We start from the raw sequence: 144,179 nt of genomic DNA on the forward strand, positions 1-144,179 counted from the left end.
GGAGAGAACGAGGGATGAAAGACGAGTGCGGGTCAAGATGTTGGACTTGGGGTGATGGGTGATGAGGCCTAAGGTTGAATACCGAGTCTTGTTGCTGTGGTATGAACGCTGGCCGAGTGGGACAACTTTGACTGAAATGCATTGAAGTCAATGGGCCATTCACTCCCATGAAAAAAGATTCGCCTTACTACTATTCACATGGCTAATGCTAGGTAAAAGTTAGCATTTAATGCATTCCTATGGGATTTTTAGTGTGTTTTAACGTGAATAACGTCGCCATGGTAACATATTCTGCGCAGAAAAGTAATAGCACACCTCACACAACCAAGGACTCACTTTTGATATATAGATTGCCTGGCTGCACGCTACGGTACGACCCGCATTAATTGCCGAAAATCACGGAAGAATAATAAATAATAACTAGAAACGAAAATTCCTGAAGAAATTTTGAGATGGGCCTATTCTGCCGACCGAGGAAGAGCTGGTGCTTTTACTTATTGATTTAATTATTCAGTCTTGTAGCTGTGGCAGAAGTAGTGGCCAAATAATGAAACTTTGACAGAAATGCATTGAAGTCAATGGGAGAGAACGAGGGATGAAAGACGAGTGCGGGGCAAGATGTTGGACTTGGGGTGTTGGGTGATGAGGCCTAAGGTTGAATACCGAGTCTTGTTGCTGTGGTATGAATACTGGCCGAGTGGGAAAACATTGACTGAAATGCATTGAAGTCAATGGGAGAGAACGAGGGATGAAAGACGAGTGCGGGTCAAGATGTTGGACTTGCGGTGTTGACTGATCAGGCGTACGGTATAATACCGAGCCTTGTTGCTGTGGTATGAACACTGGCCCAGTGGGAAAACTTTGACTGAAATGCATTGAAGTCAATGGGAGAGAACGAGGGATGAAAAACGAGTGCGGGTCAAGATGGTGGTCTTAATGTGTTGGGTGATGAGGCCTAAGCTTGAATACCGAGTCTTGTTGTTATGGTATGAATGCTGGCCGAGTGGTAAAACTATGACTGAAATGCATTGAAGTCAATGGGAGAGAACGAGGGATGAAAGACGAGTGCGGGTGAAGATGTTGGACTTGGGGTGTTGGGTGATGAGGCCTAAGGTTGAATAACAAGTCTTGTTGCTCTGGTATGAACGCTGGCCGAGTGGGACAACTTTGACTAAAATGCATTGAAGCCAATGGGCCATTCACTTCCATGTAAAAAGATGCGCCTTACTACTATTCACATGGCTAATGCTAGGTAAAAGTTAGCATTTAATGCATTCCTATGGGATTTTTAGTGTGTTTTAACGTGAATAACGTCGCCATGGTAACATATTCTGCGCAGAAAAGTAATAGCACACCTCACACCATGAAGGACTCACTTTTGACATGTAGCTTGCCTGGCTGCACGCTACGGTACGACCCGCATTAATTGCCGAAAATCACGGAAGAATAATAATAATAAACTAGATGGTTGCTAAGGTGTTGCTATGAAATTGTAGGTAGTTGCTAAGGTGTTGCTAGGTGGTTGCTAGGCAGTTGCTAGGTGTTTGGTGATGAGGCCTGAGGTGTAATACCAAGTCTTGTTGCTGTGGCATTAACACTGGCCAAGTGGCAAAACTTTGATTGAAATACATTGAAGTCAATGGGAGAGAACGAGGGATGAAAGACGAGTGCGGGTCAACATGGTGGACTTGGGATGTTGGGTGATGAGGCCTGAGGTTGAATACCGAGTCTTGTTGCTGTGGTATGAATGCTGGCCTAGTGGGAAAACTTTGAGTGAAATGCATTGAAGTCAATGGGAGAGAACGAGGGATGAAAGACGAGTGCGGGTCAAGATGGTGGACTTGGGGTGTTGGGTGATGAGGCCTGAGGTTGAATACCGAGTCTTGTTGCTGTGGTATGAACGCTGGCCGAGTGGGACAACTTTGACTGAAATGCATTGAAGTCAATGGGAGAGAACGAGGGATGAAAGACGAGTGCGGGTCAAGATGGTGGACTTGGGGTGTTGGGTGATGAGGCCTGAGGTTGAATATCGAGTCTTGTTGCTGTGGTATGAATGCTGGCCCAGTGGGAAATCTTTGAGTGAAATGCATTGAAGTCAATGGGAGAGAACGAGGGATGAAAGACGAGTGCGGGTCAAGATGGTGGACTTGGGGTGTTGGGTGATGAGGCCTGAGGTTGAATATCGAGTCTTGTTGCTGTGGTATGAATGCTGGCCCAGTGGGAAATCTTTGAGTGAAATGCATTGAAGTCAATGGGAGAGAACGAGGGATGAAAGACGAGTGCGGGTCAAGATGGTGGACTTGGGGTGTTGGGTGATGAGGCCTGAGGTTGAATACCGAGTCTTGTTGCTGTGGTATGAACGCTGGCCGAGTGGGACAACTTTGACTGAAATGCATTGAAGTCAATGGGAGAGAACGAGGGATGAAAGACGAGTGCGGGACAAGATGTTGGACTTGCGGTGTTGAGTGATGAGGCCTATGGTATAATACCGAGTCTTGTTGCTGTGGTATGAACACTGGCCCAGTGGGAAAACGTTGACTTAAATGCATTGAAGTCAATGGGAGAGAACGAGGGATGAAAGACGAGTGCGGGTCAGGATGGTGGTCTTAAGGTGTTGTGTGATGATGCCTGTGGTTGAATACCTAGTCTTGTTGCTGTGGTATGAACGCTGGCCGAGTAGGAAAACTTTGACCAAAATGTATTGAAGTCAATGGGAGAGAACGAGGGATGAAAGACGAGTGCGGGTCAAGATGTTGGACTTGGGGTGTTGGGTGGTGAGGCCTAAGGTTGAATACCGAGTCTTGTTGCTGTGGTATGAACGCTGGCCGAGTGGGACAACTTTGACTGAAATGCATTGAAGTCAATGGGCCATTCACTGCCATGAAAAAAGACGATCCTTACTACTATTCACATGGTTAGTTAGGTATAGGCTAATGCTAGGTAAAAGTTAGCATTCAATGCATTCCTATGGGATTTTTAGTGTGTTTTAACGTGAATAACGTCACCATGGTAACATATTCTGCGCAGAAAAGTAATAGCACACCTCACACCATGAAGGACTCACTTTTGATATATAGATTACCTGGCTGCATGCTACGGTACGACCCGCATTAATTGCCGAAAATCACGGAAGAATAATAATAATAAAGTTTTTTTTTCGTGTTTGAGAGGCAATTGCACGCAATCCGTAAGAAGTACGGAGACAATCGATATGTCAATCCGTGCAGCTAAGTAAGTCCTACGATTTGGCACCAAAGTGAGCTCCGTGCCTTTCACGGGCTCAGCGCAAATTGGCAAAATGTAGTTTACTAGGTGAAGAACAATATGGGCCTTTCATTACATGAATAGGCCCATAATAATAATAACTAGAAACGAAAATTCCTGAAGAAATTTTGAGATGGGCCTATTCTGCTGACCGAGGAAGAGCTGTTGCTTTTACTTATTGATTTAATTATTCAGTCTTGTAGCTGTGGCAGAAGTAGTGGCCAAATAATGAAACTTTGACAGAAATGCATTGAAGTCAATGGGAGAGAACGAGGGATGAAAAACGAGTGCGGGTCAAGATGGTGGTCTTAATGTGTTGGGTGATGAGGCCTAAGCTTGAATACCGAGTCTTGTTGTTATGGTATGAATGCTGGCCGAGTGGTAAAACTATGACTGAAATGCATTGAAGTCAATGGGAGAGAACGAGGGATGAAAGACGAGTGCGGGTCAAGATGTTGGACTTGGGGTGTTGGGTGATGAGGCCTAAGGTTGAATACCAAGTCTTGTTGCTCTGGTATGAACGCTGGCCGAGTGGGACAACTTTGACTGAAATGCATTGAAGTCAATGGGCCATTCACTCCCATTAAAAAAGATGCGCCTTACTACTATTCACATGGCTAATGCTAGGTAAAAGTTAGCATTCAATGCATTCCTATGGGATTTTAAGTGTGTTTTAACGTGAATAACGTCGCCATGGTAACATATTCTGCGCAGAAAAGTAATAGCACACCTCACACTATGAAGGACTCACTTTTGACATATAGCTTGCCTGGCTGCACGCTACGGTACGACCCGCATTAATTGCCGAAAATCACGGAAGAATAATAAATAATAATAATAAATAATAAAGTTTTTTTTCGACTTTGAGAGGCAATTGCACGCAATCCGTAAGCAGTACGGAGACAAACGATATGTCAATCCGTGCAGCTAAGTAAGCCCTACGATTTGGCACCAAAGTGAGCTCCGTGCCTTTCACGGTCTCAGTGCAAATTGGCAAAATGTAGTTTACTAGGTGAAGAGTAATATGGGCCTTTCATTACATGAATAGGCCCATAATAATAATAAAGTTTTTTTTTCGACTTTGAGAGGCAATTGCACGCAATCCGTAAGCAGTACGGAGACAAACGATATGTCAATCCGTGCAGCTAAGTAAGCCCTACGATTTGGCACCAAAGTGAGCTCCGTGGCTTTCACGGGCTCAGCGCAAATTGGCAAAATGTAGTTTACTAGGTGAAGAACAATATGGGCCTTTCATTACATGAATAGGCCCATAATAAAGTTTTTTTTTCGACTTTGAGAGGCAATTGCACGCAATCCGTAAGCAGTACGGAGACAAACGATATGTCAATCCGTGCAGCTAAGTAAGCCCTACGATTTGGCACCAAAGTGAGCTCCGTGGCTTTCACGGGCTCAGCGCAAATTGGCAAAATGTAGTTTACTAGGTGAAGAACAATATGGGCCTTTCATTACATGAATAGGCCCATAACTAGAAACGAAAATTCCTGAAGAAATTTTGAGATGGGCCTATTCCGCTGACTGTGGAAGAGCCTGTGCTACTATTAAAATGGCTCGTCTGTGTACTGCTAGGTGATTGCTAAGATTTGCAAATTAGTTGCTACGGTGGTGCTAGGTGGTTACCGAAGTGCCGCTAGGCATTGATAGGTGGTTGCAATGTTGTTATTAGGCATTGCAAGTGTGTTGGTAGCTGGTTGCTAGGCATTGCTACGTGGTTGCTATGTTGTTGCTATGCAATTATAGGTGATTGCTATGGTGTTGCATGGTGGTTGCTAGGTGCTGCAAGGTGTTTGCTATGGCATCAGAAGGTGTTGCAATGGTCTCAGTAGCTGGTCGCTAGGCATATCTAAATGGATGCTATGGTGTTGCTATGCATTTTTTGGTGGTTGCTATGGTGTTGCTAGGTGGTTGCTAGCTGTTGCTAGGTGGTTGCTATGGTGTCATAAGGCATTGCTATGGTCTCAGTAGCTGGTTGCTAGGCATAGCTAGATGGTTGCTATGGTGTTGCTAGGTGGTTGCTATGATGTCAGAAGGCGTTGCTATGGTCTCAGTAGCTGGTTGCTAGGCATAGCTATATGGTTGCTATGGTGTTGCTATGCAATTCTAGGTGGTTGCTAAGGTGTTGCTAGGTGGTTGCTAGGTGCTGCAAGTGGGTTGCTATGATGTCAGAAGGCGTTGCTATGGTCTCAGTAGCTGGTTGCTAGTCATAGCTAGATGGTTGCTATGGTGTTGCTATGCAATTCTAGGTGTTTGCTAAGGTGTTGCTAGGTGGTTGCTAGGTGCTGCAAGTGGGTTGCTATGATGTCAGAAGGCGTTGCTATGGTCTCAGTAGCTGTTTGCTAGGCATAGCTAGATGGTTGCTATGGTGTTGCTATGCAATTATAGGTGTTTGCTAAGGTGTTGCTAGGTGGTTGCTAGGTGCTGCAAGTGGGTTGCTATGATGTCAGAAGGCGTTGCTATGGTCTCAGTAGCTGGTTGCTAGGCATAGCTAGATGGTTGCTATGGTGTTGCTATGCAATTGTAGGTGGTTGCTAAGGAGTTGCTAGGTGGTTGCTAGGTGCTGCAAGTGGGTTGCTATGATGTCAGAAGGCGTTGCTATGGTCTCAGTAGCTGGTTGCTAGGCATAGCTAGATGGTTGCTATGGTGTTGCTATGCAATTGTAGGTGGTTGCTAAGGTGTTGCTAGGTGGTTGCTAGGTGCTGCAAGCGGGTTGCTATGATGTCAGAAGGCGTTGCTATGGTCTCAGTAGCTGGTTGCTAGGCATAGCTAGATGGTTGCTATGGTGTTGCTAGGTGGTTGCTAGGTGCTGCAAGTGGGTTGCTATGATGTCAGAAGGCGTTGCTATGGTCTCAGTAGCTGGTTGCTAGGCATAGCTAGATGGTTGCTATGGTGTTGCTATGCAATTCTAGGTGTTTGCTAAGGTGTTGCTAGGTGGTTGCTAGGTGCTGCAAGTGGGTTGCTATGATGTCAGAAGGCATTGCTATGGTCTCAGTAGCTGGTTGCTAGGCATAGCTAGATGGTTGCTATGGTGTTGCTATGCAATTCTAGGTGGTTGCTAAGGTGTTGCTAGGTGGTTGCTAGGTGCTGCAAGTTGGTTGCTATGATGTCAGAAGGCGTTGCTATGGTCTCAGTAGCTGGTTGCTAGGCATAGCTAGATGGTTGCTATGGTGTTGCTATGCAATTCTAGGTGTTTACTAAGGTGTTGCTAGGTGGTTGCTAGGTGCTGCAAGTGGGTTGCTATGATGTCAGAAGGCGTTGCTATGGTCTCAGTAGCTGGTTGCTAGGCATAGCTAGATGGTTGCTATGGTGTTGCTATGCAATTCTAGGTGGTTGCTAAGGTGTTGCTAGGTGGTTGCTAGGTGCTGCAAGTGGGTTGCTATGATGTCAGATGGCGTTGCTATGGTCTCAGTAGCTGGTTGCTAGGCATAGCTAGATGGTTGCTATGGTGTTGCTATGCAATTCTAGGTGGTTGCTAAGGTGTTGCTAGGTGGTTGCTAGGTGCTGCAAGTGGGTTGCTATGATGTCAGAAGGCGTTGCTATGGTCTCAGTAGCTGGTTGCTAGGCATAGCTAGATGGTTGCTATGGTGTTGCTATGCAATTCTAGGTGGTTGCTAAGGTGTTGCTAGGTGGTTGCTAGGTGCTGCAAGCGGGTTGCTATGATGTCAGAAGGCGTTGCTATGTTCTCAGTAGCTGGTTGCTAGGCATAGCTAGATGGTTGCAATGGTGTTGCTATGCAATTCTAGGTGGTTGCTAAGGTGTTGCTAGGTAGTTGCTAGGTGCTGCAAGTGGGTTGCTATGATGTCAGAAGGCGTTGCTATGGTCTCAGTAGCTGGTTGCTAGGCATAGCTAGATGGTTGCTATGGTGTTGCTATGCAATTCTAGGTGGTTGCTAAGGAGTTGCTAGGTGGTTGCTAGGTGCTGCAAGTGGGTTGCTATGATGTCAGAAGGCGTTGCTATGGTCTCAGTAGCTGGTTGCTAGGCATAGCTAGATGGTTGCTATGGTGTTGCTATGCAATTGTAGGTGTTTGCTAAGGTGTTGCTAGGTGGTTGCTAGGTGCTGCAAGTGGGTTGCTATGATGTCAGAAGGCGTTGCTATGTTCTCAGTAGCTGGTTGCTAGGCATAGCTTGATGGTTGCTATGGTGTTGCTATGCAATTCTAGGTGGTTGCTAAGGTGTTGCTAGGTGGTTGCTAGGTGCTGCAAGTGGGTTGCTATGATGTCAGAAGGCGTTGCTGTGGTCTCAGTAGCTGGTTGCTAGGCATAGCTAGATGGTTGCTATGGTGTTGCTATGCAATTCTAGGTGGTTGCTAAGGAGTTGCTAGGTGGTTGCTAGGTGCTGCAAGTGGGTTGCTATGATGTCAGAAGGCGTTGCTATGGTCTCAGTAGCTGGTTGCTAGGCATAGCTAGATGGTTGCTATGGTGTTGCTATGCAATTGTAGGTGTTTGCTAAGGTGTTGCTAGGTGGTTGCTAGGTGCTGCAAGTGGGTTGCTATGATGTCAGAAGGCGTTGCTATGTTCTCAGTAGCTGGTTGCTAGGCATAGCTTGATGGTTGCTATGGTGTTGCTATGCAATTCTAGGTGGTTGCTAAGGTGTTGCTAGGTGGTTGCTAGGTGCTGCAAGTGGGTTGCTATGATGTCAGAAGGCGTTGCTATGGTCTCAGTAGCTGGTTGCTAGGCATAGCTCGATGGTTGCTATGGTGTTGCTATGCATGTTTTGGTGGTTGCTATGGTGCTGCTAGGTGGTTGCTAGGTGCTGCAAGTGGGTTGCTATGATGTCAGATGGCGTTGCTATGGTCTCAGTAGCTGGTTGCTAGGCATAGCTAGATGGTTGCTATGGTGTTGCTATGCAATTCTAGGTGGTTGCTAAGGTGTTGCTAGGTGGTTGCTATGTTGTCAGAAGGTGTTGCTATGGTCTCAGTAGCTGGTTGCTAGGCATAGCTAGATGGTTGCTAAGGTGTTGCTAAGGTGTTCCTAGGTGGTTGCTAGGCAGTTGCTATGTGTTTGGTGATGAGGCCTGAGGTTGAATACCGAGTCTTGTTGCTGTGGTATGAACGCTGGCCGAGTGGGAAAACTTTGACTGAAATGTATTGAAGTCAATGCAAGAGAACGAGGGATGAAAGACGAGTGCAGGTGAAGATGGTGGACTTGGGGTGTTGGGTGATGAGGCCTAAGGTTGAATTACAAGTCTTGTTGCTGTGGCATTAACACTGGCCAAGTGACAAAACTTTGACTGAAATACATTGAAGTCAATGGGAGAGAACGAGGGATGAAAGATGAGTGCGGGTCAAGATGGTGGACTTGGGGTGTTGGGTGATGAGGCCTAAGGTTGAATAACGAGTCTTGTTGCTGTGGCATGAACGCTGGCCGAGTGGGACAACTTTGACTGAAATGCATTGAAGTCAATGGGAGAGAACGAGGGATGAATGACGAGTGCGGGTCAAGATGTTGGACTTGCGGTGTTGAGTGATGAGGCGTACGGTATAATACCGAGCCTTGTTGCTGTGGTATGAACACTGGCCCAGTGGGAAAACTTTGACTGAAATGCATTGAAGTCAATGGGAGAGAACGAGGGATGAAAAATGAGTGCGGGTCAAGATGTTGGACTTGGGGTGTTGGGTGATGAGGCCTAAGGTTGAATACCGAGTCTTGTTGCTGTGGTATGAACGCTGGCCGAGTGGGACAACTTTGACTGAAATGCATTGAAGTCAATGGGCCATTCACTGCCATGAAATAAGACGATCCTTACTACTATTGACATGGTTAGTTAGGTATAGGCTAATGCTAGGTAAAAGTTAGCATTCAATGCATTCCTATGGGATTTTTAGTGTGTTTTAACATGAATAACGTCACCATGGTAACATATTCTGCGCAGAAAAGTAATAGCACACCTCACACCATGAAGGACTCACTTTTGATATATAGATTACCTGGCTGCATGCTACGGTACGACCCGCATTAATTGCCGAAAATCACGGAAGAATAATAATAATAAAGTTTTTTTTTCGTGTTTGAGAGGCGATTGCACGCAATCCGTAAGGAGTACAGAGACAAAAGATATGTCAATCCGTCCAGCTAAGCAGGCCCTACGATTTGGCACCAAAATGAGCTCCGTGCCTTTCACGGGCTCAGCGCAAATTGGCAAAATGTAGTTTACTAGGTGAAGAACAATATGGGCCTTTCATTACATGAATAGGCCCATAATAAACTAGAAACGAAAATTCCTGAAGAAATTTTGAGATGGGCCTATTTTGCTGACCAAGGAAGAGCTGGTGCTTTTACTTATTGATTTAATTATTTAGTATTGTTGTTGTGGCACAAGTATTGGCCAAATAATGAAACTTTGACAGAAATGCATTGAAGTCAATGTGAGAGAACGAGGGATGAAGGACGAGTGCGGGTCAGGATGGCGGTCTTAAGGTGTTGGGTGATGGTGCCTGAGGTTTAATACCGAGTCTTATTGTTGTGGCATAAACTCTGGCCTAGTAGGAAAACTTTGACCGAAATGCATTAAAGTCAATGGGAGAGAACGAGGGATGAAAGACGAGTGCGGGTCAAGATGTTGGACTTGGGGTGTTGGGTGATGAGGCCTGAGGTTGAATACCGAGTCTTGTTGCTGTGGTATGAACGCTGGCCAAGTGGGACAACTTTGACTGAAATGCATTGAAGTCAATGGGAGAGAACGAGGGATGAAAGACGAGTGCTGGTCAAGATGTTGGACTTGGGGTGTTGGGTGATGAGGCCTGAGGTTGAATACCGAGTCTTGTTGCTGTGGTATGAACGCTGGCCAAGTGGGACAACTTTGACTGAAATGCATTGAAGTCAATGGGCCATTCACTCCCATGAAAAAAGATGCGCCTTACTACTATTCACATGGTTAGTCAGGCTAATGCTAGGTAAAAGTTAGCATTTAATGCATTCCTATGGGATTTTTAATGTGTTTAAACGTGAATAACGTCGCTATGGTAACATATTCTGCGCAGAAAAGTAATAGCACACCTCACACAACCATGGACTCACTTTTGATATATAGATTGCCTGGCTGCACGCTACGGTACGACCCGCATTAATTGCCGAAAATCACGGAAGAATAATAATAATAAATAAAGTTTTTTTTCGACTTTGAGAGGCGATTGCACGCAATCTATAAGGAGTACGGAGACAAACGATATGTCAATCCGTCCAGCTAAGCAAGCCCTACGATTTGGCACCAAAGTGAGCTCCGTGCCTTTCATGGGCTCAGCGCAAATTGGCAAAATGTAATTTACTAGGTGAAGAGTAATATGGGCCTTTCATTACATGAATAGGCCCATAATAAATAATAAAGTTTTTTTTCGACTTTGAGAGGCAATTGCACGCAATCCGTAAGCAGTACGGAGACAAACGATATGTCAATCCGTGCAGCTAAGTAAGCCCTACGATTTGGCACCAAAGTGAGCTCCGTGCCTTTCACGGTCTCAGTGCAAATTGGCAAAATGTAGTTTACTAGGTGAAGAGTAATATGGGCCTTTCATTACATGAATAGGCCCATAATAAATAAAGTTTTTATTTTTTGACTTTGAGAGGCAATTGCACGCAATCCGTAAGAAGTACGGAGACAATCGATATGTCAATCCGTGCAGCTAAGTAAGCCCTACGATTTGGCACCAAAGTGAGCTCCGTGCCTTTCACGGGCTCAGCGCAAATTGGCAAAATGTAGTTTACTAGGTGAAGAACAATATGGGCCTTTCATTACATGAATAGGCCCATAACTAGGTGATTGCTATGATGTTGCTAGTTTGGTGCTATGGTGCTGCTAGGTGGTTGCTGTAGTGCCGCTAGGCATTGCTAGGTGGTTGCAATGTTGTTATTAGGCATTGCAAGGGTGTTGGTAGCTGGTTGCTAGGCGTTGCTACATGGTTGCTATGGTGTTGCTAGGTGGTTGCTTTGGTGTTGCATGGTGGTTGCTAGGTGCTGCAAGGTGTTTGCTATGGCGTCAGAAGGCATTGCTATGGTCTCAGTAGCTGGTTGCTAGGCATAGCTAGATGGTTGCTATGGTGTTGCTATGCAATTCTAGGTGGTTGCTATGGTGTTGCTAGGTGGTTGCTAGGTGCTGCAAGTGGGTTGCTAAGATGTCAGAAGGCGTTGCTAAGGTCTCAGTAGCTGGTTGCTAGGCATAGCTAGGTGGTTGCTATGGTGTTGCTATGCAATTCTAGGTGGTTGCTATGGTGTTGCTAGGTGGTTGCTAGGTGCTGCAAGTGGGTTGCTAAGATGTCAGAAGGCGTTGCTAAGGTCTCAGTAGCTGGTTGCTAGGCATAGCTAGATGGTTGCTATGGTGTTGCTATGCAATTCTAGGTGGTTGCTAAGATGTTGCTAGGTGGTTGCTAGGTGCTGCAAGTGGGTTGCTATGATGTCAGAAGGCGTTGCTATGGTCTCAGTAGCTGGTTGCTAGGCATAGCTAGATGGTTGCTATGGTGTTGCTATGCAATTCTAGGTGGTTGCTAAGGAGTTGCTAGGTGGTTGCTAGGTGCTGCAAGTGGGTTGCTAAGATGTCAGAAGGCGTTGCTAAGGTCTCAGTAGCTGGTTGCTAGGCATAGCTAGATGGTTGCTATGGTGTTGCTATGCAATTCTAGGTGGTTGCTATGGTGTTGCTAGGTGGTTGCTAGGTGCTGCAAGTGGGTTGCTAAGATGTCAGAAGGCGTTGCTAAGGTCTCAGTAGCTGGTTGCTAGGCATAGCTAGGTGGTTGCTATGGTGTTGCTATGCAATTCTAGGTGGTTGCTAAGGTGTTGCTAGGTGGTTGCTAGGTGCTGCAAGTTGGTTGCTATGATGTCAGAACGCGTTGCTATGGTCTCAGTAGCTGGTTGCTAGGCATATCTAGATGGTTGCTATGGTGTTGCTATGCAATTATAGATGGTTGCTAAGGTGTTGCTAGGTGGTTGCTAGGTGCTGCAAGTGGGTTGCTATGATGTCAGAAGGCGTTGCTATGGTCTCAGTAGCTGGTTGCTAGGCATAGCTCGATGGTTGCTATGGTGTTGCTATGCATGTTTTGGTGGTTGCTATGGTGCTGCTAGGTGGTTGCTAGGTGCTGCAAGTGGGTTGCTATGATGTCAGATGGCGTTGCTATGGTCTCAGTAGCTGGTTGCTAGGCATAGCTATATGGTTGCTATGGTGTTGCTATGCAATTATAGGTGTTTGCTAAGGTGTTGCTAGGTGGTTGCTAGGTGCTGCAAGTGGGTTGCTATGATGTCAGAAGGCGTTGCTATGGTCTCAGTAGCTGGTTGCTAGGTATAGCTAGATGGTTGCTATGGTGTTGCTATGCAATTCTAGGTGGTTGCTAAGGTGTTGCTTGGTGGTTGCTAGGTGCTGCAAGTGGGTTGCTATGATGTCAGAAGGCGTTGCTATGGTCTCAGTAGCTGGTTGCTAGGCATAGCTAGATGGTTGCTATGGTGTTGCTATGCAATTCTAGGTGGTTGCTAAGGTGTTGCTAGGTGGTTGCTAGGTGCTGCAAGTGGGTTGCTATGATGTCAGAAGGCGTTGCTATGGTCTCAGTAGCTGGTTGCTAGGCATAGCTAGATGGTTGCTATGGTGTTGCTATGCAATTCTAGGTGGTTGCTAAGATGTTGCTAGGTGGTTGCTAGGTGCTGCAAGTGGGTTGCTATGATGTCAGAAGGCGTTGCTATGGTCTCAGTAGCTGGTTGCTAGGCATAGCTAGATGGTTGCTATGGTGTTGCTATGCAATTCTAGGTGGTTGCTAAGGAGTTGCTAGGTGGTTGCTAGGTGCTGCAAGTGGGTTGCTAAGATGTCAGAAGGCGTTGCTAAGGTCTCAGTAGCTGGTTGCTAGGCATAGCTAGATGGTTGCTATGGTGTTGCTATGCAATTCTAGGTGGTTGCTATGGTGTTGCTAGGTGGTTGCTAGGTGCTGCAAGGTGGTTGCTAGGTTGTGGGATGGCGTTCCTATGGTGTCAGTAGCTGGTAGCTAGGCGTTGCTATGTGGTTGCTATGCAGTTGCTATGTAATTATAGGTGGTTGCTATGGTGTTGCTAGGCATCGCTAGGTGGTTGCTACAGTGCTGCTAGGCGTTTGGTGATGAGGCCTAAGGTTGAATATTAAGTGTTGATGATGTGGCATGAACAGTGGCTGAATAGCACAAGTTTGATTGAAATGCATTGAAGTCAATGGGAGAGAACGAGGGATGAAAGACGAGTGCGGGTCAAGATGATGGACTTGGGGTGTTGGGTGATGAGGCCTAAGGTTGAATACCGAGTCTTGTTGCTGTGGTATGAACGCTGGCCGAGAGGGACAACTTTGACTGAAATGCATTGAAGTCAATGGGAAAGAACGAGGGATGAAAGACGAGTGTGGGTCAAGATGTTGGACTTGTGGTGTTGGGTGATGAGGCCTAAGGTTGAATACCGAATCTTGTTGCTGTGGCATAAACGTTGGCCCAGTGGGAAAACTTTGACTGAAATGCATTGAAGTCAATGGGAGAGAACGAGGGATGAAAGACGAGTGCGGGTGAAGATGGTGGTCTAAAGGTGTTTGGTGATGAGGACTAAGGTTGAATTCCTAGTCTTGTTGCTGTGGTATGAACACTGGCCGAGTAGGAAATCTTTGACTAAAATGTATTGAAGTCAATGGGAGAGAACGAGGGATGAAAGACGAGTGCGGGTCAAGATGGTGGACTTGGGGTGTTGGGTGATGAGGCCTAAGGTTGAATACCGAGTCTTGTTGCTGTGGTATGAACGCTGGCCGAGTGGGACAACTTTGACTGAAATGCATTGAAGCCAATGGGCCATTCACTCCCATGAAAAAAGATGCGCCTTACTACTATTCACATGGCTAATGCTAGGTAAAAGTTAGCATTTAATGCATTCCTATGGGATTTTTAGTGTGTTTTAACGTGAATAACGTCGCCATGGTAACATATTCTGCGCAGAAAAGTAATAGCACACCTCACACAACCAAGGACTCACTTTTGATATATAGATTGCCTGGCTGCATGTTACGGTACGACCCGCATTAATTGCCGAAAATCTACGGAAGAATAATAATAATAACTAGAAACGAAAATTCCTGATGAAATTTTGAGATGGGCCTATTCTGCTGACCGAGGAAGAGCAGGTGCCTTTACTTATTGATTTAATTATTTAGTCTTGTAGCAGTGACAGGAGCAGTGGACAAATAGGGAAACTTTGACAGAAATGCATTGAAGTCAATGGGAGAGAACGAGGGATGAAAGACGAGTGCGGGTCAGGATGGTGGACTTGGGGTGTTGGGTGATGAGGCCCAAGGTTGAATACCGAGTCTTGTTGCTGTGGCATGAACGCTGGCCGAGTGGGAAAACTTTGACTGAAATGCATTGAAGTCAATGGGAGAGAACGAGGGATGAAAGACGAGTGCGGGTCAGGATGTTGGACTTGGGGTGTTGGGTGATGAGGACTAAGGTTGAATACCGAGTCTTGTTGCTGTGGTATGAATGCTGGCCGAGTGGGACAACTTTGACTGGAATGCATTGAAGCCAATGGGAGAGAACGAGGGATGAAAGACGAGTGCGGGGCAAGATGTTGGACTTGGGGTGTTGGGTGATGAGGCCTAAGGTTGAATTCCGAGCCTTGTTGCTGTGGTATGAACACTGGCCCAGTGGGAAAACTTTGACTGAAATGCATTGAAGTCAATGGGAGAGAACGAGGGATGAAAAACGAGTGCGGGTCAAGATGGTGGTCTTAATGTGTTGGGTGATGAGGCCTAAGCTTGAATACCGAGTCTTGTTGTTATGGTATGAATGCTGGCCGAGTGGTAAAACTATGACTGAAATGCATTGAAGTCAATGGGAGAGAACGAGGGATGAAAGACGAGTGCGGGTCAAGGTGTTGGACTTGGGGTGTTGGGTGATGAGGCCTAAGGTTGAATACCAAGTCTTGTTGCTCTGGTATGAACGCTGGCCGAGTGGGACAACTTTGACTAAAATGCATTGAAGCCAATGGGCCATTCACTCCCATGTAAAAAGATGCGCCTTACTACTATTCACATGGTTAGTCAGGCTAATGCTAGGTAAAAGTTAGCATTCAATGCATTCCTATGGGATTTTAAGTGTTTTTTAACGTGAATAACGTCGCCATGGTAACATATTCTGCGCAGAAAAGTAATAGCACACCTCACACCATGAAGGACTCACTTTTGATATATAGATTACCTGGCTGCACGCTACGGTACGACCCGCATTAATTGCCGAAAATCACGGAAGAATAATAATAAATAATAAAGTTTTTTTTCGACTTTGAGAGGGAATTGCACGCAATCCGTAAGGATTACGGAGACAATCAATATGTCAATCCGTCCAGCTAACCAAGCTCTATGATTTGGCACCAAAGTGAACTCCGTGCCTTTCACGGGCTCAGCACAAATTGGCAAAATGTAGTTTACTAGGTGAAGAACAATATGGGCCTTTCATTACATGAATAGGCCCATAACTAGAAACGAAAATTCCTGAAGAAATTTTGAGATGGGCCTATTCTGCTGACCGAGGAAGAGCTGGTGCTTTTACTTATTGATTTAATTATTCAGTCTTGTAGCTGTGGCAGAAGTAGTGGCCAAATAATGAAACTTTGACAGAAATGCATTGAAGTCAATGGGAGAGAACGAGGGATGAAAGACGAGTGCGGGTGAAGATGTTGGACTTGGGGTGTGGGGTGATGAGGCCTAAGGTTGAATACCAAGTCTTGTTGCTCTGGTATGAACGCTGGCCAAGTGGGACAACTTTGACTGAAATGCATTGAAGTCAATGGGAGAGAACGAGGGATGAAAGACGAGTGCGGGTCAGGATGGTGGTCTTAAGGTGTTGTGTGATGATGCCTGTGGTTTAATACCGAGTCTTATTGCTGTGGTATGAACGCTGGCCGAGTGGGAAAACTTTGACTGAAATGTATTGAAGTCAATGGGAGAGAACGAGGGATGAAAGACGAGTGCGGGTCAAGATGGTGGACTTGGGGCGTTGGGTGATGAGGCCTAAGGTTGAATACCGAGTCTTGTTGCTGTAGTATGTACGCTGGCCGAGTGGGAAAACTTTGACTGAAATGCATTGAAGTCAATGGGAGAGAACGAGGGATGAAAGACGAGTGCGGGTCAAGATGTTGTACTTGGAGTGTTGGGTGATGATGCCTAAGGTTGAATACCGAGTCTTGTTGCTCTGGTATGAACGCTGGCCAAGTGGGACAACTTTGACTGAAATGCATTGAAGCCAATGGGCCATTCACTCCCATGAAAAAAGACGCGCCTTACTACTATTCACATTGCTAATGCTAGGTAAAAGTTAGCATTTAATGCATTCCTATGGGATTTTTAGTGTGTTTTAACGTGAATAACGTCGCCATGGTAACATATTCTGCGCAGAAAAGTAATAGCACACCTCACACAACCAAGGACTCACTTTTGATATATAGATTGCCTGGCTGCACGTTACGGTACGACCCGCATTAATTGCCGAAAATCTACGGAAGAATAATAATAATAACTAGAAACGAAAATTCCTGAAGAAATTTTGAGATGGGCCTATTCTGCTGACCGAGGAAGAGCCTGTGCTACTAATAAAGTGGCTGGTCTGTGCACTGCTAGGTGATTGCAATGATGTTGCTAGTTTGGTGCTACGGTGCTGCTAGGCGGCTGCTGTAGTGCCGCTAGGCATTGCTAAGTGGTTGCAATGTTGTTATTAGGCATTGCAAGGGTGTTGGTAGCTGGTTGCTAGGCGTTGCTACATGGTTGCTATGGTGTTGCATGGTGGTTGCTAGGTGCTGCAAGGTGTTTGCAATGGCATCAGAAGGCCTTGCTATGGTCTCAGCAGCTGGTTGCTAGGCATAGCTAAATGGTTGCTATGGTGTTGCTATGCATTTTTTGGTGGTTGCTATGGTGTTGCTAGGTGGTTACTAGCTGCTGAAAGGTGGTTGCTATGGCCTCAGAAGGTGTTGCTATGGACTCAGTAGTTGGTTGCAAGGCATAGCTAAATGGTTGCTATGGTGTTGCTATGCATTTTTTGGTAGTTGCTATGGTGTTGCTAGGTGGTTGCTAGGTGGTTGCTAGGTGCTGCAAGTGGGTTGCTATGTTGTCAGAAGGCATTGCTAAGGTCTCAGTAGCTGGTTGCTAGGTGTACCTAGATGGTTGCTATGGTGTTGCTATGGAATTATAGGTGGCTGCTAAGGTGTTGCTAGGTGGTTGCTAGGTGCTGCAAGTGGGTTGCTATGATGTCAGATGGCGTTGCTATGGTCTCAGTAGCTGGTTGCTAGGCATAGCTAGATGGTTGCTATGGTGTTGCTATGCAATTCTCGGTGGTTGCTAAGATGTTGCTAGGTGGTTGCTAGGTGCTGCAAGCTGGTTGCTATGATGTCAGAAGGCGTTGCTATGGTCTCAGTAGCTGGTTGCTAGGCATAGCTAGATGGTTGCTATGGTGTGGCTATGCAATTATAGGTGGTTGCTATGGTGTTGCTAGGTGGTTGCTAAGGTGTTGCTAGGTGGTTGCTATGTTGTCAGAAGGTGTTGCTATGGTCTCAGTAGCTGGTTGCTAGGCATAGCTAGATGGTTGCTATGGTGTTGCTATGCAATTATAGGTGGTTGCTATGGTGTTGCTAGGTGGTTGCTAGGTGCTGCAAATGGGTTGCTATGATGTCAGAAGGCGTTTCTATGGTCTCATTAGCTGGTTGCTAGGCATAGCTAGATGGTTGCTATGGTGTTGCTATGCAATTCTAGGTGGTTGCTAAGGTGTTGCTAGGTGGTTGCTATGTTGTCAGAAGGTGTTGCTATGGTCTCAGTAGCTGGTTGCTAGGCATAGCTAGATGGTTGCTATGGTGTTGCTATGCAATTCTAGGTGGTTGCTAAGGTGTTGCTAGGTGGATGCTAGGTGCTGCAAGTGGGTTGCTATGATGTCAGAAGTCGTTGCTATGGTCTCAGTAGCTGGTTGCTAGGCATAGCTAGATGGTTGCTATGGTGTTGCTATGCAATTCTAGGTGGTTGCTAAGGTGTTGCTAGGTGGATGCTAGGTGCTGCAAGTGGGTTGCTATGATGTCAGAAGTCGTTGCTATGGTCTCAGTAGCTGGTTGCTAGGCATAGCTAGATGGTTGCTATGGTGTTGCTATGCAATTCTAGGTGGTTGCTAAGGTGTTGCTAGGTGGTTGCTAGGATGTCAGAAGGCGTTGCTATGGTCTCAGTAGCTGGTTGCTAGGCATAGCTAGATGGTTGCTATGCTGTTGCTATGCAATTCTAGGTGGTTGCTAAGGTGTTGCTAGGTGGTTGCTATGTTGTCAGAAGGTGTTGCTATGGGCTCAGTAGCTGGTTGCTAGGCATAGCTAGATGGTTGCTAAGGTGTTGCTATGAAATTGTAGGTAGTTGCTAAGGTGTTGCTAGGTGGTTGCTAGGCAGTTGCTAGGTGTTTGGTGATGAGGCCTGAGGTTGAATACCAAGTCTTATTGCTGTGGTATGAACACTGGCCGAGTGGGAAAACTTTGACTGAAATGCATTGAAGTCAATGGGAGAGAACGAGGGATGAAAGACGAGTGCGGGTCAAGATGGTGGACTTGGGGTGTTGGGTGATGAGGCCAAAGGTTGAATACCAAGTGTTGTTGCTCTGGTATGAACGCTGGCCGAGTGGGACAACTTTGACTGAAATGCATTGAAGCCAATGGGCCATTCACTCCCATTAAAAAAGATGCGCCTTACTACTATTCACATGGCTAATGCTAGGTAAAAGTTAGCATTCAATGCATTCCTATGGGATTTTAAGTGTGTTTTAACGTGAATAACGTCGCCATGGTAACATATTCTGCGCAGAAAAGTAATAGCACACCTCACACAACCAAGGACTCACTTTTGATATATAGATTGCCTGGCTGCACGCTACGGTACGACCCGCATTAATTGCCGAAAATCACGGAAGAATAATAAATAATAATAATAAATAATAAAGTTTTTTTTCGACTTTGAGAGGCAATTGCACGCAATCCGTAAGCAGTACGGAGACAAACGATATGTCAATCCGTGCAGCTAAGTAAGCCCTACGATTTGGCACCAAAGTGAGCTCCGTGCCTTTCACGGTCTCAGTGCAAACTGGCAAAATGTAGTTTACTAGGTGAAGAGTAATATGGGCCTTTCATTACATGAATAGGCCCATAATAAATAAAGTTTTTATTTTTCGACTTTGAGAGGCAATTGCACGCAATCCGTAAGAAGTACGGAGACAATCGATATGTCAATCCGTGCAGCTAAGTAAGCCCTACGATTTGGCACCAAAGTGAGCTCCGTGCCTTTCACGGGCTCAGCGCAAATTGGCAAAATGTAGTTTACTAGGTGAAGAACAATATGGGCCTTTCATTACATGAATAGGCCCATAACTAGAAACGAAAATTCCTGAAGAAATTTTGAGATGGGCCTATTCTGCTGACCGAGGAAGAGCCTGTGCTACTAATAAAGTGGCTGGTCTGTGCACTGCTAGGTGATTGCTATGATGTTGCTAGTTTGGTGCTATGGTGCTGCTAGGTGGTTGCTGTAGTGCCGCTAGGCATTGCTAGGTGGTTGCAATGTTGTTATTAGGCATTGCAAGGGTGTTGGTAGCTGGTTGCTAGGCGTTGCTACATGGTTGCTATGGTGTTGCTAGGTGGTTGCTTTGGTGTTGCATGGTGGTTGCTAGGTGCTGCAAGGTGTTTGCTATGGCGTCAGAAGGCATTGCTATGGTCTCAGTAGCTGGTTGCTAGGCATAGCTAGATGGTTGCTATGGTGTTGCTATGCAATTCTAGGTGGTTGCTATGGTGTTGCTAGGTGGTTGCTAGGTGCTGCAAGTGGGTTGCTAAGATGTCAGAAGGCGTTGCTAAGGTCTCAGTAGCTGGTTGCTAGGCATAGCTAGATGGTTGCTATGGTGTTGCTATGCAATTGTAGGTGGTTGCTAAGTCGTTGCTAGGTGGTTGCTAGGTGCTGTAAGCTGGTTGCTATGATGTCAGATGGCGTTGCTATGGTCTCAGTAGCTGGTTGCTAGGCATAGCTAGATGGTTGCTATGGTGTTGCTATGGAATTATAGGTGGTTGCTAAGGTGTTGCTAGGTGCTGCAAGTCGGTTGCTATGATGTCAGATGGCGTTGCTATGGTCTCAGTAGCTGGTTGCTAGGCATAGCTAGATGGTTGCTATGGTGTTGCTATGCAATTATAGGTGGTTGCTAAGGTGTTGCTAGGTGGTTGCTAGGTGCTGCAAGTAGGTTGCTATGATGTCAGAAGGCGTTGCTATGGTCTCAGTAGCTGGTTGCTAGGCATAGCTAGATGGTTGCTATGGTGTTGCTATGCAATTATAGGTGGTTGCTAAGGTGTTGCTAGGTGGTTGCTAGGCAGTTGCTATGTGTTTGGTGATGAGGCCTGAGGTTTAATATCAAGTCTTGTTGCTGTGGCATTAACACTGGCCAAGTGGCAAAACGTTGATTGAAATGCATTGAAGTCAATGTGAGAGAACGAGGGATGAAAGACGAGTGCGGGTCAAGATGATGGACTTAAGGTGTTGCATGATGAGGCCTAAGGTTGAATACCTAGTCTTGTTGCTGTGGTATGAACGCTGGACGAATGGGAAAACTTTGACTGAAACGCATTGAAGTGAATGGGAGAGAACGAGGGATAAAAGACGAGTGCGGGTCAAGATGGTGGACTTGTGGTGTTGGGTGATGAGGCCTAAGGTTGAATACCGAGTCTTGTTGCTGTGGCATGAACGCTGGCCGAGTGGGAAAACTTTGACTGAAATGCATTGAAGTCAATGGGAGAGAACGAGGGATGAAAGACGAGTGCGGGTGAAGATGGTGGTCTTAAGGTGTTTGGTGATGAGGCCTAAAGTTTAATACCGAGTGTTATTGCTGTGGCGTGAACACTGGCCGAGTAGGAAGACTTTGACCGAAATGCATTGAAGTCAATGGGAGAGAACTAGGGATGAAAGACGAGTGCGGGGCAAGATGTTGGACTTGGGGTGTTGGGTGATGAGGCCTAAGGTTGAATACCAAGTCTTGTTGCTCTGGTATGAACGCTGGCCGAGTGGGACAACTTTGACTGAAATGCATTGAAGCCAATGGGCCATTCACTCCCATGAAAAAAGATGCGCCTTACTACTATTCACATGGCTAATGCTAGGTAAAAGTTAGCATTCAATGCATTCCTATGGGATTTTAAGTGTGTTTTAACGTGAATAACGTCGCCATGGTAACGTATTCTGCGCAGAAAAGTAATAGCACACCTCACACCATGAAGGACTCACTTTTGATATATAGATTACCTGGCTGCACGCTACGGTACGACCCGCATTAATTGCCGAAAATCACGGAAGAATAATAATAAATAATAAAGTTTTTTTTCGACTTTGAGAGGGAAGTGCACGCAATCCGTAAGGATTACGGAGACAATCAATATGTCAATCCGTCCAGCTAACCAAGCTCTACGATTTGGCACCAAAGTGAGCTCCGTGCCTTTCATGGGCTCAGCGCAAATTGGCAAAATGTAGTTTACTAGGTGAAGAACAATATGGGCCTTTCATTACATGAATAGGCCCATAACTAGAAACGAAAATTCCTGAAGAAATTTTGAGATGGGCCTATTATGCTGACCGAGGAAGAGCTGTTGCTTTTACTTATTGATTTAATTATTCAGTCTTGTAGCTGTGGCAAAAGTAGTGGCCAAATAATGAAACTTTGACAGAAATGCATTGAAGTCAATGGGTGAGAACGAGGGATGAAAGACGAGTGCGGGTCAAGATGTTGGACTTGCGGTGTTGAGTGATGAGGCCTACGGTATAATACCGAGTCTTGTTGCTGTGGGATGAACACTGGCCCAGTGGGAAAACTTTGACTGAAATGCATTGAAGTCAATGGGAGAGAACGAGGGATGAAAAAGGAGTGCGGGTCAAGATGGTGGTCTTAATGTGTTGGGTGATGAGGCCTAAGCTTGAATACCGAGTCTTGTTGCTGTGGTATGAACGCTGGCCCAGTGGGAAAACTTTGACTGAAATGCATTAAAGTCAATGGGAGAGAACGAGGGATGAAAGACGAGTGTGGGTCAAGATGTTGGACTTGAGGTGTTGGGTGATGAGGCCTAAGGTTCAATACCGAGTCTTGTTGCTGTGGTATGAACGCTGGCCGAGTGGGACAACTTTGACTGAAATGCATTGAAGTCAATGGGCCATTCACTCCCATGAAAAAAGATGCGCCTTACTACTATTCACATGGCTAATGCTAGGTAAAAGTTAGCATTTAATGCATTCCTATGGGATTTTAAGTGTGTTTTAACGTGAATAACGTCGCCATGGTAACATATTCTGCGCAGAAAAGTAATAGCGCACCTCACACCATGAAGGACTCACTTTTGATATATAGCTTGCCTGGCTGCACGCTACGGTACGACCCGCATTAATTGCCGAAAATCACGGAAGAATAATAATAATAAACTAGAAACGAAAATTCCTGAAGAAATTTTGAGATGGGCCTATTCCGCTGACCGTGGAAGAGCCTGTGCTACTTATAAAATGGGTGGTCTGTGTACTGCTAGGCGATTGCTAAGATTTGCAAGTTAGTTGCTACGGTGCTGCTAGGTGGTTACCGAAGTGCCGCTAGGCATTGCTAGGTGGTTGCAATGTTGTTATTAGGCATTGGAAGTGTGTTGGTAGCTGGTTGCTAGGCATTGCTACGTGGTTGCTATGTTGTTGCTATGCAATTATAGGTGGTTGCTATGGTGTTGCATGGTGGTTGCTAGGTGCTGCAAGGTGTTTGCTATGGCATCAGAAGGCGTTGCTATGGCCTCAGTAGCTGATTGCTAGGCATAACTAAATGGTTGCTATGGTGTTGCTATGCATTTTTTGGTGGTTGCTATGGTGTTCATAGGTGGTTGCTAGCTGTTGCAAGGTGGTTGCTATGGTGTCATAAAGCATTGCTATGGTCTCAGTAGCTGGTTGCTAGGCATAGCTAGATGGTTGCTATGGTGTTGCTATGCAATTCTGGGTGGTTGCTAAGGTGTTGCTAGGTGCTGCAAGTGGGTTGTTATGATGTCAATAGGCATTGCTATGGTCTCAGTAGCTGGTTGCTAGGTGTACCTAGATGGTTGCTATGGTGTTGCTATGGAATTATAGGTGGCTGCTAAGGTGTTGCTAGGTGGTTGCTAGGTGCTGCAAGTGGGTTGCTATGATGTCAGATGGCGTTGCTATGGTCTCAGTAGCTGGTTGCTAGGCATAGCTAGATGGTTGCTATGGTGTTGCTATGCAATTCTCGGTGGTTGCTAAGATGTTGCTAGGTGGTTGCTAGGTGCTGCAAGCTGGTTGCTATGATGTCAGAAGGCGTTGCTATGGTCTCAGTAGCTGGTTGCTAGGCATAGCTAGATGGTTGCTATGGTGTGGCTATGCAATTATAGGTGGTTGCTATGGTGTTGCTAGGTGGTTGCTAAGGTGTTGCTAGGTGGTTGCTATGTTGTCAGAAGTCGTTGCTATGGTCTCAGTAGCTGGTTGCTAGGCATAGCTAGATGGTTGCTATGGTGTTGCTATGCAATTCTAGGTGGTTGCTAAGGTGTTGCTAGGTGGATGCTAGGTGCTGCAAGTGGGTTGCTATGATGTCAGAAGTCGTTGCTATGGTCTCAGTAGCTGGTTGCTAGGCATAGCTAGATGGTTGCTATGGTGTTGCTATGCAATTCTAGGTGGTTGCTAAGGTGTTGCTAGGTGGATGCTAGGTGCTGCAAGTGGGTTGCTATGATGTCAGAAGTCGTTGCTATGGTCTCAGTAGCTGGTTGCTAGGCATAGCTAGATGGTTGCTATGGTGTTGCTATGCAATTCTAGGTGGTTGCTAAGGTGTTGCTAGGTGGATGCTAGGTGCTGCAAGTGGGTTGCTATGATGTCAGAAGTCGTTGCTATGGTCTCAGTAGCTGGTTGCTAGGCATAGCTAGATGGTTGCTATGGTGTTGCTATGCAATTCTAGGTGGTTGCTAAGGTGTTGCTAGGTGGTTGCTAGGATGTCAGAAGGCGTTGCTATGGTCTCAGTAGCTGGTTGCTAGGCATAGCTAGATGGTTGCTATGCTGTTGCTATGCAATTCTAGGTGGTTGCTAAGGTGTTGCTAGGTGGTTGCTATGTTGTCAGAAGGTGTTGCTATGGGCTCAGTAGCTGGTTGCTAGGCATAGCTAGATGGTTGCTAAGGTGTTGCTATGAAATTGTAGGTAGTTGCTAAGGTGTTGCTAGGTGGTTGCTAGGCAGTTGCTAGGTGTTTGGTGATGAGGCCTGAGGTTGAATACCAAGTCTTATTGCTGTGGTATGAACACTGGCCGAGTGGGAAAACTTTGACTGAAATGCATTGAAGTCAATGGGAGAGAACGAGGGATGAAAGACGAGTGCGGGTCAAGATGGTGGACTTGGGGTGTTGGGTGATGAGGCCAAAGGTTGAATACCAAGTGTTGTTGCTCTGGTATGAACGCTGGCCGAGTGGGACAACTTTGACTGAAATGCATTGAAGCCAATGGGCCATTCACTCCCATTAAAAAAGATGCGCCTTACTACTATTCACATGGCTAATGCTAGGTAAAAGTTAGCATTCAATGCATTCCTATGGGATTTTAAGTGTGTTTTAACGTGAATAACGTCGCCATGGTAACATATTCTGCGCAGAAAAGTAATAGCACACCTCACACAACCAAGGACTCACTTTTGATATATAGATTGCCTGGCTGCACGCTACGGTACGACCCGCATTAATTGCCGAAAATCACGGAAGAATAATAAATAATAATAATAAATAATAAAGTTTTTTTTCGACTTTGAGAGGCAATTGCACGCAATCCGTAAGCAGTACGGAGACAAACGATATGTCAATCCGTGCAGCTAAGTAAGCCCTACGATTTGGCACCAAAGTGAGCTCCGTGCCTTTCACGGTCTCAGTGCAAACTGGCAAAATGTAGTTTACTAGGTGAAGAGTAATATGGGCCTTTCATTACATGAATAGGCCCATAATAAATAAAGTTTTTATTTTTCGACTTTGAGAGGCAATTGCACGCAATCCGTAAGAAGTACGGAGACAATCGATATGTCAATCCGTGCAGCTAAGTAAGCCCTACGATTTGGCACCAAAGTGAGCTCCGTGCCTTTCACGGGCTCAGCGCAAATTGGCAAAATGTAGTTTACTAGGTGAAGAACAATATGGGCCTTTCATTACATGAATAGGCCCATAACTAGAAACGAAAATTCCTGAAGAAATTTTGAGATGGGCCTATTCTGCTGACCGAGGAAGAGCCTGTGCTACTAATAAAGTGGCTGGTCTGTGCACTGCTAGGTGATTGCTATGATGTTGCTAGTTTGGTGCTATGGTGCTGCTAGGTGGTTGCTGTAGTGCCGCTAGGCATTGCTAGGTGGTTGCAATGTTGTTATTAGGCATTGCAAGGGTGTTGGTAGCTGGTTGCTAGGCGTTGCTACATGGTTGCTATGGTGTTGCTAGGTGGTTGCTTTGGTGTTGCATGGTGGTTGCTAGGTGCTGCAAGGTGTTTGCTATGGCGTCAGAAGGCATTGCTATGGTCTCAGTAGCTGGTTGCTAGGCATAGCTAGATGGTTGCTATGGTGTTGCTATGCAATTCTAGGTGGTTGCTATGGTGTTGCTAGGTGGTTGCTAGGTGCTGCAAGTGGGTTGCTAAGATGTCAGAAGGCGTTGCTAAGGTCTCAGTAGCTGGTTGCTAGGCATAGCTAGATGGTTGCTATGGTGTTGCTATGCAATTGTAGGTGGTTGCTAAGTCGTTGCTAGGTGGTTTCTAGGTGCTGTAAGCTGGTTGCTATGATGTCAGATGGCGTTGCTATGGTCTCAGTAGCTGGTTGCTAGGCATAGCTAGATGGTTGCTATGGTGTTGCTATGGAATTATAGGTGGTTGCTAAGGTGTTGCTAGGTGCTGCAAGTCGGTTGCTATGATGTCAGATGGCGTTGCTATGGTCTCAGTAGCTGGTTGCTAGGCATAGCTAGATGGTTGCTATGGTGTTGCTATGCAATTATAGGTGGTTGCTAAGGTGTTGCTAGGTGGTTGCTAGGTGCTGCAAGTAGGTTGCTATGATGTCAGAAGGCGTTGCTATGGTCTCAGTAGCTGGTTGCTAGGCATAGCTAGATGGTTGCTATGGTGTTGCTATGCAATTATAGGTGGTTGCTAAGGTGTTGCTAGGTGGTTGCTAGGCAGTTGCTATGTGTTTGGTGATGAGGCCTGAGGTTTAATATCAAGTCTTGTTGCTGTGGCATTAACACTGGCCAAGTGGCAAAACGTTGATTGAAATGCATTGAAGTCAATGTGAGAGAACGAGGGATGAAAGACGAGTGCGGGTCAAGATGATGGACTTAAGGTGTTGCATGATGAGGCCTAAGGTTGAATACCTAGTCTTGTTGCTGTGGTATGAACGCTGGACGAATGGGAAAACTTTGACTGAAACGCATTGAAGTGAATGGGAGAGAACGAGGGATAAAAGACGAGTGTGGGTCAAGATGGTGGACTTGTGGTGTTGGGTGATGAGGCCTAAGGTTGAATACCGAGTCTTGTTGCTGTGGTATGAACGCTGGCCGAGTGGGAAAACTTTGACTGAAATGCATTGAAGTCAATGGGAGAGAACGAGGGATGAAAGACGAGTGCGGGTGAAGATGGTGGTCTTAAGGTGTTTGGTGATGAGGCCTAAAGTTTAATACCGAGTGTTATTGCTGTGGCGTGAACACTGGCCGAGTAGGAAGACTTTGACCGAAATGCATTGAAGTCAATGGGAGAGAACTAGGGATGAAAGACGAGTGCGGGGCAAGATGTTGGACTTGGGGTGTTGGGTGATGAGGCCTAAGGTTGAATACCAAGTCTTGTTGCTCTGGTATGAACGCTGGCCGAGTGGGACAACTTTGACTGAAATGCATTGAAGCCAATGGGCCATTCACTCCCATGAAAAAAGATGCGCCTTACTACTATTCACATGGCTAATGCTAGGTAAAAGTTAGCATTCAATGCATTCCTATGGGATTTTAAGTGTGTTTTAACGTGAATAACGTCGCCATGGTAACGTATTCTGCGCAGAAAAGTAATAGCACACCTCACACCATGAAGGACTCACTTTTGATATATAGATTACCTGGCTGCACGCTACGGTACGACCCGCATTAATTGCCGAAAATCACGGAAGAATAATAATAAATAATAAAGTTTTTTTTCGACTTTGAGAGGGAAGTGCACGCAATCCGTAAGGATTACGGAGACAATCAATATGTCAATCCGTCCAGCTAACCAAGCTCTACGATTTGGCACCAAAGTGAGCTCCGTGCCTTTCATGGGCTCAGCGCAAATTGGCAAAATGTAGTTTACTAGGTGAAGAACAATATGGGCCTTTCATTACATGAATAGGCCCATAACTAGAAACGAAAATTCCTGAAGAAATTTTGAGATGGGCCTATTATGCTGACCGAGGAAGAGCTGTTGCTTTTACTTATTGATTTAATTATTCAGTCTTGTAGCTGTGGCAAAAGTAGTGGCCAAATAATGAAACTTTGACAGAAATGCATTGAAGTCAATGGGTGAGAACGAGGGATGAAAGACGAGTGCGGGTCAAGATGTTGGACTTGCGGTGTTGAGTGATGAGGCCTACGGTATAATACCGAGTCTTGTTGCTGTGGGATGAACACTGGCCCAGTGGGAAAACTTTGACTGAAATGCATTGAAGTCAATGGGAGAGAACGAGGGATGAAAAAGGAGTGCGGGTCAAGATGGTGGTCTTAATGTGTTGGGTGATGAGGCCTAAGCTTGAATACCGAGTCTTGTTGCTGTGGTATGAACGCTGGCCCAGTGGGAAAACTTTGACTGAAATGCATTAAAGTCAATGGGAGAGAACGAGGGATGAAAGACGAGTGTGGGTCAAGATGTTGGACTTGAGGTGTTGGGTGATGAGGCCTAAGGTTCAATACCGAGTCTTGTTGCTGTGGTATGAACGCTGGCCGAGTGGGACAACTTTGACTGAAATGCATTGAAGTCAATGGGCCATTCACTCCCATGAAAAAAGATGCGCCTTACTACTATTCACATGGCTAATGCTAGGTAAAAGTTAGCATTTAATGCATTCCTATGGGATTTTAAGTGTGTTTTAACGTGAATAACGTCGCCATGGTAACATATTCTGCGCAGAAAAGTAATAGCGCACCTCACACCATGAAGGACTCACTTTTGATATATAGCTTGCCTGGCTGCACGCTACGGTACGACCCGCATTAATTGCCGAAAATCACGGAAGAATAATAATAATAAACTAGAAACGAAAATTCCTGAAGAAATTTTGAGATGGGCCTATTCCGCTGACCGTGGAAGAGCCTGTGCTACTTATAAAATGGGTGGTCTGTGTACTGCTAGGCGATTGCTAAGATTTGCAAGTTAGTTGCTACGGTGCTGCTAGGTGGTTACCGAAGTGCCGCTAGGCATTGCTAGGTGGTTGCAATGTTGTTATTAGGCATTGGAAGTGTGTTGGTAGCTGGTTGCTAGGCATTGCTACGTGGTTGCTATGTTGTTGCTATGCAATTATAGGTGGTTGCTATGGTGTTGCATGGTGGTTGCTAGGTGCTGCAAGGTGTTTGCTATGGCATCAGAAGGCGTTGCTATGGCCTCAGTAGCTGATTGCTAGGCATAACTAAATGGTTGCTATGGTGTTGCTATGCATTTTTTGGTGGTTGCTATGGTGTTCATAGGTGGTTGCTAGCTGTTGCAAGGTGGTTGCTATGGTGTCATAAAGCATTGCTATGGTCTCAGTAGCTGGTTGCTAGGCATAGCTAGATGGTTGCTATGGTGTTGCTATGCAATTCTGGGTGGTTGCTAAGGTGTTGCTAGGTGCTGCAAGTGGGTTGTTATGATGTCAATAGGCATTGCTATGGTCTCAGTAGCTGGTTGCTAGGCATGGCTAGATGGTTGCTATGGTGTTGCTATGCAATTATAGGTGGTTGCTAAGGTGTTGCTAGGTGGTTGCTAGGTGCTGCAAGTGGGTTGCTATGATGTCAGAAGGCGTTGCTATGGTCTCAGTAGCTGGTTGCTAGGCATAGCTAGATGGTTGCTATGGTGTTGCTATGCAATTCTAGGTGGTTGCTAAGGTGTTGCTAGGTGGTTGCTAGGTGCTGCAAATGGGTTGCTATGATGTCAGAAGGCGTTGCTATGGTCTCAGTAGCTGGTTGCTAGGCATAGCTAGATGGTTGCTATGGTGTTGCTATGCAATTCTAGGTGGTTGCTAAGGTGTTGCTAGGTGGTTGCTAGGTGCTGCAAGCGGGTTGCTATGATGTCAGAAGGCGTTGCTATGGTCTCAGTAGCTGGTTGCTAGGCATAGCTAGATGGTTGCTATGGTGTTGCTATGCAATTCTAGGTGGTTGCTAAGGTGTTGCTAGGTGGTTGCTATGTTGTCAGAAGGCGTTGCTATGGTCTCAGTAGCTGGTTGCTAGGCATAGCTAGATGGTTGCTATGGTGTTGCTATGCAATTATAGGTGGTTGCTAAGGTGTTGCTAGGTGGTTGCTAGGTGCTGCAAGTTGGTTGCTATGATGTCAGAAGGCGTTGCTATGGTCTCAGTAGCTGGTTGCTAGGCATAGCTAGATGGTTGCTATGGTGTTGCTATGCAATTATAGGTGGTTGCTAAGGTGTTGCTAGGTGGTTGCTAGGTGCTGCAAGTAGGTTGCTATGATGTCAGAAGGCGTTGCTATGGTCTCAGTAGCTGGTTGGTAGGCATAGCTAGATGGTTGCTATGGTGTTGCTATGCAATTATAGGTGGTTGCTAAGGTGTTGCTAGGTGGTTGCTAGGCAGTTGCTATGTGTTTGGTGATGAGGCCTGAGGTTTAATATCAAGTCTTGTTGCTGTGGCATTAACACTGGCCAAGTGGCAAAACGTTGATTGAAATGCATTGAAGTCAATGTGAGAGAACGAGGGATGAAAGACGAGTGCGGGTCAAGATGATGGACTTAAGGTGTTGCGTGATGAGGCCTAAGGTTGAATACCTAGTCTTGTTGCTGTGGTATGAACGCTGGACGAATGGGAAAACTTTGACTGAAACGCATTGAAGTCAATGGGAGAGAACGAGGGATAAAAGACGAGTGCGGGTGAAGATGGTGGACTTGGGGTGTTGGGTGATGAGGCCTAAGGTTGAATACCAAGTCTTGTTGCTCTGGTATGAACGCTGGCCGAGTGGGACAACTTTGACTGAAATGCATTGAAGTCAATGGGAGAGAAAGAGGGATGAAAGACGAGTGCGGGTCAAGATGGTGGACTTGGGGTGTTGGGTGATGAGGCCTGAGGTCAAATACCGAGTCTTGTTGCTGAGGCATGAACGCTGGCCGAATAGCAAAACTTTAACTGAAATGCATTGAAGTCAATGGGAGAGAACGAGGGATGAAAGACGAGTGCGGGTCATGATGGTGGTCATGGGGTGTTGGGTGATGAGGTCTGAGGTCGAATACCGAGTCTTGTTGCTGAGGCATGAACGCTGGCCGAATAGCAAAACTTTAACTGAAATGCATTGAAGTCAATGGGAGAGAACGAGGGATGAAAGACGAGTGCGGGTCATGATGGTGGTCATGGGGTGTTGGGTGATGAGGCCTAAGGTTGAATATCGAGTCTTGTTGCTGTGGTATGAACGCTGGCCGAGTGGGGAAACTTTGACCAAAATGCATTGAAGTCAATGGGAGAGAACGAGGGATGAATGACGAGTGCGGGTCAAGATGTTGGACTTTGGGTGTTGGGTGATGAGGCCTAAGGTTGAATACCAAGTCTTGTTGCTCTGGTATGAACGCTGGCCGAGTGGGACAACTTTGACTGAAATGCATTGAAGCCAATGGGCCATTCACTCCCATGAAAAAAGATGCGCCTTACTACTATTCACATGGTTATCAGGCTAATGCTAGGTAAAAGTTAGCATTCAATGCATTCCTATGGGATTTTAAGTGTGTTTGAACGTGAATAACGTCGCCATGGTAACATATTCTGCGCAGAAAAGTAATAGCACACCTCACACAACCAAGGACTCACTTTTGATATATAGCTTGCCTGGCTGCACGCTACGGTACGACCCGCATTAATTGCCGAAAATCACGGAAGAATAATAATAATAATAAAGTTTTTTTTTCGACTTTGAGAGGCAATTGCACGCAATCCGTAAGCAGTACGGAGACAAACGATATGTCAATCCGTGCAGCTAAGTAAGCCCTACGATTTGGCACCAAAGTGAGCTCCGTGCCTTTCACGGGCTCAGCGCAAATTGGCAAAATGTAGTTTACTAGGTGAAGAACAATATGGGCCTTTCATTACATGAATAGGCCCATAACTAGAAATGAAAATTCCTGAAGAAATTTTGAGATGGGCCTATTATGCTGACCGAGGAAGAGCTGTTGCTTTCACTTATTGATTTAATTATTCAATCTTGTAGCTGTGGCAGAAGTAGTGGCCAAATAATGAAACCTTGACAGAAATGCATTGAAGTCAATTTGGAGAGAACGAGGGATGAAAGACGAGTGCGGGTCAAGATGTTGGACTTGGGGTGTTGGGTGATGAGGCCTAAGGTTGATTACCGAGTCTTGTTGCTGTGGCATGAACGCTGGCCGAGTCGGAAAACTTTGACTGAAATGCATTGAAGTCAATAGGAGAGAACGAGGGATGAAAGACGAGTGCGGGTCAGGATGGTGGACTTGGGGTGTTGGGTGATGAGGCCTGAGGTTGAATACCTAGTCTTATTGCTGTGCTATGAACACTGGCCTAGTAGGAAAACTTTGACTGAAATGCACTGAAGTCAATGGGAGAGAACGAGGGATGAAAGACGAGTGCGGGGCAAGATGTTGGACTTGGGGTGTTGGGTGATGAGGCCTAAGGTTGAATATCGAGTCTTGTTGCTGTGGTATGAATACTGGCCGAGTGGAAAAACTGTGACTGAAATGCATTGAAGTCAATGGGAGAGAACGAGGGATGAAAAACGAGTGCGGGTCAAGATGGTGGTCTTAATGTGTTGGGTGATGAGGCCTAAGCTTGAATACCGAGTCTTGTTATGGTATGAATGCTGGCCGAGTGGTAAAACTATGACTGAAATGCATTGAAGTCAATGGGAGGCAACGAGGGATGAAAGACGAGTGCGGGTCAAGATGTTGGACTTGCGGTGTTGGGTGATGAGGCCTAAGGTTGTATACCGAGTCTTGTTGCTGTGGTATGCACGCTGGCCGAGTGGGACAACTTTGACTGAAATGCATTGAAGTCAATGGGCCATTCAGTCCCATGAAAAAAGATGCGCCTTACTACTATTCACATGGTTAGTCAGGCTAATGCTAGGTAAAAGTTAGCATTCAATGCATTCCTATGGGATTTTAAGTGTGTTTTAATGTGAATAACGTTGCCATGGTAACATATTCTGCGCAGAAAAGTAATAGCACACCTCACACCATGAAGGACTCACTTTTGATATATAGATTGCCTGGCTGCACGCTACGGTACGACCCGCATTAATTGCCGAAAATCACGGAAGAATAATAAATAAATAACTAGAAACGAAAATTCCTGAAGAAATTTTGAGATGGGCCTATTCTGCTGACCGAGGAAGAGCCTGTGCTACTAATAAAGTGGCTGGTCTGTGCACTGCTAGGTGATTGCTATGATGTTGCTAGTTTGGTGCTATGGTGCTGCTAGGCGGTTGCTGTAGTGCCGCTAGGCATTGCTAGGTGGTTGCAATGTTGTTATTAGGCATTGCAAGGGTGTTGGTAGCTGGTTGCTAGGTGTTGCAACATGGTTGCTATGGTGTTGCTAGGTGGTTGCTATGGTGTTGTATGGTTGTTGCTAGGTGCTGCAAGGTGTTTGCTATGGCGTCTGAAGGCATTGCTATGGTCTCAGTAGCTGGTTGCTAGGCATAGCTAGATGGTTGCTATGGTGTTGCTATGCAATTCTAGGTGGTTGCTATGGTGTTGCTAGGTGGTTGCTAGGTGCTGCAAGTGGGTTGCTAAGATGTCAGAAGGCGTTGCTAAGGTCTCAGTAGCTGGTTGCTAGGCATAGCTAGGTGGTTGCTATGGTGTTGCTATGCAATTCTAGGTGGTTGCTAAGGTGTTGCTAGGTGGTTGCTGTGTTGTCAGAAGGCGTTGCTATGATCTCAGTAGCTGGTTGCTAGGCATAGCTAGATGGTTGCTATGGTGTTGCTATGCAATTCTAGGTGGTTGCTAAGGAGTTGCTAGGTGGTTACTAGGTGCTGCAAGTGGGTTGCTATGATGTCAGAAGGCGTTGCTATGGTCTCAGTAGCTGGTTGCTAGGCATAGCTAGATGGTTGCTATGGTGTTGCTATGCAATTCTAGGTGGTTACTATGGTGTTACTAGGTGGTTGCTAGGTGCTGCAAGGTGGTTGCTATGGCGTCAGAAGGCATTTCTATGGTCTCAGTAGCTGGTTGCTAGGCATAGCTAGATGGTTGCTATGGTGTTGCTATGCAATTCTAGGTGGTTGCTAAGGTGTTGCTAGGTGGTTGCTAGGTGCTGCAAGTGGGTTGCTATGATGTCAGAAGGCGTTGCTATGGTCTCAGTATCTGGTTGCTAGGCATAGCTAGATGGTTGCTATGGTGTTGCTATGCAATTGTAGGTGGTTGCTAAGGTGTTGCTAGGTGGTTGCTAGATGCTGCAAGCTGGTTGCTATGATGTCAGAAGGCGTTGCTATGGTCTCAATAGCTGGTTGCTAGGCATAGCTAGATGGTTGCTATGGTGTTGCTATGCAATTCTGGGTGGTTGCTAAGGTGTTGCTAGGTGGTTGCTAGGTGCTGCAAGCGGGTTGCTATGATGTCAGAAGGCGTTGCTATGGTCTCAGTAGCTGGTTGCTAGGCATAGCTAGATGGTTGCTATGGTGTTGCTATGCAATTATAGGTGGTTGCTAAGATGTTGCTAGGTGGTTGCTAGCTGTTGCAAGGTGTTTGCTATGGTGTCAGAAGGCGTTGCTATGGCCTGAGTAGCTGGTTGCTAGGCATAGCAAAATGGTTGCTATGGTGTTGCTATGCATTTTTTGGTGGTTGCTATGGTGTTGCTAGGTGGTTGCTAGCTGCTGCAAGGTGGTTGCTATGATGTCAGAAGGCGTCGCTATGGTCTTAGTAGCTGGTTGCTAGGCATAGCTAGATGGTTGCTATGGTCTTGCTATGCAATTATCGGTGGTTGCAATGGTGTTGCTAGGTGGTTGCTATGGTGTCAGAAGGCGTTGCTATGGTCTCAGTAGCTGGTTGCTAGGTGGTTGCTAGGCATAGCTAGGTGGTTGCTATGGTGTTGCTATGCAATTGTAGGTGGTTGCTATGGTGTTGCTAGGTGGTTGCTAGGTGCTGCAAGGTGGTTGCTAGGTTGTGCGATGGCGTTCCTATGGTGTCAGTAGCTGGTAGCTAGGCATTGCTATGTGGTTGCTATGCAGTTGCTATGTAATTATAGGTGGTTGCTATGGTGTTGCTAGGCATCGCTAGGTGGTTGCTACGGTGCTGGTAGGCGTCTGGTGATGAGGCCAAAGGTTTAATATTAAGTGTTGATGATGTGGCATGAACAGTGGCTGAATAGCACAAGTTTGACTGAAATGCATTGAAGTCAATGGGAGAGAACGAGGGATGAAAGACGAGTGCGGGTCAAGATGTTGGACTTGGGGTGTGGGGTGATGAGGCCTAAGGTTAAATACCGAGTCTTGTTGCCGTGGTATGAACGCTGGCCCAGTGGGAAAACTTTGACTGAAATGCATTGAAGACAATGGGAGAGAACGAGGGATGAAAGACGAGTGCGGGTCAAGATGTTGGACTTGCGGTGTTGAGTGATGAGGCCTACGGTATAATACCGAGTCTTGTTGCTGTGGTATGAACACTGGCCCAGTGGGAAAACTTTGACTGAAATGCATTGAAGTCAATGGGAGAGAACGAGGGATGAAAGACGAGTGCGGGTCAAGATGGTGGACTTGGGGCGTTGGGTGATGAGGCCTAAGGTTGAATACCGAGTCTTGTTGCTGTGGTTTGAACGCTGGACGAATGGGAAAACTTTGACTGAAATGCATTGAAGTCAATGGGAGAGAACGAGGGATGAAAGACGAGTGCGGGTCAAGATGGTGGACTTGGGGTGTTGGGTGATGAGGCCTAAGGTTGAATACCAAGTCTTGTTGCTGTGGTATGAACGCTGGCCGAGTGGGACAACTTTGACTGAAATGCATTGAAGTCAATGGGAGAGAACGAGGGATGAAAGACGAGTGCTGGTCAAGATGTTGGACTTGGGGTGTTGGGTGATGAGGCCTAAGGTTGAATACCGAGTCTTGTTGTTGTGGTATGAACGCTGGCCGAGTGGGACAACTTTGACTGAAATGCATTGAAGTCAATGGGCCATTCACTCCCATGAAAAAAGATTCGCCTTACTACTATTCACATGGCTAATGCTAGGTAAAAGTTAGCATTTAATGCATTCCTATGGGATTTTTAGTGTGTTTTAACGTGAATAACGTCGCCATGGTAACATATTCTGCGCAGAAAAGTAATAGCACACCTCACACAACCAAGGACTCACTTTTGATATATAGATTGCCTGGCTGCACGCTACGGTACGACCCGCATTAATTGCCGAAAATCACGGAAGAATAATAATAATAACTAGAAACGAAAATTCCTGAAGAAATTTTGAGATGGGCCTATTCCGCTGACCGTGGAAGAGCCTGTGCTACTTATAAAATGGGTGGTCTGTGTACTGCTAGGCGATTGCTAAGATTTGCAAGTTAGTTGCTACGGTGCTGCTAGGTGGTTACCGAAGTGCCGCTTGGCATTGCTAGGTGGTTGCAATGTTGTTATTAGGCATTGCAAGTGTGTTGGTAGCTGGTTGCTAGGCATTGCTACGTGGTTGCTATGTTGTTGCTATGCAATTATAGGTGGTTGCTATGGTGTTGCATGGTGGTTGCTAGGTGCTGCAAGGTGTTTGCTATGGCATCAGAAGGCGTTGCTATGGTCTCAGTAGCTGGTTGCTAGGCATAGCTAGATGGTTGCTATGGTGTTGCTATGCAATTCTAGGTGGTTGCTAAGGTGTTGCTAGGTGGTTGCTAGGTGCTGCAAGTGGGTTGCTATGATGTCAGAAGGCGTTGCTATGGTGTCAGTAGCTGGTTGCTAGGCATAGCTAGATGGTTGCTATGGTGTTGCTATGCAATTATAGGTGGTTGCTAAGGAGTTGCTAGGTGGTTGCTAGGTGCTGCAAGTGGGTTGCTATGATGTCAGAAGGCGTTGCTATGGTCTCAGTAGCTGGTTGCTAGGCATAGCTAGATGGTTGCTATGGTGTTGCTATGCAATTCTAGGTAGTTGCTAAGGTGTTGCTAGGTGGTTGCTAGGCAGTTGCTAGGTGTTTGGTGATGAGGCCTGAGGTTGAATACCAAGTCTTGTTGCTGTGGTATGAACGCTGGCCGATTGGGACAACTTTGACTGAAATGCATTGAAGTCAATGGGAGAGAAAGAGGGATGAAAGACGAGTGCGGGTCAAGATGGTGGACTTGGGGTGTTGGGTGATGAGGCCTGAGGTCAAATACCGAGTCTTGTTGCAGTGGTATGAACATTGGCCGAATAGGAAAATTTTGACTGAAATGCATTGAAGTCAATGGGAGAGAACGAGGGATGAAAGACGAGTGCGGGTCAAGATGGTGGACTTGGGGCGTTGGGTGATGAGGCCTAAGGTTGAATACCGAGTCTTGTTGCTGTAGTATGTACGCTGGCCGAGTGGGAAAACTTTGACTGAAATGCATTGAAGTCAATGGGAGAGAACGAGGGATGAAAGACGAGTGCGGGTCAAGATGTTGGACTTGGGGTGTTGGGTGATGAGGCCTAAGGTTGAATACCAAGTCTTGTTGCTCTGGTATGAACGCTGGCCGAGTGGGACAACTTTGACTGAAATGCATTGAAGCCAATGGGCCATTCACTCCCATGAAAAAAGATGCGCCTTACTACTATTCACATGGTTATCAGGCTAATGCTAGGTAAAAGTTAGCATTCAATGCATTCCTATGGGATTTTAAGTGTGTTTGAACGTGAATAACGTCGCCATGGTAACATATTCTGCGCAGAAAAGTAATAGCACACCTCACACAACCAAGGACTCACTTTTGATATATAGACTGCCTGGCTGCACGCTACGGTACGACCCGCATTAATTGCCGAAAATCACGGAAGAATAATAATAATAACTAGAAACGAAAATTCCTGAAGAAATTTTGAGATGGGCCTATTCTGCTGACCGAGGAAGAGCTGGTGCTTTTACTTATTGATTTAATTATTCAGTCTTGTAGCTGTGGCAGAAGTAGTGGCCAAATAATGAAACTTTGACAGAAATGCATTGAAGTCAATGGGAGAGAACGAGGGATGAAAGACGAGTGCGGGTGAAGATGTTGGACTTGGGGTGTGGGGTGATGAGGCCTAAGGTTGAATACCAAGTCTTGTTGCTCTGGTATGAACGCTGGCCAAGTGGGACAACTTTGACTGAAATGCATTGAAGTCAATGGGAGAGAACGAGGGATGAAAGACGAGTGCGGGTCAGGATGGTGGTCTTAAGGTGTTGTGTGATGATGCCTGTGGTTTAATACCGAGTCTTATTGCTGTGGTATGAACGCTGGCCGAGTGGGAAAACTTTGACTGAAATGTATTGAAGTCAATGGGAGAGAACGAGGGATGAAAGACGAGTGCGGGTCAAGATGGTGGACTTGGGGCGTTGGGTGATGAGGCCTAAGGTTGAATACCGAGTCTTGTTGCTGTAGTATGTACGCTGGCCGAGTGGGAAAACTTTGACTGAAATGCATTGAAGTCAATGGGAGAGAACGAGGGATGAAAGACGAGTGCGGGTCAAGATGTTGTACTTGGAGTGTTGGGTGATGATGCCTAAGGTTGAATACCGAGTCTTGTTGCTCTGGTATGAACGCTGGCCAAGTGGGACAACTTTGACTGAAATGCATTGAAGCCAATGGGCCATTCACTCCCATGAAAAAAGACGCGCCTTACTACTATTCACATTGCTAATGCTAGGTAAAAGTTAGCATTTAATGCATTCCTATGGGATTTTTAGTGTGTTTTAACGTGAATAACGTCGCCATGGTAACATATTCTGCGCAGAAAAGTAATAGCACACCTCACACAACCAAGGACTCACTTTTGATATATAGATTGCCTGGCTGCACGCTACGGTACGACCCGCATTAATTGCCGAAAATCTACGGAAGAATAATAATAATAACTAGAAAGGAAAATTCCTGAAGAAATTTTGAGATGGGCCTATTCTGCTGACCGAGGAAGAGCCTGTTCTACTAATAAAGTGGCTGGTCTGTGCACTGCTAGGTGATTGCTAAGATTTGCAAGTTAGGTGGTACGGTGCTGGTAGGTGGTTACTGAACTGCCGCTAGGCATTGCAAGGCGGTTGCAATGTTGTTATTAGGCATTGCAAGGATGTTGATAGCTGGTTGCTAGGCGTTGCTACGTGGTGGCTATGGTGTTGCTATGCATTTTTTGGTGGTTGCTATGGTGTTGCTGGGTGGTTGCTAGCTGCTGCAAGGTGCTTGCTATGGCGTCAGAAGGTGTTACTATGGTCGCAGTAGCTGGTTGCTAGGCATAGCAAAATGGTTGCTATGGTGTTGCTATGCATTTTTTGGTGGTTGCTATGGTGTTGCTAGGTGGTTGCAAGTTGCTGCAAGGTGGTTGATATGATGTCAGAAGGCGTTGCTATGGTCTCAGTAGCTGGTTGCTAGGCATAGCTAGATGGTTGCTATGGTGTTGCTATGCAATTCTAGGTGGTTGCTAAGGTGTTGCTAGGTGGTTGCTAGGTGCTGCAAATGGCTTGCTATGATGTCAGAAGGCGTTGCTATGGTCTCAGTAGCTGGTTGCTAGGCATAGCTAGATGGTTGCTATGGTGTTGCTATGCAATTCTAGGTGGTTGCTAAGGTGTTGCTGGGTGGTTGGTATGTTGTCAGAACGTTTTGCTATGGGCTCAGTAGCTGGTTGCTAGGCATAGCTAGATGGTTGCTAAGGTGTTGCTATGAAATTGTAGGTAGTTGCTAAGGTGTTGCTAGGTGGTTGCTAGGCAGTTGCTAGGTGTTTGGTGATGAGGCCTGAGGTGTAATACCAAGTCTTGTTGCTGTGGCATTAACACTGGCCAAGTGGCAAAACTTTGATTGAAATACATTGAAGTCAATGGGAGAGAACGAGGGATGAAAGACGAGTGCGGGTCAACATGGTGGACTTGGGATGTTGGGTGATGAGGCCTGAGGTTGAATACCGAGTCTTGTTGCTGTGGTATGAATGCTGGCCTAGTGGGAAAACTTTGAGTGAAATGCATTGAAGTCAATGGGAGAGAACGAGGGATGAAAGACGAGTGCGGGTCAAGATGGTGGACTTGGGGTGTTGGGTGATGAGGCCTGAGGTTGAATACCGAGTCTTGTTGCTGTGGTATGAACGCTGGCCGAGTGGGACAACTTTGACTGAAATGCATTGAAGTCAATGGGAGAGAACGAGGGATGAAAGACGAGTGCGGGTCAAGATGGTGGACTTGGGGTGTTGGGTGATGAGGCCTGAGGTTGAATATCGAGTCTTGTTGCTGTGGTATGAATGCTGGCCCAGTGGGAAATCTTTGAGTGAAATGCATTGAAGTCAATGGGAGAGAACGAGGGATGAAAGACGAGTGCGGGTCAAGATGGTGGACTTGGGGTGTTGGGTGATGAGGCCTGAGGTTGAATATCGAGTCTTGTTGCTGTGGTATGAATGCTGGCCCAGTGGGAAATCTTTGAGTGAAATGCATTGAAGTCAATGGGAGAGAACGAGGGATGAAAGACGAGTGCGGGTCAAGATGGTGGACTTGGGGTGTTGGGTGATGAGGCCTGAGGTTGAATACCGAGTCTTGTTGCTGTGGTATGAACGCTGGCCGAGTGGGACAACTTTGACTGAAATGCATTGAAGTCAATGGGAGAGAACGAGGGATGAAAGACGAGTGCGGGACAAGATGTTGGACTTGCGGTGTTGAGTGATGAGGCCTATGGTATAATACCGAGTCTTGTTGCTGTGGTATGAACACTGGCCCAGTGGGAAAACGTTGACTTAAATGCATTGAAGTCAATGGGAGAGAACGAGGGATGAAAGACGAGTGCGGGTCAGGATGGTGGTCTTAAGGTGTTGTGTGATGATGCCTGTGGTTGAATACCTAGTCTTGTTGCTGTGGTATGAACGCTGGCCGAGTAGGAAAACTTTGACCAAAATGTATTGAAGTCAATGGGAGAGAACGAGGGATGAAAGACGAGTGCGGGTCAAGATGTTGGACTTGGGGTGTTGGGTGGTGAGGCCTAAGGTTGAATACCGAGTCTTGTTGCTGTGGTATGAACGCTGGCCGAGTGGGACAACTTTGACTGAAATGCATTGAAGTCAATGGGCCATTCACTGCCATGAAAAAAGACGATCCTTACTACTATTCACATGGTTAGTTAGGTATAGGCTAATGCTAGGTAAAAGTTAGCATTCAATGCATTCCTATGGGATTTTTAGTGTGTTTTAACGTGAATAACGTCACCATGGTAACATATTCTGCGCAGAAAAGTAATAGCACACCTCACACCATGAAGGACTCACTTTTGATATATAGATTACCTGGCTGCATGCTACGGTACGACCCGCATTAATTGCCGAAAATCACGGAAGAATAATAATAATAAAGTTTTTTTTTCGTGTTTGAGAGGCAATTGCACGCAATCCGTAAGAAGTACGGAGACAATCGATATGTCAATCCGTGCAGCTAAGTAAGTCCTACGATTTGGCACCAAAGTGAGCTCCGTGCCTTTCACGGGCTCAGCGCAAATTGGCAAAATGTAGTTTACTAGGTGAAGAACAATATGGGCCTTTCATTACATGAATAGGCCCATAACTAGAAACGAAAATTCCTGAAGAAATTTTGAGATGGGCCTATTCCGCTGACCTTGGAAGAGCTGGTGCTTTTACTTATTGATTTAATTATTTAGTCTTGTTGCTGTGGCAGTAGTATTGGCCAAATAATGAAACTTTGACAGAAATGCATTGAAGTCAATGTGAGAGAACGAGGGATGAAGGACGAGTGCGGGTCAGGATGGGGGTCTTAAGGTGTTGGGTGATGGTGCCTGAGGTTTAATACCGAGTCTTATTGTTGTGGCATAAACCGTGGCCGAGTAGGAAAACTTTGACTAAAATCTATTGAAGTCAATGGGAGAGAACGAGGGATGAAAGACGAGTGCGGGTCAAGATGGTGGACTTGGGGCGTTGGGTGATGAGGCCTGAGGTTGAATACCGAGTCTTGTTGCTGTAGTATGTACGCTGGCCCAGTGGGAAAACTTTGACTGAAATGCATTGAAGTCAATGGGAGAGAACGAGGGATGAAAGACGAGTGCGGGTCAAGATGGTGGTCTTAAGGTGTTGGGTGATGAGGCCTAAGGTTGAATACCGAGTCTTGTTGCTGTGGTATGAACACTGGCCTAGTGGGAAAACTTTGACTGAAATGCATTGAAGTCAATGGGAGAGAACGAGGGATGAAAGACGAGTGCGGGTCAAGATGGTGGACTTGGGGTGTTGGGTGATGAGGCCTGAGGTTGAATACCGAGTCTTGTTGCTGTGGTATGAACGCTGGCCGAGTGGGATAACTTTGACTGAAATGCATTGAAGTCAATGGGAGAGAACGAGGGATGAAAGACGAGTGCGGGTCAAGATGGTGGACTTCGGGTGTTGGGTGATGAGGCCTAAGGTTGAATACCGAGTCTTGTTGCTCTGGTATGAATGCTGGCCGAGTGGGACAACTTTGACTGAAATGCATTGAAGTCAATGGGAGAGAACGAGGGATGAAAGACGAGTGCGGGTCAAGATGGTGGACTTGGGGTGTTGGGTGATGAGGCCTGAGGTTGAATACCGAGTCTTGTTGCTGTGGTATGAACGCTGGCCGAGTGGGATAACTTTGACTGAAATGCATTGAAGTCAATGGGAGAGAACGAGGGATGAAAGACGAGTGCGGGTCAAGATGTTGGACTTGGGGTGTGGGGTGATGAGGCCTAAGGTTAAATACCGAGTCTTGTTGCCGTGGTATGAACGCTGGCCCAGTGGGAAAACTTTGACTGAAATGCATTGAAGACAATGGGAGAGAACGAGGGATGAAAGACGAGTGCGGGTCAAGATGTTGGACTTGCGGTGTTGAGTGATGAGGCCTACGGTATAATACCGAGTCTTGTTGCTGTGGTATGAACACTGGCCCAGTGGGAAAACTTTGACTGAAATGCATTGAAGTCAATGGGAGAGAACGAGGGATGAAAGACGAGTGCGGGTCAAGATGGTGGACTTGGGGCGTTGGGTGATGAGGCCTAAGGTTGAATACCGAGTCTTGTTGCTGTGGTTTGAACGCTGGACGAATGGGAAAACTTTGACTGAAATGCATTGAAGTCAATGGGAGAGAACGAGGGATGAAAGACGAGTGCGGGTCAAGATGGTGGACTTGGGGTGTTGGGTGATGAGGCCTAAGGTTGAATACCGAGTCTTGTTGCTGTGGTATGAACGCTGGCCGAGTGGGACAACTTTGACTGAAATGCATTGAAGTCAATGGGAGAGAACGAGGGATGAAAGACGAGTGCTGGTCAAGATGTTGGACTTGGGGTGTTGGGTGATGAGGCCTAAGGTTGAATACCGAGCCTTGTTGCTGTGGTATGAACACTGGCGGAGTTGGGCAACTTTGAATGAAATGCATTGAAGTCAATGGGAGAGAACGAGGGATGAAAGACGAGTGCGGGTCAAGATGTTGGACTTGGGGTGTTGGGTGATGAGGCCTAAGGTTGAATACCAAGTCTTGTTGCTCTGGTATGAACGCTGGCCGAGTGGGACAACTTTGACTGAAATGCATTGAAGTCAATGGGCCATTCACTCCCATTAAAAAAGATGCGCCTTACTACTATTCACATGGCTAATGCTAGGTAAAAGTTAGCATTCAATGCATTCCTATGGGATTTTAAGTGTGTTTTAACGTGAATAACGTCGCCATGGTAACATATTCTGCACAGAAAAGTAATAGCACACCTCACACTATGAAGGACTCACTTTTGACATATAGCTTGCCTGGCTGCACGCTACGGTACGACCCGCATTAATTGCCGAAAATCACGGAAGAATAATAAATAATAATAATAAATAATAAAGTTTTTTTTCGACTTTGAGAGGCAATTGCACGCAATCCGTAAGCAGTACGGAGACAAACGATATGTCAATCCGTGCAGCTAAGTAAGCCCTACGATTTGGCACCAAAGTGAGCTCCGTGCCTTTCACGGTCTCAGTGCAAATTGGCAAAATGTAGTTTACTAGGTGAAGAGTAATATGGGCCTTTCATTACATGAATAGGCCCATAACTAGAAACGAAAATTCCTGAAGAAATTTTGAGATGGGCCTATTCTGCTGACCGAGGAAGAGCAGGTGCCTTTACTTATTGATTTAATTATTTAGTCTTGTAGCAGTGAGGGGAGCAGTGGACAAATAGGGAAACTTTGACAGAAATCCATTGATGTCAATAGGAGAGAACGACGGATGAAAGACGAGTACGGGTCAGGATGGTGGTCTTAAGGTGTTGTGTGATGAGGCCTAAGGTTGAATACCGAGTCTTGTTGCTGTGGTATGAACGCTGGCCCAGTGGGACAACTTTGACTGAAATGCATTGAAGTCAATGGGATAGAACGAGGGATGAAAGACGAGTGCGGGTCAACATGGTGGACTTGGGATGTTGGGTGATGAGGCCTGAGGTTGAATACCGAGTCTTGTTGCTGTGGTATGAATGCTAGGCCAGTGGGAAAACTTTGACTGAAATGCATTGAAGTCAATGGGAGGGAACGAGGGATGAAAGACGAGTGCGGGTCAAGATGGTGGACTTGGGGCGTTGGGTGATGAGGCCTAAGGGTGAATATGAAGTCTTGTTGCAGTGGTATGAACGCTGGACGAATGGGAAAACTTTGACTGAAATGCATTGAAGTCAATGGGAGGGAACGAGGGATGAAAGACGAGTGCGGGTCAAGATGGTGGTGTTGGGGTGTTGGGTGATGAGGTCTGAGGTTGAATACCTAGTCTTGTTGCAGTGGTATGAACGCTGGCCGAATAGGAAAACTTTGACTGAAATGCATTGAAGTCAATGGGAGAGAACGAGGGATGAAAGATGAGTGCGGGTCAAGATGGTGGACTTGGGGCGTTTGGTGATGAGGCCTAAGGTTGAATACCGAGTCTTGTTGCTCTGGTATGAACGCTGGCCGAGTGGGACAACTTTGACTGAAATGCATTGAAGTCAATGGGCCATTCACTCCCATGGAAAAAGATGCGCCTTACTACTATTCACATGGCTAATGCTAGGTAAAAGTTAGCATTCAGTGCATTCCTATGGGATTTTAAGTGTGTTTTAACGTGAATAACGTCGCCATGGTAACATATTCTGCGCAGAAAAGTAATAGCACACCTCACACCATGAAGGACTCACTTTTGATATATAGATTGCGTGGCTGCACGCTACGGTACGACCCGCATTAATTGCCGAAAATCACGGAAGAATAATAATAATAATAAATAAATAATAATAAAGTTTTTTTTTCGACTTTGAGAGGCAATTGCACGCAATCCGTAAGCAGTACGGAGACAAACGATATGTCAATCCGTGCAGCTAAGTAAGCCCTACGATTTGGCACCAAAGTGAGCTCCGTGCCTTTCACGGGCTCAGCGCAAATTGGCAAAATGTAATTTACTAGGTGAAGAGTAATATGGGCCTTTCATTACATGAATAGGCCCATAACTAGAAACGAAAATTCCTGAAGAAATTTTGAGATGGGCCTATTCCGCTGACCGTGGAAGAGCCTGTGCTACTAATAAAATGGCTGGTCTGTGTACTGCTAGGTGATTGCTAAGATTTGCAAGTTAGTTGCTACGGTGCTGCTACGTGGTTACCGAAGTGCCGCTAGGCATCGCTAGGTGGTTGCAATGTTGTTATTAGGCATTGCAAGTGTGTTGGTAGCTGGTTGCTAGGCATTGCTATGTGGTTGCTATGGTGTTGCTATGCATTTTTTGGTGGTTGCTATGGTGTTGCTAGGTGGTTACTAGCTGCTGAAAGGTGGTTGCTATGGCCTCAGAAGGTGTTGCTATGGTCTCAGTGTCTGGTTGCTAGGCATAGCTAAATGGTTGCTATGGTGTTGCTATGCATTTTTTGGTGGTTGCTATGGTGTTGCTAGGTGGTTGCTAGGTGCTGCAAGTGGGTTGCTATGATGTCAGAAGGTGTTGCTATGGTCTCAGTATCTGGTTGCTAGGCATAGCTAAATGGTTGCTATGGTGTTGCTATGCATTTTTTGGTGGTTGCTATGGTGTTGCTAGGTGGTTGCTAGGTGCTGCAAGTGGGTTGCTATGATGTCAGAAGGCGTTGCTAAGGTCTCAGTAGCTGGTTGCTAGGCATAGCTAGATGGTTGCTATGGTGTTGCTATGCAATTCTAGGTGGTTGCTAAGGTGTTGCTAGGTGGTTGCTAGGTGCTGCAAGTGGGTTGCTATGATATCAGATGGTGTTGCTATGGTCTCAGTTGCTGGTTGCTAGGCATAGCTAGATGGTTGCTATGCTGTTGCTATGCAATTCTAGGTGGTTGCTAAGGTGTTGCTAGGTGGTTGCTAGGTGCTGCAAGCTGGTTGCTATGATGTCAGAAGGCGTTGCTATGGTCTCAGTAGCTGGTTGCTAGGCATAGCTAGATGGTTGCTATGGTGTTGCTATGCAATTCTAGGTGGTTGCTAAGGTGTTGCTAGGTGGTTGCTAGGTGCTGCAAGCGGGTTGCTATGATGTCAGAAGGCGTTGCTATGGTCTCAGTAGCTGGTTGCTAGGCATAGCTAGATGGTTGCTATGGTGTTGCTATGCAATTCTAGGTGGTTGCTAAGGAGTTGCTAGGTGGTTGCTAGGTGCTGCAAGTGGGTTGCTATGATGTCAGAAGGCGTTGCTATGGTCTCAGTAGCTGGTTGCTAGGCATAGCGAGATGGTTGCTATGGTGTTGCTATGCAATTATAGGTGGTTGCTAAGGAGTTGCTAGGTGGTTGCAAGGTGCTGCAAGTGGGTTGCTATGATGTCAGAAGGCGTTGCTATGGTCTCAGTAGCTGGTTGCTAGGCATAGCTAGATGGTTGCTATGGTGTTGCTATGCAATTCTAGGTAGTTGCTAAGGTGTTGCTAGGTGGTTGCTAGGCAGTTGCTAGGTGTTTGGTGATGAGGCCTGAGGTTGAATACCAAGTCTTGTTGCTGTGGTATGAACGCTGGCCGAGTGGGACAACTTTGACTGAAATGCATTGAAGTCAATGGGAGAGAAAGAGGGATGAAAGACGAGTGCGGGTCAAGATGGTGGACTTGGGGTGTTGGGTGATGAGGCCTGAGGTCAAATACCGAGTCTTGTTGCTGAGGCATGAACGCTGGCCGAATAGCAAAACTTTAACTGAAATGCATTGAAGTCAATGGGAGAGAACGAGGGATGAAAGACGAGTGCGGGTCATGATGGCGGTCATGGGGTGTTGGGTGATGAGGTCTGAGGTCGAATACCGAGTCTTGTTGCTGAGGCATGAACGCTGGCCGAATAGCAAAACTTTAACTGAAATGCATTGAAGACAATGGGAGAGAACGAGGGATGAAAGACGAGTGCGGGTCAGGATGGTGGACTTGGGGTGTTGGGTGATGAGGCCCAAGGTTGAATACCGAGTCTTGTTGCTGTGGCATGAACGCTGGCCGAGTGGGAAAACTTTGACTGAAATGCATTGAAGTCAATGGGAGAGAACGAGGGATGAAAGACGAGTGCGGGTCAAGATGTTGGACTTGCGGTGTTCAGTGATGAGGCCTACGGTATAATACCGAGTCTTGTTGCTGTGGTATGAATACTGGCCCAGTGGGAAAACTTTGACTGAAATGCATTGAAGTCAATGGGAGAGAACGAGGGATGAAAGACGAGTGCGGGTCAAGATGTTGGACTTGCGGTGTTCAGTGATGAGGCCTACGGTATAATACCGAGTCTTGTTGCTGTGGTATGAACACTGGCCCAGTGGGAAAACTTTGACTGAAATGCATTGAAGTCAATGGGAGAGAACGAGGGATGAAAGACGAGTGCGGGTCAAGATGGTGGAGTTGTGGTGTTGGGTGATGAGGCCTGAGGTTGAATACCGAGTCTTGTTGCTGTGGTATGAACGCTGGCCGAGTGGGACAACTTTGACTGAAATGCATTGAAGTCAATGGGAGAGAACGAGGGATGAAAGACGAGTGCGGGTCAAGATGTTGGACTTGGGGTGTTGGGTGATGAGGCCTGAGGTTGAATACCGAGTCTTGTTGCTGTGGTATGAACGCTGGCCGAGTAGGACAACTTTGACTGAAATGCATTGAAGCCAATGGGCCATTCACTCCCATGAAAAAAGATGCGCCTTACTACTATTCACATGGCTAATGCTAGGTAAAAGTTAGCATTTAATGCATTCCTATGGGATTTTTAGTGTGTTTTAACGTGAATAACATCGCCATGGTAACATATTCTGCGCAGAAAAGTAATAGCACACCTCACACAACCAAGGACTCACTTTTGATATATAGATTGCCTAGCTGCACGCTACGGTACGACCCGCATTAATTGCCGAAAATCTACGGAAGAATAATAAATAATAAATGAAAAACGAGTGCGGGTCAAGATGGTGGTCTTAATGTGTTGGGTGATGAGGCCTAAGCTTGAATACCGAGTCTTGTTGTTATGGTATGAATGCTGGCCGAGTGGTAAAACTATGACTGAAATGCATTGAAGTCAATGGGAGAGAACGAGGGATGAAAGACGAGTGCGGGTCAAGATGTTGGACTTGGGGTGTTGGGTGATGAGGCCTAAGGTTGAATACCAAGTCTTGTTGCTCTGGTATGAACGCTGGCCGAGTGGGACAACTTTGACTGAAATGCATTGAAGTCAATGGGCCATTCACTCCCATTAAAAAAGATGCGCCTTACTACTATTCACATGGCTAATGCTAGGTAAAAGTTAGCATTCAATGCATTCCTATGGGATTTTAAGTGTGTTTTAACGTGAATAACGTCGCCATGGTAACATATTCTGCGCAGAAAAGTAATAGCACACCTCACACTATGAAGGACTCACTTTTGACATATAGCTTGCCTGGCTGCACGCTACGGTACGACCCGCATTAATTGCCGAAAATCACGGAAGAATAATAAATAATAACTAGATGGTTGCTATGGTGTTGCTATGCAATTATAGGTGGTTGCTAAGGTGTTGCTAGGTGGTTGCTAGGTGCTGCAAGCGGGTTGCTATGATATCAGAAGGCGTTGCTATGGTCTCAGTATCTGGTTGATAGGCATAGCTAGATGGTTGCTATGGTGTTGCTATGCAATTGTAGGTGGCTGCTAAGGTGTTGCTAGGTGGTTGCTAGGTGCTGCAAGCTGGTTGCTATGATGTCAGAAGGCGTTGCTAAGGTCTCAGTAGCTGGATGCTAGGCATAGCTAGATGGTTGCTATGGTGTTGCTATGCAATTATAGGTGGTTGCTAAGGTGTTGCTAGGTGGTTGCTAGGTGCTGCAAGTGGGTTGCTATGATGTCAGAAGGTGTTGCTATGGTCTCAGTAGCTGGTTGCTAGGCATAGCTAGATGCTTGCTAAGGTGTTGCTATGAAATTGTAGGTAGTTGCTAAGGTGTTGCTAGGTGGTTGCTAGGCAGTTGCTATGTGTTTGGTGATGAGGCCTGAGGTGTAATACCAAGTCTTGTTGCTGTGGCATTAACACTGGCCAAGTGGCAAAACTTTGATTGAAATGCATTGAAGTCAATGGGAGAGAACGAGGGATGAAAGACGAGTGCGGGTCAAGATGGTGGACTTGGGGCGTTGGGTGATGAGGCCTAAGGGTGAATATGAAGTCTTGTTGCAGTGGTATGAACGCTGGACGAATGGGAAAACTTTGACTAAAATGCATTGAAGTCAATGGGAGGGAACGAGGGATGAAAGACGAGTGCGGGTCAAGATGGTGGTGTTGCGGTGTTGGGTGATGAGGCCTGAGGTTGAATACCTAGTCTTGTTGCAGTGGTATGAACGCTGGCCGAATAGGAAAACTTTGACTGAAATGCATTGAAGTCAATGGGAGAGAACGAGGGATGAAAGACGAGTGCGGGTCAAGATGGTGGACTTGGGGCGTTGGGTGATGAGGCCTAAGGGTGAATATGAAGTTTTGTTGCAGTGGTATGAACGCTGGACGAATGGGAAAACTTTGACTGAAATGCATTGAAGTCAATGGGAGGGAACGAGGGATGAAAGACGAGTGCGGGTCAAGATGTTGGACTTGCGGTGTTGGTTGATGAGGCCTAAGGTTGAATACCGAGTCTTGTTGCTCTGGTATGAACGCTGGCCGAGTGGGACAACTTTGACTGAAATGCATTGAAGCCAATGGGCCATTCACTCCCATTAAAAAAGATGCGCCTTACTACTATTCACATGGCTAATGCTAGGTAAAAGTTAGCATTCAGTGCATTCCTATGGGATTTTAAGTGTGTTTTAACGTGAATAACGTCGCCATGGTAATATATTCTGCGCAGAAAAGTAATAGCACACCTCACACCATGAAGGACTCACTTTTGATATATAGATTGCCTGGCTGCACGCTACGGTACGACCCGCATTAATTGCCGAAAATCACGGAAGAATAATAATAATAACTAGATGGTTGCTATGGTGTTGCTATGGAATTATTGGTGGTTGCTAAGGTGTTGCTAGGTGGTTGCTAGGTGCTGCAAGTGGGTTGCTATGATGTCAGATGGAGTTGCTATGGTCTCAGTAGCTGGTTGCTAGGCATAGCTAGATGGTTGCTATGGTGTTGCTATGCAATTCTAGGTGGTTGCTAAGGTGTTGCTAGGTGGTTGCTAGGCAGTTGCTATGTGTTTGATGGTGAGGTCTGAGGTGTAATACCAAGTCTTGTTGCTGTGGCATTAACACTGGCCAAGTGGCAAAACTTTGATTGAAATACATTGAAGTCAATGGGAGAGAACGAGGGATGAAAGGCGAGTGCGGGTCAAGATGGTACACTTGGGGTGTTGGGTGATGAGGCCTAAGATTGAATACTGAGTCTTGTTGCTGTGGTATGAACGCTGGCCGAGTGGGACAACTTTGACTGAAATGCATTGAAGTCAATGGGAGAGAACGAGGGATGAAAGACGAGTGCGGGGCAAGATGTTGGACTTGGGGTGTTGGGTGATGAGGCCTAAGGTTGAATACCGAGTGTTGTTGCTGTGGTATGAACGCTGTCCGAGTGGGACAACTTAGACTGAAATGCATTGAAGTCAATGGGAGAGAACGAGGGATGAAAGACGAGTGCGGGTCAGGATGGTGGTCTTGGGTTGTTGGGTGATGAGGCCTAAGGTTGAATATCGAGTCTTGTTGCTGTGGTATGAACGCTGGCCGAGTAGGAAAACTTTGACTGAAATGCATTGAAGTGAATGGGAGAGAACGAGGGATGAAAAATGAGTGCGGGTCAAGATGTTGGACTTGGGGTGTTGGGTGATGAGGCCTAAGGTTGAATACCGAGTCTTGTTGCTGTGGTATGAACGCTGGCCGAGTGGGACAACTTTGACTGAAATGCATTGAAGTCAATGGGCCATTCACTGCCATGAAATAAGACGATCCTTACTACTATTGACATGGTTAGTTAGGTATAGGCTAATGCTAGGTAAAAGTTAGCATTCAATGCATTCCTATGGGATTTTTAGTGTGTTTTAACATGAATAACGTCACCATGGTAACATATTCTGCGCAGAAAAGTAATAGCACACCTCACACCATGAAGGACTCACTTTTGATATATAGATTACCTGGCTGCATGCTACGGTACGACCCGCATTAATTGCCGAAAATCACGGAAGAATAATAATAATAAAGTTTTTTTTTCGTGTTTGAGAGGCGATTGCACGCAATCCGTAAGGAGTACAGAGAAAAAAGATATGTCAATCCGTCCAGCTAAGCAGGCCCTACGATTTGGCACCAAAATGAGCTCCGTGCCTTTCACAGGCTCAGCGCAAATTGGCAAAATGTAGTTTACTAGGTGAAGAACAATATGGGCCTTTCATTACATGAATAGGCCCATAACTAGAAACGAAAATTCCTGAAGAAATTTTGAGATGGGCCTATTCCGCTGACCTTGGAAGAGCTGGTGCTTTTACTTATTGATTTAATTATTTAGTCTTGTTGCTGTGGCAGTAGTATTGGCCAAATAATGAAACTTTGACAGAAATGCATTGAAGTCAATGTGAGAGAACGAGGGGTGAAGGACGAGTGCGGGTCAGGATGGGGGTCTTAAGGTGTTGGGTGATGGTGCCTGAGGTTTAATACCGAGTCTTATTGTTGTGGCTTAAACCCTGGCCGAGTAGGAAAACTTTGACTAAAATCTATTGAAGTCAATGGGAGAGAACGAGGGATGAAAGACGAGTGCGGGTCAAGATGGTGGACTTGGGGCGTTGGGTGATGAGGCCTGAGGTTGAATACCGAGTCTTGTTGCTGTAGTATGTACGCTGGCCCAGTGGGAAAACTTTGACTGAAATGCATTGAAGTCAATGGGAGAGAACGAGGGATGAAAGACGAGTGCGGGTCAAGATGTTGGACTTGGGGTGTTGGGTGATGAGGCCTAAGGTTGAATACCAAGTCTTGTTGCTCTGGTATGAACGCTGGCCGAGTGGGACAACTTTGACTGAAATGCATTGAAGCCAATGGGCCATTCACTCCCATGAAAAAAGATGCGCCTTACTACTATTCACATGGCTAATGCTAGTTAAAAGTTAGCATTCAATGCATTCCTATGGGATTTTAAGTGTGTTTTAACGTGAATAACGTCGCCATGGTAACATATTCTGCGCAGAAAAGTAATAGCACACCTCACACCATGAAGGACTCACTTTTGATATATAGCTTGCCTGGCTGCACGCTACGGTACGACCCGCATTAATTGCCGAAAATCACGGAAGAATAATAAATAATAACTAGATGGTTGCTATGGTGTTGCTATGCAATTATAGGTGGTTGCTAAGGTGTTGCTAGGTGGTTGCTAGGTGCTGCAAGTGGGTTGCTATGATGTCAGAAGGCGTTGCTATGGTCTCAGTAGCTGGTTGCTAGGCATAGCTAGATGGTTGCTATGGTGTTGCTATGCAATTCTAGGTGGTTGCTAAGGTGTTGCTAGGTGGTTGCTAGGTGCTGCAAATGGGTTGCTATGATGTCAGAAGGCGTTGCTATGGTCTCAGTAGCTGGTTGATAGGCATAGCTAGATGGTTGCTATGGTGTTGCTATGCAATTCTAGGTGGTTGCTAAGGGGTTGCTAGGTGGTTGCTATGTTGTCAGAAGGTGTTGCTATGGGCTCAGTAGCTGGTTGCTAGGCATAGCTAGATGGTTGCTAAGGCGTTGCTATGAAATTGTAGGTAGTTGCTAAGGTGTTGCTAGGCAGTTGCTAGGCAGTTGCTAGGTGTTTGGTGATGAGGCCTGAGGTTGAATACCAAGTCTTGTTGCTGTGGCATAAACGTTGGCCCAGTGGGAAAACTTTGACTGAAATGCATTGAAGTCAATGGGAGAGAACGAGGGATGAAAGACGAGTGCGGGTCAAGATGGTGGACTTGGGGTGTTGGGTGATGAGGCCTAAGGTTGAATACCGAGTCTTGTTGCTGTGGTATGAACGCTGGCCGAGAGGGACAACTTAGACTGAAATGCATTGAAGTCAATGGGAAAGAACGAGGGATGAAAGACGAGTGTGGGTCAAGATGTTGGACTTGTGGTGTTGGGTGATGAGGCCTAAGGTTGAATACCGAATCTTGTTGCTGTGGCATAAACGTTGGCCCAGTGGGAAAACTTTGACTGAAATGCATTGAAGTCAATGGGAGAGAACGAGGGATGAAAGACAAGTGCGGGTCAAGATGGTGGTCTTAAGGCGTTTGGTGATGAGGCCTAAGGTTGAATACTGAGTCTTGTTGCTGTGGTATGAACGCTGGCCCAGTGGGAAAACTTTGACTGAAATGCATTAAAGTCAATGGGAGAGAACGAGGGATGAAAGACGAGTGTGGGTCAAGATGTTGGACTTGGGGTGTTGGGTGATGAGGCCTAAGCTTGAATACCGAGTCTTGTTGTTATGGTATGAATGCTGCCCGAGTGGTAAAACTATGACTGAAATGCATTGAAGTCAATGGGAGAGAACGAGGGATGAAAGACGAGTGCGGGTCAAGATGTTGGACTTGCGGTGTTGGGTGATGAGGCCTAAGGTTGAATACCAAGTCTTGTTGCTCTGGTATGAACGCTGGCCGAGTGGGACAACTTTGACTGAAATGCATTGAAGTCAATGGGCCATTCACTCCCATGAAAAAAGATGCGCCTTACTACTATTCACATGGCTAATGCTAGGTAAAAGTTAGCATTTAATGCATTCCTATGGGATTTTTAGTGTGTTTTAACGTGAATAACGTCGCCATGGTAACATATTCTGCGCAGAAAAGTAATAGCACACCTCACACAACCAAGGACTCACTTTTGACATATAGATTGCCTGGCTGCACGCTACGGTACGACCCGCATTAATTGCCGAAAATCACGGAAGAATAATAATAATAAACTAGAAAGGAAAATTCCTGAAGAAATTTTGAGATGGGCCTATTCTGCTGACCGAGGAAGAGCCTGTTCTACTAATAAAGTGGCTGGTCTGTGCACTGCTAGGTGATTGCTAAGATTTGCAAGTTAGGTGGTACGGTGCTGGTAGGTGGTTACTGAACTGCCGCTAGGCATTGCAAGGCGGTTGCAATGTTGTTATTAGGCATTGCAAGGATGTTGATAGCTGGTTGCTAGGCGTTGCTACGTGGTGGCTATGGTGTTGCTATGCATTTTTTGGTGGTTGCTATGGTGTTGCTGGGTGGTTGCTAGCTGCTGCAAGGTGCTTGCTATGGCGTCAGAAGGTGTTACTATGGTCGCAGTAGCTGGTTGCTAGGCATAGCAAAATGGTTGCTATGGTGTTGCTATGCATTTTTTGGTGGTTGCTATGGTGTTGCTAGGTGGTTGCAAGTTGCTGCAAGGTGGTTGATATGATGTCAGAAGGCGTTGCTATGGTCTCAGTAGCTGGTTGCTAGGCATAGCTAGATGGTTGCTATGGTGTTGCTATGCAATTCTAGGTGGTTGCTAAGGTGTTGCTAGGTGGTTGCTAGGTGCTGCAAATGGCTTGCTATGATGTCAGAAGGCGTTGCTATGGTCTCAGTAGCTGGTTGCTAGGCATAGCTAGATGGTTGCTATGGTGTTGCTATGCAATTCTAGGTGGTTGCTAAGGTGTTGCTGGGTGGTTGGTATGTTGTCAGAACGTTTTGCTATGGGCTCAGTAGCTGGTTGCTAGGCATAGCTAGATGGTTGCTAAGGTGTTGCTATGAAATTGTAGGTAGTTGCTAAGGTGTTGCTAGGTGGTTGCTAGGCAGTTGCTAGGTGTTTGGTGATGAGGCCTGAGGTGTAATACCAAGTCTTGTTGCTGTGGCATTAACACTGGCCAAGTGGCAAAACTTTGATTGAAATACATTGAAGTCAATGGGAGAGAACGAGGGATGAAAGACGAGTGCGGGTCAACATGGTGGACTTGGGATGTTGGGTGATGAGGCCTGAGGTTGAATACCGAGTCTTGTTGCTGTGGTATGAATGCTGGCCTAGTGGGAAAACTTTGAGTGAAATGCATTGAAGTCAATGGGAGAGAACGAGGGATGAAAGACGAGTGCGGGTCAAGATGGTGGACTTGGGGTGTTGGGTGATGAGGCCTGAGGTTGAATACCGAGTCTTGTTGCTGTGGTATGAACGCTGGCCGAGTGGGACAACTTTGACTGAAATGCATTGAAGTCAATGGGAGAGAACGAGGGATGAAAGACGAGTGCGGGTCAAGATGGTGGACTTGGGGTGTTGGGTGATGAGGCCTGAGGTTGAATATCGAGTCTTGTTGCTGTGGTATGAATGCTGGCCCAGTGGGAAATCTTTGAGTGAAATGCATTGAAGTCAATGGGAGAGAACGAGGGATGAAAGACGAGTGCGGGTCAAGATGGTGGACTTGGGGTGTTGGGTGATGAGGCCTGAGGTTGAATATCGAGTCTTGTTGCTGTGGTATGAATGCTGGCCCAGTGGGAAATCTTTGAGTGAAATGCATTGAAGTCAATGGGAGAGAACGAGGGATGAAAGACGAGTGCGGGTCAAGATGGTGGACTTGGGGTGTTGGGTGATGAGGCCTGAGGTTGAATACCGAGTCTTGTTGCTGTGGTATGAACGCTGGCCGAGTGGGACAACTTTGACTGAAATGCATTGAAGTCAATGGGAGAGAACGAGGGATGAAAGACGAGTGCGGGACAAGATGTTGGACTTGCGGTGTTGAGTGATGAGGCCTATGGTATAATACCGAGTCTTGTTGCTGTGGTATGAACACTGGCCCAGTGGGAAAACGTTGACTTAAATGCATTGAAGTCAATGGGAGAGAACGAGGGATGAAAGACGAGTGCGGGTCAGGATGGTGGTCTTAAGGTGTTGTGTGATGATGCCTGTGGTTGAATACCTAGTCTTGTTGCTGTGGTATGAACGCTGGCCGAGTAGGAAAACTTTGACCAAAATGTATTGAAGTCAATGGGAGAGAACGAGGGATGAAAGACGAGTGCGGGTCAAGATGTTGGACTTGGGGTGTTGGGTGGTGAGGCCTAAGGTTGAATACCGAGTCTTGTTGCTGTGGTATGAACGCTGGCCGAGTGGGACAACTTTGACTGAAATGCATTGAAGTCAATGGGCCATTCACTGCCATGAAAAAAGACGATCCTTACTACTATTCACATGGTTAGTTAGGTATAGGCTAATGCTAGGTAAAAGTTAGCATTCAATGCATTCCTATGGGATTTTTAGTGTGTTTTAACGTGAATAACGTCACCATGGTAACATATTCTGCGCAGAAAAGTAATAGCACACCTCACACCATGAAGGACTCACTTTTGATATATAGATTACCTGGCTGCATGCTACGGTACGACCCGCATTAATTGCCGAAAATCACGGAAGAATAATAATAATAAAGTTTTTTTTTCGTGTTTGAGAGGCAATTGCACGCAATCCGTAAGAAGTACGGAGACAATCGATATGTCAATCCGTGCAGCTAAGTAAGTCCTACGATTTGGCACCAAAGTGAGCTCCGTGCCTTTCACGGGCTCAGCGCAAATTGGCAAAATGTAGTTTACTAGGTGAAGAACAATATGGGCCTTTCATTACATGAATAGGCCCATAATAATAATAAAGTTTTTTTTTCGACTTTGAGAGGCAATTGCACGCAATCCGTAAGCAGTACGGAGACAAACGATATGTCAATCCGTGCAGCTAAGTAAGCCCTACGATTTGGCACCAAAGTGAGCTCCGTGCCTTTCACGGGCTCAGCGCAAATTGGCTAAATGTAGTTTACTAGGTGAAGAACAATATGGGCCTTTCATTACATGAATAGGCCCATAATAAATAATAAAGTTTTTTTTCGACTTTGAGAGGCAATTGCACGAAATCCGTAAGCAGTACGGAGACAAGCGATATGTCAATCCGTGCAGCTAAGTAAGCCCTACGATTTGGCATCACAGTGAGCTCCGTGCCTTTCACGGGCTCAGCGCAAATTGGCAAAATGTAGTTTACTAGGTGAAGAGTAATATGGGCCTTTCATTACATGAATAGGCCCATAACTAGAAACGAAAATTCCTGAAGAAATTTTGAGATGGGCCTATTCCGCTGACCGTGGAAGAGCCTGTGCTACTTATAAAATGGGTGGTCTGTGTACTGCTAGGCGATTGCTAAGATTTGCAAGTTAGTTGCTACGGTGCTGCTAGGTGGTTACCGAAGTGCCGCTAGGCATTGCTAGGTGGTTGCAATGTTGTTATTAGGCATTGCAAGTGTGTTGGTAGCTGGTTGCTAGGCATTGCTACGTGGTTGCTATGTTGTTGCTATGCAATTATAGGTGGTTGCTATGGTGTTGCATGGTGGTTGCTAGGTGCTGCAAGGTGTTTGCTATGGCATCAGAAGGCGTTGCTATGGCCTCAGTAGCTGGTTGCTAGGCATAACTAAATGGTTGCTATGGTGTTGCTATGCATTTTTTGGTGGTTGCTATGGTGTTCGTAGGTGGTTGCTAGCTGTTGCAAGGTGGTTGCTATGGTGTCATAAAGCATTGCTATGGTCTCAGTAGCTGGTTGCTAGGCATAGCTAGATGGTTGCTATGGTGTTGCTATGCAATTCTGGGTGGTTGCTAAGGTGTTGCTAGGTGGTTGCTAGGTGCTGCAAGTGGGTTGTTATGATGTCAATAGGCATTGCTATGGTCTCAGTAGCTGGTTGCTAGGCATGGGTAGATGGTTGCTATGGTGTTGCTATGCAATTCTAGGTGGTTGCTAAGGTGTTGCTAGGTGGTTGCTAGGTGCTGCAAGTGGGTTGCTATGATGTCAGAAGGCGTTGCTATGGTCTCAGTAGCTGGTTGCTAGGCATAGCTAGATGGTTGCTATGGTGTTGCTATGCAATTCTAGGTGGTTGCTAAGGTGTTGCTAGGTGGTTGCTAGGTGCTGCAAATGGGTTGCTATGATGTCAGAAGGCGTTGCTATGGTCTCAGTAGCTGGTTGCTAGGCATAGCTAGATGGTTGCTATGGTGTTGCTATGCAATTCTAGGTGGTTGCCAAGGTGTTGCTAGGTGGTTGCTAGGTGCTGCAAGCGGGTTGCTATGATGTCAGAAGGCGTTGCTATGGTCTCAGTAGCTGGTTGCTAGGCATAGCTAGATGGTTGCTATGGTGTTGCTATGCAATTCTAGGTGGTTGCTAAGGTGTTGCTAGGTGGTTGCTAGGTGCTGCAAGTGGGTTGCTATGATGTCAGAAGGCGTTGCTATGGTGTCAGTAGCTGGTTGCTAGGCATAGCTAGATGGTTGCTATGGTGTTGCTATGCAATTATAGGTGGTTGCTAAGGAGTTGCTAGGTGGTTGCTAGGTGCTGCAAGTGGGTTGCTATGATGTCAGAAGGCGTTGCTATGGTCTCAGTAGCTGGTTGCTAGGCATAGCTAGATGGTTGCTATGGTGTTGCTATGCAATTCTAGGTAGTTGCTAAGGTGTTGCTAGGTGGTTGCTAGGCAGTTGCTAGGTGTTTGGTGATGAGGCCTGAGGTTGAATACCAAGTCTTGTTGCTGTGGTATGAACGCTGGCCGATTGGGACAACTTTGACTGAAATGCATTGAAGTCAATGGGAGAGAAAGAGGGATGAAAGACGAGTGCGGGTCAAGATGGTGGACTTGGGGTGTTGGGTGATGAGGCCTGAGGTCAAATACCGAGTCTTGTTGCAGTGGTATGAACATTGGCCGAATAGGAAAATTTTGACTGAAATGCATTGAAGTCAATGGGAGAGAACGAGGGATGAAAGACGAGTGCGGGTCAAGATGGTGGACTTGGGGCGTTGGGTGATGAGGCCTAAGGTTGAATACCGAGTCTTGTTGCTGTAGTATGTACGCTGGCCGAGTGGGAAAACTTTGACTGAAATGCATTGAAGTCAATGGGAGAGAACGAGGGATGAAAGACGAGTGCGGGTCAAGATGTTGGACTTGGGGTGTTGGGTGATGAGGCCTAAGGTTGAATACCAAGTCTTGTTGCTCTGGTATGAACGCTGGCCGAGTGGGACAACTTTGACTGAAATGCATTGAAGCCAATGGGCCATTCACTCCCATGAAAAAAGATGCGCCTTACTACTATTCACATGGTTATCAGGCTAATGCTAGGTAAAAGTTAGCATTCAATGCATTCCTATGGGATTTTAAGTGTGTTTGAACGTGAATAACGTCGCCATGGTAACATATTCTGCGCAGAAAAGTAATAGCACACCTCACACAACCAAGGACTCACTTTTGATATATAGACTGCCTGGCTGCACGCTACGGTACGACCCGCATTAATTGCCGAAAATCACGGAAGAATAATAAATAATAAATAATAATAAAGTTTTTTTTTCCACTTTGAGAGCCAACTGCACGCAATCCGTAAGCAGTACGGAGACAAACGATATGTCAATCCGTGCAGCTAAGTAAGCCCTACGATTTGGCACCAAAGTGAGCTCCGTGCCTTTCACGGGCTCAGCGCAAATTGGCAAAATGTAGTTTACTAGGTGAAGAACAATATGGGCCTTTCATTACATGAATAGGCCCATAATAATAATAATAAAGTTTTTTTTTCGACTTTGAGAGGCAATTGCACGCAATCCGTAAGCAGTACGGAGACAAACGATATGTCAATCCGTGCAGCTAAGTAAGCCCTACGATTTGGCACCAAAGTGAGCTCCGTGCCTTTCACGGGCTCAGCGCAAATTGGCAAAATGTAGTTTACTAGGTGAAGAACAATATGGGCCTTTCATTACATGAATAGGCCCATAATAAATAAAGTTTTTATTTTTCGACTTTGAGAGGCAATTGCACGCAATCCGTAAGAAGTACGGAGACAATCGATATGTCAATCCGTGCAGCTAAGTAAGCCCTACGATTTGGCACGAAAGTGAGCTCCGTGCCTTTCACAGGCTCAGCGCAAATTGGCAAAATGTAGTTTACTAGGTGAAGAACAATATGGGCCTTTCATTACATGAATAGGCCCATAATAAATAAAGTTTTTATTTTTCGACTTTGAGAGGCAATTGCACGCAATCCGTAAGAAGTACGGAGACAATCGATATGTCAATCCGTGCAGCTAAGTAAGCCCTACGATTTGGCACCAAAGTGAGCTCCGTGCCTTTCACGGGCTCAGCGCAAATTGGCAAAATGTAGTTTACTAGGTGAAGAACAATATGGGCCTTTCATTACATGAATAGGCCCATAACTAGAAACGAAAATTCCTGAAGAAATTTTGAGATGGGCCTATTCCGCTGACCTTGGAAGAGCTGGTGCTTTTACTTATTGATTTAATTATTTAGTCTTGTTGCTGTGGCAGTAGTATTGGCCAAATAATGAAACTTTGACAGAAATGCATTGAAGTCAATGTGAGAGAACGAGGGATGAAGGACGAGTGCGGGTCAAGATGGTGGACTTGGGGCGTTGGGTGATGAGGCCTAAGGTTGAATACCGAGTCTTGTTGCTGTAGTATGTACGCTGGCCGAGTGGGAAAACTTTGACTGAAATGCATTGAAGTCAATGGGAGAGAACGAGGGATGAAAGACGAGTGCGGGTCAAGATGTTGGACTTGGGGTGTTGGGTGATGAGGCCTAAGGTTGAATACCAAGTCTTGTTGCTCTGGTATGAACGCTGGCCGAGTGGGACAACTTTGACTGAAATGCATTGAAGCCAATGGGCCATTCACTCCCATGAAAAAAGATGCGCCTTACTACTATTCACATGGTTATCAGGCTAATGCTAGGTAAAAGTTAGCATTCAATGCATTCCTATGGGATTTTAAGTGTGTTTTAACATGAATAACGTCACCATGGTAACATATTCTGCGCAGAAAAGTAATAGCACACCTCACACCATGAAGGACTCACTTTTGATATATAGATTACCTGGCTGCATGCTACGGTACGACCCGCATTAATTGCCGAAAATCACGGAAGAATAATAATAATAAAGTTTTTTTTTCGTGTTTGAGAGGCGATTGCACGCAATCCGTAAGGAGTACAGAGACAAAAGATATGTCAATCCGTCCAGCTAAGCAGGCCCTACGATTTGGCACCAAAATGAGCTCCGTGCCTTTCACGGGCTCAGCGCAAATTGGCAAAATGTAGTTTACTAGGTGAAGAACAATATGGGCCTTTCATTACATGAATAGGCCCATAATAAAGTTTTTTTTCGACTTTGAGAGGCAATTGCACGCAATCCGTAAGGAGGACGGAGACAAGCGATATGTCAATCCGTCCGGCTAGGTAAGCCCTACGATTTGGCACCAAAGTGAGCTCCGTGCCTTTCACGGGCTCCTCGCAAATTGGCAAAATGTAATTTACTAGGTGAAGAGTAATATGGGCCTTTCATTACATGAATAGGCCCATAATAATAATAATAATAAAGTTTTTTTTTCGACTTTGAGAGGCAATTGCACGCAATCCGTAAGCAGTACGGAGACAAACGATATGTCAATCCGTGCAGCTAAGTAAGCCCTACGATTTGGCACCAAAGTGAGCTCCGTGCCTTTCACGGGCTCAGCGCAAATTGGCAAAATGTAGTTTACTAGGTGAAGAACAATATGGGCCTTTCATTACATGAATAGGCCCATAAAAACGAAAATTCCTGAAGAAATTTTGAGATGGGCCTATTCCGCTGACCGTGGCAGAGCCTGTGCTACTAATAAAATGGGTGGTCTGTGTACTGCAAGGTGATTGCTAAGATTTGCAAGTTAGTTGCTACGGTGCTGCTAGGTGGTTACCGAAGTGCCGCTAGGCATTGCTAGCTGGTTGCAATGTTGTTATTAGGCATTGCAAGGGTGTTGGTAGCTGGTTGCTAGGCGTTGCTACATGGTTGCTATGGTGTTGCATGGTGGTTGCTAGGTGCTGCAAGGTGTTTGCAATGGCATCAGAAGGCCTTGCTATGGTCTCAGCAGCTGGTTGCTAGGCATAGCGAAATGGTTGCTATGTTGTTGCTATGCATTTTTTGGTGGTTGCTATGGTGTTGCTAGGTTGTTGCTAGGTGCTGCAAGTGGGTTGCTATGATGTCAGAAGGCGTTGCTAAGGTCTCAGTAGCTGGTTGCTAGGCATAGCTAGATGGTTGCTATGGTGTTGCTATGCAATTATAGGTGGTTGCTAAGGTGTTGCTAGGTGGTTGCTAGGTGCTGCAAGTGGGTTGCTATGATGTTAGAAGGCGTTGCTAAGGTCTCAGTAGCTGGTTGCTAGGCGTTGCTATGGTGTTGCTATGCAATTCTAGGTGGTTGCTAGGTGCTGCAAGTTGGTTGCTATGATGTCAGAAGGCGTTGCTAAGGTCTCAGTAGCTGGTTGCTAGGCATAGCTAGATGGTTGCTATGGTGTTGCTATGAAATTCTAGGTGGTTGCTAAGGTGTTGCTAGGTGGTTGCTAGGTGCTGCAAGTGGTTTGCTATGATGTCAGAAGGCGTTGCTAAGGTCTCAGTAGCTGGTTGCTAGGCATAGCTAGATGGTTGCTATGGTGTTGCTATGCAATTCTAGGTGGTTGCTAAGGTGTTGCTAGGTGTTTGCTAGGTGCTGCAAGTGGTTTGCTATGATGTCAGAAGGCGTTGCTAAGTTCTCAGTAGCTGGTTGCTAGGCATAGCTAGATGGTTGCTATGGTGTTGCTATGCAATTCTAGGTGGTTGCTAAGGTGTTGCTAGGTGGTTGCTAGGTGCTGCAAGCGGGTTGCTATGATGTCAGAAGGCGTTGCTATGCTCTCAGTAGCTGGTTGCTAGGCATAGCTAGATGGTTGCTATGGTGTTGCTATGCAATTATAGGTGGTTGCTAAGGTGTTGCTAGGTGGTTGCTAGGGGCTGCCAGTGGGTTGCTATGATGTTAGAAGGCGTTGCTAAGGTCTCAGTAGCTGGTTGCTAGGCGTTGCTATGGTGTTGCTATGCAATTCTAGGTGGTTGCTAGGTGCTGCAAGTTGGTTGCTATGATGTCAGAAGGCATTGCTAAGGTCTCAGTAGCTGGTTGCTAGGCATAGCTAGATGGTTGCTATGGTGTTGCTATGAAATTCTAGGTGGTTGCTAAGGTGTTGCTAGGTGGTTGCTAGGTGCTGCAAGTGGTTTGCTATGATGTCAGAAGGCGTTGTTAAGGTCTCAGTAGCTGGTTGCTAGGCATAGCTAGATGGTTGCTATGGTGTTGCTATGCAATTCTAGGTGGTTGCTAAGGTGTTGCTAGGTGTTTGCTAGGTGCTGCAAGTGGTTTGCTATGATGTCAGAAGGCGTTGCTAAGGTCTCAGTAGCTGGATGCTAGGCATAGCTAGATGGTTGCTATGGTGTTGCTATGCAATTCTAGGTGGTTGCTAAGGTGTTGCTAGGTGGTTGCTATGTTGTCAGAAGTTGTTGCTATGGTCTCAGTAGCTGGTTGCTAGGCATAGCTAGATGGTTGCTATGGTGTTGCTATGCAATTCTAGGTGGTTGCTAAGGTGTTGCTAGGTGGTTGCTATGTTGTCAGAAGGTGTTGCTATGGTCTCAGTAGCTGGTTGCTAGGCATAGCTAGATGGTTGCTAAGGTGTTGCTATGAAATTGTAGGTAGTTGCTAAGGTGTTCCTAGGTGGTTGCTAGGCAGTTGCTATGTGTTTGGTGATGAGGCCTGAGGTTTAATACCAAGTCTTGTTGCGGTGGCATTAACACTGGCCAAGTGGCAAAACTTTGATTGAAATGCATTGAAGTCAATGGGAGAGAACGAGGGATGAAAGACGAGTGCGGCTCAAGATGGTGGACTTGGGGTGTTGGGTGATGAGGCCTAAGGTTGAATACCGAGTCTTGTTGCTGTGGTATGAACGCTGGCCGAGTGGGACAACTTTGACTGAAATGCATTGAAGTCAATGGGAAAGAACGAGGGATGAAAGACGAGTGCGGGTGAAGATGTTGGACTTGTGGTGTTGGATGATGAGGCCTAAGGTTTAATTCCGAGTCTTGTTGCTGTGGCATAAACGTTGGCCCAGTGGGAAAACTTTGACTGAAATGCATTGAAGTCAATGGGAGAGAACGAGGGATGAAAGACGAGTGCGGGTCAAGATGGTGGACTTGGGGTGTTGCCTGATGAGGTCTAAGGTTCAATATCGAGTCTTGTTGCTGTGGTATGAACGCTGGCCGAGTAGGAAAACTTTGACTGAAATGCATTGAAGTCAATGGGAGAGAACGAGGGATGAAAGACGAGTGCGAGTCAAGATGTTGGACTTGGGGTGTGGGGTGATGAGGCCTAAGGTTAAATACCGAGTCTTGTTGCTGTGGTATGAACGCTGGCCGAGTGGGACAACTTTGACTGAAATGCATTAAAGTCAATGGGAGAGAACGAGGGATGAAAGACGAGTGTGGGTCAAGATGTTGGACTTGAGGTGTTGGGTGATGAGGCCTAAGGTTCAATACCGAGTCTTGTTGCTGTGGTATGAACGCTGGCCGAGTGGGACAACTTTGACTGAAATGCATTGAAGTCAATGGGCCATTCACTCCCATGAAAAAAGATGCGCCTTACTACTATTCACATGGCTAATGCTAGGTAAAAGTTAGCATTTAATGCATTCCTATGGGATTTTTAGTGTGTTTTAACGTGAATAACGTCGCCATGGTAACATATTCTGCGCAGAAAAGTAATAGCACACCTCACACAACCAAGGACTCACTTTTGATATATAGATTGCCTGGCTGCACTCTACGGTACGACCCGCATTAATTGCCGAAAATCTACGGAAGAATAATAATAATAAACTAGAAACGAAAATTCCTGAAGAAATTTTGAGATGGGCCTATTCCGCTGACTGTGGAAGAGCCTGTGCTACTATTAAAATGGCTCGTCTGTGTACTGCTAGGTGATTGCTAAGATTTGCAAATTAGTTGCTAACGTGCTGCTAGGTGGTTACCGAAGTGCCGCTAGGCATTGCTAGGTGGTTGCAATGTTGTTATTAGGCATTGCAAGTGTGTTGGTAGCTGGTTGCTAGGCATTGCTACGTGGTTGCTATGTTGTTGCTATGCAATTATAGGTGGTTGCTATGGTGTTGCATGGTGGTTGCTAGGTGCTGCAAGGTGTTTGCTATGGCATCAGAAGGTGTTGCAATGGTCTCAGTAGCTGGTCGCTAGGCATATCTAAATGGTTGCTATGGTGTTGCTATGCATTTTTTGGTGGTTGCTATGGTGTTGCTATGGTGTCATAAGGCATTGCTATGGTCTCAGTAGCTGGTTGCTAGGCATAGCTAGATGGTTGCTATGGTGTTGCTAGGTGGTTGCTATGATGTCAGAAGGCGTTGCTATGGTCTCAGTAGCTGGTTGCTAGGCAAGGCTAGATGGTTGCTATGGTGTTGCTATGCAATTCTAGGTGGTTGCTATGGTGTTGCTAGGTGGTTGCTAGGCGCTGCAAGTGGGTTGCTATGATGTCAGAAGGCGTTGCTATGGTCTCAGTAGCTGGTTGCTAGGCATAGCTAGATGGTTGCTATGGTGTTGCTATGCAATTCTAGGTGGTTGCTAAGGTGTTGCTAGGTGGTTGCTAGGTGCTGCAAGCTGGTTGCTATGATGTCAGAAGGCGTTGCAATGCTCTCAGTAGCTGGTTGCTAGGCATAGCTAGATGGTTGCTATGGTGTTGCTATGCAATTTTAGGTGGTTGCTAAGGTGCTGCTAGGTGGTTGCTATGTTGTCAGAAGGTGTTGCTATGGGCTCAGTAGCTGGTTGCTAGGCATAGGTAGATGGTTGCTAAGGTGTTGCTATGAAATTGTAGGTAGTTGCTAAGGTGTTGCTAGGTGGTTGCTAGGCAGTTGCTAGGTGTTTGGTGATGAGGCCTGAGGTTGAATACCAAGTCTTGTTGCTGTTGCATTAACACTGGCTAATTGGCAAAACTTTGATTGAAATGCATTGAAGTCAATGGGAGAGAACGAGGGATGAAAGACGAGAGCGGGTCAGGATGGTGGTCTTAAGGTGTTGTGTGATGATGCCTGTGGTTCAATACCGAGTCTTATTGCTGTGGTATGAACGCTGGCCGAGTGGGAAAACTTTGACTGAAATGTATTGAAGTCAATGAGAGAGAACGAGGGATGAAAGACGAGTGCGGGTCAAGATGTTGGACTTGGGGTGTGGGGTGATGAGGCCTGAGGTTGAATACCTAGTCTTGTTGCAGTGGTATGAACACTGGCCGAGTGGGAAAACTTTGACTGAAATGCATTGAAGTCAATAGGAGAGAACGAGGGATGATAGACGAGTGCGGGTGAAGATGATGGACTTGGGGTGTTGGGTGATGAGGCCAAAGGTAGAATAACGAGTCTTGTTGCTGTGTTATGAATGCTGGCCAAGTGGGAAAACTTTGAACGAAATGCATTGAAGTCAATGGGAGAGAACGAGGGATGAAAGACGAGTGCGGGTCAAGATGTTGGACTTGGGGTGTTGGGTGATGAGGCCTAAGGTTGAATACCGAATCTTGTTGCTGTGGTATGAACGCTGGCCGAGTGGGAAAACTTTGACTGAAATGTATTGAAGTCAATGAGAGAGAACGAGGGATGAAAGACGAGTGCGGGTCAAGATGTTGGACTTGGGGTGTGGGGTGATGAGGCCTGAGGTTGAATACCTAGTCTTGTTGCAGTGGTATGAACACTGGCCGAGTGGGAAAACTTTGACTGAAATGCATTGAAGTCAATAGGAGAGAACGAGGGATGATAGACGAGTGCGGGTGAAGATGATGGACTTGGGGTGTTGGGTGATGAGGCCAAAGGTAGAATAACGAGTCTTGTTGCTGTGTTATGAATGCTGGCCAAGTGGGAAAACTTTGACTGAAATGCATTGAAGTCAATGGGAGAGAACGAGGGATGAAAGACGAGTGCGGGTCAAGATGTTGGACTTGGGGTGTTGGGTGATGAGGCCTGAGGTTGAATACCGAATCTTGTTGCTGTGGTATGAACGCTAGCCGAGTGGGAAAACTTTGACTGAAATGCATTGAAGTCAATGGGAGAGAACGAGGGATGAAAGACGAGTGCGGGTCAAGATGTTGGACTTGGGGTGTTGGGTGATGAGGCCTGAGGTTGAATCCCGAGTCTTGTTGCTGTGGTATGAACGCTGGCCGAGTGGGACAACTTTGACTGAAATGCATTGAAGCCAATGGGCCATTCACTCCCATGAAAAAAGATGCGCCTTACTACTATTCACATGGCTAATGCTAGGAAAAAGTTAGCATTTAATGCATTCCTATGGGATTTTTAGTGTGTTTTAACGTGAATAACGTCGCCATGGTAACATATTCTGCGCAGAAAAGTAATAGCACACCTCACACAACCAAGGACTCACTTTTGATATATAGATTGCCTGGCTGCACGCTACGGTACGACCCGCATTAATTGCCGAAAATCACGGAAGAATAATAATAATAACTAGAAACGAAAATTCCTGAAGAAATTTTGAGATGGGCCTATTCTGCTGACCGAGGAAGAGCTGGTGCTTTTACTTATTGATTTAATTATTTAGTCTTGTTGCTGTGGCAGAAGTATTGGCCAAATAATGAAACTTTGACAGAAATGCATTGAAGTCAATGGGAGAGAACGAGGGATGAAAGACGAGTGCGGGTCAAGATGGTGGTCTTGGGGTGTTGGGTGATGAGGCCTGAGGTTGAATACCTAGTCTTGTTGCTGTGGTATGAACGCTGGCCGAGTGGGAAAACTTTGACTGAAATGCATTGAAGTCAATGGGAGAGAACGAGGGATGAAAGACGAGTGCGGGTCAAGATGGTGGTCTTGGGGTGTTGGGTGATGAGGCCTGAGGTTGAATACCTAGTCTTATTGCTGTGGTATGAACGCTGGCCGAGTGGGACAACTTTGACTGAAATGCATTGAAGTCAATGGGAGAGAACGAGGGATGAAAGACGAGTGTGGGTCAAGATGTTGGACTTGGGGTGTTGGCTGATGAGGCCTAAGGTTGAATACCAAGTCTTGTTGCTCTGGTATGAACGCTGGCCGAGTGGGACAACTTTGACTGAAATGCATTGAAGCCAATGGGCCATTCACTCCCATGAAAAAAGATGCGCCTTACTACTATTCACATGGTTAATGCTAGGTAAAAGTTAGCATTTAATGCATTCCTATGGGATTTTTAGTGTGTTTTAACGTAAATAACGTCGCCATGGTAACATATTCTGCGCAGAAAAGTAATAGCACACCTCACACAACCAAGGACTCACTTTTGATATATAGATTGCCTGGCTGCACGCTACGGTACGACCCGCATTAATTGCCGAAAATCTACGGAAGAATAATAAATAATAACTAGATGGTTGCTATGGTGTTGCTATGCAATTCTAGGTGGTTGCTAAGGTGTTGCTAGGTGGTTGCTATGTTGTCAGAAGGTGTTGCTATGGGCTCAGTAGCTGGTTGCTAGGCATAGCTAGATGGTTGCTAAGGTGTTGCTATGAAATTGTAGGTAGTTGCTAAGGTGTTGCTAGGTGGTTGCTAGGCAGTTGCTATGTGTTTGATGGTGAGGTCTGAGGTGTAATACCAAGTCTTGTTGCTGTGGCATTAACACTGGCCAAGTGGCAAAACTTTGATTGAAATACATTGAAGTCAATGGGAGAGAACGAGGGATGAAAGGCGAGTGCGGGTCAAGATGGTACACTTGGGGTGTTGGGTGATGAGGCCTAAGATTGAATACTGAGTCTTGTTGCTGTGGTATGAACGCTGGCCGAGTGGGACAACTTTGACTGAAATGCATTGAAGTCAATGGGAGAGAACGAGGGATGAAAGACGAGTGCGGGGCAAGATGTTGGACTTGGGGTGTTGGGTGATGAGGCCTAAGGTTGAATACCGAGTGTTGTTGCTGTGGTATGAACGCTGTCCGAGTGGGACAACTTAGACTGAAATGCATTGAAGTCAATGGGAGAGAACGAGGGATGAAAGACGAGTGCGGGTCAGGATGGTGGTCTTGGGTTGTTGGGTGATGAGGCCTAAGGTTGAATATCGAGTCTTGTTGCTGTGGTATGAACGCTGGCCGAGTAGGAAAACTTTGACTGAAATGCATTGAAGTGAATGGGAGAGAACGAGGGATGAAAAATGAGTGCGGGTCAAGATGTTGGACTTGGGGTGTTGGGTGATGAGGCCTAAGGTTGAATACCGAGTCTTGTTGCTGTGGTATGAACGCTGGCCGAGTGGGACAACTTTGACTGAAATGCATTGAAGTCAATGGGCCATTCACTGCCATGAAATAAGACGATCCTTACTACTATTGACATGGTTAGTTAGGTATAGGCTAATGCTAGGTAAAAGTTAGCATTCAATGCATTCCTATGGGATTTTTAGTGTGTTTTAACATGAATAACGTCACCATGGTAACATATTCTGCGCAGAAAAGTAATAGCACACCTCACACCATGAAGGACTCACTTTTGATATATAGATTACCTGGCTGCATGCTACGGTACGACCCGCATTAATTGCCGAAAATCACGGAAGAATAATAATAATAAAGTTTTTTTTTCGTGTTTGAGAGGCGATTGCACGCAATCCGTAAGCAGTACGGAGACAAACGATATGTCAATCCGTGCAGCTAAGTAAGCCCTACGATTTGGCACCAAAGTGAGCTCCGTGCCTTTCACGGGCTCAGCGCAAATTGGCAAAATGTAATTTACTAGGTGAAGAACAATATGGGCCTTTCATTACATGAATAGGCCCATAACTAGAAACGAAAATTCCTGAAGAAATTTTGAGATGGGCCTATTATGCTGACCGAGGAAGAGCCTGTGCTACTAATAAAGTGGCTGGTCTGTGCACTGCTAGGTGATTGCTATGATGTTGCTAGTTTGGTGCTATGGTGCTGCTAGGCGGTTGCTGTAGTGCCGCTAGGCATTGCTAGGTGGTTGCAATGTTGTTATTAGGCATTGCAAGGGTGTTGGTAGCTGGTTGCTAGGCGTTGCTACATGGTTGCTATGGTGTTGCATGGTGGTTGCTAGGTGCTGCAAGGTGTTTGCAATGGCATCAGAAGGCCTTGCTATGGTCTCAGCAGCTGGTTGCTAGGCATAGCTAAATGGTTGCTATGGTGTTGCTATGCATTTTTTGGTGGTTGCTATGGTGTTGCTAGGTGCTGCAAGTGGGTTGCTATGATGTCAGAAGGCGTTGCTAAGGTCTCAGTAGCTGGTTGCTAGGCATAGCTAGATGGTTGCTATGGTGTTGCTATGCAATTATAGGTGGTTGCTAAGGTGTTGGTAGGTGGTTGCTAGGTGCTGCAAGTCGGTTGCTATGATGTCAGATGGCGTTGCTATGGTCTCAGTTGCTGGTTGCTAGGCATAGCTAGATGGTTGCTATGGTGTTGCTATGCAATTCTAGGTGGTTGCTAAGGTGTTGCTAGGTGGTTGCTATGTTGTCAGATGGCGTTGCTATGGTCTCAGTAGCTGGTTGCTAGGCATAGCTAGATGGTTGCTATGGTGTTGCTATGCAATTCTAGGTGGTTGCTAAGGTGTTGCTAGGTGGTTGCTAGGTGCTGCTAGTGGGTTGCTATGATGTCAGAAGGCGTTGCTAACGTTTCAGTAGCTGGTTGCTAGGCATAGCTAGATGGTTGCTATGGTGTTGCTATGCAATTCTAGGTGGTTGCTAAGGTGTTGCTAGGTGGTTGCTATGTTGTCAGAAGGTGTTGCTATGGTCTCAGTAGCTGGTTGCTAGGCATAGCTAGATGGTTGCTAAGGTGTTGCTATGAAATTGTAGGTAGTTGCTAAGCTGTTGCTAGGTGGTTGCTAGGCAGTTGCTATGTGTTTGGTGATGAGGCCTGAGGTTTAATACCAAGTCTTGTTGCTGTGGCATTAACACTGGCCAAGTGGCAAAACTTTGATTGAAATGCATTGAAGTCAATGGGAGAGAACGAGGGATGAAAGACGAGTGCGGGTCAAGATGATGGACTTGGGGTGTTGGGTGATGAGGCCTAAGGTTGAATACCGAGTCTTGTTGCTGTGGTATGAACGCTGGCCGAGAGGGACAACTTTGACTGAAATGCATTGAAGTCAATGGGAAAGAACGAGGGATGAAAGACGAGTGTGGGTCAAGATGTTGGACTTGTGGTGTTGGGTGATGAGGCCTAAGGTTGAATACCGAATCTTGTTGCTGTGGCATAAACGTTGGCCCAGTGGGAAAACTTTGACTGAAATGCATTGAAGTCAATGGGAGAGAACGAGGGATGAAAGACGAGTGCGGGTGAAGATGGTGGTCTTGAGGTGTTTGGTGATGAGGACTAAGGTTGAATTCCTAGTCTTGTTGCTGTGGTATGAACACTGGCCGAGTAGGAAATCTTTGACTAAAATGTATTGAAGTCAATGGGAGAGAACGAGGGATGAAAGACGAGTGCGGGTCAAGATGGTGGACTTGGGGTGTTGGGTGATGAGGCCTAAGGTTGAATACCGAGTCTTGTTGCTGTGGTATGAACGCTGGCCGAGTGGGACAACTTTGACTGAAATGCATTGAAGCCAATGGGCCATTCACTCCCATGAAAAAAGATGCGCCTTACTACTATTCACATGGCTAATGCTAGGTAAAAGTTAGCATTTAATGCATTCCTATGGGATTTTTAGTGTGTTTTAACGTGAATAACGTCGCCATGGTAACATATTCTGCGCAGAAAAGTAATAGCACACCTCACACAACCAAGGACTCACTTTTGATATATAGATTGCCTGGCTGCACGTTACGGTACGACCCGCATTAATTGCCGAAAATCTACGGAAGAATAATAATAATAACTAGAAACGAAAATTCCTGAAGAAATTTTGAGATGGGCCTATTCCGCTGACCGTGGCAGAGCCTGTGCTACTAATAAAATGGGTGGTCTGTGTACTGCTAGGTGATTGCTAAGATTTGCAAGTTAGTTGCTACGGTGCTGCTAGGTGGTTACCGAAGTGCCGCTAGGCATTGCTAACTGGTTGCAATGTTGTTATTAGGCATTGCAAGGGTGTTGGTAGCTGGTTGCTAGGTGCTGCAAGTGGGTTGCTATGATGTCAGAAGGCGTTGCTATGGTCTCAGTAGCTGGTTGCTAGGCATAGCTAGATGGTTGCTATGGTGTTGCTATGCAATTATAGGTGGTTGCTAAGGTGTTGCATGGTGGTTGCTAGGTGCTGCAAGGTGTTTGCAATGGCATCAGAAGGCCTTGCTATGGTCTCAGCAGCTGGTTGCTAGGCATAGCTAGATGGTTGCTATGGTGTTGCTATGCAATTATAGGTGGTTGCTAAGGTGTGGCTAGGTGGTTGCTAGGTGCTGCAAGTGGGTTGCTATGATGTCAGATGGCGTTGCTATGGTCTCAGTTGCTGGTTGCTAGGCATAGCTAGATGGTTGCTATGGCGTTGCTATGCAATTCTAGGTGGTTGCTAAGGTGTTGCTAGGTGGTTGCTAGGTGCTGCAAGTGGGTTGCTATGATGTCAGAAGGCGTTGCTATGGTCTCAGTAGCTGGTTGCTAGGCATAGCTAGATGGTTGCTATGGTGTTGCTATGCAATTATAGGTGGTTGCTAAGGTGTTGCATGGTGGTTGCTAGGTGCTGCAAGGTGTTTGCAATGGCATCAGAAGGCCTTGCTATGGTCTCAGCAGCTGGTTGCTAGGCATAGCTAGATGGTTGCTATGGTGTTGCTATGCAATTATAGGTGGTTGCTAAGGTGTGGCTAGGTGGTTGCTAGGTGCTGCAAGTGGGTTGCTATGATGTCAGATGGCGTTGCTATGGTCTCAGTTGCTGGTTGCTAGGCATAGCTAGATGGTTGCTATGGCGTTGCTATGCAATTCTAGGTGGTTGCTAAGGTGTTGCTAGGTGGTTGCTAGGTGCTGCAAGTGGGTTGCTATGATGTCAGAAGGCGTTGCTATGGTCTCAGTAGCTGGTTGCTAGGCATAGCTAGATGGTTGCTATGGTGTTGCTATGCAATTATAGGTGGTTGCTAAGGTGTTGCTAGGTGGTTGCTAGGTGCTGCAAGGTGGTTGCTATGATTTCAGAAGGCGTTGCTAAGGTCTCAGTAGCTGGTTGCTAGGCATAGCTAGATGGTTGCTATGGTGTTGCTATGCAATTCTAGGTGGTTGCTAAGGTGTTGCTAGGTGGTTGCTAGGTGCTGCAAATGGGTTGCTATGATGTCAGAAGTCGTTGCTATGGTCTCAGTAGCTGGTTGCTAGGCATAGCTAGATGGTTGCTATGGTGTTGCTATGCAATTCTAGGTGGTTGCTAAGGTGTTGCTAGGTGGTTGCTATGTTGTCAGAAGGTGTTGCTATGGGCTCAGTAGCTGGTTGCTAGGCATAGCTAGATGGTTGCTAAGGTGTTGCTATGAAATTGTAGGTAGTTGCTAAGGTGTTGCTAGGTGGTTGCTAGGTGCTGCAAGTGGGTTGCTATGATGTCAGATGGCGTTGCTATGGTCTCAGTAGCTGGTTGCTAGGTGGTTGCTAGGCATAGCTAGGTGGTTGCTATGGTGTTGCTATGCAATTCTAGGTGGTTGCTAAGGTGTTGCTAGGTGGTTGCTATGTTGTCAGAAGGTGTTGCTATGGGCTCAGTAGCTGGTTGCTAGGCATAGCTAGATGGTTGCTAAGGTGTTGCTATGAAATTGTAGGTAGTTGCTAAGGTGTTGCTAGGTGGTTGCTAGGTGCTGCAAGTGGGTTGCTATGATGTCAGATGGCGTTGCTATGGTCTCAGTAGCTGGTTGCTAGGTGGTTGCTAGGCATAGCTAGGTGGTTGCTATGGTGTTGCTATGCAATTGTAGGTGGTTGCTATGGTGTTGCTAGGTGGTTGCTAGGTGCTGCAAGGTGGTTGCTAGGTTGTGCGATGGCGTTCCTATGGTGTCAGTAGCTGGTAGCTAGGCATTGCTATGTGGTTGCTATGCAGTTGCTATGTAATTATAGGTGGTTGCTATGGTGTTGCTAGGCATCGCTAGGTGGTTGCTACGGTGCTGGTAGGCGTTTGGTGATGAGGCCTAAGGTTTAATATTAAGTGTTGATGATGTGGCATGAACAGTGGCTGAATAGCACAAGTTTGACTGAAATGCATTGAAGTCAATGGGAGAGAACGAGGGATGAAAGACGAGTGCGGGTCAAGATGTTGGACTTGGGGTGTGGGGTGATGAGGCCTAAGGTTAAATACCGAGTCTTGTTGCCGTGGTATGAACGCTGGCCCAGTGGGAAAACTTTGACTGAAATGCATTGAAGTCAATGGGAGAGAACGAGGGATGAAAGACGAGTGCGGGGCAAGATGTTGGACTTGGGATGTTGGGTGATGAGGCCTGAAGTTGAATACCGAGTGTTATTGCTGTGGTATGAACGCTGGCCGAGGAGGAAAACTTTGACAGAAATGCATTGAAGTCAATAGGAGAGAACGAGGGATGAAAGACGAGTGCGGGGCAAGATGTTGGACTTGGGGTGTTGGGTGATGAGGCCTAAGGTTGAATACCGAGTCTTGTTGCTGTGGAATGAATACTGGCCGAGTGGGAAAACATTGACTGAAATGCATTGAAGTCAATGGGAGAGAACGAGGGATGAAAGACGAGTGCGGGTCAAGATGTTGGACTTGGGGTGTTGGGTGATGAGGCCTAAGGTTGAATACCGAGTCTTGTTGCTGTGGTATGAACGCTGGCCGAGTGGGACAACTTTGACTGAAATGCATTGAAGTCAATGGGCCATTCACTGCCATGAAATAAGACGATCCTTACTACTATTCACATGGTTAGTTAGGTATAGGCTAATGCTAGGTAAAAGTTAGCATTCAATGCATTCCTATGGGATTTTTAGTGTGTTTTAACATGAATAACGTCACCATGGTAACATATTCTGCGCAGAAAAGTAATAGCACACCTCACACCATGAAGGACTCACTTTTGATATATAGATTACCTGGCTGCATGCTACGGTACGACCCGCATTAATTGCCGAAAATCACGGAAGAATAATAATAATAAAGTTTTTTTTTCGTGTTTGAGAGGCGATTGCACGCAATCCGTAAGGAGTACAGAGACAAAAGATATGTCAATCCGTCCAGCTAAGCAGGCCCTACGATTTGGCACCAAAGTGAGCTCCGTGCCTTTCACGGGCTCAGCGCAAGTTGGCAAAATGTAGTTTACTAGGTGAAGAGTAATATGGGCCTTTCATTACATGAATAGGCCCATAACTAGAAACGAAAATTCCTGAAGAAATTTTGAGATGGGCCTATTCCGCTGGCTGTGGAAGAGCCTGTGCTACTAATAAAGTGGCTGGTCTGTGCACTGCTAGGTGACTGCTATGATGTTGCTAGTTCGGTGCTATGGTGCTTCTAGGCGGTTGCTGAAGTGCCGCTAGGCATTGCTAGGTGGTTGCAATGTTGTTATTAGGCATTGCAACGTTGTTGGTAGCTGGTTGCTAGGCATAGCTAAATGGTTGCTATGGTGTTGCATGGTGGTTGCTAGGTGCTGCAATGTGTTTGCTATGGCATCAGGAGGTCTTGCTATGGTCTCAGTAGCTGGTAGCTAGGCATAGCTAAATGGTTGCTATGGTGTTGCTATGCATTTTTTGGTGGTTGCTATGGTGTTGCTAGGTGGTTGCTAGGTGCTGCAAGGTGGTTGCTATGGTGTCAGAAGGCATTGCTATGGTCTCAGTAGCTGGTTGATAGGCATAGCTAAATTGTTGATATGTTGTTGCTATGCAATTCTAGGTGGTTGCTAAGGTGTTGCTAGGTGGTTGCTAGGTGCTGCAAGTGTGTTGCTATGATGTCAGAAGGCGTTGCTATGGTCTCAGTAGCTGGTTTCTAGGCATAGCTAGATGGTTGCTATGGTGTTGCTATGCAATTATAGGTGGTTGCTAAGGTGTTGCTAGGTGGTTGCTAGGTGCTGCAAGCTGGTTGCTATGATGTCAGAAGACGTTGCTAAGGTCTCAGTAGCTGGTTGCTAGGCATAGCTAGATGGTCGCTATGGTGTTGCTATGCAATTCTAGGTGGTTGCTAAGGTGTTGCTAGGTGGTTGCTACGTTGTCAGAAGGCGTTGCTATGGTCACAGTAGCTGGTTGCTAGGCATAGCTAGATGGTTGCTATGGTGTTGCTATGGAATTCTAGGTGGTTGCTAAGGTGTTGCTAGGTGGTTGCTAGGTGCTGCAATTGGGTTGCTATGATGTCAGAAGGCGTTGCTAAGGTCTCAGTAGCTGGTTTCTAGGCATAGCTAGATGGTTGCTATGGTGTTGCTATGCAATTCTAGGTGGTTGCTAAGGTGTTGCTAGGTGGTTGCTAGGTGCTGCAAATGGGTTGCTATGATGTCAGAAGGCGTTGCTATGGTCTCAGTAGCTGGTTGCTAGGCATAGCTAGATGGTTGCTATGGTGTTGCTATGCAATTCTAGGTGGTTGCTAAGGTGTTGCTAGGTGGTTGCTATGTTGTCAGAAGGTGTTGCTATGGGCTCAGTAGCTGGTTGCTAGGCATAGCTAGATGGTTGCTAAGGTGTTGCTATGAAATTGTAGGTAGTTGCTAAGGTGTTGCTAGGTGGTTGCTAGGCAGTTGCTATGTGTTTGGTGATGAGGCCTGAGGTTTAATACCAAGTCTTGTTGCTGTGGCATTAACACTGGCCAAGTGGCAAAACTTTGATTGAAATGCATTGAAGTCAATGGGAGAGAACGAGGGATGAAAGACGAGTGCGGGTCAAGATGGTGGACTTGTGGTGTTGAGTGATGAGGCCTACGGTATAATACCGAGTCTTGTTGCTGTGGTATGAACACTGGCCCAGTGGGAAAACTTTGACTGAAATGCATTGAAGTCAATGTGAGAGAACGAGGGATGAAAGACGAGTGCGGGTCAGGATGGTGGTCTTAAGGTGTTGTGTGATGATGCCTGTGGTTGAATACCTAGTCTTATTGCTGTGGTATGAACGCTGGACGAGTGGGACAACTTTGACTGAAATGTATTGAAGTCAATGGGAGAGAACGAGGGATGAAAGACGAGTGCGGGTCAAGATGTTGGACTTGCGGTGTTGAGTGATGAGGCCTAAGGTTGAATACCGAGTCTTGTTGCTGTGGCATGAACGCTGGCGCAGTGGGAAAACTTTGACTGAAATGCATTGAAGTCAATGGGAGAGAACGAGGGATGAAAGACGAGTGCGGGTCAAGATGTTGGACTTGGGGTGTTGGGTGATGAGGCCTAAGGTTGAATACCGAGTCCTGTTGCTGTGGTATGAACACTGGCGGAGTGGGACAACTTTGACTGAAATGCATTGAAGTCAATGGGAGAGAACGAGGGATGAAAGACGAGTGCGGGTCAAGATGTTGGACTTGCGGTGTTGGGTGATGAGGCCTAAGGTTGTATACCGAGTCTTGTTGCTGTGGTATGAACGCTGGCCGAGTGGGACAACTTTGACTGAAATGCATTGAAGTCAATGGGCCATTCACTCCCATGAAAAAAGATGCGCCTTACTACTATTCACATGGTTAGTCAGGCTAATGCTAGGTAAAAGTTAGCATTTAATGCATTCCTATGGGATTTTTAATGTGTTTAAACGTGAATAACGTCGCTATGGTAACATATTCTGCGCAGAAAAGTAATAGCACACCTCACACAACCAAGGACTCACTTTTGATATATAGATTGCCTGGCTGCACGCTACGGTACGACCCGCATTAATTGCCGAAAATCACGGAAGAATAATAATAATAAACTAGATGGTTGCTATGGTGTTGCTATGGAATTATTGGTGGTTGCTAAGGTGTTGCTAGGTGGTTGCTAGGTGCTGCAAGTGGGTTGCTATGATGTCAGATGGAGTTGCTATGGTCTCAGTAGCTGGTTGCTAGGCATAGCTAGATGGTTGCTATGGTGTTGCTATGCAATTCTAGGTGGTTGCTAAGGTGTTGCTAGGTGGTTGCTATGTTGTCAGAAGGTGTTGCTATGGGCTCAGTAGCTGGTTGCTAGGCATAGCTAGATGGTTGCTAAGGTGTTGCTATGAAATTGTAGGTAGTTGCTAAGGTGTTGCTAGGTGGTTGCTAGGCAGTTGCTATGTGTTTGATGGTGAGGTCTGAGGTGTAATACCAAGTCTTGTTGCTGTGGCATTAACACTGGCCAAGTGGCAAAACTTTGATTGAAATACATTGAAGTCAATGGGAGAGAACGAGGGATGAAAGGCGAGTGCGGGTCAAGATGGTACACTTGGGGTGTTGGGTGATGAGGCCTAAGATTGAATACTGAGTCTTGTTGCTGTGGTATGAACGCTGGCCGAGTGGGACAACTTTGACTGAAATGCATTGAAGTCAATGGGAGAGAACGAGGGATGAAAGACGAGTGCGGGGCAAGATGTTGGACTTGGGGTGTTGGGTGATGAGGCCTAAGGTTGAATACCGAGTGTTGTTGCTGTGGTATGAACGCTGTCCGAGTGGGACAACTTAGACTGAAATGCATTGAAGTCAATGGGAGAGAACGAGGGATGAAAGACGAGTGCGGGTCAGGATGGTGGTCTTGGGTTGTTGGGTGATGAGGCCTAAGGTTGAATATCGAGTCTTGTTGCTGTGGTATGAACGCTGGCCGAGTAGGAAAACTTTGACTGAAATGCATTGAAGTCAATGGGAGAGAACGAGGGATGAAAAATGAGTGCGGGTCAAGATGTTGGACTTGGGGTGTTGGGTGATGAGGCCTAAGGTTGAATACCGAGTCTTGTTGCTGTGGTATGAACGCTGGCCGAGTGGGACAACTTTGACTGAAATGCATTGAAGTCAATGGGCCATTCACTGCCATGAAATAAGACGATCCTTACTACTATTGACATGGTTAGTTAGGTATAGGCTAATGCTAGGTAAAAGTTAGCATTCAATGCATTCCTATGGGATTTTTAGTGTGTTTTAACATGAATAACGTCACCATGGTAACATATTCTGCGCAGAAAAGTAATAGCACACCTCACACCATGAAGGACTCACTTTTGATATATAGATTACCTGGCTGCATGCTACGGTACGACCCGCATTAATTGCCGAAAATCACGGAAGAATAATAATAATAAAGTTTTTTTTTCGTGTTTGAGAGGCGATTGCACGCAATCCGTAAGGAGTACAGAGACAAAAGATATGTCAATCCGTCCAGCTAAGCAGGCCCTACGATTTGGCACCAAAATGAGCTCCGTGCCTTTCACGGGCTCAGCGCAAATTGGCAAAATGTAGTTTACTAGGTGAAGAACAATATGGGCCTTTCATTACATGAATAGGCCCATAATAAATAAAGTTTTTATTTTTCGACTTTGAGAGGCAATTGCACGCAATCCGTAAGAAGTACGGAGACAATCGATATGTCAATCCGTGCAGCTAAGTAAGCCCTACGATTTGGCACCAAAGTGAGCTCCGTGCCTTTCACGGGCTCAGCGCAAATTGGCAAAATGTAGTTTACTAGGTGAAGAACAATATGGGCCTTTCATTACATGAATAGGCCCATAATAAAGTTTTTTTTTCGACTTTGAGAGGCAATTGCACGCAATCCGTAAGAAGTACGGAGACAATCGATATGTCAATCCGTGCAGCTAAGTAAGCCCTACGATTTGGCACCAAAGTGAGCTCCGTGCCTTTCACGGGCTCAGCGCAAATTGGCAAAATGTAGTTTACTAGGTGAAGAACAATATGGGCCTTTCATTACATGAATAGGCCCATAATAATAATAACTAGAAACGAAAATTCCTGAAGAAATTTTGAGATGGGCCTATTCTGCTGACCGAGGAAGAGCTGGGGCTCTTACTTATTGATTTAATTATTTAGCCTTGTTGCTGTGGCAGAAGTATTGGCCAAAAAATGAAACTTTGACAGAAATGCATTGAAGTCAATGTGAGAGAACGAGGGATGAAGGACGAGTGCGGGTCAGGATGGGGGTCTTAAGGTGTTGGGTGATGGTGCCTGAGGTTTTATAACGAGTCTTCTTGTTGTGGCATAAACCCTGGCCTAGTAGGAAAACTTTGACCGAAATGCATTGAAGTCAATGGGAGAGAACGAGGGATGAAAGAGGAGTGCGGGTCAAGGTGTTGGACTTGGGGTGTTGGGTGAAGAGGCCTAAGGTTGAATACCAAGTCTTGTTGCTCTGGTATGAACGCTGGCCGAGTGGGACAACTTTGACTGGAATGCATTGAAGTCAATGGGAGAGAACGAGGGATGAAAGACGAGTGCGGGTCAAGATGGTGGACTTGGGGTGTTGGGTGATGAGGCCTGAGGTTGAATACCGAGTCTTGTTGTTGTGGGATGAACGCTGGCCGAGTGGGACAACTTTGACTGAAATGCATTGAAGTCAATGGGAGAGAACGAGGGATGAAAGACGAGTGCGGGTCAAGATGGTAGACTTGGGGTGTTGGGTGATGAGGCCTAAGGTTGAATATCGAGTCTTGTTGCTGTGGTATGAACGCTGGCCGAGTGGGACAACTTTGACTGAAATGCATTGAAGCCAATGGGCCATTCACTCCCATGAAAAAAGATGCGCCTTACTACTATTCACATGGCTAATGCTAGGTAAAAGTTAGCATTTAATGCATTCCTATGGGATTTTAAATGTGTTTGAACGTGAATATCGTCGCCATGGTAACATATTCTGCGCAGAAAAGTAATAGCACACCTCACACAACCAAGGACTCACTTTTGATATATAGATTGCCTGGCTGCACGCTATGGTACGACCCGCATTAATTGCCGAAAATCACGGAAGAATAATAATAAATAATAATAATAACTAGAAACGAAAATTCCTGAAGAAATTTTGAGATGGGCCTATTCTGCTGACCGAGGAAGAGCTGGTGCTTTTACTTATTGATTTAATTATTCAGTCTTGTAGCTGTGGCAGAAGTAGTGGCCAAATAATGAAACTTTGACTGAAATGCATTGAAGTCAATGGGAGAGAACGAGGGATGGAAGACAAGTGCGGGTCAAGATGTTGGACTTGGGGTGTTGGGTGATGAGGCCTAAGGTTGAATACCGAGTCTTGTTGCTGTGGTATGAACGCTGGCCGAGTGGGAAAACTTTGACTGAAATGCATTGAAGTCAATAGGAGAGAACGAGGGATGATAGACGAGTGCGGGTGAAGATGATGGACTTGGGGCGTTGGGTGATGAGGCCTAAGGTTGAATACCGAGTCTTGTTGCTGTAGTATGAACGCTGGCCGAGTGGGAAAACTTTGACTGAAATGCATTGAAGTCAATGGGAGAGAACGAGGGATGAAAGACGAGTGCGGGTCAGGATGGTGGACTTGGGGTGTTGGGTGATGAGGCCTGAGGTTGAATACCGAGTCTTGTTGCTGTGGTATGAACGCTGGCCGAGTGGGACAACTTTGACTGAAATGTATTGAAGTCAATGGGAGAGAACGAGGGATGAAAGACGAGTGCGGGGCAAGATGTTGGACTTGCGGTGTTGGGTGATGAGGCCTAAGGTTGAATACCAAGTCTTGTTGCTCTGGTATGAACGCTGGCCGAGTGGGACAACTTTGACTGAAATGCATTGAAGTCAATGGGAGAGAACGAGGGATGAAAGACGAGTGCGGGTCAAGATGTTGGACTTGGGGTGTTGGGTGATGAGGCCTGAGGTTGAATACCGAGTGTTATTGCTGTGGCGTGAACACTGGCCGAGTAGGAGAACTTTGACTGAAATGCATTGAAGTCAATGTGAGAGAACGAGGGATGAAAGACGAGTGCGGGGCAAGATGTTGGACTTGAGGTGTTGGGTGATGAGGCCTAAGGTTGAATACCGAGTCTTGTTGCTGTGGTATGAACGCTGGCCCAGTGGGAAAACTTTGACTGAAATGCATTGAAGTCAATGGGAGAGAACGAGGGATGAAAGACGAGTGCGGGTCAAGATGTTGGACTTGGGGTGTTGGGTGATGAGGCCTAAGGTTGAATACCGAGTCTTGTTGCTGTGGTATGAACGCTGGCCGAGTGGGAAAACTTTGACTGAAATGCATTGAAGTCAATGGGAGAGAACGAGGGATGAAAGACGAGTGCGGGTGAAGATGGTGGTCTTAAGGTGTTTGGTGATGAGGCCTAAGGTTGAATACCAAGTCTTGTTGCTGTGGCATTAACACTGGCTAATTTGCAAAACTTTGATTGAAATGCATTGAAGTCAATGGGAGAGAACGAGGGATGAAAGACGAGTGCGGGTCAAGATGGTGGACTTGGGGTGTTGAGTGATGAGGCCTACGGTATAATACCGAGTCTTGTTGCTGTGGTATGAACACTGGCCCAGTGGGAAAACTTTGACTGAAATGCATTGAAGTTAATGGGAGAGAACGAGGGATGAAAGACGAGTGCGGGTCAAGATGGTGGACTTGGGGTGTTGGGTGATGAGGCCTAAGGTTGAATACCGAGTCTTGTTGCTGTGGTATGAATGCTGGCCGAGTGGGACAACTTTGACTGAAATGCATTGAAGTCAATGGGAGAGAACGAGGGATGAAAGACGAGTGCGGGTCAAGATGGTGGACTTGGGGTGTTGGGTGATGAGGCCTAAGGTTGAATACCAAGTCTTGTTGCTCTGGTATGAACGCTGGCCGAGTGGGACAACTTTGACTGAAATGCATTGAAGCCAATGGGCCATTCACTCCCATGAAAAAAGATGCGCCTTACTACTATTCACATGGTTAGTCAGGCTAATGCTAGGTAAAAGCTAGCATTTAATGCATTCCTATGGGATTTTAAGTGTGTTTGAACGTGAATAACGTCGCCATGGTAACATATTCTGCGCAGAAAAGTAATAGCACACCTCACACAACCAAGGACTCACTTTTGATATATAGATTGCCTGGCTGCACGCTACGGTACGACCCGCATTAATTGCCGAAAATCTACGGAAGAATAATAATAAATATATAATAAAGTTTTTTTTCGACTTTGAGAGGCGATTGCACGCAATCCGTAAGGAGTACGGAGACAAACGATATGTCAATCCCTCCAGCTAAGCATGCCCTACGATTTGGCACCAAAGTGAGCTCCGTGCCTTTCACGGGCTCAGCGCAAATTGGCAAAATGTAATTTACTAGGTGAAGAACAATATGGGCCTTTCATTACATGAATAGGCCCATAATAAAGTTTTTTTTTCGACTTTGAGAGGCAATTGCACGCAATCCGTAAGCAGTACGGAGACAAACGATATGTCAATCCGTGCAGCTAAGTAAGCCCTACGATTTGGCACCAAAGTGAGCTTCGTGCCTTTCACGAGCTCAGCGCAAATTGGCAAAATGTAGTTTACTAGGTGAAGAACAATATGGGCCTTTCATTACATGAATAGGCCCATAACTAGAAACGAAAATTCCTGAAGAAATTTTGAGATGGGCCTATTCTGCTGACTGAGGAAGAGCAGGTGCCTTTACTTATTGATTTAATTATTTAGTCTTGTAGCAGTGAGAGGAGCAGTGGACAAATAGGGAAACTTTGACAGAAATGCATTGATGTCAATAGGAGAGAACGAGGGATGAAAGACGAGTGCGGGTCAAGATGGTGGACTTGTGGTGTTGGGTGATAAGGCCTGAGCTTGAATACCGATTCTTGTTGCTGTGGTATGAATGCTGGCCGAGTGGGACAACTTTGACTGGAATGCATTGAAGTCAATGGGAGAGAACGAGGGATAAAAGACGAGTGCGGGTCAAGATGTTGGACTTGGGGTGTTGGCTGATGAGGCCTAAGGTTGAATACCAAGTCTTGTTGCTCTGGTATGAACGCTGGCCGAGTGGGACAACTTTGACTGAAATGCATTGAAGCCAATGGGCCATTCACTCCCATGAAAAAAGATGCGCCTTACTATTATTCACATGGCTAATGCTAGGTAAAAGTTAGCATTTAATGCATTCCTATGGGATTTTTAGTGTGTTTTAACGTGAATAACGTCGCCATGGTAACATATTCTGCGCAGAAAAGTAATAGCACACCTCACAACATGAAGGACTCACTTTTGACATATAGCTTGCCTGGCTGCTCGATACGGTACGACCCGCATTAATTGCCGAAAATCTACGGAAGAATAATAAATAATAACTAGAAACGAAAATTCCTGAAGAAATTTTGAGATGGGCCTATTCCGCTGACCGTGGCAGAGCCTGTGCTACTAATAAAATGGGTGGTCTGTGTACTGCCAGGTGATTGCTAAGATTTGCAAGGTAGTTGCTACGGTGCTGCTAGGTGGTTACCGAAGTGCCGCTAGGCATTGCTAGCTAGTTGCAATGTTGTTATTAGGCATTGCAAGGGTGTTGGTAGCTGGTTGCTAGGCGTTGCTACATGGTTGCTATGGTGTTGCATGGTGGTTGCTAGGTGCTGCAAGGTGTTTGCAATGGCATCAGAAGGCCTTGCTATGGTCTCAGCAGCTGGTTGCTAGGCATAGCTAGATGGTTGCTATGGTGCTGCTATGCAATTCTAGGTGGTTGCTAAGGTGTTGCTAGGTGGTTGCTAGGTGCTGCAAGCGGGTTGCTATGATGTCAGAAGGCGTTGCTATGGTCTCAGTAGCTGGTTGCTAGGCATAGCTAGATGGTTGCTATGCAATTATAGCTGGTTGCTAAGGTGTTGCTAGGTGGTTGCTAGGTGCTGCAAGGTGGTTGCTATGATGTCAGAAGGCGTTGCTAAGGTCTCAGTAGCTGGTTGCTAGGCATAGCTAGATGGTTGCTATGGTGTTGCTATGCAATTCTAGGTGGTTGCCAAGGTGTTGCTAGGTGGTTGCTAGGTGCTGCAAGTGGGTTGCTATGATGTCAGAAGGCGTTGCTATGGTCTCAGTAGCTGGTTGCTAGGCATAGCTAGATGGTTGCTATGGTGTTGGTATGCAATTCTAGGTGGTTGCCAAGGTGTTGCTAGGTGGTTGCTAGGTGCTGCAAGTGGGTTGCTATGATGTCAGAAGGCGTTGCTATGGTCTCAGTAGCTGGTTGCTAGGCATACCTAGATGGTTGCTATGGTGTTGCTATGCAATTCTACGTGGTTGCTAAGTGCTGCAAGTGGGTTGCTATGATGTCAGAAGGCGTTGCTATGATCTCAGTAGCTGGTTGCTAGGCATAGCTAGATGGTTGCTATGGTGTTGCTATGCAATTGTAGGTGGTTGCTAAGGTGTTGCTAGGTGGTTGCTAGGTGCTGCAAGTGGGTTGCTATGATGTCAGAAGGCGTTGCTAAGGTCTCAGTAGCTGGTTGCTAGGCATAGCTAGATGGTTGCTATGCAATTCTAGGTGGTTGCTATGGTGTTGCTAGCTGGTTGCTAGGTGCTGCAAGTGGGATACTATGATGTCAGAAGGCGTTGCTATGGTCTCAGTAGCTGGTTGCTAGGCATAGCTAAATGGTTGCTATGGTGTTGCTATGCAATTGTAGGTGGTTGCTAAGGTGTTGCTAGGTGGTTGCTATGTTGTCAGAAGGTGTTGCTAAGGTCTCAGTAGCTGGTTGCTAGGCATAGCTAGATGGTTGCTATGGTGTTGCTATGCAATTATAGGTGGTTGCTAAGGTGTTGCTAGGTGGTTGCTAGGTGCTGCAAGTGGGTTGCTATGATGTCAGAAGGCGTTGCTATGGTCTCAGTAGCTGGTTGCTAGGCATAGCTAGATGGTTGCTATGGTGTTGCTATGCAATTCTAGGTGGTTGCTAAGGTGTTGCTAGGTGGTTGCTAGGTGCTGCAAGTGGGTTGCTATGATGTCAGAAGGCGTTGCTAAGGTCTCAGTAGCTGGTTGCTAGGCATAGCTAGATGGTTGCTATGCAATTCTAGGTGGTTGCTATGGTGTTGCTAGCTGGTTGCTAGGTGCTGCAAGTGGGTTGCTATGATGTCAGAAGGCGTTGCTATGGTCTCAGTAGCTGGTTGCTAGGTATAGCTAAATGGTTGCTATGGTGTTGCTATGCAATTGTAGGTGGTTGCTAAGGTGTTGCTAGGTGGTTGCTATGTTGTCAGAAGGTGTTGCTAAGGTCTCAGTAGCTGGTTGCTAGGCATAGCTAGATGGTTGCTATGGTGTTGCTATGCAATTCTAGGTGGTTGCTAAGGTGTTGCTAGGTGGTTGCTAGGTGCTGCAAGTGGGTTGCTATGATGTCAGAAGGCGTTGCTATGGTCTCAGTAGCTGGTTGCTAGGCATAGCTAGATGGTTGCTATGGTGTTGCTATGCAATTATAGGTGGTTGCTAAGGTGTTGCTAGGTGGTTGCTATGTTCTCAGAAGGTGTTGCTATGGTCTCAGTAGCTGGCTGCTAGGCATAGCTAGATGGTTGCTATGGTGTTGCTATGAAATTGTAGGTAGTTGCTAAGGTGTTGCTAGGTGGTTGCTAGGCAGTTGCTAGGTGTTTGGTGATGAGGCCTGAGGTTTAATACCAAGTCTGGTTGCTGTGGCATTAACACTGGCTAAGTGGCAAAACTTTGATTGAAATGCATTGAAGTCAATGGGAGAGAACGAGGGATGAAAGATGAGTGCGGGCCAGGATGGGGGTCTTATGGTGTTGGGTGATGATGCCTGAGGTTGAATACCGAGTCTTATTGCTGTGGCATAAACCCTGGCCGAGTAGGAAAACTTTGACTAAATTGCATTGAAGTCAATGGGAGAGAACGAGGGATGAAAGACGAGTGCGGGTCAAGATGTTGGACTTGGGGTGTTGGGTGATGAGGCCTAAGGTTGAATACCAAGTCTTGTTGCTCTGGTATGAACGCTGGCCGAGTGGGACAACTTTGACTGAAATGCATTGAAGTCAATGGGCCATTCACTCCCATGAAAAAAGATGCGCCTTACTACTATTCACATGGTTAGTCAGGCTAATGCTAGGTAAAAGTTAGCATTCAATGCATTCCTATGGGATTTTAAGTTTGTTTTAACCTGAATAACGTCGCCATGGTAACATATTCTGCGCAGAAAAGTAATAGCACACCTCACACCATGAAGGACTCACTTTTGATATATAGCTTGCCTGGCTGCACGCTACGGTACGACCCGCATTAATTGCCGAAAATCACGGAAGAATAATAAATAATAATAAAGTTTTTTTTTCCACTTTGAGAGGGAATTGCACGCAATCCGTAAGGAGCCTGGAGACAAACGATATGTCAATTCGTCCAGCTAATCAAGCCCTACGATTTGGCACCAAAGTGAGCTCCGTGCCTTTCACGGGCTCAGCGCAAATTGGCAAAATGTAATTTACTAGGTGAAGAGTAATATGGGCCTTTCATTACATGAATAGGCCCATAACTAGAAACGAAAATTCCTGAAGAAATTTTGAGATGGGCCTATTCTGCTGACCGAGGAAGAGCTGGTTCTTTTACTTATTGATTTAATTATTTAGTCTTGTTGCTGTGGCAGAAGTATTGGCCAAATAATGAAACTTTGACAGAAATGCATTGAAGTCAATGGGAGAGAACGAGGGATGAACGACGAGTGCGGGTCAAGATGGTGGACTTGGGTCGTTGGGTGATGAGGCCTAAGGGTGAATATGAAGTCTTGTTGCTGTGGTATGAACGCTGGACGAATGGGAAAACTTTGACTGAAATGCATTGAAGTCAATGGGAGGGAACGAGGGATGAAAGACGAGTGCGGGTCAAGATGGTGGACTTGGGGCGTTGGGTGATGAGGCCTAAGGGTGAATATGAAGTCTTGTTGCAGTGGTATGAACGCTGGACGAATGGGAAAACTTTGACTGAAATGCATTGAAGTCAATGGGAGGGAACGAGGGATGAAAGACGAGTGCGGGTCAAGATGGTGGACTTGGGGTGTTGGGTGATGAGGCCTGAGGTTGAATACCGAGTCTTGTTGCTGTGGTATGAACGCTGGCCGAGTGGGACAACTTTGACTGAAATGCATTGAAGTCAATGGGCCATTCACTCCCATGAAAAAAGATGCGCCTTACTACTATTCACATGGCTAATGCTAGGTAAAAGTTAGCATTTAATGCATTCCTATGGGATTTTAAGTGTGTTTTAACGTGAATAACGTCGCCATGGTAACATATTCTGCGCAGAAAAGTAATAGCACACCTCACACCATGAAGGACTCACTTTTGATATATAGCTTGCCTGGCTGCACGCTACGGTACGACCCGCATTAATTGCCGAAAATCACGGAAGAATAATAATAATAAATAATAAATAATAAAGTTTTTTTTCCACTTTGAGAGGGAATTGCACGCAATCCGTAAGCAGTACGGAGACAAACGATATGTCAATCCGTCCGGCAAGGTAAGCCCTACGATTTGGCCCCAACGTGAGCTCCATGCCTTTCACGGGCTCAGCGCAAATTTGCAAAATGTAGTTTACTAGGTGAAGAACAATATGGGCCTTTCATTACATGAATAGGCCCATAATAATAATAAAGTTTTTTTTTCGACTTTGAGAGGCAATTGCACGCAATCCGTAAGCAGTACGGAGACAAACGATATGTCAATCCGTGCAGCTAAGTAAGCCCTACGATTTGGCACCAAAGTGAGCTCCGTGCCTTTCACGGGCTCAGCGCAAATTGGCAAAATGTAGTTTACTAGGTGAAGAACAATATGGGCCTTTCATTACATGAATAGGCCCATAATAAATAATAAAGTTTTTTTTTGACTTTGAGAGGCAATTGCACGAAATCCGTAAGCAGTACGGAGACAAGCGATATGTCAATCCGTGCAGCTAAGTAAGCCCTACGATTTGGCATCACAGTGAGCTCCGTGCCTTTCACGGGCTCAGCGCAAATTGGCAAAATGTAGTTTACTAGGTGAAGAGTAATATGGGCCTTTCATTATATGAATAGGCCCATAACTAGAAACGAAAATTCCTGAAGAAATTTTGAGATGGGCCTATTCTGCTGACCGAGGAAGAGCCTGTGCTACTAATAAAGTGGCTGGTCTGTGCACTGCTAGGTGATTGCTATGATGTTGCTAGTTTGGTGCTATGGTGCTGCTAGGTGGTTGCTGTAGTGCCGCTAGGCATTGCTAGGTGGTTGCAATGTTGTTATTAGGCATTGCAAGGGTGTTGGTAGCTGGTTGCTAGGCGTTGCTACATGGTTGCTATGGTGTTGCTAGGTGGTTGCTTTGGTGTTGCATGGTGGTTGCTAGGTGCTGCAAGGTGTTTGCTATGGCGTCAGAAGGCATTGCTATGGTCTCAGTAGCTGGTTGCTAGGCATAGCTAGATGGTTGCTATGGTGTTGCTATGCAATTCTAGGTGGTTGCTATGGTGTTGCTAGGTGGTTGCTAGGTGCTGCAAGTGGGTTGCTAAGATGTCAGAAGGCGTTGCTAAGGTCTCAGTAGCTGGTTGCTAGGCATAGCTAGGTGGTTGCTATGGTGTTGCTATGCAATTCTAGGTGGTTGCTAAGGTGTTGCTAGGTGGTTGCTAGGTGCTGCAAGTTGGTTGCTATGATGTCAGAACGCGTTGCTATGGTCTCAGTAGCTGGTTGCTAGGCATAGCTAGATGGTTGCTATGGTGTTGCTATGCAATTCTAGGTGGTTGCTATGGTGTTGCTAGGTGGTTGCTAGGTGCTGCAAGTGGGTTGCTAAGATGTCAGAAGGCGTTGCTAAGGTCTCAGTAGCTGGTTGCTAGGCATAGCTAGGTGGTTGCTATGGTGTTGCTATGCAATTCTAGGTGGTTGCTAAGGTGTTGCTAGGTGGTTGCTAGGTGCTGCAAGTTGGTTGCTATGATGTCAGAACGCGTTGCTATGGTCTCAGTAGCTGGTTGCTAGGCATATCTAGATGGTTGCTATGGTGTTGCTATGCAATTATAGATGGTTGCTAAGGTGTTGCTAGGTGGTTGCTAGGTGCTGCAAGTGGGTTGCTATGATGTCAGAAGGCGTTGCTATGGTCTCAGTAGCTGGTTGCTAGGCATAGCTCGATGGTTGCTATGGTGTTGCTATGCATGTTTTGGTGGTTGCTATGGTGCTGCTAGGTGGTTGCTAGGTGCTGCAAGTGGATTGCTATGATGTCAGATGGCGTTGCTATGGTCTCAGTAGCTGGTTGCTAGGCATAGCTATATGGTTGCTATGGTGTTGCTATGCAATTATAGGTGTTTGCTAAGGTGTTGCTAGGTGGTTGCTAGGTGCTGCAAGTGGGTTGCTATGATGTCAGAAGGCGTTGCTATGGTCTCAGTAGCTGGTTGCTAGGTATAGCTAGATGGTTGCTATGGTGTTGCTATGCAATTCTAGGTGGTTGCTAAGGTGTTGCTTGGTGGTTGCTAGGTGCTGCAAGTGGGTTGCTATGATGTCAGAAGGCGTTGCTATGGTCTCAGTAGCTGGTTGCTAGGCATAGCTAGATGGTTGCTATGGTGTTGCTATGCAATTCTAGGTGGTTGCTAAGGTGTTGCTAGGTGGTTGCTAGGTGCTGCAAGTGGGTTGCTATGATGTCAGAAGGCGTTGCTATGGTCTCAGTAGCTGGTTGCTAGGCATAGCTAGATGGTTGCTATGGTGTTGCTATGCAATTCTGGGTGGTTGCTAAGGTGTTGCTAGGTGGTTGCTAGGTGCTGCAAGTGGGTTGCTATGATGTCAGAAGGCGTTGCTATGGTCTCAGTAGCTGGTTGCTAGGCATAGCTAGATGGTTGCTATGGTGTTGCTATGCAATTCTAGGTGGTTGCTAAGGAGTTGCTAGGTGGTTGCTAGGTGCTGCAAGTGGGTTGCTATGATGTCAGAAGGCGTTGCTATGGTCTCAGTAGCTGGTTGCTACGCATAGCTAGATGGTTGCTATGGTGTTGCTATGCAATTCTAGGTAGTTGCTAAGGTGTTGCTAGGTGGTTGCTAGGCAGTTGCTAGGTGTTTGGTGATGAGGACTGAGGTTGAATACCAAGTCTTGTTGCTGTGGTATGAACGCTGGCCGAGTGGGACAACTTTGACTGAAATGCATTGAAGTGAATGGGCCATTCACTCCCATGAAAAAAGATGCGCCTTACTACTATTCACATGGCTAATGCTAGGTAAAAGTTAGCATTTAATGCATTCCTATGGGATTTTAAGTGTGTTTGAACGTGAATAACGTCGCCATGGTAACATATTCTGCGCAGAAAAGTAATAGCACACCTCACACAACCAAGGACTCACTTTTGATATATAGATTGCCTGGCTGCACGTAACGGTACGACCCGCATTAATTGCCGAAAATCTACGGAAGAATAATAATAATAAACTAGAAACGAAAATTCCTGAAGAAATTTTGAGATGGGCCTATTCCGCTGACTGTGGAAGAGCCTGTGCTACTATTAAAATGGCTCGTCTGTGTACTGCTAGGTGATTGCTAAGATTTGCAAATTAGTTGCTAACGTGCTGCTAGGTGGTTACCGAAGTGCCGCTAGGCATTGCTAGGTGGTTGCAATGTTGTTATTAGGCATTGCAAGTGTGTTGGTAGCTGCTTGCTAGGCATTGCTACGTGGTTGCTATGTTGTTGCTATGCAATTATAGGTGGTTGCTATGGTGTTGCATGGTGGTTGCTAGGTGCTGCAAGGTGTTTGCTATGGCATCAGAAGGTGTTGCAATGGTCTCAGTAGCTGGTCGCTAGGCATATCTAAATGGTTGCTATGGTGTTGCTATGCATTTTTTGGTGGTTGCTATGGTGTTGCTATGGTGTCATAAGGCATTGCTATGGTCTCAGTAGCTGGTTGCTAGGCATAGCTAGATGGTTGCTATGGTGTTGCTAGGTGGTTGCTAGGTGCTGCAAGCTGGTTGCTATGATGTCAGAAGGCGTTGCTATGGTCTCAGTAGCTGGTTGCTAGGCAAGGCTAGATGGTTGCTATGGTGTTGCTATGCAATTCTAGGTGGTTGCTATGGTGTTGCTAGGTGGTTGCTAGGCGCTGCAAGTGGGTTGCTATGATGTCAGAAGGCGTTGCTATGGTCTCAGTAGCTGGTTGCTAGGCATAGCTAGATGGTTGCTATGGTGTTGCTATGCAATTCTAGGTGGTTGCTAAGGTGTTGCTAGGTGGTTGCTAGGTGCTGCAAGCTGGTTGCTATGATGTCAGAAGGCGTTGCAATGCTCTCAGTAGCTGGTTGCTAGGCATAGCTAGATGGTTGCTATGGTGTTGCTATGCAATTTTAGGTGGTTGCTAAGGTGCTGCTAGGTGGTTGCTATGTTGTCAGAAGGTGTTGCTATGGGCTCAGTAGCTGGTTGCTAGGCATAGGTAGATGGTTGCTAAGGTGTTGCTATGAAATTGTAGGTAGTTGCTAAGGTGTTGCTAGGTGGTTGCTAGGCAGTTGCTAGGTGTTTGGTGATGAGGCCTGAGGTTGAATACCAAGTCTTGTTGCTGTTGCATTAACACTGGCTAATTGGCAAAACTTTGATTGAAATGCATTGAAGTCAATGGGAGAGAACGAGGGATGAAAGACGAGTGCGGGTCAGGATGGTGGTCTTAAGGTGTTGTGTGATGATGCCTGTGGTTCAATACCGAGTCTTATTGCTGTGGTATGAACGCTGGCCGAGTGGGAAAACTTTGACTGAAATGTATTGAAGTCAATGAGAGAGAACGAGGGATGAAAGACGAGTGCGGGTCAAGATGTTGGACTTGGGGTGTGGGGTGATGAGGCCTGAGGTTGAATACCTAGTCTTGTTGCAGTGGTATGAACACTGGCCGAGTGGGAAAACTTTGACTGAAATGCATTGAAGTCAATAGGAGAGAACGAGGGATGATAGACGAGTGCGGGTGAAGATGATGGACTTGGGGTGTTGGGTGATGAGGCCAAAGGTAGAATAACGAGTCTTGTTGCTGTGTTATGAATGCTGGCCAAGTGGGAAAACTTTGAACGAAATGCATTGAAGTCAATGGGAGAGAACGAGGGATGAAAGACGAGTGCGGGTCAAGATGTTGGACTTGGGGTGTTGGGTGATGAGGCCTAAGGTTGAATACCGAATCTTGTTGCTGTGGTATGAACGCTGGCCGAGTGGGAAAACTTTGACTGAAATGTATTGAAGTCAATGAGAGAGAACGAGGGATGAAAGACGAGTGCGGGTCAAGATGTTGGACTTGGGGTGTGGGGTGATGAGGCCTGAGGTTGAATACCTAGTCTTGTTGCAGTGGTATGAACACTGGCCGAGTGGGAAAACTTTGACTGAAATGCATTGAAGTCAATAAGAGAGAACGAGGGATGATAGACGAGTGCGGGTGAAGATGATGGACTTGGGGTGTTGGGTGATGAGGCCAAAGGTAGAATAACGAGTCTTGTTGCTGTGTTATGAATGCTGGCCAAGTGGGAAAACTTTGACTGAAATGCATTGAAGTCAATGGGAGAGAACGAGGGATGAAAGACGAGTGCGGGTCAAGATGTTGGACTTGGGGTGTTGGGTGATGAGGCCTAAGGTTGAATACCGAATCTTGTTGCTGTGGTATGAACGCTAGCCGAGTGGGAAAACTTTGACTGAAATGCATTGAAGTCAATGGGAGAGAACGAGGGATGAAAGACGAGTGCGGGTCAAGATGTTGGACTTGGGGTGTTGGGTGATGAGGCCTGAGGTTGAATCCCGAGTCTTGTTGCTGTGGTATGAACGCTGGCCGAGTGGGACAACTTTGACTGAAATGCATTGAAGCCAATGGGCCATTCACTCCCATGAAAAAAGATGCGCCTTACTACTATTCACATGGCTAATGCTAGGAAAAAGTTAGCATTTAATGCATTCCTATGGGATTTTTAGTGTGTTTTAACGTGAATAACGTCGCCATGGTAACATATTCTGCGCAGAAAAGTAATAGCACACCTCACACAACCAAGGACTCACTTTTGATATATAGATTGCCTGGCTGCACGCTACGGTACGACCCGCATTAATTGCCGAAAATCACGGAAGAATAATAATAATAACTAGAAACGAAAATTCCTGAAGAAATTTTGAGATGGGCCTATTCTGCTGACCGAGGAAGAGCCTGTGCTACTAATAAAGTGGCTGGTCTGTGCACTGCTAGGTGATTGCTATGATGTTGCTAGTTTGGTGCTATGGTGCTGCTAGGCGGTTGCTGTAGTGCCGCTAGGCATTGCTAGGTGGTTGCAATGTTGTTATTAGGCATTGCAAGGGTGTTGGTAGCTGGTTGCTAGGCGTTGCTACATGGTTGCTATGGTGTTGCTAGGTGGTTGCTATGGTGTTGCATGGTGGTTGCTAGGTGCTGCAAGGTGTTTGCTATGGCGTCAGAAGGCATTGCTATGGTCTCAGTAGCTGGTTGCTAGGCATAGCTAGATGGTTGCTATGGTGTTGCTATGCAATTCTAGGTGGTTGCTATGGTGTTGCTAGGTGGTTGCTAGGTGCTGCAAGCGGGTGATATGATGTCAGAAGGTGTTGCTATGGTCTCAGTCGCTGGTTGCTAGGCATAGCTAGTTGGTTGCTATGGTGTTGCTATGCAATTCTAGGTGGTTGCTAAGGTGTTGCTAGGTGGTTGCTGTGTTGTCAGAAGGCGTTGCTATGGTCTCAGTAGCTGGTTGCTAGGCATAACTAAATGGTTGCTATGGTGTTGCTATGCATTTTTTGGTGGTTGCTATGGTGTTCCTAGGTGGTTGCTAGCTGTTGCAAGGTGGTTGGTATGGTGTCATAAGGCATTGCTATGGTCTCAGTAGCTGGTTGCTAGGCATAGCTAGATGGTTGCTATGGTGTTGCTATGCAATTCTGGGTGGTTGCTAAGGTGTTGCTAGGTGGTTGCTAGGTGCTGCAAGTGGGTTGTTATGATGTCAGAAGGCATTGCTATGGTCTCAGCAGCTGGTTGCTAGGCATGGCTAGATGGTTGCTATGGTGTTGCTATGCAATTCTAGGTGGTTGGTAAGGGGTTGCTAGGTGGTTGCTATGTTGTCAGAAGGTGTTGCTATGGGCTCAGTAGCTGGTTGCTAGGCATAGCTAGATGGTTGCTAAGGCGTTGCTATGAAATTGTAGGTAGTTGCTAAGGTGTTGCTAGGCGGTTGCTAGGCAGTTGCTAGGTGTTTGGTGATGAGGCCTGAGGTTGAATACCAAGTCTTGTTGCTGTGGCATAAACGTTGGCCCAGTGGGAAAACGTTGACTGAAATGCATTGAAGTCAATGGGAGAGAACGAGGGATGAAAGACGAGTGCGGGTCAAGATGGTGGACTTGGGGCGTTGGGTGATGAGGCCTGAGGTTGAATACCAAGTCTTGTTGCTGTGGTATGAACGCTGGCCCAGTGGGAAAACTTTGACCAAAATGCATTGAAGTCAATGGGAGAGAACGAGGGATGAAAGACGAGTGTGGGTCAAGATGGTGGTCTTGGGGTGTTGGGTGATGAGGCCTGAGGTTGAATACCTAGTCTTGTTGGAGTGGTATGAACACTGGCCGAATAGGAAAACTTTGACTGAAATGCATTGAAGTCAATGGGAGTGAACGAGGGATGAAAGACGAGTGCGGGTCAAGATGGTGGACTTGTGGCGTTGGGTGATGAGGCCTAAGGGTGAATATGAAGTCTTGTTGCAGTGGTATGAACGCTGGACGAATGGGAAAACTTTGACTGAAATGCATTGAAGTCAATGGGAGGGAACGAGGGATGAAAGACGAGTGCGGGTCAAGATGTTGGACTTGCGGTGTTGGGTGATGAGGCCTAAGGTTGTATACCGAGTCTTGTTGCTGTGGTATGAACGCTGGCCGAGTGGGACAACTTTGACTGAAATGCATTGAAGTCAATGGGCCATTCACTCCCATGAAAAAAGATGCGCCTTACTACTATTCACATGGCTAATGCTAGGTAAAAGTTAGCATTTAATGCATTCCTATGGGATTTTAAGTGTGTTTTAACGTGAATAACGTCGCCATGGTAACATATTCTGCGCAGAAAAGTAATAGCACACCTCACACAACCAAGGACTCACTTTTGATATATAGATTGCCTGGCTGCACGCTACGGTACGACCCGCATTAATTGCCGAAAATCACGGAAGAATAATAATAATAATAAACTAGAAACGAAAATTCCTGAAGAAATTTTGAGATGGGCCTATTCTGCTGACCGAGGAAGAGCCTGTGCTTCTAATAAAGTGGCTGGTCTGTGCACTGCTAGGTGATTGCTATGATGTTGCTAGTTTGGTGCTATGGTGCTGCTAGGTGGTTGCTGTAGTGCCGCTAGGCATTGCTAGGTGGTTGCAATGTTGTTATTAGGCATTGCAAGGGTGTTGGTAGCTGGTTGCTAGGCGTTGCTACATGGTTGCTATGGTGTTGCTAGGTGGTTGCTTTGGTGTTGCATGGTGGTTGCTAGGTGCTGCAAGGTGTTTGCTATGGCGTCAGAAGGCATTGCTATGGTCTCAGTAGCTGGTTGCTAGGCATAGCTAGATGGTTGCTATGGTGTTGCTATGCAATTCTAGGTGGTTGCTATGGTGTTGCTAGGTGGTTGCTAGGTGCTGCAAGTGGGTTGCTAAGATGTCAGAAGGCGTTGCTAAGGTCTCAGTAGCTGGTTGCTAGGCATAGCTAGGTGGTTGCTATGGTGTTGCTATGAAATTCTAGGTGGTTGCTAAGGTGTTGCTAGGTGGTTGCTAGGTGCTGCAAGTGGGTTGCTATGATGTCAGAAGGCGTTGCTAATGTCTCAGTAGCTGGTTGCTAGGCTTAGCTAGATGGTTGCTATGGTGTTGCTATGCAATTCTAGGTGGTTGCTAAGGTGTTGCTAGGTGGTTGCTAGGTGCTGCAAGTGGGTTGCTATGATGTCAGAAGGCGTTGCTATGGTCTCAGTAGCTGGTTGCTAGGCATAGCTAGATGGTTGCTATGGTGTTGCTATGCAATTCTAGGTGGTTGCTAAGGTGTTGCTAGGTGGTTGCTATGATGTCAGAAGGCGTTGCTAAGGTCTCAGTAGCTGGTTGCTAGGCATGGCTAGATGGTTGCTATGGTGTTGCTATGCAATTGTAGGTGGTTGCTAAGGTGTTGCTAGGTGGTTGCTAGGTGCTGCAAGTGGGTTGCTATGATGTCAGAAGGCGTTGCTAAGGTCTCAGTAGCTGGATGCTAGGCATAGCTAGATGGTTGCTATGGTGTTGCTATGCAATTCTAGGTGGTTGCTAAGGTGTTGCTAGGTGGTTGCTAGGTGCTGCAAGTGGGTTGCTATGATGTCAGAAGCCGTTGCTATGTTCTCAGTAGCTGGTTGCTAGGCATAGCTAGATGGTTGCTATGGTGTTGCTATGCAATTCTAGGTGGTTGCTATGGTGTTGCTAGGTGGTTGCTAGGTGCTGCAAGGTGGTTGCTAGGTTGTGGGATGGCGTTCCTATGGTGTCAGTAGCTGGTAGCTAGGCGTTGCTATGTGGTTGCTATGCAGTTGCTATGTAATTATAGGTGGTTGCTATGGTGTTGCTAGGCATCGCTAGGTGGTTGCTACAGTGCTGCTAGGCGTTTGGTGATGAGGCCTAAGGTTGAATATTAAGTGTTGATGATGTGGCATGAACAGTGGCTGAATAGCACAAGTTTGATTGAAATGCATTGAAGTCAATGGGAGAGAACGAGGGATGAAAGACGAGTGCGGGTCAAGATGATGGACTTGGGGTGTTGGGTGATGAGGCCTAAGGTTGAATACCGAGTCTTGTTGCTGTGGTATGAACGCTGGCCGAGAGGGACAACTTTGACTGAAATGCATTGAAGTCAATGGGAAAGAACGAGGGATGAAAGACGAGTGTGGGTCAAGATGTTGGACTTGTGGTGTTGGGTGATGAGGCCTAAGGTTGAATACCGAATCTTGTTGCTGTGGCATAAACGTTGGCCCAGTGGGAAAACTTTGACTGAAATGCATTGAAGTCAATGGGAGAGAACGAGGGATGAAAGACGAGTGCGGGTGAAGATGGTGGTCTAAAGGTGTTTGGTGATGAGGACTAAGGTTGAATTCCTAGTCTTGTTGCTGTGGTATGAACACTGGCCGAGTAGGAAATCTTTGACTAAAATGTATTGAAGTCAATGGGAGAGAACGAGGGATGAAAGACGAGTGCGGGTCAAGATGGTGGACTTGGGGTGTTGGGTGATGAGGCCTAAGGTTGAATACCGAGTCTTGTTGCTGTGGTATGAACGCTGGCCGAGTGGGACAACTTTGACTGAAATGCATTGAAGCCAATGGGCCATTCACTCCCATGAAAAAAGATGCGCCTTACTACTATTCACATGGCTAATGCTAGGTAAAAGTTAGCATTTAATGCATTCCTATGGGATTTTTAGTGTGTTTTAACGTGAATAACGTCGCCATGGTAACATATTCTGCGCAGAAAAGTAATAGCACACCTCACACAACCAAGGACTCACTTTTGATATATAGATTGCCTGGCTGCATGTTACGGTACGACCCGCATTAATTGCCGAAAATCTACGGAAGAATAATAATAATAACTAGAAACGAAAATTCCTGAAGAAATTTTGAGATGGGCCTATTCCGCTGACTGTGGAAGAGCCTGTGCTACTATTAAAATGGCTCGTCTGTGTACTGCTAGGTGATTGCTAAGATTTGCAAATTAGTTGCTACGGTGCTGCTAGGTGGTTACCGAAGTGCCGCTAGGCATTGATAGGTGGTTGCAATGTTGTTATTAGGCATTGCAAGTGTGTTGGTAGCTGGTTGCTAGGCATTGCTACGTGGTTGCTATGTTGTTGCTATGCAATTATAGGTGATTGCTATGGTGTTGCATGGTGGTTGCTAGGTGCTGCAAGGGGTTTGCTATGGCATCAGAAGGTGTTGCAATGGTCTCAGTAGCTGGTCGCTAGGCATATCTAAATGGATGCTATGGTGTTGCTATGCATTTTTTGGTGGTTGCTATGGTGTTGCTAGGTGGTTGCTAGCTGTTGCTAGGTGGTTGCTATGGTGTCATAAGGCATTGCTACGGTCTCAGTAGCTGGTTGCTAGGCATAGCTAGATGGTTGCTATGGTGTTGCTAGGTGGTTGCTATGATGTCAGAAGGCGTTGCTATGGTCTCAGTAGCTGGTTGCTAGGCATAGCTAGATGGTTGCTATGGTGTTGCTATGCAATTCTAGGTGGTTGCTAAGGTGTTGCTAGGTGGTTGCTAGGTGCTGCAAGTGGGTTGCTATGATGTCAGAAGGCGTTGCTATGGTCTCAGTAGCTGGTTGCTAGTCATAGCTAGATGGTTGCTATGGTGTTGCTATGCAATTCTAGGTGTTTGCTAAGGTGTTGCTAGGTGGTTGCTAGGTGCTGCAAGTGGGTTGCTATGATGTCAGAAGGCATTGCTATGGTCTCAGTAGCTGTTTGCTAGGCATAGCTAGATGGTTGCTATGGTGTTGCTATGCAATTGTAGGTGTTTGCTAAGGTGTTGCTAGGTGGTTGCTAGGTGCTGCAAGTGGGTTGCTATGATGTCAGAAGGCGTTGCTATGGTCTCAGTAGCTGGTTGCTAGGCATAGCTAGATGGTTGCTATGGTGTTGCTATGCAATTGTAGGTGGTTGCTAGGTGCTGCAAGTGGGTTGCTATGATGTCAGAAGGCGTTGCTATGGTCTCAGTAGCTGGTTGCTAGGCATAGCTAGATGGTTGCTATGGTGTTGCTAGGTGGTTGCTAGGTGCTGCAAGCGGGTTGCTATGATGTCAGAAGGCGTTGCTATGGTCTCAGTAGCTGGTTGCTAGGCATAGCTAGATGGTTGCTATGGTGTTGCTAGGTGGTTGCTAGGTGCTGCAAGTGGGTTGCTATGATGTCAGAAGGCGTTGCTATGGTCTCAGTAGCTGGTTGCTAGGCATAGCTAGATGGTTGCTATGGTGTTGCTATGCAATTCTAGGTGTTTGCTAAGGTGTTGCTAGGTGGTTGCTAGGTGCTGCAAGTGGGTTGCTATGATGTCAGAAGGCGTTGCTATGGTCTCAGTAGCTGGTTGCTAGGCATAGCTAGATGGTTGCTATGGTGTTGCTATGCAATTCTAGGTGGTTGCTAAGGTGTTGCTAGGTGGTTGCTAGGTGCTGCAAGTGGGTTGCAATGATGTCAGAAGGCGTTGCTAAGGTCTCAGTAGCTGGTTGCTAGGTATAGCTAGATGGTTGCTATGGTGTTGCTATGCAATTCTAGGTGGTTGCTAAGGTGTTGCTAGGTGGTTGCTAGGTGCTGCAAGTGGGTTGCAATGATGTCAGAAGGCGTTGCTAAGGTCTCAGTAGCTGGTTGCTAGGCATAGCTAGATGGTTGCTATGGTGTTGCTATGCAATTCTAGGTGGTTGCTAAGGTGTTGCTAGGTGGTTGCTAGGTGTTGCAAGTGGGTTGCTATGATGTCAGAAGGCGTTGCTAAGGTCTCAGTAGCTGGATGCTAGGCATAGCTAGATGGTTGCTATGGTGTTGCTATGCAATTCTAGGTGGTTGCTAAGGTGTTGCTAGGTGGTTGCTAGGTGCTGCAAGTGGGTTGCTATGATGTCAGAAGGCGTTGCTATGTTCTCAGTAGCTGGTTGCTAGGCATAGCTAGATGGTTGCTAAGGTGTTGCTATGAAATTGTAGGTAGTTGCTAAGGTGTTGCTAGGTGGTTGCTAGGCAGTTGCTATGTGTTTGGTGATGATGCCTGAGGTGTAATACCAAGTCTTGTTGCTGTGGCATTAACACTGGCCTAGTGGCAAATCTTTGATTGAAATGCATTGAAGTCAATGGGAGAGAACGAGTGATGAAAGACGAGTGCGGGTCAAGATGTTGGACTTGGGGTGTTGGGTGATGAGGCCTGAGGTTGAATACCGAGTCTTGTTGCTGTGGTATGAACGCTGGCCGAGTGGGACAACTTTGACTGAAATGCATTGAAGTCAATGGGCCATTCACTCCCATGAAAAAAGATGCGCCTTACTACTATTCACATGGTTAGTCAGGCTAATGCTAGGTAAAAGTTAGCATTTAATGCATTCCTATGGGATTTTTAATGTGTTTTAACGTGAATAACGTCGCCATGGTAACATATTCTGCGCAGAAAAGTAATAGCACACCTCACACAACCAAGGACTCACTTTTGATATATAGATTGCCTTGCTGCACGCTACGGTACGACCCGCATTAATTGCCGAAAATCACGGAAGAATAATAATAAATAACTAGAAACGAAAATTCCTGAAGAAATTTTGAGATGGGCCTATTCCGCTGACCGTGGCAGAGCTGGTGCTTTTACTTATTGATTTAATTATTTAGTGTTGTTGCTGTGGCAGAAGTATTGGCCAAATAATGAAACTTTGACAGAAATGCATTGAAGTCAATGGGAAAGAACGAGGGATGAAAGACGAGTGCGGGTCAGGATGGTGGTCTTAAGGTGTTGTGTGATGATGCCTGTGGTTTAATACCGAGTCTTATTGCTGTGGCATAAACGTTGGCCCAGTGGGAAAACTTTGACTGAAATGCATTGAAGTCAATGGGAGAGAACGAGGGATGAAAGACGAGTGCGGGTCAAGATGGTGGACTTGGGGCGTTGGGTGATGAGGCCTGAGGTTGAATACCAAGTCTTGTTGCTGTGGTATGAACGCTGGCCCAGTGGGGAAACTTTGACCAAAATGCATTGAAGTCAATGGGAGAGAACGAGGGATGAAAGACGAGTGCGGGTCAAGATGTTGGACTTGGGGTGTTGGGTGATGAGGCCTAAGGTTGAATACCGAGTCTTGTTGCTGTGGTATGAACACTGGCCGAATAGGAAAACTTTGACTGAAATGCATTGAAGTCAATGGGAGAGAACGAGGGATGAAAGACGAGTGCGGGTCAAGATGTTGGACTTGGGGTGTTGGGTGATGAGGCCTAAGGTTGAATACCGAGTCTTGTTGCTGTGGTATAAACCCTGGCCGAGTAGGAAAACTTTGACTAAAATCTATTGAAGTCAATGGGAGAGAACGAGGGATGAAAGACGAGTGCGGGTCAAGATGGTGGACTTGGGGCGTTGGGTGATGAGGCCTGAGGTTGAATACTGAGTCTTGTTGCTGTAGTATGTACGCTGGCCCAGTGGGAAAACTTTGACTGAAATGCATTGAAGTCAATGGGAGAGAACGAGGGATGAAAGACGAGTGCGGGTCAAGATGTTGGACTTGGGGTGTTGGCTGATGAGGCCTAAGGTTGAATACCAAGTCTTGTTGCTCTGGTATGAACGCTGGCCGAGTGGGACAACTTTGACTGAAATGCATTGAAGCCAATGGGCCATTCACTCCCATGAAAAAAGATGCGCCTTACTACTATTCACTTGGCTAATGCTAGGTAAAAGTTAGCATTTAATGCATTCCTATGGGATTTTTAGTGTGTTTTAACGTAAATAACGTCGCCATGGTAACATATTCTGCGCAGAAAAGTAATAGCACACCTCACACAACCAAGGACTCACTTTTGATATATAGATTGCCTGGCTGCACGCTACGGTACGACCCGCATTAATTGCCGAAAATCTACGGAAGAATAATAATAATAATAATAATAAAGTTTTTTTTTCGACTTTGAGAGGCAATTGCACGCAATCCGTAAGCAGTACGGAGACAAACGATATGTCAATCCGTGCAGCTAAGTAAGCCCTACGATTTGGCACCAAAGTGAGCTCCGTGGCTTTCACGGGCTCAGCGCAAATTGGCAAAATGTAGTTTACTAGGTGAAGAACAATATGGGCCTTTCATTACATGAATAGGCCCATAATAATAATAAAGTTTTTTTTTCGACTTTGAGAGGCAATTGCACGCAATCCGTAAGCAGTACGGAGACAAACGATATGTCAATCCGTGCAGCTAAGTAAGCCCTACGATTTGGCACCAAAGTGAGCTCCGTGACTTTCACGAGCTCAGCGCAAATTGGCAAAATGTAGTTTACTAGGTGAAGAACAATATGGGCCTTTCATTACATGAATAGGCCCATAATAAATAAAGTTTTTATTTTTCGACTTTGAGAGGCAATTGCACGCAATCCGTAAGAAGTACGGAGACAATCGATATGTCAATCCGTGCAGCTAAGTAAGCCCTACGATTTGGCACGAAAGTGAGCTCCGTGCCTTTCACGGGCTCAGCGCAAATTGGCAAAATGTAGTTTACTAGGTGAAGAACAATATGGGCCTTTCATTACATGAATAGGCCCATAACTAGAAACGAAAATTCCTGAAGAAATTTTGAGATGGGCCTATTCTGCTGACCGGGGAAGAGCTGGTGCTTTTACTTATTAATTTAATTATTCAGTCTTGTAGCTGTGGCAGGAGCAGTGGCCAAATAATGAAACTTTGACGAAAATGCATTGAAGTCAATGGGAGAGAACGAGGGATGAAAGACGAGTGCGGGTCAAGATGGTGGACTTGGGGTGTTGGGTGATGAGGCCTGAGGTTGAATACCGAGTCTTGTTGCTGTGGTATGAACGCTGGCCGAGTGGGACAACTTTGACTGAAATGCATTGAAGTCAATGGGAGAGAACGAGGGATGAAAGACGAGTGCGGGTCAAGATGGTGGACTTGGGGTGTTGGGTGATGAGGCCTGAGGTTGAATACCGAGTCTTGTTGCTGTGGTATGAACGCTGGCCGAGTGGGACAACTTTGACTGAAATGCATTGAAGTCAATGGGAGAGAACGAGGGATGAAAGACGAGTGCGGGTCAAGATGGTGGACTTGGGGTGTTGAGTGATGAGGCCTGAGGTTGAATACCGAGTCTTGTTGCTGTGGTATGAACGCTGGCCGAGTGGGACAACTTTGACTGAAATGCATTGAAGTCAATGGGCCATTCACTCCCATGAAAAAAGATGCGCCTTACTACTATTCACATGGTTAGTCAGGCTAATGCTAGGTAAAAGTTAGCATTCAATGCATTCCTATGGGATTTTAAGTGTGTTTTAACGTGAATAACGTCGCCATGGTAACATATTCTGCGCAGAAAAGTAATAGCACACCTCACACCATGAAGGACTCACTTTTGATATATAGCTTGCCTGGCTGCACGCTACGGTACGACCCGCATTAATTGCCGAAAATCACGGAAGAATAATAATAATAATAAAGTTTTTTTTTCGACTTTGAGAGGCAATTGCACGCAATCCGTAAGCAGTACGGAGACAAACGATATGTCAATCCGTGCAGCTAAGTAAGCCCTACGATTTGTCACCAAAGTGAGCTCCGTGCCTTTCACGGGCTCAGCGCAAATTGGCAAAATGTAGTTTACTAGGTGAAGAACAATATGGGCCTTTCATTACATGAATAGGCCCATAATAATAATAAAGTTTTTTTTTCCACTTTGAGAGCCAACTGCACGCAATCCGTAAGGAGTACGGAGACAAACGATATGTCAATCCGTGCAGCTAAGTAAGCCCTACGATTTGGCACCAAAGTGAGCTCCGTGCCTTTCACGGGCTCAGCGCAAATTGGCAAAATGTAATTTACTAGGTGAAGAGTAATATGGGCCTTTCATTACATGAATAGGCCCATAATAAAGTTTTTTTTTCGACTTTGAGAGGCAATTGCACGCAATCCGTAAGAAGTACGGAGACAATCGATATGTCAATCCGTGCAGCTAAGTAAGCCCTACGATTTGGCACCAAAGTGAGCTCCGTGCCTTTCACGGGCTCAGCGCAAATTGGCAAAATGTAGTTTACTAGGTGAAGAACAATATGGGCCTTTCATTACATGAATAGGCCCATAATAAATAATAAAGTTTTTTTTCGACTTTGAGAGGCAATTGCACGCAATCCTTAAGGAGGACGGAGACAAGCGATATGTCAATCCGTCCGGCTAGGTAAGCCCTACGATTTGGCACCAAAGTGAGCTCCGTGCCTTTCACGGGCTCAGCGCAAATTGGCAAAATGTAGTTTACTAGGTGAAGAACAATATGGGCCTTTCATTACATGAATAGGCCCATAATAATAAAGTTTTTTTTTCGACTTTGAGAGGCAATTGCACGCAATCCGTAAGAAGGACGGAGACAATCGATATGTCAATCCGTGCAGCTAAGTAAGCCCTACGATTTGGCACCAAAGTGAGCTCCGTGCCTTTCACGGGCTCAGCGCAAATTGGCAAAATGTAGTTTACTAGGTGAAGAACAATATGGGCCTTTCATTACATGAATAGGCCCATAATAAATAATAAAGTTTTTTTTCGACTTTGAGAGACAATTGCACGCTATCCGTAAGGAGTACGGAGACAATCGATATGTCATTCCGTCCGGCTAGGTAAGCCCTACGATTTGGTACCAAAGTGAGCTCCGTGCCTTTCACGGGCTCAGTGCAAATTGGCAAAATGTAATTTACTAGGTGAAGAGTAATATGGGCCTTTCATTACATGAATAGGCCCATAACTAGGCATTGCTAGGTGGTTGCAATGTTGTTATTAGGCATTGCAAGGGTGTTGGTAGCTGGTTGCTAGGCGTTGCTACATGGTTGCTATGGTGTTGCTAGGTGGTTGCTATGGTGTTGTATAGTGGTTGCTAGGTGCTGCAAGATGTTTGCTATGGCGTCTGAAGGCATTGCTATGGTCTCAGTAGCTGGTTGCTAGGCATAGCTAGATGGTTGCTATGGTGTTGCTATGCAATTCTAGGTGATTGCTATGGTGTTGCATGGTGGTTGCTAGGTGCTGCAAGTGGGTTGCTATGATGTCAGAAGGCGTTGCTAAGGTCTCAGTAGCTGGTTGCTAGGCATAGCTAGGTGGTTGCTATGGTGTTGCTATGCAATTCTAGGTGGTTGCTAAGGTGTTGCTAGGTGGTTGCTGTGTTGTCAGAAGGCGTTGCTATGGTCTCAGTAGCTGGTTGCTAGGCATAGCTAGATGGTTGCTATGGTGTTGCTATGCAATTCTAGGTGGTTGCTAAGCAGTTGCTAGGTGGCTACTAGGTGCTGCAAGTGGGTTGCTATGATGTCAGAAGGCGTTGCTATGGTCTCAGTAGCTGGTTGCTAGGCATAGCTAGATGGTTGCTATGGTGTTGCTATGCAATTATAGGTGGTTGCTAAGGTGTTGCTAGGTGGTTGCTAGGTGCTGCAAGTGGGTTGCTATGATGTCAGAATGCGTTGCTATGGTCTCAGTAGCTGGTTGCTAGGCATATCTAGATGGTTGCTATGGTGTTGCTATGCAATTATAGATGGTTGCTAAGGTGTTGCTAGGTGGTTGCTATGTTGTCAGAAGGTGTTGCCATGGTCTCAGTAGCTGGTTGCTATGCATAGCTAGATGGTTGCTATGGTGTTGCTATGCAATTATAGGTGGTTGCTAAGGTGTTGCTAGGTGGTTGCTAGGTGCTGCAAGCGGGTTGCTATGATGTCAGAAGGCGTTGCTATGGTCTCAGTAGCTGGTTGCTAGGCATAGCTAGATGGTTGCTATGGTGTTGCTATGCAATTCTAGGTGGTTGCTAAGGTGTTGCTAGGTGGTTGCTAGGTGCTGCAAGTGGGTTGCTATGATGTCAGAAGGCGTTGCTATGCTCTCAGTAGCTGGTTGCTAGGCATATCTAGATGGTTGCTATGGTGTTGCTATGCAATTATAGATGGTTGCTAAGGTGTTGCTAGGTGGTTGCTATGTTGTCAGAAGGTGTTGCTATGGTCTCAGTAGCTGGTTGCTAGGCATAGCTAGATGGTTGCTATGGTGTTGCTATGCAATTATAGGTGTTTGCTAAGGTGTTGCTAGGTGGTTGCTAGGTGCTGCAAGCGGGTTGCTATGATGTCAGAAGGCATTGCTATGGTCTCAATAGCTGGTTGCTAGGCATAGCTAGATGGTTGCTATGGTGTTGCTATGCAATTCTAGGTGGTTGCTAAGGTGTTGCTAGGTGGTTGCTAGGTGCTGCAAGTGGGTTGCTATGATGTCAGAAGGCGTTGCTATGCTCTCAGTAGCTGGTTGCTAGGCATATCTAGATGGTTGCTATGGTGTTGCTATGCAATTATAGATGGTTGCAAAGGTGTTGCTAGGTGGTTGCTATGTTGTCAGAAGGTGTTGCTATGCTCTCAGTAGCTGGTTGCTAGGCATAGCTAGATGGTTGCTATGGTGTTGCTATGCAATTATAGGTGTTTGCTAAGGTGTTGCTAGGTGGTTGCTAGGTGCTGCAAGCGGGTTGCTATGATGTCAGAAGGCGTTGCTATGGTCTCAATAGCTGGTTGCTAGGCATAGCTAGATGGTTGCTATGGTGTTGCTATGCAATTCTAGGTGGTTGCTAAGGTGTTGCTAGGTGGTTGCTAGGTGCTGCAAGCGGGTTGCTATGATGTCAGAAGGCGTTGCTATGGTCTCAGTAGCTGGTTGCTAGGCATAGCTAGATGGTTGCTATGGTGTTGCTATGCAATTATAGGTGGTTGCTAAGGTGTTGCTAGGTGGTTGCTATGTTGTCAGAAGGTGTTGCTATGGGCTTAGTAGCTGGTTGCTAGGCATAGGTAGATGGTTGCTAAGGTGTTGCTATGAAATTGTAGGTAGTTGCTAAGGTGTTGCTAGGTGGTTGCTAGGCAGTTGCTAGGTGTTTGGTGATGAGGCCTGAGGTTGAATACCAAGTCTTGTTGCTGTGGCATTAACACTGGCTAATTGGCAAAACTTTGATTGAAATGCATTGAAGTCAATGGGAGAGAACGAGGGATGAAAGACGAGTGCGGGGCAAGATGTTGGACTTGGGGTGTTGGGTGATGAGGCCTAAGGTTGAATACCGAGTCTTGTTGCTGTGGTATGAATACTGGCCGAGTGGGAAAACATTGACTGAAATGCATTGAAGTCAATGGGAGAGAACGAGGGATGAAAGACGAGTGCGGGTCAAGATGTTGGACTTGCGGTGTTGAGTGATGAGGCGTACGGTATAATACCGAGCCTTGTTGCTGTGGTATGAACACTGGCCTAGTGGGAAAACTTTGACTGAAATGCATTGAAGTCAATGGGAGAGAACGAGGGATGAAAAACGAGTGCGGGTCAAGATGGTGGTCTTAATGTGTTGGGTGATGAGGCCTAAGCTTGAATACCGAGTCTTGTTGTAATGGTATGAATGCTGGCCGAGTGGTAAAACTATGACTGAAATGCATTGAAGTCAATGGGAGAGAACGAGGGATGAAAGACGAGTGCGGGTCAAGATGTTGGACTTGGGGTGTTGGGTGATGAGGCCTAAGGTTGAATACCGAGCCTTGTTGCTGTGGTATGAACACTGGCGGAGTTGGGCAACTTTGAATGAAATGCATTGAAGTCAATGGGAGAGAACGAGGGATGAAAGACGAGTGCGGGTCAAGATGTTAGACTTGGGGTGATGGGTGATGAGGCCTAAGGTTGAATACCGAGTCTTGTTGCTGTGGTATGAACGCTGGCCGAGTGGGACAACTTTGACTGAAATGCATTGAAGTCAATGGGAGAGAACGAGGGATGAAAGACGAGTGCGGGTCAAGATGTTGGACTTGGGGTGTTGGGTGATGAGGCCTAAGGTTGAATACCGAGCCTTGTTGCTGTGGTATGAACACTGGCGGAGTTGGGCAACTTTGAATGAAATGCATTGAAGTCAATGGGAGAGAACGAGGGATGAAAGACGAGTGCGGGTCAAGATGTTGGACTTGGGGTGATGGGTGATGAGGCCTAAGGTTGAATACCGAGTCTTGTTGCTGTGGTATGAACGCTGGCCGAGTGGGACAACTTTGACTGAAATGCATTGAAGTCAATGGGCCATTCACTCCCATGAAAAAAGATGCGCCTTACTACTATTCACATGGTTAGTCAGGCTAATGCTAGGTAAAAGTTAGCATTCAATGCATTCCTATGGGATTTTAAGTGTGTTTTAACGTGAATAACGTCGCCATGGTAACATATTCTGCGCAGAAAAGTAATAGCACACCTCACACAACCAAGGACTCACTTTTGATATATAGATTGCCTGGCTGCACGCTACGGTACGACCCGCATTAATTGCCGAAAATCACGGAAGAATAATAATAATAAACTAGAAACGAAAATTCCTGAAGAAATTTTGAGATGGGCCTATTCTGCTGACCGAGGAAGAGCCTGTGCTACTAATAAAGTGGCTGGTCTGTGCTCTGCTAGGTGATTGCTATGATGTTGCTAGTTTGGTGCTATGGTGCTGCTAGGCGGTTGCTGTAGTGCCGCTAGGCATTGCTAGGTGGTTGCAATGTTGTTATTAGGCATTGCAATGGTGTTGGTAGCTGGTTGCTAGGCATTGCTACATGGTTGTTATGGTGTTGCATGGTGGTTGCTAGGTGCTGCAAGGTGTTTGCAATGGCATCAGAAGGCCTTGCTATGGTCTCAGCAGCTGGTTGCTAGGCATAGCTAAATGGTTGCTATGGTGTTGCTATGCATTTTTTGGTGGTTGCTATGGTGTTGCTAGGTGGTTACTAGCTGCTGAAAGGTGGTTGCTATGGCCTCAGAAGGTGTTGCTATAGTCTCAGTAGCTGGTTGCTAGGCATAGCTAAATGGTTGCTATGGTGTTGGTATGCATTTTTTGGTGGTTGCTATGGTGTTGCTAGGTGGTTGCTAGGTGCTGCATGTCGGTTGCTATGATGTCAGAAGGCGTTGCTAAGGTCTCAGTAGCTGGTTGCTAGGCATAGCTAGATGGTTGCTATGGTGTTGCTATGCAATTATAGGTGGTTGCTAAGGTGTTGCTAGGTGCTGCAAGTGGGTTGCTATGATGTCAGAAGGCGTTGCTAAGGTCTCAGTAGCTGGTTGCTAGGCATAGCTTGATGGTTGCTATGGTGTTGCTATGGAATTATAGGTGGTTGCTAAGGTGTTGCTAGGTGGTTGCTAGGTGCTGCAAGTGGGTTGCTATGATGTCAGATGGCGTTGCTATGGTCTCAGTAGCTGGTTGCTAGGCATAGCTAGATGGTTGCTATGGTGTTGCTATGCAATTCTAGGTGGTTGCTAAGGTGTTGCTAGGTGGTTGCTAGGTGCTGTAAGCTGGTTGCTGTGATGTCAGAAGGCGTTGCTATGGTCTCAGTAGCTGGTTGCTAGGCATAGCTTGATGGTTGCTATGGTGTTGCTATGGAATTATAGGTGGTTGCAAAGGTGTTGCTAGGTGGTTGCTAGGTGCTGCAAGTTGGTTGCTATGATGTCAGATGGCTTTGCTATGGTCTCAGTAGCTGGTTGCTAGGCATAGCTAGATGGTTGCTATGGTGTTGCTATGCAATTCTAGGTGGTTGCTAAGGTGTTGCTAGGTGGTTGCTAGGTGCTGTAAGCTGGTTGCTATGATGTCAAGGCGTTGCTATGGTCTCAGTAGCTGGTTGCTAGGCATAGCTAGATGGTTGCTATGGTGTTGCTATGCAATTTTAGGTGGTTGCTAAGGTGTTGCTAGGTGGTTGCTAGGTGCTGGAAATGGGTTGCTATGATGTCAGAAGGCGTTGCTATGGTCTCAGTAGCTGGTTGCTAGGCATAGCTAGATGGTTGCTATGGTGTTGCTATGCAATTCTAGGTGGTTGCTATGTTGTCAGAAGGTGTTGCTATGGGCTCAGTAGCTGGTTGCTAGGCATAGCTAGATGGTTGCTCAGGTGTTGCTATGAAATTGTAGGTAGTTGCTAAGGTGTTGCTAGGTGGTTGCTAGGCAGTTGCTAGGTGTTTGGTGATGAGGCCTGAGGTTGAATACCAAGTCTTGTTGCTGTGGCATTAACACTGGCTAATTGGCAAAACTTTGATTGAAATGCATTGAAGTCAATGGGAGAGAACGAGGGATGACAGACGAGTGCGGGTCAAGATGTTGGACTTGGGGTGTTGGGTGATGAGGCCTAAGGTTGATTACCGAGTCTTGTTGCTGTTGCATGAACGCTGGCCCAGTGGGAAAACTTTGACTGAAATGCATTGAAGTCAATGGGAGAGAACGAGGGATGAAAGACGAGTGCGGGTGAAGATGGTGGTCTTAAGGTGTTGAGTGATGAGGCCTAAGGTTGAATACCAAGTCTTGTTGCTGTGGCATTAACACTGGCTAGTTGGCAAAACTTTGATTGAAATGCATTGAAGTCAATGTGAGAGAACGAGGGATGAAAGACGAGTGCGGGTCAAGATGGTGGACTTGGGGTGTTGGGTGATGAGGCCTAAGGTTGAATACCGAGTCCTGTTGCTGTGGTATGAACACTGGCGGAGTGGGACAACTTTGACTGAAATGCATTGAAGTCAATGGGAGAGAACGAGGGATGAAAGACGAGTGCGGGTCAAGATGGTGGACTTGGGGTGTTGGGTAATGAGGCCTAAGGTTGAATACCGAGTCTTGTTGCTGTGGTATGAACGCTGGTCGAGTGGGACCACTTTGACTGAAATGCATGGAAGTGAATGGGCCATTAACTCCCATGAAAAAAGATGCGCCTTACTACTATTCACATGGTTAGTCAGGCTAATGCTAGGTAAAAGTTAGCATTCAATGCATTCCTATGGGATTTTAAGTGTGTTTTAATGTGAATAACGTTGCCATGGTAGCATATTCTGCGCAGAAAAGTAATAGCACACCTCACACCATGAAGGACTCACTTTTGATATATAGATTGCCTGGCTGCACGCTACGGTACGACCCGCATTAATTGCCGAAAATCACGGAAGAATAATAATAATAAACTAGAAACGAAAATTCCTGAAGAAATTTTGAGATGGGCCTATTCTGCTGACCGAGGAAGAGCTGGTGCTTTTACTTATTGATTTAATTATTCAGTCTTGTAGCTGTGGCAGAAGTAGTGGCCAAATAATGAAACTTTGACAGAAATGCATTGAAGTCAATGGGAGAGAACGAGGGATGAAAGACGAGTGCGGGTCAGGATGGTGGACTTGGGGTGTTGGGTGATGAGGCCCAAGGTTGAATACCGAGTCTTGTTGCTGTGGCATGAACGCTGGCCGAGTGGGAAAACTTTGACTGAAATGCATTGAAGTCAATGGGAGAGAACGAGGGATGAAAGACGAGTGCGGGTCAAGATGTTGGACTTGGGGTGTTGGGTGATGAGGCCTAAGGTTGAATACCGAGTCTTGTTGCTGTGGTATGAATGCTGGCCGAGTGGGACAACTTTGACTGGAATGCATTGAAGCCAATGGGAGAGAACGAGGGATGAAAGACGAGTGCGGGGCAAGATGTTGGACTTGGGGTGTTGGGTGATGAGGCCTAAGGTTGAATTCCGAGCCTTGTTGCTGTGGTATGAACACTGGCCCAGTGGGAAAACTTTGACTGAAATGCATTGAAGTCAATGGGAGAGAACGAGGGATGAAAAACGAGTGCGGGTCAAGATGGTGGTCTTAATGTGTTGGGTGATGAGGCCTAAGCTTGAATACTGAGTCTTGTTGTTATGGTATGAATGCTGGCCGAGTGGTAAAACTATGACTGAAATGCATTGAAGTCAATGGGAGAGAACGAGGGATGAAAGACGAGTGCGGGTCAAGATGTTGGACTTGGGGTGTTGGGTGATGAGGCCTAAGGTTGAATACCAAGTCTTGTTGCTCTGGTATGAACGCTGGCCGAGTGGGACAACTTTGACTAAAATGCATTGAAGCCAATGGGCCATTCACTCCCATGTAAAAAGATGCGCCTTACTACTATTCACATGGTTAGTCAGGCTAATGCTAGGTAAAAGTTAGCATTTAATGCATTCCTATGGGATTTTAAGTGTGTTTTAACGTGAATAACGTCGCCATGGTAACATATTCTGCGCAGAAAAGTAATAGCACACCTCACACCATGAAGGACTCACTTTTGACATATAGCTTGCCTGGCTGCACGCTACGGTACGACCCGCATTAATTGCCGAAAATCTACGGAAGAATAATAAATAATAACTAGAAACGAAAATTCCTGAAGAAATTTTGAGATGGGCCTATTCTGCTGACCGAGGAAGAGCCTGTGCTACTAATAAAGTGGCTGGTCTGTGCACTGCTAGGTGATTGCTATGATGTTGCTAGTTTGGTGCTATGGTGCTGCTAGCCGGTTGCTGTAGTGCAGCTAGGCATTGCTAGGTGGTTGAAATGTTGTTATTAGGCATTGCAACGGTGTTGGTAGCTGGTTGCTAGGCGTTGCTACATGGTTGCTATGGTGTTGCTAGGTGCTGCAAGGTGTTTGCAATGGCATCAGAAGGCCTTGCTATGGTCTCAGCAGCTGGTTGCTAGGCATAGCTAAATGGTTGCTATGGTTTTGCTATGCAATTATAGGTGGTTGCTAAGGTGTTGCTAGGTGGTTGCTATATTGTCAGAAGGTGTTGCTATGGTCTCAGTAGGTGGTTGCTAGGCATAGCTAGATGGTTGCTATGGTGTTGCTATGCAATTCTAGGTGGTTGCTAAGTTGTTGCTAGGTGGTTGCTAGGTGCTGCAAGGTGGTTGCTATGGCATCAGAAGGCGTTGCTATGGTCTCAGTAGGTGGTTGCTAGGCAAAGCTAGATGGTTGCTATGGTGTTGCTATGCAATTCTAGGTAGTTGCTAAGGTGTTGCTAGGTGGTTGCTAGGCAGTTGCTAGGTGTTTGGTGATGAGCCCTGAGGTTGAATACCAAGTCTTGTTGCTGTGGCATTAACACTGGCTAATTGGCAAAACTTTGATTAAAATGCATTGAAGTCAATGGGAGAGAACGAGGGATGAAAGACGAGTGCGGGTCAGGATGGTGGTCTTAAGGTGTTGTGTGATGATGCCTGTGGTTGAATACCGAGTCTTATTGCTGTGGTATGAACGCTGGCCGAGTGGGAAAATTTTGACTTAAATGCATTGAAGTCAATGGGAGAGAACGAGGGATGAAAGACGAGTGCGGGTGAAGATGGTGGTCTTAAGGAGTTGAGTGATGAGGCCTGAGTTTGAATACCGAGTGTTATTGCTGTGGTATGAACGCTGGCCGAGTAGGAAAACTTTGACTGAAATGCACTGAAGTCAATGGGAGAGAACGAGGGATGAAAGACGAGTGCGGGTCAGGATGGTGGACTTGGGGTGTTGGGTGATGAGGCCTAAGGTTGAATACCGAGTCTTGTTGCTGTGGCATGAACGCTGGCCGAGTGGGAAAACTTTGATTGAAATGCATTGAAGTCAATGGGAGAGAACGAGGGATGAAAGATGAGTGCGGGTCAAGATGGTGGACTTGGGGTGTTGGGTGATGAGGCCTGAGGTTGAATACCGAGTCTTGTTGCTCTGGTATGAACGCTGGCCGAGAGGGACAACTTTGACTGAAATGCATTGAAGCCAATGGGCCATTCACTCCCATGAAAAAAGATGCGCCTTACTACTATTCACATGGTTAGTCAGGCTAATGCTAGGTAAAAGTTAGCATTCAATGCATTCCTATGGGATTTTAAGTGTGTTTTAACGTGAATAACGTCGCCATGGTAACATATTCTGCGCAGAAAAGTAATAGCACACCTCACACCATGAAGGACTCAATTTTGATATATAGCTTGCCTGGCTGCACGCTACGGTACGACCCGCATTAATTGCCGAAAATCACGGAAGAATAATAAATAATAATAAAGTTTTTTTTTCCACTTTGAGAGGGAATTGCACGCAATCCGTAAGGAGGACGGAGACAAGCGATATGTCAATCCGTCCGGCTAGGTAAGCCCTACGATTTGGCACCAAAGTGAGCTCCGTGCCTTTCACGGGCTCAGTGCAAATTGGCAAAATGTAGTTTACTAGGTGAAGAGTAATATGGGCCTTTCATTACATGAATAGGCCCATAATAATAAATAATAAAGTTTTTTTTCGACTTTGAGAGGGAATTGCACGAAATCCGTAAGGAGGACGGAGACAAGCGATATGTCAATCCGTGCAGCTAAGTAAGCCCTACGATTTGGCACCAAAGTGAGCTCCGTGCCTTTCACGGGCTCAGCGCAAATTGGCAAAATGTAGTTTACTAGGTGAAGAACAATATGGGCCTTTCATTACATGAATAGGCCCATAATAACTAGAAACGAAAATTCCTGAAGAAATTTTGAGATGGGCCTATTATGCTGACCGAGGAAGAGCCTGTGCTACTAATAAAGTGGCTGGTCTGTGGACTGCTAGGTGATTGCTATGATGTTGCTAGTTTGGTGCTATGGTGCTGCTAGGCGGTTGCTGTAGTGCCGCTAGGCATTGCTAGGTGGTTGCAATGTTGTTATTAGGCATTGCAAGGGTGTTGGTAGCTGGTTGCTAGGCGTTGCTACATGGTTGCTATGGTGTTGCATGGTGGTTGCTAGGTGCTGCAAGGTGTTTGCAATGGCATCAGAAGGCCTTGCTATGGTCTCAGCAGCTGGTTGCTAGGCATAGCTAAATGGTTGCTATGGTGTTGCTATGCATTTTTTGGTGGTTGCTAAGGTGTTGCTAGGTGGTTGCTAGGTGCTGCTAGTGGGTTGCTATGATGTCAGAAGGCGTTGCTATGGTCTCAGTAGCTGATTGCTTGGCATATCTAGATGGTTGCTATGGTGTTGCTATGCAATTATAGATGGTTGCTAAGGTGTTGCTAGGTGGTTGCTATGTTGTCAGAAGGTGTTGCTATGGTCTCAGTAGCTGGTTGCTAGGCATAGCTAGATGGTTGCTATGGTGTTGCTATGCAATTCTAGGTGGTTGCTAAGGTGTTGCTAGGTGGTTGCTAGGTGTTGCAAGTTGGTTGCTATGATGTCAGAAGGCGTTGCTAAGGTCTCAGTAGCTGGATGCTAGGCATAGCTAGATGGTTGCTATGGTGTTGCTATGCAATTCTAGGTGGTTGCTAAGGTGTTGCTAGGTGGTTGCTAGGTGCTGCAAGTGGGTTGCTATGATGTCAGAATGCGTTGCTATGTTCTCAGTAGCTGGTTGCTAGGCATAGCTAGATGGTTGCTAAGGTGTTGCTATGAAATTGTAGGTAGTTGCTAAGGTGTTGCTAGGTGGTTGCTAGGCAGTTGCTATGTGTTTGGTGATGATGCCTGAGGTGTAATACCAAGTCTTGTTGCTGTGGCATTAACACTGGCCAAGTGGCAAAACTTTGATTGAAATGCATTGAAGTCAATGGGAGAGAACGAGGGATGAAAGACGAGTGCGGGTCAAGATGTTGGACTTGTGGTGTTGGATGATGAGGCCTAAGGTTTAATACCGAGTCTTGTTGCTGTGGTATGAACACTGGCCGAGTAGGAAAACATTGACTGAAATGCATTGAAGTCAATGGGAGAGAACGAGGGATGAAAGACGAGTGCGGGTGAAGATGGTGGTCTTAAGGTGTTTGGTGATGAGGACTAAGGTTGAATTCCTAGTCTTGTTGCTGTGGTATGAACACTGGCCGAGTAGGAAATCTTTGACTAAAATGTATTGAAGTCAATGGGAGAGAACGAGGGATGAAAGACGAGTGCGGGTCATCATGGTGGTCCTGGGGTGTTGGGTGATGAGGACTGAGGTGGAATACCTAGTCTTGTTGCTCTGGCATTAACACTGGCCCAGTGGGAAAACTTTGACTAAAATGCATTGAAGTCAATGGGAGAGAACGAGGGATGAAAGAGGAGTGCGGGTCAAGATGGTGGACTTGGGGTGTTGGGTGATGAGGCCTAAGGTTGAATATCGAGTCTTGTTGCTGTGGCATGAACACTGGCCCAGTGGGAAAACTTTGACTGGAATGCATTGAAGCCAATGGGAGAGAACGAGGGATGAAAGACGAGTGCGGGGCAAGATGTTGGACTTGGGGTGTTGGGTGATGAGGCCTAAGGTGGAATACGAAGTCTTGTTGCTCTGGTATGAACGCTGGCCGAGTGGGACAACTTTGACTGAAATGCATTGAAGCCAATGGGCCATTCACTCCCATGAAAAAAGATGCGCCTTACTACTATTCTCATGGTTAGTCAGGCTAATGCTAGGTAAAAGTTAGCATTTAATGCATTCCTATGGGATTTTTAGTGTGTTTTAACGTGAATAACGTCGCCATGGTAACATATTCTGCGCAGAAAAGTAATAGCACACCTCACACAACCAAGGACTCACTTTTGATATATAGATTGCCTGGCTGCACTCTACGGTACGACCCACATTAATTGCCGAAAATCTACGGAAGAATAATAATAACTAGAAACGAAAATTCCTGAAGAAATTTTGAGATGGGCCTATTCCGCTGACTGTGGAAGAGCCTGTGCTACTATTAAAATGGCTCGTCTGTGTACTGCTAGGTGATTGCTAAGATTTGCAAATTAGTTGCTACGGTGCTGCTAGGTGGTTACCGAAGTGCCGCTAGGCATTGATAGGTGGTTGCAATGTTGTTATTAGGCATTGCAAGTGTGTTGGTAGCTGGTTGCTAGGCATTGCTACGTGGTTGCTATGTTGTTGCTATGCAATTATAGGTGATTGCTATGGTGTTGCATGGTGGTTGCTAGGTGCTGCAAGGTGTTTGCTATGGCATCAGAAGGTGTTGCAATGGTCTCAGTAGCTGGTCGCTAGGCATATCTAAATGGATGCTATGGTGTTGCTATGCATTTTTTGGTGGTTGCTATGGTGTTGCTAGGTGGTTGCTATGGTGTCATAAGGCATTGCTATGGTCTCAGTAGCTGGTTGCTAGGCATAGCTAGATGGTTGCTATGGTGTTGCTAGGTGGTTGCTATGATGTCAGAAGGCGTTGCTATGGTCTCAGTAGCTGGTTGCTAGGCATAGCTAGATGGTTGCTATGGTGTTGCTATGCAATTCTAGGTGGTTGCTAAGGTGTTGCTAGGTGGTTGCTAGGTGCTGCAAGTGGGTTGCTATGATGTCAGAAGGCGTTGCTATGGTCTCAGTAGCTGGTTGCTAGTCATAGCTAGATGGTTGCTATGGTGTTGCTATGCAATTCTAGGTGTTTGCTAAGGTGTTGCTAGGTGGTTGCTAGGTGCTGCAAGTGGGTTGCTATGATGTCAGAAGGCGTTGCTATGGTCTCAGTAGCTGGTTGCTAGGCATAGCTAGATGGTTGCTATGGTGTTGCTATGCAATTGTAGGTGTTTGCTAAGGTGTTGCTAGGTGGTTGCTAGGTGCTGCAAGTGGGTTGCTATGATGTCAGAAGGCGTTGCTATGGTCTCAGTAGCTGGTTGCTAGGCATAGCTAGATGGTTGCTATGGTGTTGCTATGCAATTGTAGGTGTTTGCTAAGGTGTTGCTAGGTGGTTGCTAGGTGCTGCAAGTGGGTTGCTATGATGTCAGAAGGCGTTGCTATGGTCTCAGTAGCTGGTTGCTAGGCATAGCTAGATGGTTGCTATGGTGTTGCTATGCAATTGTAGGTGGTTGCTAAGGAGTTGCTAGGTGGTTGCTAGGTGCTGCAAGTGGGTTGCTATGATGTCAGAAGGCGTTGCTATGGTCTCAGTAGCTGGTTGCTAGGCATAGCTAGATGGTTGCTATGGTGTTGCTATGCAATTGTAGGTGGTTGCTAAGGTGTTGCTAGGTGGTTGCTAGGTGCTGCAAGCGGGTTGCTATGATGTCAGAAGGCGTTGCTATGGTCTCAGTAGCTGGTTGCTAGGCATAGCTAGATGGTTGCTATGGTGTTGCTAGGTGGTTGCTAGGTGCTGCAAGTGGGTTGCTATGATGTCAGAAGGCGTTGCTATGGTCTCAGTAGCTGGTTGCTAGGCATAGCTAGATGGTTGCTATGGTGTTGCTATGCAATTCTAGGTGTTTGCTAAGGTGTTGCTAGGTGGTAGCTAGGTGCTGCAAGTGGGTTGCTATGATGTCAGAAGGCGTTGCTATGGTCTCAGTAGCTGGTTGCTAGGCATAGCTAGATGGTTGCTATGGTGTTGCTATGCAATTCTAGGTGGTTGCTAAGGTGTTGCTAGGTGGTTGCTAGGTGCTGCAAGTTGGTTGCTATGATGTCAGAAGGCGTTGCTATGGTCTCAGTAGCTGGTTGCTAGGCATAGCTAGATGGTTGCTATGGTGTTGCTATGCAATTCTAGGTGTTTGCTAAGGTGTTGCTAGGTGGTTGCTAGGTGCTGCAAGTGGGTTGCTATGATGTCAGAAGGCGTTGCTATGGTCTCAGTAGCTGGTTGCTAGGCATAGCTAGATGGTTGCTATGGTGTTGCTATGCAATTCTAGGTGGTTGCTAAGGTGTTGCTAGGTGGTTGCTAGGTGCTGCAAGTGGGTTGCTATGATGTCAGATGGCGTTGCTATGGTCTCAGTAGCTGGTTGCTTGGCATAGCTAGATGGTTGCTATGGTGTTGCTATGCAATTCTAGGTGGTTGCTAAGGTGTTGCTAGGTGGTTGCTAGGTGCTGCAAGTGGGTTGCTATGATGTCAGAAGGCGTTGCTATGGTCTCAGTAGCTGGTTGCTAGGCATAGCTAGATGGTTGCTATGGTGTTGCTATGCAATTCTAGGTGGTTGCTAAGGTGTTGCTAGGTGGTTGCTAGGTGCTGCAAGCGGGTTGCTATGATGTCAGAAGGCGTTGCTATGTTCTCAGTAGCTGGTTGCTAGGCATAGCTAGATGGTTGCAATGGTGTTGCTATGCAATTCTAGGTGGTTGCTAAGGTGTTGCTAGGTGGTTGCTAGGTGCTGCAAGTGGGTTGCTATGATGTCAGAAGGCGTTGCTATGGTCTTAGTAGCTGGTTGCTAGGCATAGCTAGATGGTTGCTATGGTGTTGCAATGCAATTCTAGGTAGTTGCTAAGGTGTTGCTAGGTGGTTGCTAGGCAGTTGCTAGGTGTTTGGTGATGAGGCCTGAGGTTGAATACCAAGTCTTGATGCTGTGGTATGAACGCTGGCCGAGTGGGACAACTTTGACTGAAATGCATTGATGTCAATGGGAGAGAACGAGGGATGAAAGACGAGTGCGGGTCAAGATGTTGGACTTGAGGTGTTGGGTGATGAGGCCTGAGGTTGAATACCGAGTCTTGTTGCTGTGGTATGAACGCTGGCCGAGTGGGACAACTTTGACTGAAATGCATTGAAGTCAATGGGAGAGAACGAGGGATGAAAGACGAGTGCGGGTCAAGATGTTGGACTTGGGGTGTTGGGTGATGAGGCCTGAGGTTGAATACCGAGTCTTGTTGCTGTGGTATGAACGCTGGCCGAGTGGGACAACTTTGACTGAAATGCATTGAAGTCAATGGGAGAGAACGAGGGATGAAAGACGAGTGCGGGTCAAGATGGGGGACTTGGGGCGTCGGGTGATGAGGCCTGAGGTTGAATACCAAGTCTTGTTGCTGTGGTATGAACGCTGGCCTAGTTGGAAAACTTTGACTGAAATGCATTGAAGTCAATGGGAGAGAACGAGGGATGAAAGACGAGTGCGGGTCAAGATGTTGGACTTGGGGTGTTGGGTGATGAGGCCTGAGGTTGAATACCGAGTCTTGTTGCTGTGGTATGAACGCTGGCCGAGTGGGACAACTTTGACTGAAATGCATTGAAGTCAATGGGAGAGAACGAGGGATGAAAGACGAGTGCGGGTCAAGATGGGGGACTTGGGGCGTCGGGTGATGAGGCCTGAGGTTGAATACCAAGTCTTGTTGCTGTGGTATGAACGCTGGCCTAGTTGGAAAACTTTGACTGAAATGCATTGAAGTCAATGGGAGAGAACGAGGGATGAAAGACGAGTGCGGGTCAAGATGTTGGACTTGGGGTGTTGGGTGATGAGGCCTAAGGTTGAATACCGAGTCTTGTTGCTGTGGTATGAACGCTGGCCGAGTGGGACAACTTTGACTGAAATGCATTGAAGTCAATGGGAGAGAACGAGGGATGAAAGACGAGTGCGGGTCAAGATGGTGGACTTGGGGTGTTGGGTGATGAGGCCTAAGGTTGAATACCGAGTCTTGTTGCTGTGGTATGAATGCTGGCCTAGTTGGAAAACTTTGACTGAAATGCATTGAAGTCAATGGGAGAGAACGAGGGATGAAAGACGAGTGCGGGTCAAGATGTTGGACTTGCGGTGTTGAGTGATGAGGCCTACGGTATAATACCGAGTCTTGTTGCTGTGGTATGAACACTGGCCCAGTGGGAAAACTTTGACTGAAATGCATTGAAGTCAATGGGAGAGAACGAGGGATGAAAGACGAGTGCGGGTCAAGATGGTGGACTTGGGGCGTTGGGTGATGAGGCCTAAGGTTGAATACCGAGTCTTGTTGCTGTGGCATGAACGCTGGCCCAGTGGGAAAACTTTGACTGAAATGCATTGAAGTCAATGGGAAAGAACGAGGGATGAAAGACGAGTGCGGGTCAAGATGTTGGACTTGTGGTATTGGATGATGAGGCCTAAGGTTTAATACCGAGTCTTGTTGCTGTGGCATAAACGTTGGCCCAGTGGGAAAACTTTGACTGAAATGCATTGAAGTCAATGGGAGAGAACGAGGGATGAAAGACGAGTGCGGGTGAAGATGGTGGTCTTAAGGAGTTGAGTGATGAGGCCTGAAGTTGAATACCGAGTGTTATTGCTGTGGTATGAACGCTGGCCGAGTAGGAAAACTTTGACAGAAATGCATTGAAGTCAATAGGAGAGAACGAGGGATGAAAGACGAGTGCGGGGCAAGATGTTGTACTTGTGGTGTTGGGTGATGAGGCCTAAGGTTGAATACCGAGTCTTGTTGCTGTGGTATGAATACTGGCCGAGTGGGACAACTTTGACTGGAATGCATTGAAGCCAATGGGAGAGAACGAGGGATGAAAGACGAGTGCGGGTCAAGATGTTGGACTTGGGGTGTTGGGTGATGAGGCCTAAGGTTGAATACCGAGTCTTGTTGCTGTGGTATGAATACTGGCCGAGTGGGACAACTTTGACTGGAATGCATTGAAACCAATGGGCCATTCACTCCCATGAAAAAAGATGCGCCTTACTACTATTCACAAGGTTAGTCAGGCTAATGCTAGGTAAAAGTTAGCATTCAATGCATTCCTATGGGATTTTAAGTGTGTTTGAACGTGAATAACATCGCCATGGTAACATATTCTGCGCAGAAAAGTAATAGCACACCTCACACAACCAAGGACTCACTTTTGATATATAGACTGCCTGGCTGCACGCTACGGTACGACCCGCATTAATTGCCGAAAATCACGGAAGAATAATAAATAACTAGATGGTTGCTATGGTGTTGCTATGCAATTCTAGGTGGTTGCTATGGTGTTGCTAGGTGGTTGCTAGGTGCTGCAAGTGGGTTGCTAAGATGTCAGAAGGCGTTGCTAAGGTCTCAGTAGCTGGTTGCTAGGCATAGCTAGATGGTTGCTATGGTGTTGCTATGCAATTCTAGGTGGTTGCTAAGGTGTTGCTAGGTGGTTGCTAGGTGCTGCAAGTGGGTTGCTATGATGTCAGAAGGCGTTGCTAATGTCTCAGTAGCTGGTTGCTAGGCTTAGTTAGATGGTTGCTATGGTGTTGCTATGCAATTCTAGGTGGTTGCTAAGGTGTTGCTAGGTGGTTGCTAGGTGCTGCAAGTGGGTTGCTATGATGTCAGAAGGCGTTGCTATGGTCTCAGTAGCTGGTTGCTAGGCATAGCTAGATGGTTGCTATGGTGTTGCTATGCAATTCTAGGTGGTTGCTAAGGTGTTGCTAGGTGGTTGCTATGATGTCAGAAGGCGTTGCTAAGGTCTCAGTAGCTGGTTGCTAGGCATAGCTAGATGGTTGCTATGGTGTTGCTATGCAATTGTAGGTGGTTGCTAAGGTGTTGCTAGGTGGTTGCTAGGTGCTGCAAGTGGGTTGCTATGATGTCAGAAGGCGTTGCTAAGGTCTCAGTAGCTGGATGCTAGGCATAGCTAGATGGTTGCTATGGTGTTGCTATGCAATTCTAGGTGGTTGCTAAGGTGTTGCTAGGTGGTTGCTAGGTGCTGCAAGTGGGTTGCTATGATGTCAGAAGGCGTTGCTATGTTCTCAGTAGCTGGTTGCTAGGCATAGCTAGATGGTTGCTATGGTGTTGCTATGCAATTCTAGGTGGTTGCTATGGTGTTGCTAGGTGGTTGCTAGGTGCTGCAAGGTGGTTGCTAGGTTGTGGGATGGCGTTCCTATGGTGTCAGTAGCTGGTAGCTAGGCGTTGCTATGTGGTTGCTATGCAGTTGCTATGTAATTATAGGTGGTTGCTATGGTGTTGCTAGGCATCGCTAGGTGGTTGCTACAGTGCTGCTAGGCGTTTGGTGATGAGGCCTAAGGTTGAATATTAAGTGTTGATGATGTGGCATGAACAGTGGCTGAATAGCACAAGTTTGATTGAAATGCATTGAAGTCAATGGGAGAGAACGAGGGATGAAAGACGAGTGCGGGTCAAGATGATGGACTTGGGGTGTTGGGTGATGAGGCCTAAGGTTGAATACCGAGTCTTGTTGCTGTGGCATGAACGCTGGCCGAGTGGGACAACTTTGACTGAAATGCATTGAAGTCAAAGGGAAAGAACGAGGGATGAAAGACGAGTGTGGGTCAAGATGTTGGACTTGTGGTGTTGGGTGATGAGGCCTAAGGTTGAATACCGAATCTTGTTGCTGTGGCATAAACGTTGGCCCAGTGGGAAAACTTTGACTGAAATGCATTGAAGTCAATGGGAGAGAACGAGGGATGAAAGACGAGTGCGGGTGAAGATGGTGGTCTTAAGGTGTTTGGTGATGAGGACTAAGGTTGAATTCCTAGTCTTGTTGCTGTGGTATGAACACTGGCCGAGTAGGAAATCTTTGACTAAAATGTATTGAAGTCAATGGGAGAGAACGAGGGATGAAAGACGAGTGCGGGTCAAGATGGTGGACTTGGGGTGTTGGGTGATGAGGCCTAAGGTTGAATACCGAGTCTTGTTGCTGTGGTATGAACGCTGGCCGAGTGGGACAACTTTGACTGAAATGCATTGAAGCCAATGGGCCATTCACTCCCATGAAAAAAGATGCGCCTTACTACTATTCACATGGCTAATGCTAGGTAAAAGTTAGCATTTAATGCATTCCTATGGGATTTTTAGTGTGTTTTAACGTGAATAACGTCGCCATGGTAACATATTCTGCGCAGAAAAGTAATAGCACACCTCACACAACCAAGGACTCACTTTTGATATATAGATTGCCTGGCTGCATGTTACGGTACGACCCGCATTAATTGCCGAAAATCTACGGAAGAATAATAATAATAATAAATAAAGTTTTTATTTTTCGACTTTGAGAGGCAATTGCACGCAATCCGTAAGAAGTACGGAGACAATCGATATGTCAATCCGTGCAGCTAAGTAAGCCCTACGATTTGGCACGAAAGTGAGCTCCGTGCCTTTCACGGGCTCAGCGCAAATTGGCAAAATGTAGTTTACTAGGTGAAGAACAATATGGGCCTTTCATTACATGAATAGGCCCATAATAAACTAGAAACGAAAATTCCTGAAGAAATTTTGAGATGGGCCTATTCTGCTGACCGAGGAAGAGCTGGTTCTTTTACTTATTGATTTAATTATTTAGTCTTGTTGCTGTGGCAGAAGTATTGGCCAAATAATGAAACTTTGACAGAAATGCATTGAAGTCAATGGGAGAGAACGAGGGATGAACGACGAGTGCGGGTCAAGATGGTGGACTTGGGTCGTTGGGTGATGAGGCCTAAGGGTGAATATGAAGTCTTGTTGCTGTGGTATGAACGCTGGACGAATGGGAAAACTTTGACTGAAATGCATTGAAGTCAATGGGAGGGAACGAGGGATGAAAGACGAGTGCGGGTCAAGATGTTGGACTTGCGGTGTTGGGTGATGAGGCCTAAGGTTGTATACCGAGTCTTGTTGCTGTGGTATGAACGCTGGCCGAGTGGGACAACTTTGACTGAAATGCATTGAAGTCAATGGGCCATTCACTCCCATGAAAAAAGATGCGCCTTACTACTATTCACATGGCTAATGCTAGGTAAAAGTTAGCATTTAATGCATTCCTATGGGATTTTAAGTGTGTTTTAACGTGAATAACGTCGCCATGGTAACATATTCTGCGCAGAAAAGTAATAGCACACCTCACACAACCAAGGACTCACTTTTGATATATAGATTGCCTGGCTGCACGCTACGGTACGACCCGCATTAATTGCCGAAAATCACGGAAGAATAATAATAATAATAAACTAGAAACGAAAATTCCTGAAGAAATTTTGAGATGGGCCTATTCCGCTGACCTTGGAAGAGCTGGTGCTTTTACTTATTGATTTAATTATTTAGTCTTGTTGCTGTGGCAGTAGTATTGGCCAAATAATGAAACTTTGACAGAAATGCATTGAAGTCAATGTGAGAGAACGAGGGATGAAGGACGAGTGCGGGTCAGGATGGGGGTCTTAAGGTGTTGGGTGATGGTGCCTGAGGTTTAATACCGAGTCTTATTGTTGTGGCATAAACCCTGGCCGAGTAGGAAAACTTTGACTAAAATCTATTGAAGTCAATGGGAGAGAACGAGGGATGAAAGACGAGTGCGGGTCAAGATGGTGGACTTGGGGCGTTGGGTGATGAGGCCTGAGGTTGAATACCGAGTCTTGTTGCTGTAGTATGTACGCTGGCCCAGTGGGAAAACTTTGACTGAAATGCATTGAAGTCAATGGGAGAGAACGAGGGATGAAAGACGAGTGCGGGTCAAGATGTTGGACTTGGGGTGTTGGGTGATGAGGCCTAAGGTTGAATACCAAGTCTTGTTGCTCTGGTATGAACGCTGGCCGAGTGGGACAACTTTGACTGAAATGCATTGAAGCCAATGGGCCATTCACTCCCATGAAAAAAGATGCGCCTTACTACTATTCACATGGCTAATGCTAGGTAAAAGTTAGCATTTAATGCATTCCTATGGGATTTTAAGTGTGTTTGAACGTGAATAACGTCGCCATGGTAACATATTCTGCGCAGAAAAGTAATAGCACACCTCACACAACCAAGGACTCACTTTTGATATATAGATTGCCTGGCTGCATGCTACGGTACGACCCGCATTAATTGCCGAAAATCACGGAAGAATAATAATAAATAATAATAATAACTAGAAACGAAAATTCCTGAAGAAATTTTGAGATGGGCCTATTCCGCTGACCTTGGAAGAGCTGGTGCTTTTACTTATTGATTTAATTATTTAGTCTTGTTGCTGTGGCAGTAGTATTGGCCAAATAATGAAACTTTGACAGAAATGCATTGAAGTCAATGTGAGAGAACGAGGGGTGAAGGACGAGTGCGGGTCAGGATGGGGGTCTTAAGGTGTTGGGTGATGGTGCCTGAGGTTTAATACCGAGTCTTATTGTTGTGGCTTAAACCCTGGCCGAGTAGGAAAACTTTGACTAAAATCTATTGAAGTCAATGGGAGAGAACGAGGGATGAAAGACGAGTGCGGGTCAAGATGGTGGACTTGGGGCGTTGGGTGATGAGGCCTGAGGTTGAATACCGAGTCTTGTTGCTGTAGTATGTACGCTGGCCCAGTGGGAAAACTTTGACTGAAATGCATTGAAGTCAATGGGAGAGAACGAGGGATGAAAGACGAGTGCGGGTCAAGATGTTGGACTTGGGGTGTTGGGTGATGAGGCCTAAGGTTGAATACCAAGTCTTGTTGCTCTGGTATGAACGCTGGCCGAGTGGGACAACTTTGACTGAAATGCATTGAAGCCAATGGGCCATTCACTCCCATGAAAAAAGATGCGCCTTACTACTATTCACATGGCTAATGCTAGGTAAAAGTTAGCATTTAATGCATTCCTATGGGATTTTAAGTGTGTTTGAACGTGAATAACGTCGCCATGGTAACATATTCTGCGCAGAAAAGTAATAGCACACCTCACACAACCAAGGACTCACTTTTGATATATAGATTGCCTGGCTGCACGCTACGGTACGACCCGCATTAATTGCCGAAAATCTACGGAAGAATAATAATAAATTATTGATGTACTTATTTAGTCTTGTAGCAGTGAGAGGAGCAGTGAACAAATAGGGAAACTTTGACAGAAATGCATTGATGTCAATAGGAGAGAACGAGGGATGAAAGACGAGTACGGGTCAGGATGGTGGTCTTAAGGTGTTGTGTGATGAGGCCTAAGGTTGAATACCAAGTCTTGTTGCTGTGGTATGAACGCTGGCCCAGTGGGACAACTTTGACTGAAATGCATTGAAGTCAATGGGAGAGAACGAGGGATGAAAGACGAGTGCGGGTCAAGATGTTGGACTTGCGGTGTTGGGTGATGAGGCCTAAGGTTGAATACCGAGTGTTGTTGCTGTGGTATGAACACTGGCGGAGTGGGACAACTTTGACTGAAATGCATTGAAGTCAATGGGAGAGAACGAGGGATGAAAGACGAGTGCGGGTCAAGATGGTGGTCTTGGGGTGTTGGGTGATGAGGCCTGAGGTTGAATACCTAGTCTTGTTGCTGTGGTATGAACACTGGCCGAATAGGAAAACTTTGACTGAAATGCATTGAAGTCAATGGGAGAGAACGAGGGATGAAAGACGAGTGCGGGTCAAGATGTTGGACTTGCGGTGTTGGGTGATGAGGCCTAAGGTTGAATACCGAGTGTTGTTGCTGTGGTATGAACACTGGCGGAGTGGGACAATTTTGACTGAAATGCATTGAAGTCAATGGGAGAGAACGAGGGATGAAAGACGAGTGCGGGTCAAGATGGTGGTCTTGGGGTGTTGGGTGATGAGGCCTGAGGTTGAATACCTAGTCTTGTTGCTGTGGTATGAACGCTGGCCGAGTGGGAAAACTTTGACTGAAATGCATTGAAATGAATGGGAGGGAACGAGGGATGAAAGACGAGTGCGGGTCAAGATGTTGGACTTGCGGTGTTGGGTGATGAGGCCTAAGGTTGTATACCGAGTCTTGTTGCTGTGGTATGAACGCTGGCCGAGTGGGACAACTTTGACTGAAATGCATTGAAGTCAATGGGCCATTCACTCCCATGAAAAAAGATGCGCCTTACTACTATTCACATGGTTAGTCAGGCTAATGCTAGGTAAAAGTTAGCATTTAATGCATTCCTATGGGATTTTTAATGTGTTTAAACGTGAATAACGTCGCTATGGTAACATATTCTGCGCAGAAAAGTAATAGCACACCTCACACAACCAAGGACTCACTTTTGATATATAGATTGCCTGGCTGCACGCTACGGTACGACCCGCATTAATTGCCGAAAATCACGGAAGAATAATAATAATAAACTAGAAACGAAAATTCCTGAAGAAATTTTGAGATGGGCCTATTCTGCTGACCGGGGAAGAGCTGGTGCTTTTACTTATTAATTTAATTATTCAGTCTTGTAGCTGTGGCAGGAGCAGTGGCCAAATAATGAAACTTTGACCAAAATGCATTGAAGTCAATGGGAGAGTACGAGGGATGAAAGACGAGTGCGGGTCAGGATGGTGGTCTGAAGGTGTTGGGTGATGAGGCCAAAGGTTGAATATCGAGTCTTGTTGCTGTGGTATGAACGCTGGCCGAGTGGGAAAACTTTGACTGAAATGCATTGAAGTCAATAGGAGAGAACGAGGGATGATAGACGAGTGCGGGTGAAGATGATGGACTTGGGGCGTTGGGTGATGAGGCCTAAGGTTGAATACCGAGTCTTGTTGCTGTAGTATGAACGCTGGCCGAGTGGGAAAACTTTGACTGAAATGCATTGAAGTCAATGGGAGAGAACGAGGGATGAAAGACGAGTGCGGGTCAGGATGGTGGACTTGGGGTGTTGGGTGATGAGGCCTGAGGTTGAATACCGAGTCTTGTTGCTGTGGTATGAACGCTGGCCGAGTGGGACAACTTTGACTGAAATGTATTGAAGTCAATGGGAGAGAACGAGGGATGAAAGACGAGTGCGGGGCAAGATGTTGGACTTGCGGTGTTGGGTGATGAGGCCTGAGGTTGAATACCGAGTGTTATTGCTGTGGCGTGAACACTGGCCGAGTAGGAGAACTTTGACTGAAATGCATTGAAGCCAATGGGCCATTCACTCCCATGAAAAAAGATGCGCCTTACTACTATTCACTTGGCTAATGCTAGGTAAAAGTTAGCATTTAATGCATTCCTATGGGATTTTTAGTGTGTTTTAACGTAAATAACGTCGCCATGGTAACATATTCTGCGCAGAAAAGTAATAGCACACCTCACACAACCAAGGACTCACTTTTGATATATAGATTGCCTGGCTGCACGCTACGGTACGACCCGCATTAATTGCCGAAAATCTACGGAAGAATAATAATAATAATAATAATAAAGTTTTTTTTTCGACTTTGAGAGGCAATTGCACGCAATCCGTAAGCAGTACGGAGACAAACGATATGTCAATCCGTGCAGCTAAGTAAGCCCTACGATTTGGCACCAAAGTGAGCTCCGTGGCTTTCACGGGCTCAGCGCAAATTGGCAAAATGTAGTTTACTAGGTGAAGAACAATATGGGCCTTTCATTACATGAATAGGCCCATAACGAGGGATGAAAGACGAGTGCGGGTCAAGATGGTGGACTTGGGGTGTTGGGTGATGAGGCCTGAGGTTGAATACCGAGTCTTGTTGCTGTGGTATGAACGCTGGCCGAGTGGGACAACTTTGACTGAAATGCATTGAAGTCAATGGGCCATTCACTCCCATGAAAAAAGATGCGCCTTACTACTATTCACATGGCTAATGCTAGGTAAAAGTTAGCATTTAATGCATTCCTATGGGATTTTAAGTGTGTTTTAACGTGAATAACGTCGCCATGGTAACATATTCTGCGCAGAAAAGTAATAGCACACCTCACACCATGAAGGACTCACTTTTGATATATAGCTTGCCTGGCTGCACGCTACGGTACGACCCGCATTAATTGCCGAAAATCACGGAAGAATAATAATAATAAACTATGATGTTGCTACTTTGGTGCTATGGTGCTGCTAGGCGGTTGCTGTAGTGCCGCTAGGCATTGCTAGGTGGTTGATAGGTGCTGCAATGTGTTTGCTATGGCATCAGAAGGCCTTGCTATGGTCTCAGTAGCTGGTAGCTAGGCATAGCTAGATGGTTGCTATGGTGTTGCTATGCAATTCTAGGTGGTTGCAAAGGTGTTGCTAGGTGGTTGCTATGTTGTCAGATGGCGTTGCTATGGTCTCAGTAGCTGGTTGCTAGGCATAGCTAAATGGTTGCTATGGTGTTGCTATGCAATTATAGGTGGTTGCTAAGGTGTTGCTAGGTGGTTGCTAGGCAGTAGCTATGTGTTTGGTGATGAGGCCTGAGGTTTAATACCAAGTCTTGTAGCTGTGGCATTAACACTGGCCAAGTGGCAAAACTTTGATTGAAATGCATTGAAGTCAATGGGAGAGAACGAGAGATGAAAGACGAGTGCGGGTCAAGATGGTGGACTTGGGGTGCTGGGTGATGAGGCCTAAGGTTGAATTCCTAGTCTTGTTGCTGTGGTATGAACACTGGCCGAGTAGGAAAACTTTGACTAAAATGTATTGAAGTCAATGGGAGAGAACGAGGGATGAAAGACGAGTGCGGGTCAAGATGGTGGACTTGGGGTGTTGGGTGATGAGGCCTAAGGTTAAATACCGAGTCTTGTTGCTGTGTTATGAACGCTGGCCGAGTGGGAGAACTTTGACTGAAATGCATCGAAGTCAATGGGAGAGAACGAGGGATGAAAGACGAGTGTGGGTGAAGATGGTGGTCTTAAGGTGTTTGGTGATGAGGCCTAAGGTTGAATTCCTAGTCTTGTTGCTGTGGTATGAGCACTGGCCGAGTAGGAAAACTTTGACTAAAATGTATTGAAGTCAATGGGAGAGAACGAGGGATGAGAGACGAGTGCGGGTCAAGATGGTGGACTTGGGGTGTTGGGTGATGAGGCCTAAGGTTGAATACCGAGTCTTGTTGCTGTATTATGAACGCTGGCCGAGTGGGAAAACTTTGACTGAAATGCATTGAAGTGAATGGGCCATTCACTCCCATGAAAAAAGATGCGCCTTACTACTATTCACATGGTTAGTCAGGCTAATGCTAGGTAAAAGTTAGCATTCAATGCATTCCTATGGGATTTTAAGTGTGTTTTAATGTGAATAACGTCGCCATGGTAACATATTCTGCGCAGAAAAGTAATAGCACACCTCACACCATGAAGGACTCACTTTTGATATATAGCTTGCCTGGCTGCACGCTACGGCACGACCCGCATTAATTGCCGAAAATCACGGAAGAATAATAATAATAAAAAAATTCCTGAAGAAATTTTGAGATGGGCCTATTCCGCTGACTGTGGAAGAGCCTGTGCTACTATTAAAATGGCTCGTCTGTGTACTGCTAGGTGATTGCTAAGATTTGCAAATTAGTTGCTAACGTGCTGCTAGGTGGTTACCGAAGTGCCGCTAGGCATTGCTAGGTGGTTGCAATGTTGTTATTAGGCATTGCAACGTGGTTGCTATGTTGTTGCTATGCAATTATAGGTGGTTGCTAAGGTGTTGCTAGGTGGTTGCTATGTTGTCAGAAGGTGTTGCTATGGTCTCAGTAGCTGGTTGCTATGCATAGCTAGATGGTTGCTATGGTGTTGCTATGCAATTATAGGTGGTTGCTAAGGTGTTGCTAGGTGGTTGCTATGTTGTCAGAAGGTGTTGCTATGGTCTCAGTAGCTGGTTGCTATGCATAGCTAGATGGTTGCTATGGTGTTGCTATGCAATTATAGGTGGTTGCTAAGGTGTTGCTAGGTGGTTGCTAGGTGCTGCAAGCGGGTTGCTATGATGTCAGAAGGCGTTGCTATGGTCTCAGTAGCTGGTTGCTAGGCATAGCTAGGTGGTTGCTATGGTGTTGCTATGCAATTCTAGGTGGTTGCTAAGGTGTTGCTAGGTGGTTGCTAGGTGCTGCAAGTGGGTTGCTATGATGTCAGAAGGCGTTGCTATGCTCTCAGTAGCTGGTTGCTAGGCATAGCTAGATGGTTGCTATGGTGTTGCTATGCAATTATAGGTGGTTGGTATGGTGTTGCATGGTGGTTGCTAGGTGCTGCAAGTGGGTTGCTATGATGTCAGAAGGCGTTGCTATGGTCTCAGTAGCTGGTTGCTAGGCATAGCTAGATGGTTGCTATGGTGTTGCTATGCAATTCTAGGTGGTTGCTAAGGTGTTGCTAGGTGGTTGCTAGGTGCCAGAAGGCGTTGCTATGGTCTCAGTAGCTGGTTGCTAGGCATAGCTAGATGGTTGCTATGGTGTTGCTATGCAATTCTAGGTGGTTGCTAAGGTGTTGCTAGGTGGTTGCTAGGTGCTGCAAGCGGGTTGCTATGATGTCAGAAGGCGTTGCTATGGTCTCAGTAGCTGGTTGCTAGGCATAGCTAGATGGTTGCTATGGTGTTGCTATGCAATTCTAGGTGGTTGCTAAGGAGTTGCTAGGTGGTTGCTAGGTGCTGCAAGTGGGTTGCTATGATGTCAGAAGGCGTTGCTATGGTCTCAGTAGCTGGTTGCTAGGCATAGCTAGATGGTTGCTATGGTGTTGCTATGCAATTGTAGGTGGTTGCTAAGGTGTTGCTAGGTGGTTGCTAGGTGCTGCAAGCGGGTTGCTATGATGTCAGAAGGCGTTGCTATGGTCTCAGTAGCTGGTTGCTAGGCATAGCTAGATGGTTGCTATGGTGTTGCTAGGTGGTTGCTAGGTGCTGCAAGTGGGTTGCTATGATGTCAGAAGGCGTTGCTATGGTCTCAGTAGCTGGTTGCTAGGCATAGCTAGATGGTTGCTATGGTGTTGCTATGCAATTCTAGGTGTTTGCTAAGGTGTTGCTAGGTGGTAGCTAGGTGCTGCAAGTGGGTTGCTATGATGTCAGAAGGCGTTGCTATGGTCTCAGTAGCTGGTTGCTAGGCATAGCTAGATGGTTGCTATGGTGTTGCTATGCAATTCTAGGTGGTTGCTAAGGTGTTGCTAGGTGGTTGCTAGGTGCTGCAAGTTGGTTGCTATGATGTCAGAAGGCGTTGCTATGGTCTCAGTAGCTGGTTGCTAGGCATAGCTAGATGGTTGCTATGGTGTTGCTATGCAATTCTAGGTGTTTGCTAAGGTGTTGCTAGGTGGTTGCTAGGTGCTGCAAGTGGGTTGCTATGATGTCAGAAGGCGTTGCTATGGTCTCAGTAGCTGGTTGCTAGGCATAGCTAGATGGTTGCTATGGTGTTGCTATGCAATTCTAGGTGGTTGCTAAGGTGTTGCTAGGTGGTTGCTAGGTGCTGCAAGTGGGTTGCTATGATGTCAGATGGCGTTGCTATGGTCTCAGTAGCTGGTTGCTTGGCATAGCTAGATGGTTGCTATGGTGTTGCTATGCAATTCTAGGTGGTTGCTAAGGTGTTGCTAGGTGGTTGCTAGGTGCTGCAAGTGGGTTGCTATGATGTCAGAAGGCGTTGCTATGGTCTCAGTAGCTGGTTGCTAGGCATAGCTAGATGGTTGCTATGGTGTTGCTATGCAATTCTAGGTGGTTGCTAAGGTGTTGCTAGGTGGTTGCTAGGTGCTGCAAGCGGGTTGCTATGATGTCAGAAGGCGTTGCTATGTTCTCAGTAGCTGGTTGCTAGGCATAGCTAGATGGTTGCAATGGTGTTGCTATGCAATTCTAGGTGGTTGCTAAGGTGTTGCTAGGTGGTTGCTAGGTGCTGCAAGTGGGTTGCTATGATGTCAGAAGGCGTTGCTATGGTCTTAGTAGCTGGTTGCTAGGCATAGCTAGATGGTTGCTATGGTGTTGCAATGCAATTCTAGGTAGTTGCTAAGGTGTTGCTAGGTGGTTGCTAGGCAGTTGCTAGGTGTTTGGTGATGAGGCCTGAGGTTGAATACCAAGTCTTGATGCTGTGGTATGAACGCTGGCCGAGTGGGACAACTTTGACTGAAATGCATTGATGTCAATGGGAGAGAACGAGGGATGAAAGACGAGTGCGGGTCAAGATGTTGGACTTGAGGTGTTGGGTGATGAGGCCTGAGGTTGAATACCGAGTCTTGTTGCTGTGGTATGAACGCTGGCCGAGTGGGACAACTTTGACTGAAATGCATTGAAGTCAATGGGAGAGAACGAGGGATGAAAGACGAGTGCGGGTCAAGATGTTGGACTTGGGGTGTTGGGTGATGAGGCCTGAGGTTGAATACCGAGTCTTGTTGCTGTGGTATGAACGCTGGCCGAGTGGGACAACTTTGACTGAAATGCATTGAAGTCAATGGGAGAGAACGAGGGATGAAAGACGAGTGCGGGTCAAGATGGGGGACTTGGGGCGTCGGGTGATGAGGCCTGAGGTTGAATACCAAGTCTTGTTGCTGTGGTATGAACGCTGGCCTAGTTGGAAAACTTTGACTGAAATGCATTGAAGTCAATGGGAGAGAACGAGGGATGAAAGACGAGTGCGGGTCAAGATGTTGGACTTGGGGTGTTGGGTGATGAGGCCTGAGGTTGAATACCGAGTCTTGTTGCTGTGGTATGAACGCTGGCCGAGTGGGACAACTTTGACTGAAATGCATTGAAGTCAATGGGAGAGAACGAGGGATGAAAGACGAGTGCGGGTCAAGATGGGGGACTTGGGGCGTCGGGTGATGAGGCCTGAGGTTGAATACCAAGTCTTGTTGCTGTGGTATGAACGCTGGCCTAGTTGGAAAACTTTGACTGAAATGCATTGAAGTCAATGGGAGAGAACGAGGGATGAAAGACGAGTGCGGGTCAAGATGTTGGACTTGGGGTGTTGGGTGATGAGGCCTAAGGTTGAATACCGAGTCTTGTTGCTGTGGTATGAACGCTGGCCGAGTGGGACAACTTTGACTGAAATGCATTGAAGTCAATGGGAGAGAACGAGGGATGAAAGACGAGTGCGGGTCAAGATGGTGGACTTGGGGTGTTGGGTGATGAGGCCTAAGGTTGAATACCGAGTCTTGTTGCTGTGGTATGAATGCTGGCCTAGTTGGAAAACTTTGACTGAAATGCATTGAAGTCAATGGGAGAGAACGAGGGATGAAAGACGAGTGCGGGTCAAGATGTTGGACTTGCGGTGTTGAGTGATGAGGCCTACGGTATAATACCGAGTCTTGTTGCTGTGGTATGAACACTGGCCCAGTGGGAAAACTTTGACTGAAATGCATTGAAGTCAATGGGAGAGAACGAGGGATGAAAGACGAGTGCGGGTCAAGATGGTGGACTTGGGGCGTTGGGTGATGAGGCCTAAGGTTGAATACCGAGTCTTGTTGCTGTGGCATGAACGCTGGCCCAGTGGGAAAACTTTGACTGAAATGCATTGAAGTCAATGGGAAAGAACGAGGGATGAAAGACGAGTGCGGGTCAAGATGTTGGACTTGTGGTATTGGATGATGAGGCCTAAGGTTTAATACCGAGTCTTGTTGCTGTGGCATAAACGTTGGCCCAGTGGGAAAACTTTGACTGAAATGCATTGAAGTCAATGGGAGAGAACGAGGGATGAAAGACGAGTGCGGGTGAAGATGGTGGTCTTAAGGAGTTGAGTGATGAGGCCTGAAGTTGAATACCGAGTGTTATTGCTGTGGTATGAACGCTGGCCGAGTAGGAAAACTTTGACAGAAATGCATTGAAGTCAATAGGAGAGAACGAGGGATGAAAGACGAGTGCGGGGCAAGATGTTGTACTTGTGGTGTTGGGTGATGAGGCCTAAGGTTGAATACCGAGTCTTGTTGCTGTGGTATGAATACTGGCCGAGTGGGACAACTTTGACTGGAATGCATTGAAGCCAATGGGAGAGAACGAGGGATGAAAGACGAGTGCGGGTCAAGATGTTGGACTTGGGGTGTTGGGTGATGAGGCCTAAGGTTGAATACCGAGTCTTGTTGCTGTGGTATGAATACTGGCCGAGTGGGACAACTTTGACTGGAATGCATTGAAACCAATGGGCCATTCACTCCCATGAAAAAAGATGCGCCTTACTACTATTCACAAGGTTAGTCAGGCTAATGCTAGGTAAAAGTTAGCATTCAATGCATTCCTATGGGATTTTAAGTGTGTTTGAACGTGAATAACATCGCCATGGTAACATATTCTGCGCAGAAAAGTAATAGCACACCTCACACAACCAAGGACTCACTTTTGATATATAGACTGCCTGGCTGCACGCTACGGTACGACCCGCATTAATTGCCGAAAATCACGGAAGAATAATAAATAACTAGATGGTTGCTATGGTGTTGCTATGCAATTCTAGGTGGTTGCTATGGTGTTGCTAGGTGGTTGCTAGGTGCTGCAAGTGGGTTGCTAAGATGTCAGAAGGCGTTGCTAAGGTCTCAGTAGCTGGTTGCTAGGCATAGCTAGATGGTTGCTATGGTGTTGCTATGCAATTCTAGGTGGTTGCTAAGGTGTTGCTAGGTGGTTGCTAGGTGCTGCAAGTGGGTTGCTATGATGTCAGAAGGCGTTGCTAATGTCTCAGTAGCTGGTTGCTAGGCTTAGTTAGATGGTTGCTATGGTGTTGCTATGCAATTCTAGGTGGTTGCTAAGGTGTTGCTAGGTGGTTGCTAGGTGCTGCAAGTGGGTTGCTATGATGTCAGAAGGCGTTGCTATGGTCTCAGTAGCTGGTTGCTAGGCATAGCTAGATGGTTGCTATGGTGTTGCTATGCAATTCTAGGTGGTTGCTAAGGTGTTGCTAGGTGGTTGCTATGATGTCAGAAGGCGTTGCTAAGGTCTCAGTAGCTGGTTGCTAGGCATAGCTAGATGGTTGCTATGGTGTTGCTATGCAATTGTAGGTGGTTGCTAAGGTGTTGCTAGGTGGTTGCTAGGTGCTGCAAGTGGGTTGCTATGATGTCAGAAGGCGTTGCTAAGGTCTCAGTAGCTGGATGCTAGGCATAGCTAGATGGTTGCTATGGTGTTGCTATGCAATTCTAGGTGGTTGCTAAGGTGTTGCTAGGTGGTTGCTAGGTGCTGCAAGTGGGTTGCTATGATGTCAGAAGGCGTTGCTATGTTCTCAGTAGCTGGTTGCTAGGCATAGCTAGATGGTTGCTATGGTGTTGCTATGCAATTCTAGGTGGTTGCTATGGTGTTGCTAGGTGGTTGCTAGGTGCTGCAAGGTGGTTGCTAGGTTGTGGGATGGCGTTCCTATGGTGTCAGTAGCTGGTAGCTAGGCGTTGCTATGTGGTTGCTATGCAGTTGCTATGTAATTATAGGTGGTTGCTATGGTGTTGCTAGGCATCGCTAGGTGGTTGCTACAGTGCTGCTAGGCGTTTGGTGATGAGGCCTAAGGTTGAATATTAAGTGTTGATGATGTGGCATGAACAGTGGCTGAATAGCACAAGTTTGATTGAAATGCATTGAAGTCAATGGGAGAGAACGAGGGATGAAAGACGAGTGCGGGTCAAGATGATGGACTTGGGGTGTTGGGTGATGAGGCCTAAGGTTGAATACCGAGTCTTGTTGCTGTGGCATGAACGCTGGCCGAGTGGGACAACTTTGACTGAAATGCATTGAAGTCAAAGGGAAAGAACGAGGGATGAAAGACGAGTGTGGGTCAAGATGTTGGACTTGTGGTGTTGGGTGATGAGGCCTAAGGTTGAATACCGAATCTTGTTGCTGTGGCATAAACGTTGGCCCAGTGGGAAAACTTTGACTGAAATGCATTGAAGTCAATGGGAGAGAACGAGGGATGAAAGACGAGTGCGGGTGAAGATGGTGGTCTTAAGGTGTTTGGTGATGAGGACTAAGGTTGAATTCCTAGTCTTGTTGCTGTGGTATGAACACTGGCCGAGTAGGAAATCTTTGACTAAAATGTATTGAAGTCAATGGGAGAGAACGAGGGATGAAAGACGAGTGCGGGTCAAGATGGTGGACTTGGGGTGTTGGGTGATGAGGCCTAAGGTTGAATACCGAGTCTTGTTGCTGTGGTATGAACGCTGGCCGAGTGGGACAACTTTGACTGAAATGCATTGAAGCCAATGGGCCATTCACTCCCATGAAAAAAGATGCGCCTTACTACTATTCACATGGCTAATGCTAGGTAAAAGTTAGCATTTAATGCATTCCTATGGGATTTTTAGTGTGTTTTAACGTGAATAACGTCGCCATGGTAACATATTCTGCGCAGAAAAGTAATAGCACACCTCACACAACCAAGGACTCACTTTTGATATATAGATTGCCTGGCTGCATGTTACGGTACGACCCGCATTAATTGCCGAAAATCTACGGAAGAATAATAATAATAATAAATAAAGTTTTTATTTTTCGACTTTGAGAGGCAATTGCACGCAATCCGTAAGAAGTACGGAGACAATCGATATGTCAATCCGTGCAGCTAAGTAAGCCCTACGATTTGGCACGAAAGTGAGCTCCGTGCCTTTCACGGGCTCAGCGCAAATTGGCAAAATGTAGTTTACTAGGTGAAGAACAATATGGGCCTTTCATTACATGAATAGGCCCATAATAAACTAGAAACGAAAATTCCTGAAGAAATTTTGAGATGGGCCTATTCTGCTGACCGAGGAAGAGCTGGTTCTTTTACTTATTGATTTAATTATTTAGTCTTGTTGCTGTGGCAGAAGTATTGGCCAAATAATGAAACTTTGACAGAAATGCATTGAAGTCAATGGGAGAGAACGAGGGATGAACGACGAGTGCGGGTCAAGATGGTGGACTTGGGTCGTTGGGTGATGAGGCCTAAGGGTGAATATGAAGTCTTGTTGCTGTGGTATGAACGCTGGACGAATGGGAAAACTTTGACTGAAATGCATTGAAGTCAATGGGAGGGAACGAGGGATGAAAGACGAGTGCGGGTCAAGATGTTGGACTTGCGGTGTTGGGTGATGAGGCCTAAGGTTGTATACCGAGTCTTGTTGCTGTGGTATGAACGCTGGCCGAGTGGGACAACTTTGACTGAAATGCATTGAAGTCAATGGGCCATTCACTCCCATGAAAAAAGATGCGCCTTACTACTATTCACATGGCTAATGCTAGGTAAAAGTTAGCATTTAATGCATTCCTATGGGATTTTAAGTGTGTTTTAACGTGAATAACGTCGCCATGGTAACATATTCTGCGCAGAAAAGTAATAGCACACCTCACACAACCAAGGACTCACTTTTGATATATAGATTGCCTGGCTGCACGCTACGGTACGACCCGCATTAATTGCCGAAAATCACGGAAGAATAATAATAATAATAAACTAGAAACGAAAATTCCTGAAGAAATTTTGAGATGGGCCTATTCCGCTGACCTTGGAAGAGCTGGTGCTTTTACTTATTGATTTAATTATTTAGTCTTGTTGCTGTGGCAGTAGTATTGGCCAAATAATGAAACTTTGACAGAAATGCATTGAAGTCAATGTGAGAGAACGAGGGATGAAGGACGAGTGCGGGTCAGGATGGGGGTCTTAAGGTGTTGGGTGATGGTGCCTGAGGTTTAATACCGAGTCTTATTGTTGTGGCATAAACCCTGGCCGAGTAGGAAAACTTTGACTAAAATCTATTGAAGTCAATGGGAGAGAACGAGGGATGAAAGACGAGTGCGGGTCAAGATGGTGGACTTGGGGCGTTGGGTGATGAGGCCTGAGGTTGAATACCGAGTCTTGTTGCTGTAGTATGTACGCTGGCCCAGTGGGAAAACTTTGACTGAAATGCATTGAAGTCAATGGGAGAGAACGAGGGATGAAAGACGAGTGCGGGTCAAGATGTTGGACTTGGGGTGTTGGGTGATGAGGCCTAAGGTTGAATACCAAGTCTTGTTGCTCTGGTATGAACGCTGGCCGAGTGGGACAACTTTGACTGAAATGCATTGAAGCCAATGGGCCATTCACTCCCATGAAAAAAGATGCGCCTTACTACTATTCACATGGCTAATGCTAGGTAAAAGTTAGCATTTAATGCATTCCTATGGGATTTTAAGTGTGTTTGAACGTGAATAACGTCGCCATGGTAACATATTCTGCGCAGAAAAGTAATAGCACACCTCACACAACCAAGGACTCACTTTTGATATATAGATTGCCTGGCTGCATGCTACGGTACGACCCGCATTAATTGCCGAAAATCACGGAAGAATAATAATAAATAATAATAATAACTAGAAACGAAAATTCCTGAAGAAATTTTGAGATGGGCCTATTCCGCTGACCTTGGAAGAGCTGGTGCTTTTACTTATTGATTTAATTATTTAGTCTTGTTGCTGTGGCAGTAGTATTGGCCAAATAATGAAACTTTGACAGAAATGCATTGAAGTCAATGTGAGAGAACGAGGGGTGAAGGACGAGTGCGGGTCAGGATGGGGGTCTTAAGGTGTTGGGTGATGGTGCCTGAGGTTTAATACCGAGTCTTATTGTTGTGGCTTAAACCCTGGCCGAGTAGGAAAACTTTGACTAAAATCTATTGAAGTCAATGGGAGAGAACGAGGGATGAAAGACGAGTGCGGGTCAAGATGGTGGACTTGGGGCGTTGGGTGATGAGGCCTGAGGTTGAATACCGAGTCTTGTTGCTGTAGTATGTACGCTGGCCCAGTGGGAAAACTTTGACTGAAATGCATTGAAGTCAATGGGAGAGAACGAGGGATGAAAGACGAGTGCGGGTCAAGATGTTGGACTTGGGGTGTTGGGTGATGAGGCCTAAGGTTGAATACCAAGTCTTGTTGCTCTGGTATGAACGCTGGCCGAGTGGGACAACTTTGACTGAAATGCATTGAAGCCAATGGGCCATTCACTCCCATGAAAAAAGATGCGCCTTACTACTATTCACATGGCTAATGCTAGGTAAAAGTTAGCATTTAATGCATTCCTATGGGATTTTAAGTGTGTTTGAACGTGAATAACGTCGCCATGGTAACATATTCTGCGCAGAAAAGTAATAGCACACCTCACACAACCAAGGACTCACTTTTGATATATAGATTGCCTGGCTGCACGCTACGGTACGACCCGCATTAATTGCCGAAAATCTACGGAAGAATAATAATAAATTATTGATGTACTTATTTAGTCTTGTAGCAGTGAGAGGAGCAGTGAACAAATAGGGAAACTTTGACAGAAATGCATTGATGTCAATAGGAGAGAACGAGGGATGAAAGACGAGTACGGGTCAGGATGGTGGTCTTAAGGTGTTGTGTGATGAGGCCTAAGGTTGAATACCAAGTCTTGTTGCTGTGGTATGAACGCTGGCCCAGTGGGACAACTTTGACTGAAATGCATTGAAGTCAATGGGAGAGAACGAGGGATGAAAGACGAGTGCGGGTCAAGATGTTGGACTTGCGGTGTTGGGTGATGAGGCCTAAGGTTGAATACCGAGTGTTGTTGCTGTGGTATGAACACTGGCGGAGTGGGACAACTTTGACTGAAATGCATTGAAGTCAATGGGAGAGAACGAGGGATGAAAGACGAGTGCGGGTCAAGATGGTGGTCTTGGGGTGTTGGGTGATGAGGCCTGAGGTTGAATACCTAGTCTTGTTGCTGTGGTATGAACACTGGCCGAATAGGAAAACTTTGACTGAAATGCATTGAAGTCAATGGGAGAGAACGAGGGATGAAAGACGAGTGCGGGTCAAGATGTTGGACTTGCGGTGTTGGGTGATGAGGCCTAAGGTTGAATACCGAGTGTTGTTGCTGTGGTATGAACACTGGCGGAGTGGGACAATTTTGACTGAAATGCATTGAAGTCAATGGGAGAGAACGAGGGATGAAAGACGAGTGCGGGTCAAGATGGTGGTCTTGGGGTGTTGGGTGATGAGGCCTGAGGTTGAATACCTAGTCTTGTTGCTGTGGTATGAACGCTGGCCGAGTGGGAAAACTTTGACTGAAATGCATTGAAATGAATGGGAGGGAACGAGGGATGAAAGACGAGTGCGGGTCAAGATGTTGGACTTGCGGTGTTGGGTGATGAGGCCTAAGGTTGTATACCGAGTCTTGTTGCTGTGGTATGAACGCTGGCCGAGTGGGACAACTTTGACTGAAATGCATTGAAGTCAATGGGCCATTCACTCCCATGAAAAAAGATGCGCCTTACTACTATTCACATGGTTAGTCAGGCTAATGCTAGGTAAAAGTTAGCATTTAATGCATTCCTATGGGATTTTTAATGTGTTTAAACGTGAATAACGTCGCTATGGTAACATATTCTGCGCAGAAAAGTAATAGCACACCTCACACAACCAAGGACTCACTTTTGATATATAGATTGCCTGGCTGCACGCTACGGTACGACCCGCATTAATTGCCGAAAATCACGGAAGAATAATAATAATAAACTAGAAACGAAAATTCCTGAAGAAATTTTGAGATGGGCCTATTCTGCTGACCGGGGAAGAGCTGGTGCTTTTACTTATTAATTTAATTATTCAGTCTTGTAGCTGTGGCAGGAGCAGTGGCCAAATAATGAAACTTTGACCAAAATGCATTGAAGTCAATGGGAGAGTACGAGGGATGAAAGACGAGTGCGGGTCAGGATGGTGGTCTGAAGGTGTTGGGTGATGAGGCCAAAGGTTGAATATCGAGTCTTGTTGCTGTGGTATGAACGCTGGCCGAGTGGGAAAACTTTGACTGAAATGCATTGAAGTCAATAGGAGAGAACGAGGGATGATAGACGAGTGCGGGTGAAGATGATGGACTTGGGGCGTTGGGTGATGAGGCCTAAGGTTGAATACCGAGTCTTGTTGCTGTAGTATGAACGCTGGCCGAGTGGGAAAACTTTGACTGAAATGCATTGAAGTCAATGGGAGAGAACGAGGGATGAAAGACGAGTGCGGGTCAGGATGGTGGACTTGGGGTGTTGGGTGATGAGGCCTGAGGTTGAATACCGAGTCTTGTTGCTGTGGTATGAACGCTGGCCGAGTGGGACAACTTTGACTGAAATGTATTGAAGTCAATGGGAGAGAACGAGGGATGAAAGACGAGTGCGGGGCAAGATGTTGGACTTGCGGTGTTGGGTGATGAGGCCTGAGGTTGAATACCGAGTGTTATTGCTGTGGCGTGAACACTGGCCGAGTAGGAGAACTTTGACTGAAATGCATTGAAGCCAATGGGCCATTCACTCCCATGAAAAAAGATGCGCCTTACTACTATTCACTTGGCTAATGCTAGGTAAAAGTTAGCATTTAATGCATTCCTATGGGATTTTTAGTGTGTTTTAACGTAAATAACGTCGCCATGGTAACATATTCTGCGCAGAAAAGTAATAGCACACCTCACACAACCAAGGACTCACTTTTGATATATAGATTGCCTGGCTGCACGCTACGGTACGACCCGCATTAATTGCCGAAAATCTACGGAAGAATAATAATAATAATAATAATAAAGTTTTTTTTTCGACTTTGAGAGGCAATTGCACGCAATCCGTAAGCAGTACGGAGACAAACGATATGTCAATCCGTGCAGCTAAGTAAGCCCTACGATTTGGCACCAAAGTGAGCTCCGTGGCTTTCACGGGCTCAGCGCAAATTGGCAAAATGTAGTTTACTAGGTGAAGAACAATATGGGCCTTTCATTACATGAATAGGCCCATAACGAGGGATGAAAGACGAGTGCGGGTCAAGATGGTGGACTTGGGGTGTTGGGTGATGAGGCCTGAGGTTGAATACCGAGTCTTGTTGCTGTGGTATGAACGCTGGCCGAGTGGGACAACTTTGACTGAAATGCATTGAAGTCAATGGGCCATTCACTCCCATGAAAAAAGATGCGCCTTACTACTATTCACATGGCTAATGCTAGGTAAAAGTTAGCATTTAATGCATTCCTATGGGATTTTAAGTGTGTTTTAACGTGAATAACGTCGCCATGGTAACATATTCTGCGCAGAAAAGTAATAGCACACCTCACACCATGAAGGACTCACTTTTGATATATAGCTTGCCTGGCTGCACGCTACGGTACGACCCGCATTAATTGCCGAAAATCACGGAAGAATAATAATAATAAACTATGATGTTGCTACTTTGGTGCTATGGTGCTGCTAGGCGGTTGCTGTAGTGCCGCTAGGCATTGCTAGGTGGTTGATAGGTGCTGCAATGTGTTTGCTATGGCATCAGAAGGCCTTGCTATGGTCTCAGTAGCTGGTAGCTAGGCATAGCTAGATGGTTGCTATGGTGTTGCTATGCAATTCTAGGTGGTTGCAAAGGTGTTGCTAGGTGGTTGCTATGTTGTCAGATGGCGTTGCTATGGTCTCAGTAGCTGGTTGCTAGGCATAGCTAAATGGTTGCTATGGTGTTGCTATGCAATTATAGGTGGTTGCTAAGGTGTTGCTAGGTGGTTGCTAGGCAGTAGCTATGTGTTTGGTGATGAGGCCTGAGGTTTAATACCAAGTCTTGTAGCTGTGGCATTAACACTGGCCAAGTGGCAAAACTTTGATTGAAATGCATTGAAGTCAATGGGAGAGAACGAGAGATGAAAGACGAGTGCGGGTCAAGATGGTGGACTTGGGGTGCTGGGTGATGAGGCCTAAGGTTGAATTCCTAGTCTTGTTGCTGTGGTATGAACACTGGCCGAGTAGGAAAACTTTGACTAAAATGTATTGAAGTCAATGGGAGAGAACGAGGGATGAAAGACGAGTGCGGGTCAAGATGGTGGACTTGGGGTGTTGGGTGATGAGGCCTAAGGTTAAATACCGAGTCTTGTTGCTGTGTTATGAACGCTGGCCGAGTGGGAGAACTTTGACTGAAATGCATCGAAGTCAATGGGAGAGAACGAGGGATGAAAGACGAGTGTGGGTGAAGATGGTGGTCTTAAGGTGTTTGGTGATGAGGCCTAAGGTTGAATTCCTAGTCTTGTTGCTGTGGTATGAGCACTGGCCGAGTAGGAAAACTTTGACTAAAATGTATTGAAGTCAATGGGAGAGAACGAGGGATGAGAGACGAGTGCGGGTCAAGATGGTGGACTTGGGGTGTTGGGTGATGAGGCCTAAGGTTGAATACCGAGTCTTGTTGCTGTATTATGAACGCTGGCCGAGTGGGAAAACTTTGACTGAAATGCATTGAAGTGAATGGGCCATTCACTCCCATGAAAAAAGATGCGCCTTACTACTATTCACATGGTTAGTCAGGCTAATGCTAGGTAAAAGTTAGCATTCAATGCATTCCTATGGGATTTTAAGTGTGTTTTAATGTGAATAACGTCGCCATGGTAACATATTCTGCGCAGAAAAGTA

This window comes from Paramormyrops kingsleyae, chromosome 1 (genome assembly GCF_048594095.1).
Source record: "Paramormyrops kingsleyae isolate MSU_618 chromosome 1, PKINGS_0.4, whole genome shotgun sequence".
Lineage (NCBI taxonomy): Eukaryota > Metazoa > Chordata > Actinopteri > Osteoglossiformes > Mormyridae > Paramormyrops > Paramormyrops kingsleyae.